This window comes from Trachurus japonicus, chromosome 18 (genome assembly GCF_045865225.1).
Source record: "Trachurus japonicus isolate A0001 chromosome 18, Traja_1.0".
Taxonomy (NCBI): domain Eukaryota; kingdom Metazoa; phylum Chordata; class Actinopteri; order Carangiformes; family Carangidae; genus Trachurus; species Trachurus japonicus.
Genome location: NC_140924.1, coordinates 18,943,200 through 19,082,390, shown reverse-complemented (window position 1 = coordinate 19,082,390; position 139,191 = coordinate 18,943,200). Strand labels below are relative to the sequence as shown.

General features: G+C 43.3%; 14 protein-coding genes across 18 annotated transcripts in view; 6 read left to right on the top strand and 8 right to left on the bottom strand.

Moving 5' to 3' along the window:
• lrp10 (low density lipoprotein receptor-related protein 10) overlaps positions 1-2,684 on the bottom strand; it is a 13,027-nt gene extending 10,343 nt beyond the window's left edge. Inside the window, exons 1-5 of the mRNA XM_085758907.1 lie at positions 2,651-2,684; positions 1,155-1,333; positions 952-984; positions 520-664; positions 1-114 (exon numbers count right to left, since the gene is read on the bottom strand). The exon at positions 1-114 is cut by the window's left edge and continues 80 nt beyond it. Of these exons, the coding sequence (XP_085615033.1) occupies positions 1-114; positions 520-664; positions 952-984; positions 1,155-1,203 (341 nt within the window). The 5' untranslated portion in view covers positions 1,204-1,333; positions 2,651-2,684. The remainder of the gene's footprint in view (positions 115-519; positions 665-951; positions 985-1,154; positions 1,334-2,650) is intronic.
• Positions 2,685-5,013: 2,329 nt separating this feature from the next.
• mmp14a (matrix metallopeptidase 14a (membrane-inserted)) lies at positions 5,014-20,457 on the top strand. Its single transcript, XM_085759916.1, has 10 exons — positions 5,014-5,534; positions 13,601-13,749; positions 14,623-14,745; positions 14,841-15,148; positions 15,244-15,405; positions 16,072-16,211; positions 16,842-16,980; positions 17,100-17,250; positions 17,750-17,865; positions 18,266-20,457. Exons 1-10 carry the CDS (start codon positions 5,451-5,453, stop codon positions 18,580-18,582), a joined length of 1,689 nt encoding a protein of 562 aa, XP_085616042.1. The 5' UTR covers positions 5,014-5,450; the 3' UTR covers positions 18,583-20,457.
• Positions 20,458-27,951: 7,494 nt separating this feature from the next.
• mrpl52 (mitochondrial ribosomal protein L52) lies at positions 27,952-30,223 on the bottom strand. 2 transcript variants are annotated; one of them, XM_085758923.1, is made up of 5 exons: positions 30,131-30,223; positions 29,646-29,715; positions 28,690-28,757; positions 28,365-28,429; positions 27,952-28,262 (listed from the first exon to the last, which is right to left on the bottom strand). In XM_085758923.1, exons 1-5 carry the CDS (start codon positions 30,162-30,164, stop codon positions 28,104-28,106), a joined length of 396 nt encoding a protein of 131 aa, XP_085615049.1. In that variant the 5' UTR covers positions 30,165-30,223; the 3' UTR covers positions 27,952-28,103. The 2 variants fall into 2 exon arrangements, with proteins under 2 accessions (XP_085615049.1, XP_085615050.1); XM_085758924.1 differs by lacking the exon at positions 30,131-30,223 and adding an exon at positions 29,941-29,974.
• Positions 30,224-35,324: 5,101 nt separating this feature from the next.
• ajuba (ajuba LIM protein) lies at positions 35,325-46,049 on the top strand. The gene is made up of 8 exons (XM_085759007.1): positions 35,325-38,289; positions 41,132-41,233; positions 41,885-41,952; positions 42,128-42,190; positions 42,896-43,026; positions 44,451-44,502; positions 44,774-44,842; positions 45,377-46,049. Exons 1-8 carry the CDS (start codon positions 36,705-36,707, stop codon positions 45,506-45,508), a joined length of 2,202 nt encoding a protein of 733 aa, XP_085615133.1. The 5' UTR covers positions 35,325-36,704; the 3' UTR covers positions 45,509-46,049.
• Positions 46,050-46,676: 627 nt separating this feature from the next.
• Positions 46,677-72,228, bottom strand: acin1b (apoptotic chromatin condensation inducer 1b). Of its 3 annotated transcripts, none has more exons than XM_085760536.1 (17): positions 72,016-72,228; positions 69,632-69,697; positions 69,415-69,526; positions 69,249-69,322; positions 66,183-67,616; positions 65,987-66,072; positions 60,841-60,961; positions 55,296-55,341; positions 53,945-54,090; positions 53,590-53,736; positions 53,278-53,449; positions 52,934-53,079; positions 51,357-51,464; positions 50,900-51,007; positions 49,609-50,017; positions 49,427-49,524; positions 46,677-48,365 (listed from the first exon to the last, which is right to left on the bottom strand). In XM_085760536.1, the coding sequence occupies exons 1-17, from the start codon at positions 72,148-72,150 to the stop codon at positions 47,994-47,996; spliced, it is 3,780 nt and encodes a 1,259-aa protein (XP_085616662.1). In that variant the 5' UTR covers positions 72,151-72,228; the 3' UTR covers positions 46,677-47,993. The 3 variants fall into 3 exon arrangements, with proteins under 3 accessions (XP_085616662.1, XP_085616664.1, XP_085616663.1); XM_085760538.1 differs by having other exon boundaries at positions 65,987-66,069; XM_085760537.1 differs by having other exon boundaries at positions 66,183-67,613.
• Positions 72,229-72,428: 200 nt separating this feature from the next.
• efs (embryonal Fyn-associated substrate) lies at positions 72,429-84,484 on the bottom strand. The gene is made up of 7 exons (XM_085760516.1): positions 84,170-84,484; positions 82,073-83,356; positions 81,801-81,917; positions 78,923-79,873; positions 78,732-78,788; positions 76,286-76,543; positions 72,429-74,917 (listed from the first exon to the last, which is right to left on the bottom strand). Exons 1-7 carry the CDS (start codon positions 84,179-84,181, stop codon positions 74,732-74,734), a joined length of 2,865 nt encoding a protein of 954 aa, XP_085616642.1. The 5' UTR covers positions 84,182-84,484; the 3' UTR covers positions 72,429-74,731.
• An 879-nt stretch (positions 84,485-85,363) lies between these two features.
• Positions 85,364-87,846, top strand: dhrs4 (dehydrogenase/reductase (SDR family) member 4). Its single transcript, XM_085760521.1, has 9 exons — positions 85,364-85,602; positions 85,911-86,026; positions 86,204-86,381; positions 86,565-86,666; positions 86,796-86,866; positions 86,955-87,006; positions 87,146-87,280; positions 87,390-87,445; positions 87,548-87,846. Exons 1-9 carry the CDS (start codon positions 85,591-85,593, stop codon positions 87,660-87,662), a joined length of 837 nt encoding a protein of 278 aa, XP_085616647.1. The 5' UTR covers positions 85,364-85,590; the 3' UTR covers positions 87,663-87,846.
• Positions 87,847-87,981: 135 nt separating this feature from the next.
• tinf2 (TERF1 (TRF1)-interacting nuclear factor 2) lies at positions 87,982-95,451 on the bottom strand. Its single transcript, XM_085760517.1, has 10 exons — positions 95,101-95,451; positions 92,134-92,336; positions 91,903-92,028; positions 91,406-91,501; positions 91,192-91,302; positions 90,134-90,257; positions 89,258-90,035; positions 88,679-88,734; positions 88,492-88,571; positions 87,982-88,320 (listed from the first exon to the last, which is right to left on the bottom strand). The coding sequence occupies exons 1-10, from the start codon at positions 95,126-95,128 to the stop codon at positions 88,198-88,200; spliced, it is 1,725 nt and encodes a 574-aa protein (XP_085616643.1). The 5' UTR covers positions 95,129-95,451; the 3' UTR covers positions 87,982-88,197.
• A 668-nt stretch (positions 95,452-96,119) lies between these two features.
• cideb (cell death inducing DFFA like effector b) lies at positions 96,120-98,751 on the top strand. The gene is made up of 5 exons (XM_085760522.1): positions 96,120-96,234; positions 96,733-96,847; positions 97,189-97,347; positions 97,470-97,660; positions 97,902-98,751. The coding sequence occupies exons 1-5, from the start codon at positions 96,209-96,211 to the stop codon at positions 98,041-98,043; spliced, it is 633 nt and encodes a 210-aa protein (XP_085616648.1). The 5' UTR covers positions 96,120-96,208; the 3' UTR covers positions 98,044-98,751.
• Positions 98,573-101,190, bottom strand: homezb (homeobox and leucine zipper encoding b). Of its 2 annotated transcripts, none has more exons than XM_085760518.1 (3): positions 101,008-101,190; positions 99,301-100,250; positions 98,573-99,270 (listed from the first exon to the last, which is right to left on the bottom strand). In XM_085760518.1, exons 2-3 carry the CDS (start codon positions 100,235-100,237, stop codon positions 98,774-98,776), a joined length of 1,434 nt encoding a protein of 477 aa, XP_085616644.1. In that variant the 5' UTR covers positions 100,238-100,250; positions 101,008-101,190; the 3' UTR covers positions 98,573-98,773. The 2 variants fall into 2 exon arrangements, with proteins under 2 accessions (XP_085616644.1, XP_085616646.1); XM_085760520.1 differs by lacking the exon at positions 101,008-101,190 and adding an exon at positions 100,767-100,878.
• A 444-nt stretch (positions 101,191-101,634) lies between these two features.
• LOC146969178 (uncharacterized) lies at positions 101,635-103,677 on the top strand. The gene has a single exon (XM_085759808.1). It carries the CDS (start codon positions 101,804-101,806, stop codon positions 103,346-103,348), a length of 1,545 nt encoding a protein of 514 aa, XP_085615934.1. The 5' UTR covers positions 101,635-101,803; the 3' UTR covers positions 103,349-103,677.
• A 3,459-nt stretch (positions 103,678-107,136) lies between these two features.
• Positions 107,137-111,175, bottom strand: gmpr2 (guanosine monophosphate reductase 2). The gene is made up of 10 exons (XM_085758966.1): positions 111,052-111,175; positions 110,422-110,561; positions 110,150-110,269; positions 109,981-110,064; positions 109,715-109,888; positions 109,524-109,605; positions 109,067-109,173; positions 108,836-108,878; positions 108,517-108,676; positions 107,137-108,413 (listed from the first exon to the last, which is right to left on the bottom strand). Exons 2-10 carry the CDS (start codon positions 110,506-110,508, stop codon positions 108,224-108,226), a joined length of 1,047 nt encoding a protein of 348 aa, XP_085615092.1. The 5' UTR covers positions 110,509-110,561; positions 111,052-111,175; the 3' UTR covers positions 107,137-108,223.
• Positions 111,176-111,424: 249 nt separating this feature from the next.
• Positions 111,425-113,444, top strand: nedd8 (NEDD8 ubiquitin like modifier). The gene is made up of 4 exons (XM_085758968.1): positions 111,425-111,648; positions 111,792-111,839; positions 111,956-112,038; positions 113,045-113,444. Exons 1-4 carry the CDS (start codon positions 111,631-111,633, stop codon positions 113,172-113,174), a joined length of 279 nt encoding a protein of 92 aa, XP_085615094.1. The 5' UTR covers positions 111,425-111,630; the 3' UTR covers positions 113,175-113,444.
• A 1,789-nt stretch (positions 113,445-115,233) lies between these two features.
• On the bottom strand, positions 115,234-137,175 carry slc7a8a (solute carrier family 7 member 8a). Its single transcript, XM_085759865.1, has 11 exons — positions 136,447-137,175; positions 129,626-129,830; positions 126,557-126,708; positions 121,178-121,303; positions 120,334-120,487; positions 119,692-119,815; positions 119,388-119,491; positions 118,848-118,944; positions 118,572-118,721; positions 118,058-118,235; positions 115,234-117,452 (listed from the first exon to the last, which is right to left on the bottom strand). Exons 1-11 carry the CDS (start codon positions 136,577-136,579, stop codon positions 117,292-117,294), a joined length of 1,584 nt encoding a protein of 527 aa, XP_085615991.1. The 5' UTR covers positions 136,580-137,175; the 3' UTR covers positions 115,234-117,291.
• Positions 137,176-139,191: the final 2,016 nt, after the last annotated feature.

Sequence of the window (139,191 nt, the reverse complement as noted above, 5' to 3'; positions counted from 1 at the left end):
GGGAATTCCATGGGCGGTGGCAGCTTGGAGCCGCAGAGGACCATCGGCTCGCCGCCGGCCGATGATTTTATAGACACCCATTCCTTCCTACACCGGACTGAAAACTGGGAAAAGCTGCAGAAAAAATACTTGAAATTAACCGACAGAATTTCTTAAAGAGACAGCACAACATTGTTTAAAAAAAAGATGACAACAACACTATGTATTGGTATATGTAATTGTTGTTGGGGTTTTTTTGGTCTAATGGTTTTTTTTTTCAATCTATGTTTGTTCTTATTGTGTCTTTCTTTGTATATATGTATATAAAGCACAATTAATGTCATCATGAAGCAGAGTGATGTGATGATATCCTGCTAAAATACTATTTTTAAAAACTACTCTGTAAATGTTAACATGACGTTCAGCTAATCCCAGAGAGTATGCCTGATCTGATTTGCAGTAATTAATGTCTTTTGTCTTTGAACTCCGGTTGCAACATCCCGTATGTCTGGTTCTTTAAACTCCCCTCGGCCTCTGTACCTGAGAACAACAGGTTCTCCCTCTGAACCCTTGATGATCCAGCAGTCGTAGGTGGAGCCGAAGCGGTACGACCAGCTGTGGTACGCTGAACTCCTGATCTCTCCCACTTCGCTGTCCAGGACTTGAGGGGAATGCCCACAGCGGGCTGAGGGACAGAAAGACAAGGACACATTTATTTATTAAAGCTTAAAACTCTATTAAGCCTCACACCTATTGTCAAACTTTAGTTAAAATGGTTTAGAGAAGTAGTAAAGCAAGTGAAAGTTCTGCTAAATGTGATCTGCTCAGGCTGATATCCTCTTTTACGATCGCTGTGATGCACTGCAGGTTAGAGGAAAAGTATAAAACAAGAATGTGACATTGAAAAATCCTTTTTCCTGACACCTAGAGACACAACATGAAGCAGAGCGCTGACTGGTTTTGTCTCCTTACCAGAGCACAGAGCCGGCTCCAAACGGCTGCACACTGCAGAGGAGAAATGAGCAAAGAAAAACAAAAAAACAGAACGAGTCAGGCCAGTATTTAATCACAACGGCCGACACTGATCATAAATGTTGTATGGCACGAAGAGTGCAAACACGACCTTTGCTTTATAAACATTTAAACACATGTGCATTAGGTGTTCATCCACTCACCTGTCAGGGTGAAAGCCAGGAGAGCACAGAGGTTGTAAGTGGCGGTCATTGTTGTGACGTTTGTCCTCTAAAATGTTGGAAAGGATTAAAAAAAAAAAAAAACTGAAGACTTTAAAAGGGTGAAACTAAAATGTCAGAGAGGCGCCATCTCAGCAGGTTTTGGTTCAGGAAGACTTCACCTGCAAAGTGAAGGAAGAGAAAGTGAATAAACAGTCAAACATTTATCCTCATTACATTATCACTCCATAAAACCGGCATGAGATAATGCTGCTAACATAAAGATAGTCACATGCGAGTCTCTTTAATTTGATTGTCATGTGTTAGGCTCAAACAATTGCTGCTTTCAAAAACAACATGACATCACTTTGTGGCATCCTAACCACAACAACAGAGCACAAATGAACCATATAGACATTTTTTTTTAAACTACTACAGGTGATTTCTGTACCTTCCTGTTGTCTTAATATCTTTGGATTTAAAGCCAAAAAGAATCAGTCTGAATATGTTGACTCATGCTGTGGAAACTCAGATATTTCTTTAATTTATGTCTGTCTGATCTCAACTGTAAGACATCAGCTTAATACTACTAATAATACTACTTGAATGTCCTTATTTATTTATAAGTAGTCTTTAGTACCTTGCTTCATCCTAACTCAAACAGATTATCCAACATCCTCCCTAATCTAATTTGTAGCATTAGATTTGCCTTTAAATGCAGTTGATTTTCAACCTCTTTTACTGATCTGCTCCTACATTTAACATTTTAAAACACGTACTCAGTCATTATTCGCTTGGTGAGAAAATATCACGAGTTGTTCGCATTTAATGCATCACAACAACACACGTGAGAACTGCTATATACAGTGCAATAAGTGTTATATAAGCAGGAAATGACTGTATAGCTCTTGTACGCTGGGGGTTATTTTGATCTTTGACACCGTGTTTACACGCCCTCACACAAAACAACACACACGAACACAACACAAAACTACACAACACGATTTCCTTCCTTTAAGCTTCTCAACAATGACGCCAGGATCGCCACCATTTCCGAGGTATAAATAAACTGTTGTTATCCCTCCCTTCTTCGCTACTAACTGGAATAAATAAAAGAAACCCCGATAGAAAATGGCCAACTCGGATCGATCAATACCTCGTGACGTTTCTTTTACAGTTTTTAGACTATGTCCCGAGATAAAGCTGTGAGTTAGTTTCGGTTTGGAGGAGCAGGAGGAGGAGGAGGAGGCAGCTGCTCGCCTCATTTACAGGCGTTTTACCAGTTAGCCTCCTGGCGAGCTAACGGCTAACACCCGACAGCCTCTCTGCGTTTGTTTCGCCTCTTTTCTTTTTTAAGGGCCGCGACACCGCCGGAAAACGGCTTTAAACACGACACTCGGTGTTTAAATACTCGAATAAATCGTAACATGTTGGTTACAGGCGGTGAAAAAGACGATAAAATGACGTTTTACAAGGCGGGGAGAAGCTGAGTACGTTACCATGTCAGTCGGCCTTTCCTTGTTGACAAGTTCTGAGCTACTTCCGTGTGTTTGAGGTCGTGACGCAGAAGGGGCGGGGCTTGCGGCGTCGAATTGTGTGTTGTTGCTGTTCTTTTCATTCATAAAAATGTACATAATTTTACTTCTAGTCAAATATTTTAGACCCAATTTTATTCCTATTTAAAATACTACACATTAATACATTGATACAAACTGTGGTTAATATCTTAAAAGGAGTCTAAGAAGTGAAATGTGTGTTTCTTAACACAAGGTGTCAGTGTCATACATTAGTTTAATTCACAAAAAAATGTCACAAGGTCTTCTCAATGACTTTTATATTCAGATTCTGTGTTTATTCATTTTACATATTGTGTTTTGATTTCATATAAGTATATTTTTCTAAATGTGAGCAGCATAATTATTCACATTCTTCACATAAAGATGCCGAGTGGACATGTTTGAAGACATATGGAAGCAGCGGTGGAAATCTAAACATGTGCTTTGCTGAGTTCTTCACAAATAACTATCAAGATTCCTGATATATTTCGTAACCTTCCTGTTTATGATGCAGCTGTTTCTGGTAATCTGCAAAAGTGCTCCTCCTTTGAACACTTGAGATAAATACTCTACTCGTTAGATTGAAGAGGGAAGAAGATTATAGGTTTTCTTCCTTATTTTACAAAAAAAAGCAAATAAAAGACAAAAGCATAACAAAACTAACTAAACATGTTAGTTTTGTCATGCTTTGTTACTCATACCATGACCCCTTCAGATTTATCTTGTGACCTCTGGAAGGGTTCAACCCACTGGTCCACAATACAGGCTACATTAAGCCATTTGTGCAAAACAGCACTCTTCACCTTCACTTGTACATGTACCAGTGCCTCATGACTCTTCCAGCATATTTCAATGCTCCTTCCATCATCTTCCTGCCCTGAAAATAACTTTGTGTCTGATATAGTTTTTCCACACACACGCAAAAAAAAAGTTCTGTTACCTCATTAAAAATTCCTAAAGCTACATCTAGGTCAACTCCTCCTCTCTCCCTGAAAAATCCACTTCCATCTCTGAATATGCAAATATTTTTCATTTCAAAACACTTAAGCGCTGGGCTCCAGATGTCTCCTGCCTCCGATCTCAGTGCATGTGAGGTTTCAAGTTTCCATATCACACTCTCTGCATGATTGGCTCCTAAAAGTTGTGACGTCACATAATCATCTCAGTATTGTACACACCTTAAACATCCAAAGTGAGCACAGAGAAACTTGTACTTACATGCACAACACCGTCCTAAACAGAAAAGGTCAAACACACTTTCAATTGCATGGTTTGATTGAAGTGGGAACATTTATGTGAAATTATAGTTGCTGAGGGCAAAGTTTTATCAGCCAGATGTGCTTAGATACATACAGTATAAGTATTTATCATATCGCAGAGTGACTTGGATCATCTTGTTGGGAGGAAATGTAAGAATATTAGATCAATATCTTTTCAAAACAATACAACATCACATTATGAAGTTTTATTCCACAACTGTAGTTTTCAGATTAGGGTTTTGCAATGAATAAAAAACACAAAATTAGTGTAATGAGACAATGTCACGATAGAAATGTTGTTAAAATTATACCATACTCACAACACTGATTAAAAAAGTGAGGGTGTGAGCGTAACGTCAAAGTAAAAGTAGAAGTACTAAAATAGCAGAATGCATATAATATAGACCTGAATTCTGCTATTTGGTCTGAGTATGCCTACCTGTTAACATATGATATTGCCCAGTTAACATCACTCATGAAAGACTTTCAAGTTTCATATCAAATTGTAGCTGAGTCCTATCTCTACAAACTAGAAGTAACACATTTCCAATATCTCTATCCAAAACAATTTTCTAACACTTTATGTGCGGGGGGCAATTTTTTTTACTTTTGGTACTAAAAAACTGATATTTTGCCCTCAGCAAAAAAAAGTGGGTGAGTTTCTGATGTTTTAACAGATAAGTGCAGCTCAAAATGATGATCATTTTGATGTCACACTTGTGTGCCAACCAACCCTGGTCTCCCCTAATTTACTTTACTTTTACTGTTAATACTTTTTTTTGTAGATTTTTCTGACAGTCCTACTTCTGCAGCTAAGTAAAATCTGTCATAAACGACTTACACATTTAATATTTTTTTACTATATCTTTTTTTTACAGTGTATGATTGAGTAAATATAAAAATCCCAGTGCTGATTCCACCATCTCTGCTTATCTTATCTGAATCATTAATCTTTACGCAGACATGAAAAAAGTGACGTCTGCACATCTGGAGGAGGACCCAGAGGAAAATCCATCCACCTCTCTCTCTCTCTTTCTCTCTTTCTCCCTCTCTCTCTCTCCGACCACGTCCACACACTCTACAGACAGTCCCACTGTAGCAGCAGCAGCAGCAGCTGCAGGAGGAAGAAGACAAACTATGAAGCTTTAGTGAAGTGAACAGCAGCGGAGTGTTTGCGGCAGCAGCAGCTGGTGGTCGCCTGCGTTTCCTTCTCAGCTCTGCTCTGGAGTTCGCTTTTGTGAGTTCATGCGGGGTCTGAAAACTTTTTTATTATTATTAATTCCTTTGCCGCCTATCTCTTTTTTTTCTTTTTTCTTTTTTTAAAGCTGCACCGATCCGCATTGTTTTGATCCCTCATCTGTCTCCCTGGTGGTTCACAGTCGGGACGGCGGGACTCGTGTTGTAGAGAGTTAGTTTTCTTTTTCTTTTTCTACTTTTTAGTCTTAATTTTTCCCGGGGGGGCGGTAGTTTTTGCAGACACCAGAATGCTGCCCCAGCTCCTCACAGTGGCCTGTGGGCTCTGCTGCTTTGGTTTTACCTCCGTCACTGCAAACGTCCTAAAAGCCGAGGTAAGTGGCATCAAAAACTCCATTCATCCACCATATGAGACCATGCCTGTCTGTCTATATACTGTATGTGTTTGTATGTGCAGTGTGTCATGCTGTAATGCATTGTGTCCATTTTCTTAAGTTGTTGTTTTTTTTTTTCTTTCACCACATGTTCCTGCTGAGTGCTGCACTTTTATAAGACTCTGCAGTAGAAAAGTTTAAAAAAAGTTCACACCAGTCTGATTTTATATGTGTTTTTTAAGCTCCAGGAAATTGTAGTTTTGCTGTTATCTGTATTGTTTAATAGGTTTTCTCTAATCTCAGTGGCGAGGGAGGAACTGTTTATATTCCCCTCCTGTTTATCCTCCCTCCCTCAAACATTCCTCATCTCTGTTTTTTTCCTCCACAAAGAATTGTTTAAAAGAGATGAAACTTTATCCAGAGAAAGGAAGAAAGAAAAAAGTGGCTTCTTGAAGGAGAAGGAGGAGGAGGAAGAGGTTGAGTTGGTGGTGGAGGGGGAGATCCAGCCATGCAGTGGGCAGTGTGTGCAGTTTAGAAAACCTCAGCTGAGCTGCTTTGTTCTGGGAGAAAAAGGGGGGTAGGAGGGAGGTATTGGAGGTTGGTATGGGATGGGAGGAGGAGGAGAGGAGGAGGAGAGGGGGTAGGCTGCACAGACAGGAGGCCGGGAAGTCAGGCTGCCTTCACAACAAGCTGCACTGGAGGAGCTCCATCTGGGAGATGTTACAGGCCCGAGGCGTCAAGCAGAGACACTAAAGTGCAGCTTTTAAGTCTCATCCCAATGACAGATTTTGTCATCAGGTCTCGTGCTGCCGCTTTAGTAAATGAGCGGTTTTGCGAGCACCGATTTAGATTGTTGGCTTCTAAATGTCCTCCTTCATCCCTGAGCCGAGCGTCCCTGTTTGTCCTATAGTGCAACATCAACAACAACAACCACCAGTGGAAGTGGGGACATTCCTCAGAGAGAGGTCAGATTCAGTCATAGCAGCAGGAAGCGAAGACGTGAGGTGTTTCTTCTCCGTCATAGGAAACTGATTCACAGAGAAAAGAAGGAGAAAAAAGTTTATTTCAGAGTAAGAAAAATGACACACACACACACCAACATGCAAAAAGTGTGTGTGTTGTAAGTTATGTAGGACACAGGATGCACGAAGAAGTGAAGGAGGACCTTAGTCACTGACCACAAGCTGCTGGCGTGTGAGTCAAGCCAGACATGGTGGATAAGTCAGAGCGAGACGCCGCAGGCCGCTGCCCTCCTGCGGCGGGCTCACCGACACCGTGATGAACTGTCTGTAAACAAAAAGTCAGCATAAAGACACACACACAGCAGCTGCAGGGGGAGAGTGTGTTGTGTGTTGTGTGTTGTGTGTCTGCAGTTAGAGTTAGAAAGATAGAAGTTAGAAATCTTCCTCTGTTGATGCGGGTTCAGGCCGTAGTGTTGCGATGCTGTCAGACGCCCCAGTCGGTCCTGATGGCAGCAGAGGATAAGATTTAAATTATGGGCTCAGGATTACATCACCTGAGGGCTCGACTCGATACGAAGCCTGTGATCAGCAGAAAGACGCGTCTGCCTGTGGAGAAAAGGAGACAAAATTAAAGAAAAAACTTCATTAAGTGATGTTTGATGGACGTCAGCGGAGTTCCCTCCCTGAGAAACCAGAGGGAGAAACTTTACAGGCTTAAGAGGAATTTAGTGGTTTGTCAGTGTTGCTCAACATGTGAACATCCCTCTCTGACTTCACCTAATCCAGGCTGAGTGAAAAAGAAAATCTACCTTCCCCAACATCTGTTTTCATTCTCCTTTTTTTTCTCTCTCTCTCTTTCTTTTGCCTCGAACGTTTTTTACTTAAATAAAATGCTTAGTTGGTCGTTGTGAGCACAGAGGAAGTGGGCAGCAAATGAAAACAACAGGCTCTTCTAAAACAGGATCTCTCCATATCTGGTTAAAAGACATTTTGGAGATTTCCCGTTTGCCGTCTGCAGACACATGTCTCGTGATCGCAGCACATCTGGCCCAGAAAAACACATCTGGGTCCAATTGTAGTTTTTATCTGGAGCTGAGTTGCTGTTGATGTAGGCATCAAAGCGGAGGCCTTTTGCTCAGGATGGGGAGCACGCTGCCGCTCTGACAGGCCGGCCGGCCGGCGGCTTTCTGTCACTCAGGGATGAGACGGCCAGCTGGATCAGAGTTAATGAGGAACCGGTGGACTTCAAGGGGACAGAGGGGGGCGGGGGGGGGGGGGGGGGGGGGGGCGGCGGCGGCTTATCTCTGCTCTGCGGCTAAGAAAAATGGTAGTCGCCCTGTTAACAAAGGAGACATCAAAGGAGAGGGAGACCTTCCACCGTGAAGTTAGGGAGAGTGGAGTCCAGATTAAGAAACATTTCCGCCATAGTTTGGACCGAGTTCACATCAGAGCTGGAGGCACTTTCACTTAACTCCTACTGCATTCAAGTACGGTTAGTGGAGTAGGCTACTTGTATAGCCTATACAGTACTTCTACTGTAGTATACAACTTCACAACAACACAATGTTCATCAGATAATTTCTACTTAATACATTATTATTTTACCTGCAGAATAGGGGACACCTGTGGTTTCTAGACCACAGTGCAGCTCGGTGTCTACTTACAGTATTAGCTTCTCCTGGAGCTTTCAGCTGCATCTCATGGCCTTCATGAGCAGTTGTCAAGGAGACGCCTCAGATGTCATCATGGGATCCAACTCATGTGCAGTTATAGCACTTTATGCACCAAGATCAGGCCCTGTAGAGCAGTATAAGTGCATAATTAATGATGATTTACATATGATAATGAGTACTTTCACATACTATACTTTGATGCTACTTTTCTCCATATCTGAATAGTTTTACATTGAGGCAATAGAGGATCTAAATACTTGATTCACTCACTTATGTGAATTAAACTGTTGGATAAAAGTCAGGTCCATTTATGTGATACAAAATCACAAACCATGCATTTGCCAGAGAGTGCTTCACGGCCTGTGCAGCAAAGCTCGGCCTCGGTCCTTTGACCTTCAGCTCAGCAACAAGCCTTTGACAGGGAGCGATACCAAAATGTGAGCAAGTACTGTAGTTAAACATTGACACAAGGCAAAGCTCAAAGTTTTATCAGTATTACGCTCTTCAGTGGTCATCACGCACAAAGGATCATTATTGAGCAGCATGTGTGTGTTTTGTTTTATTTGTGGGCATCTCCTTTTGTCCAAATAGTGAAATGAAACACACAAATAGAGACTATGCAGTTTATTCTATAAGCATGTTTTAGCCTATAATAGTATTTTACATCCTGTAAATGAAATATTAATCCATTAAGTAGCCTTTTCACTCTGAAATATGCAGTAGTTTTATTATTAAGTACAGTAGTTTGCAAATACTCAAGTAAAGTACAAGTTTCTTCAGACCTGTCATCTGCATTGACTGATTCCTCTCTCAGTATTTATCAGCGTGCTGTTGGCAGGCGTGGGTCTACTAAGTTTTTGTCATAAAACCATCCAGTGGTTGTTATTATTTGACCTGTTTGACCCAGTAAAAGTGTAAATGTAGAAAAAATATTACACGTCGCCGGGTGTGTGAGTGCGAACGGAGTCGGAGGAGCCAAGAAAACGGAGGTGATGTGAGATTCAGCCCCTCATGAGCTGAATTCTCTGTTTTTTCCGTTGGCACCGAGCGAGAGGAACATCTGACTCAGTCGCTCAAATTTAAATTCAGCCATGCTCCTCTAACTCTCTCTTCTCTCTTTCTCTCTCTCTCTCTCTCTCTCGCTTTCCTTCTGCCACTCGTCCCTCTAATGTCTTTACCTCTCCTCCTCTAATGTAACTCTGCACTTTAGATCATCCTCTGCTGTCCATCCTTCAGCCTCCTGTCTCTCCTCTTTCTTCCCTCGGCCCTGCAGGAGTTTTTTTTTTTTTTTCCTTTTTTTTAAAGACTCGTTTATAGAGCTTGAAAAAACAGATTTACAATATAAAAAAAGGCAGTGGGTCTTTCCAAGACACAAAATAGTTTGGCATATAGTCACATTACTGCACTGAGAAATGTATACATGCTGGAATATGCACAGCAAACATACAGTAAGCATGAGATCATTCGTAGATGTTGCACAAAATTAGTCCAAACCCATATGATGCATTTATGACGCAATGACAGTTTTGCTTCCTGTAAATGTTGTCATGTTTTATTATCTGACCACAAATCTATAAAAACACAGGGGATTTTTTTTCTTTTTTCTTTTTGTTTTTAACCAGGAAGTTGCTGTGGTTGATTTTTATTTCTAGCGCAGACAATAGGGAAATAGCAACTGGGTGTCATGTGAATGTGAGTGAGACTGTGTGACAATAGATGGCAGCTATACAGCATGTGGCCCACGAGACACTGAGACGTTGAGACACTGAGACGTGCTGGATGGCCTCATCTGCACCAAGAGTAGATTACTAAAGTTATAGGAGCCGCTCTGAAAGCTCAAGTCTCTCTGTGTTTCAGTTTGTTTGTGCCAACTGAAGATGCACAATGACGACACAATAACACCTGGTTTTAACTGCACAGCTGTAAACATGGGCCCATCTGACCTTGAAGCCCCATCTTGAAGAGTTTAACTTAGTATAATGTCGAAATCTGCTTCAATTTTGTGTTTACATGCTCCGAAATCTGTGTTTTGAATCAAATCACCTTGGTCCAGGTGACTTTCTGGCATAGGAGCTGACTTTGTTGCACAGAAAGTGGGAAGAAGACAGATGTCGATTGTTTTTTTTTATTAATAAATGAAAATAATATTAGAAAAAGGTGATAAAAGTCCATTATAGTTTCTCCAGAGCCCAGAGTGAAACATAAGATTTGCCTGTTGTGTCCAACCAGTGGTCCAAAATCCAAAAATATTCAATTTCTTTTATTTAAAGACAAGAAAAAACTGCAGATTCATACATTTAAGAAGCAAGAAGAACACATCGCTCAACAATTTTGACTTAAAATTGACATAAATTGTTTAAAAAATCATAAGAAATCCATTGGACTACTAGTTTTAGCTCTACATACATAGCAGTAAGGTCAGAGTGGGGTCAGAGGATCCATGTATACATCACCCGGCTCCACCGAAACAACCTGTTTACATCACGCTGGTTGTGTTTCACTGTCTGTGCATTATACATTCAGACCTCATGTCACTGCACACACACACACACACACACACACACACACATACACACACACTGCGCACAGACTCAGGGGTGTGTTTACCCAACCAGCAGCCAGGCCTTTGACCACACATGGCTGCGTAGCGAGGCCAACAATACCGGCCATGTACAAGTCTCAATAAATAGAGGCTTTGATGGTGGCTGCTGGGAATTCCAGCGAGGGAGGGGCGTAACGCTGGGATACCTGGCGTCCCGACCGGAGGTGGTGGTGCTGGTGGTGTGTGGAGTAAGTTTGGGAGCAGGGGCAGAGAAGTGGAGGTCTTGACGGTGTGGGGGAGGCTTTTTCACGGGAGTGTTTTTATAGAAGCAGACGCGTCACCACACTGGAGCCACACAGGACACACTAGCAGCTCTCAGCAAGCAGAGAGAGTAAAGCAAATTTGTTCGGCGTTGCGTTAAGAGGCAGGTTGACTCAGTCACAGCACAGAGAGAGTCAGGGGATAAATTAAATGAACTAGATGCTTAAATAATCCAGGGAGAAATCTTGAAGAAATGGTGAAGAGGGGGAGAGAGAGAGAGAGACTGGGGGAGGGAGGAGGAGGAGAAGGATCAGTCGTCTCTCTGCAGGTCCTCATAAGTGAACCTTGTTCTCCGGCCTCTCTGCCCACCACATGACCAACAGTAGCTGTGTGTGCACGCAGGCAGGCAGGCAGGCTCTGTATGGCCAGGTAGCCCCCAGTTTTCTACATTTCCATCCCTCCTCCCCCCCCCCCCCCAAACCTCCCTCCTCCTTCCTTCTTCTCCCTTCAGGAAAAAAAATGGCCTGAGTAGAAAACCAGCTCCAATGGTGGTGGAACAAGAGAGATATCTGAGGTTTAGATGACGCTAACGAAGGAATTCGGGGTAATTCCACCGACTTTAATTTGTGGTGGGGACGAAAATGTGCGTTAACTCCGTGTGCACAGGATGCATAATTGGAAACACACACTTTTAGAAGATGCGTTCTGCTCCAAAAAGCAGCTGGAGAGATGGATGGATGGATGGATGGATGGATGGATGTAGCACTGTGAAGCTGTTAGTGTAGCTTAGCAATAAAGTCTGGAAACACATAGAAACAGCTAGCCTGGCTCCTGCAGATGTGTCATTTTTGCACTGAAGCTGTTGCACAATGTATAAAATGTTATTTTTTGAGCTTTAAAGGAAAATTACGTGAACTAAAATGAGAATCATGAGCAGTCTCCTGACACATTTGGGCGCTAACACGTGGGTAAAACGTGGAGCTGTTCCTTTAGCAGTGTCAAGACTTAGGCCACCAGCAGTGGAAAGAATAGGCCGGTCTTTCATGTGTAAAGATAAATAGTGGTGGTTTTTGGTTGACATGAGGACAGACAGAGACAGAGACAGCGGCAGGAAGATGTTAAACCCTTTGAGGAGCCTCTGCGTTGCTTAAAAATGTTACTTTTTCCAGCGTCACGACCGCCAGTTGTCTTTGGCTGCCAGAGTCTAGACGGGGTTCTGGGTCATTGTGACTGAAATGACATCAGTGTTTTCAGATTGTGTGTTTTATTTGGCCCTCGGTTCCTCTCTCATCCCCGCCTCATGACCCCACAACAAAGTTTCCCGGAACAGGCTCGGGAATAAATCAGTGGGACATGAGAGGATTTTGGTGTTAGTTGTTATTTTTAATAGTTTGTAAATGGGATACAGTCACAGTCACATGGAGAGGAGGGACAATAAATTTAACGCGCTGAGTTACCTCAGTGTGTGTTGGCTGCTGCGGGTTAACAAGTCAGCTTGGCACACACACACACAGAAAAAAAAACCCACTTAAACGCTCACACCCTTTGTCTCCCCTTATTTACCAAGCAATCTGTATATTTCACGTCTGAGCTGAGAGACGCAGGTCCAAACAGGCTCGCAGGGCTGACTGGAAGAAGGCACAGAGCCACAAGTTCACACAAGTGGCCGAGCTCCTCTGTGTTTTTTGTTGACTAAGATGTTTCCTGAGATGTTGTTTCTGGCTAAGTCTGACTAAGACTTGTCTGAGCTATGGAGAAACTCAAAGTAAAACAGAAAAGAAGAAAAAAAAAACAACGTAATTATGTTGCAAAACACCCCATCAAGTTCTTCGTTGTTGTTTTTAGCAGCTAAATGTAATTTCCTCTTCATTTTCATTTTTTTCATTTAGGTGACCTTTGGTTTTGGTTGTTTTAGACACAGGCAGCATAAAGTGTTTGAATCTGTATGATTGTCTTTATTTTCCTGATCAGTTCATTGATTTTTGGGTCAGTGATTCAGCAGCTTGTTAACCAACAACCAGGCGAACTAATGTCTCCTTGAGAACACAAAGTATTTTTAGTTTGAAACATGATTACGGTATCATGTATAATCATATCATTAGAAGGGGAATATCCCATTTTCTTATTTGATATTTATGTTAAAGTTGCAGCTTTTGAAACAGTCGGAGTTATTGTTATTTAAATGTTATTTTTGTGTCAGCGTAAAAGAGAACAAAAAGAGATATTTTTCTTGCTTAGTGAATGGACACGATGCCAATGGTGACTACAGTTAATTCTTATTACATCAGGTTTTCATGTAGAGTGTAATTTGTGGTTTAAAGATGTGTGCTCAGCAGAATATATTTGATATTAGCACTGACACATTTGTTTGCACAGTTTAAATGGTCGTCTAGTTGGCTTAAAAAGGCTGATTCTGGTTAAAACAAAGTGAAATGACAGACTGAGTGAAAACATTTAGACTGTACAAAGTGAAAACCCCCAAAATGACTGCAATTCCTTCATGGCTTACTCACAACAAGAGCTGTACCTGCTGACTGATAAGGGAAACTGTGTCGAGCTATGTGTCTCAAACAGATCAGTATCTACATAAATAAACATAATCTTCCCTCTTTCTTCTCTCTCTCTCAGGCTTGGCTGCAGAAGTTTGGATACCTGCCTCCAGGGGACGGCAGAGCTCAGGCCATCCGCTCGCCAAAGACCATCGAATCAGCGATAGCAGCCATGCAGAGTTTTTACGGTTTGACTGTCACCGGCTCCATAGACTCCAACACGTTACAGTGAGTCCTGATTTAATAACACATTTGATTTTATCTCAGTATTTGTCAATATCAAAGGTGACTTCAAAAGTCTGGAGGTCATTGAATGGGTTAAAGGGATAGTTCAACATTTTGGCAAATTGACCCATTGTCATAATCCCTATAGTCATAGCAGTAGGTTCGTTTCCTTTAATTGTCGGTGCAAGCTATTTTTAGAACGGCGGAGCAGAGCCGTGAGCTGCTCAGAGCTATGCTACGGAGGCTAATGGGATTTCTTGGTTTCCCTCATCAAACTCATCAAATACACAATCCAACAACTCCAAAACGCTCTGGTGGACAAGTTGTGACCTGCACATTCACCACGCTATGAGATAATAACAGAACGTTACGAAACAGAGTTGTTTTAGAGGTAAATTCATGCAAAACAGCTGATGTGCATTCCCGTCGGGGGCAGTTTTTCAGCAAGCAGTCTCTGTATTTACCTCTAAAACAACTATGTCTCGTAACGTTCTGTTATTATCTCATAGCGTGGTGAATGTGCAGGTCACAACTTGTCCACAAGAGCGTTTTGGAGTTGTTGGATTGTGTATTTGATGAGTTTGATGAGGGAAACCAAGAAATCCCATGAGCCTCCGTAGCGTAGCTCTGAGCAGCTCACGGCTCTGCTCCGCCGCTCTAAAAATAGCTTGCACGACAATTAAAGGTAACGAACCTACTGCTATGAATATAGGGATTATGGCAATGGGCCGATTTGCCAAAATGTTGAACTATCCCTTTTAAGACAAACTAAAGGAGAAAAAAAAAGAATCAAGGATGCCAACCCTTTAAAAAATGTGTTGAAATATTTGACATAGCTGAAGCTGAAAAGGGGGAATGTTATCTTGCTGTTGCCAGGGCGATGAGCCGGCCGCGGTGCGGTGTCCCTGACAAGTTCGGCCCGGCGCTGAAAACCAACCTGAGGAGGAAGAGATACGCCATCCAGGGTCTGAAGTGGGACAAGTCTGAGGTCACGTTCAGGTCAGCGTCCAACACACCTCAACTACAAACTCCCACTTCTCTTTAGTTTGTTACGTCCAAGTGACTGACTCTGTGTCTCTGTCTCTCCACCACAGCATAGAGAACTACACCCCCAAGGTCGGAGAGCGAGCCACGTACGAAGCCATCAGGAAGGCCTTCAAGGTCTGGGAGAGCGCGATCCCGCTCACCTTCAGAGAAATCCCCTTCAGCCAGATCAGAGGGAAGGTCGACAAGTACGCCGACATCATGCTCTCCTTCTCCGAGGGTTTCCACGGAGACAGCACACCGTTCGACGGCGAGGGCGGCTTCCTGGCTCACGCTTACTTCCCCGGACAGGGCATCGGAGGAGACACGCACTTCGACCTCGCCGAGCCTTGGACGACCGGCAGCGTCGACCAGGGAGGTAAGAGACAGGAGAGACGACAGGACGACTGATCAGACAACAAACTAAAACAGACCGAGCTGAATCTTCTCCGTCTCCTGCTCCCTTTTCTGAAGGTAACGACGTCTTCCTGGTCGCCGTCCATGAGCTGGGTCACGCTCTGGGTCTGGAGCACTCCAACAACCCCTCGGCCATCATGGCGCCGTTCTACCAGTGGTTCGACACCGAGAACTTCCAGCTCCCAGACGACGACCGCAGAGGCATCCAGGCAGTTTATGGTGGGTTGTTCTCCTAAAAAAACAGGACAAACGGCTGCGATTAATGGTCTTGTTACATCCTTTATTATGGAGAAAATATAGGAATAGGAATTTATATAGGAACACAGGGACGATGCACAAATAAACATTAATCTTGCAGGACAAGAAAAGACGTCTTGAGCCAGGTTATAGCAGCATTGACTAATCTGTAAGAACAGATGAAAAGACAACAACGTTAAAATCGAACTGTTGAAATGTGATGGGAAAAAAATTATGTGATGGCCACAGTGTTTTAAAAGTAGGCAAAACAAACTAACAAAACAGGGAACAAGAGCGACAAGACATGAAGATGCACATTCAAATTACTCTCCCACACATTCAAACACAAGCACATACACATAGACAACAGTCCAAACATCCCCATCCTCACCCTCCTCTAATAACCACTCACACACATATTTATAACCACCCACCCACATGTAACTAATGTTATATACACCTTTAAAACAATAGGAAATCAAGCAAGGTTAAAAAGAAAAAGAAAAAAAAGTCCCTAAAACCTTGACGTCCAAATGACCTGAGTGCAATAAAAGATCTGAGGTAAACGGTTAAAAAAAGCTTCATGTGAAATGCGTTGGTTGGTTTCCACCTCTCACTTCTCTCTCTCACTCGACACCTTGACCACAGGAACCAAGTCCGGGGGTCCGCCGCCCCCTCCCAGACCCACCAAGCCCTCCACCCCCACCAAGCCCGATCACGGCCCAGACATCTGTGAGGGACACTTTGACACCATCGCTGTCCTCAGAGGGGAAAAGTTTGTATTTAAGGTACAGGAGAACTTTTTTTTTTCTTTTTTTTTCTGAAATGTACTCAGAGACCAAACTGTAAATATCTATAGGACAGAGCTGAGTTGTGCTGCTGCCGCCGCCGCTGGACTGACCTGAGCTAATTCTGGCACATTAACCTTTTCATTATTGTTTCCAGTTATAGCTACACATGAGGGCTTTAAATACATAGATAGAAACTTTACTGTCATTGTCATTTCCACAACAACGTAATTGACGTGCATCTCCTACAGTGCAAACAAGTCATTGAAACATTAAAATACATAAAACACACACAAAAAGAAACATACAATATACTGTCATTTTACCTATTGCACCTTCTCCTATTCTCACATCCCCCGAATAGGGATATCCTACATTATCAAGGATTGTTTATCTGATTAGTACCTGCTGATTATGTCTTTGTCTGTTTTTAATGTCCCAATCTATGGCACAAATCCCAAAAATATTAAATTTGCTTTGATATAAAATAGAAAGAAGCAGCAATAAACTATAACGTATATTCAAAAACAGCATTAAAATTGATTTCTTTGCACTGATCCAGTTCTAAATGTCTTGGACTATATTCTTCTGTAGCTCTAATCCAGCTGTGTGTGTGTGTGTGTTTTATAGGATAAGTGGTTCTGGCGTGTGCGTAACAACAAGGTGTTGCCAGGTTACCCCATGGCCATCGGTCACTTCTGGAAAGGACTTCCGTCAAACATCAACGCCGCCTACGAGAGGGACGATGGCAAATTTGTCTTCTTCAAGGGTAGGTGTAGGTGTAGGTGTGAGACGAGACTGAAAGCAGCTGATGAGATTTCCTGTTGTCTGTCTTCACTCCTCTCATCTTTGTTATTTTTATTTGTTTGTCTCCTCCTCCGTCTCCAGGCGACAGGTACTGGGTTTTCAGCGAGTCCACCATGGACAAGAACTCCCCCCAGAGCCTGACGGAGATGGGCACCGGCCTCCCCAAGGACAAGATGGACGCTGCTCTCTTCTACACACCCACGGGACAGACGTACTTCTTCAGAGGCTCCAAGTGAGTTTAGACGTGATGAGGTCTTGAGCCGACCAGGTTCCTTTCCACTCCAAAAAGTCAATCGTAGTAGTAATATTACTGTATTTACTTGAATCTAGCACTTTTCTTAACAAAGTGTTTTAAAACCAGATTCAAGAAAAATGTAAAGAGAGCATCAGAAAAAGTGCAAAACAGTATAAAATATATATAGAAACAATAGAAAGGGATAAACAATATCATTAGAATAAACATGTATCATCATTGTTATATAATTTCTTGTACATTTCCATTTATAATTTGAATTGCAAATTAATGTTGATGTTGAATTTTGGTAGATAAACAGTAAAAACTTCATTTGGTTTCATTTAATTAAGTTGTCTTTCTGCAGTTTTGGCTAATTTGACATATACTGAGCCAATTTATGTGTAATTATCGACTATATACTACTTATCATCCTTAGTTGTTTCAGCTGGTTTCTTTTGGTGTAGATGTGTAACAGTTGTGTGTGTGTGTGTGTTAGGTACTACAGGTTCAACGAGCAGACCCGCACCGTGGACAGCGGCTACCCGAAGCCCATCAGCACGTGGAGCGGAGCGCCAGACAACATCAAGGCCGCCATCATGAGTGAAGACGGATGTGAGTTTTCTGCGTCTTTAAACAGAGAATTTGGACGATTTAGAGCTGAAACAATGAGTCGATTATTGACTTGAAATGAACTGACAACTATTTTGATGATTAATCGGTAGCTTAAAGCAGAAGTAAGCGATCCGGTCGTTTTGGCTAACTTCTTGTCATTTATGTGCAAAGATTTCTTCATTTTTGGTTTTTAAGTGTGGATTTTTTTTGTTGTTAGTAATAATAGATGGGATATTTTCAAATTCTGGCACATACAAGAGGCAACATTTAGATTTTGTCTCACAACTTTCTGGTATTTCTGACACAGAACAGTAAAAGCAAAATGGTTGACAATGAAAATTAATTTAAAAAACTCACCTGAAAACTAACCAGTGGTCTTGTTTCCGTGCGTCCTCCTCAGCGTACACGTATTTCTACAAAGCCAACAAGTACTGGAAGTTCAACAACCAGTACATGAAGGTGGAGTCCGGCTACCCCAAGTCCGTGCTGAGGGACTGGATGGGCTGCGAGAGCGAGGAGCCCAAGAAGGGCCGGGAAGAGGTGATCATCATCGAGGTGGACGAGTCGCAGAGCGGCGCCGGGCCGATCGCCGTGGTGATCCCTCTCCTGCTCCTGGTGCTGGTGGTCATCACGCTGGGAGCGCTTTTGTTCTTCAGGAAGTACGGCACGCCCCGACGCCTCCTCTACTGCCAGAGATCCCTCCTGGACAAGGTGTAGAGACGGGAGCGATGGGCGATTGACAGACTGCCGCAGAGGGACAGAACGAGACGGGGAGACAGAGAGAGAGACGGAGAGACGGAGAGAGAGAGAGAACGAGGGCCGGGTGAAGATGGAAACTGGAAGAAGAGGAGGAAAGAAGAATAAGAAGAAGTGGGGGATAGGAACGGGACGATGTGTTTAAAAGTTTTGGGTGGTTTGTAATGTGCCACGAAAGAGAGAAAGGCCCTAGAAACTGAAATCAGGAAAATGTGTATTTGTATTTTAACTATTTACATGTACTGATCTGTGTTCAGAGATTAAAAGAACATACCCACGGTCTCGCTTAGAAGAGAAGGGAACTACACAAAGACGCATCTTCATCATCGACTTCCCCTCCGGCCTCTCCTCCCTCACATCCAAGGTATTGGAGAAAAAAAAAAAAAGAGAAAAAACACACAAAGAAAAGAAAACATCCCTGTTTCCTTCCTCCTCCCTCTGCTCCAACAGGACGACTCCAGCTGAACTGCTGTCTGATTCATTGGTTCGTTACCCCCCCCCACCCCCCTCCTCCACAACAACAACGAAAAAAAACAGACATGTCTCTTTACAAAATCTGTGTTTTCAGAAATTGTCTCTGGAATTGGGTTTTATTTTGAAAGGGTGAAAGGGAGTTTTGGTTTCAATATAAAGTTCAGCCATGTATTTGTTTGATTTTTTTCTTGCTACCACTAAAAGCAGAGCTGAGTATCAAACCTCAGACCCAGATTTCAATCACATGTATCTGACAGACGGCACGACATGTAACATTTAAAGCATTTTTTATATGTTGACGCAAAAAAAAAAAAGGGAAAAATGTTCAAATATCTCAAATTGAGTCTTGTTTTGTTCTTCAGCACTATTAAAGAACATTTTATCACATGACCCAGCTCTGCTAATAAACCAAAGACGACCATGTTCAGATTTTTGTTGTTATTATCATCATTACTCTGCATCCTAATTACATTTGGATGGATTTAACCAGCACATCCCTAATGCAAAGTATTAGTATTGATTTGAGTATTGATGTGATTTGTTAAACCAGACTTAAGTCAGACTTTACATGAGGCTGCTGCAGACGCTTCAACAGTGCAGGTAAAAAAACAACAACTTCTACTTTCAGTGCAAGCAGTCAGATGGGAAATGTGTTTATTTTTGTTTTGTTTTATTTGTTTTATTTTTTAAAGTTTATTTTGTTTTTGTTTTTTGTTTTCGGTTTAACATGATGAAACATTCCAGTACATTTCTTGTTGAACGCGAGCAGGGCTGCTTGTCCAAATGTACAGTGAGCGGTACAGCTTCCAACAATATGGTGCAATTTGTAATTATTATCATTGTTGTTATGGGAATTTTGTTGTTATTATAAGTATGGTTATTCTTATTATTGTTCTCCTGGTTAAAGTTATAATGACTTTTTTTTTTTCTTTTTTGTACGTTGTCATTTGGAGTCCTGCTGGACAGAGGCATAACATGACAATGGTGGAAATAATGAATCCCAGTTTACACTCGTGTGGTGAATTAGATCAGATCAGAGGGTTAATGTGAGTTCAGGGGAGTTTCTTTTTGTACCGAAACACCCGAAATTATGCCGACGTTGGCACAGAATAACAAGCAATGCTATTTATGAACTTTGACACGGATGGTGCTCACTGTTTTCTGTCTTTTTTTTTTCTTTTTTTACTCAAATCAAAATTGAAGGTGAATTGATTTAATTAATAAATAACAATGATAATGGTAATGATATTTATAATGATGATCATATCAATAAAATGCAATGAGATTTTTTTTCTGCCTCTCTTCACTTTTGTATTTCAGTAGATAAAGTGAAATTAAACTATTTTCTACAAACAGTCAAAACACTTCTTTTTCAGTGCTTCTCTCTCTCACACACACATGCATACTTCAAATAAAGGTAAAATATTCAACATAACCACATTTAGATACTGAATTTGCAAGGGAGAAAAGGGAATAGGAGAAAAATCACAGTATATTAAAGTCAGTGACTTGTTATTGACTCAACACTTAAGTGTGCCTCTACTTCAATCCCCTCATTTAGCTTCAATAAACTCTGTATAAACATTTACTAACACTGTGGACGAGCTGAGAACATCACAGTCTGTCTTTGTTTTTAAAATGTCGACACTTTGGACGTTAAAACTGTTTTAATTTTGGCACTTTTCACATAACGATCGTCTGGATCCAAGCCTCAGTTTAGACTGAGTATCTGCTCGAGTGGCTCTGGCTCAGCGAGACTCATCATCACGGCGTTGTAATCTTCCTCGCGTCCTGAACTCTGGCAGCTCGTATCTGCAAACTATAACACCATGTTGTGTCGACATCGTAACGAGCTGCAGCCATTTGTCAAAACTGGAAAAGTGTTTGGAAACATAGTTATTAATTGTGGTAATGACATCATCTTACATCAGGTCAACATCTGCCATTTTTTTCACACTTCTCTTTTTCGCTTCTTTTCCTCCAACATGTTTCTGCTCTGGAGAATAAAATCCTTCAAAAGTTACACTTCCCAAATAAGTGAGTTTTTTAAAAATGGATATTATGGATATTTACTTTGTTATGTCATTGTTTAACACTAATTTGGACCCTCATAAGTTGTTACCTGTACAATAACTTTCCTTTACACTGTTATGGACTGTATATTGCAGTAGATAACATATTCACAGGACTCATTTTCACCTATTAAAACAATAATTAAGATTATAAAGAACAAAAACACACCTAACTAATGTCAGCTGAATAGTGCTGATGATATGATGATAAAGTTTGCTGTTGTAAGATAAGTGTAAATAAAGACTCTTTTTGCAGGACTAAACTTGACTTAACTTATCTTGACTTAACCTAACTTAACATATCTTGACTTAACTTAACATGACTTGACTTAACCTAACTTAACTTAATTTAACTTAACTTAGTTTAGCTTAACTTAATTCAACTCCCAAGATTTTATTTTCAAAAAAGGTTTTCAGAAGTAGCTGACCTCTCATGGTCCTGACCTCCATGTTGAAGTGATATCATCACCACAGACAAAGAAAGGAAACAAAGAGATCTGATGTGATGTGTGACAAATCTTCACATCCTGACGTCCAGGGCAGACCGGGGAGGGTCGGGGTAGCAGGGTGGGGGTGCAGGGTGTGGGGTGGTTCAGCTGCTGCTGCAGGGCCACAGATGGAGGAGCCTGTGCCTGCGTCTGGATGCAGTTACACCGCTGGTTGTTTTGGACACGCAGCCAACAGTCATGTGTTGAGGAAGGAGTCGGAAAAAGTGATTGAACGGTCACATTTTTCAGAGAAGTGCGTTCCAGCTGAGCATCTGGTATTCTTGAAACATCTGAGCCTCTTGGCCACCGCCACGCAGGCCGGGGCTGCAGCAGCATGCATGTGTGTAAACTGTATGTGTGTTTATATATATGTGTGTTGAGTTTTATGAAAAAAAAGAAGTCTATGCTGTCCCTCTTTAAAATTAATTACAAGCAAAAGTGTGGGAAACTGTAAGAAAAAGAAGTGAGAAAGGAGAAGTGAGAGGGGGGAGATCGAGAATATTTTTCCCTCTGCACATTTCTACCAAAAAACCTCTAGTGCATGCACCCCCCCCCCTCCCCTCGTTCCCCCCCTCCCCCCACACACTTCCCCCCTCTCCCTCTTATTTCCTCACCCATTGCAAAATTATTCTTTTTATGAGGCTTCAGTCTCAAACCACTCCTCCTCTCACCACAAGTATCTCTGGTCTGCTTTTGCTCTTTCTTTCTTTCTCTCTCTCCCCCCTCTCCTCCTCCTCTACTTCTCTCTCTCTGCTTTAACTCTTCACATGCTGTAACACTGCGAGTGTAACGGTAAACATCAACAACAACAACCTGGGACAAACCACAAGACCAGCTATAAGGAAAATGTATGGTACCACATGTAATTATGGTTTAGTCTGTAAAAAGCTCTGTTTTCGTGTAAATGTCATTTTCCAGAAAACATAATAATGGCGGTTTGGCTTCGTCTGCGCATTAACATGATCGTAAAAGTTGTTATCGCACTTTGTTATGTGACTTTTTTTTCTTTTAGCAGCTGGAGCAGTGACAGCATCACTTAATCAATAAATAAAAAGTGCTTTTATAAAAACAGTCTTATCTCAGTTTTGATTGGCTCTTATAACCTGTGGAAGCTCATTCAGCTTCAGGGAACTTGTTTTGATGGATGACTTCTTAGTTTTCAGGAGGCCAAAATATATTTTGCGTGAATGTAATGATTAGTTTCATTTGTTGTCTAAGTTTTGATTAGTTCAAGAGTACAGTAGGTGAGTGGATTTTACCCAGTAGTCGCTTTAAAGACCATAAAGCACATGTTTCTGTGAACTTCCTCTCCACTGGAAAGAGTTGGGTATTTAGGTTTGACACTAGAATTACAGCCTCAAGGTCGTCTGCCTCCACCACTCAGACTAGTTTCACATTACATCCCACATTTATATTAAACATTAACCATTTGTGGGATTTTTTATTTTGGTTACAATCCCTGTATGAATGCATCAAGGCCACAAAGTGTTTTCTAAGATCACAGGGGGTCAGTCAGGTCATCTTTGACTCCATGTAAACATTTGCATCAAACCCGAAGGAAGTCCATTGAGGAGTTTCACATGTTTCAGATGGTGTTATAGCTTACTAGGCTGTGGCGTATTTGTGGCCAGTGAGAGGTTGTGCTCATTCGTGTACTCATTTCTTTTATGTGTTGATGTTGATTGTGTTTTGTTCCTGTTTCTTTTGGTTTGTAATGTATTTTAGGACCTTTTCAAAAACGAGAGGATTTCTCTCAAGGGGTCTTTCCTACCTAATAAAATTTTGAATGAATGAATGAATGAATGGGGTTTGAGATATTAACTTCATTAAAATCTTGTTTTGTGAGGTCGCTGTGACCTTTATCTTTGACCTTCTAGCCAGTAAAATCTAATCGGGTCATCCTTGATCCAGTCCAGGTGGATAATTAGCCTGTCAACGGTGTGGTGGGATAAAAAACCTTGATGGAGTTATTGGTTCATCGAGGAAAGTGAGTCAGAGAGAGGTTTCTTTGTAGTGTCTTTGTTCAAATGTGGCCTGTCTGCTCCACTTGTGTGAAAATACTGTACACTAACCTGACTCACTCCTCTATTTTTTTCCTCCTCACATCTGTTCATCCACTTTCCTCCCACACTGTCCAAACTCCTCTCTCTCTCTCTCTCTCTCTCTCTCTGTCACCTGATGTTTCCATTTGTCTCTCATGCACAATAACTGTTTGGACGAATCCGTCTCTCTGGACAAACCTCCGCTGGATCGCTGATGGATGTGTAGATGCTGCTCAACTATGTACGAACCTTTCCACCTTTCACCACAGAACTCATGGCTCCGCTCTCTAAGAAAAAACAACCTTTACACAGGTTGTGGGTTTTAGAGATCAGTTTTCAGTTCCTGTAAATATCTACAGAGGATCTGGACTAAGATTCATTCATATAACTCTGTTTATACCACATAGAGGTGATGAAACACCCTCAAAAGGGAATTTTCACAAATAGGCAATGCTTACATTTCACCTTTCATGGGTAGAAAATGATTCATTTGGTTCTGATTTTTGGGGAAATTTGTGTTTATTGCAGCTGTGGATACTTCCCAGGAATTAAACTAGACAGTATTACTAAATACTAACCAAGGGGAATCACAAAAACCTCAAACTACTCATGTATTGGTTGAATAGTGTGCCTGAAAAGTAAACAAATACCTAATTGGTTAGGCAAGGCAAGGCAAGGCAATTTTATTTGTATAGCCCGTTTTTACAAACAGTTTGTCTCAAAGGGCTTTACATGGCATCGTAACAACATCCTCTGTCCTTAGACCCTCACATCGACTGAGGAAAAACTCCATAGAAAACCCTTTTAACAGGGAAAAATCTCAGAGAAACCTCAGGGTGAGCAACAGAGGAGGGATCCCTCACCCAGGACGGACAGACGTGCAATAGATGTTGTTACAGACAAGACAGATTACAGTTTATGTCACAGTTACGGTTACGGTTCATGGATGAGTTATCAAAGACAAAAAAGTAATAATACTCTTTATATTATCTTGTGTAATAGGGGAATCCCTAGGTTAAAAAAAAAAAAAAAAATTAATAATGTGTGTCTGTTTTCTCTTCCTTCATATCCTGTTCCTGCTCTGGAGATTTATTAGGTCAACTTTTGGAAAGTGGCTCCCTGCAGGTTGGCATCTGATGCTATTAACTGGAATTAATTAAGTGGCTGAGGACCAGATGTCTCCATATGTTGCCTGTAATTACAACCAACAACTACATACTTCTTTCCAGGAACCGTTCACTGGTCCTTTCTAGGAAATTATTAGCAAACCATGAGACCTGTAAAAAAAAACCTGTGTGGTGATACCTGTTGGTTTTTGCCTCCTGCCTCCTTCACTGATGCCCCCTCTCTCACTCTCTCTGTGTCTCTGTGTGTGTGTGGACAGACAGTCAGACATGGGACGGCCATGTTTAATGCTTGTCGAGGATGTTGCTGATCAGACAAAGGCAGAGTGAAGACATAAAACTCCTCAGACTGTGTCAGACTGCAGGTTTTTTCACTTAGCTCTGGATGCTCCGTACAGTAATGTGGACGTCTGTTTGGAGGTGCTACCCGCTCCGCGAGCCAAGCATCTGCTCTCCTTGTCTTGTAGGTCGCAGGGACGAATACAGATGAGATTCTTGGCAGCCATGTTGGTTTTTCTACTCTTCTTCTTCCTCTTTTCCTCCTCTGTCTTTCTCTCTTTCTCTCTCTCTCTCTCTCTGTCAGCCATTTTAATGCTGAACTCATTCAGTCTGACTGGGCGGTGCAGGAACAACCATCGGGCTCAGCACTCCTTCTCCATGCCAGGCAGGAAGTGGCCAGGACAGCTGCTTGCAATTCAACCTGAGACTTTGTTTGGGTGACCTACATTATGGCACAATTTACTTTCTACTGTAACTTTTTAACAGCACTTTTTTCTCCTCATTTCCCATTCTCCTTGACTCTCAGTAACTAAGACGATTTTACTTTGAAATCTGGGCGTAAAGTGAACTTTGTGCTACTTTATATACTTCCAGGAAAGATTGCACTTTTAACTCAACCCATCCATGCAAGGCTCTGACTCGTGCAGACAGCCTAACTCTTAAGTAGAAGCATGTCTCATAACAGGAAAACAAATAAGTGGTTTACTGTCCAGCGAGCAACAAACAAAGATAATTGCAGCCTGTGGGTTTTTCATACAGTCGCGGACAGTTTGAAACGTTGAGGCTGTGTAATTTTGCCCATCAAGCTACACAGACAGCACCACCATACACCCAGTGAGGAACCTCCCAGGTCACGACCCCTACGGTTGGAGGAGGAAGCGGTGTTTTGGGGAATGAAGTGCTGAATCAGACCCTCCACAAACCCCCCGACTCTGATGCCCACCCTCCTCCTCCCTCCTCCTCCTCCTCCCTCCATCCCAGTCAGGATGCATGCCAGGAAACCCTCCCTGTTCTCTGCTCTGCGGGTGAGACTACAGAGGGCCCGTCAGCTAATCCTCCAAAAACCCAGCCACATCTGTCTCATCCTCCATCTCGGAGCAGACTGACCTCACCTAACGCCCCCCTGCCCTGCACAAAACACCCTCCTCCTCCTCCTCCCTTCATCCCTCCCTCCCTCCCTCCGTTTGTCCACCCGCCTGCTCGCCGCTGACTTCTGCACAATAAGCAACATCTGGTTCTCATTTCACCAAAAACCAAAACAACACGAGGAGGAGAGGAAGGGAGCGATGGAGGGGGGGAGAGACATTCGCAGAAAAGCAGGATGTGAAAAGATGGTGAGTCAAGAGAAAGAATGAGGGGGTTACGTTTCTCAGTGTGGGTGCAGTGAAGTCGGAGGTCTTTGATGGTCCAGGTGTGAGGATACGCGGGATGAATCGAGCCCCGCTTTGACACTTCTTACAACATTATTATTATTATTTGTCTGCGGCCTGTGCAGCGTCTGTCCCTCCCACACTCCTGTGACATGACAAACACTCAGCTCCTTTGGTCAACTGTATAAAAAAGTTAAGACAAGGAGGGCAGAGGGAGACGGGGGGAGAAAACTCCCATCTCCACAGAAAAGAATCTGCAACTCAGCGGCTAGCAGCCCTAATTACAGTGGGGCTTTGCTGAAGTCTGCAACAAGACCCAGGCACAGAGAGAAGGAGAGAGAGAGGGAGGAGAGATGGAGGGAGAAGAAAACGTGAGGAAGAAGGGAGAAGAAAGCTAAAGTGAGGGGGAGTGAAGGGGGGAGACAGGAGAGGTTTACCTCATTTTGTAAATAGTCTGTTTATAAATCACAGTCACTGTAAATTAGTGCTGACTTTACAAAGGCGCAGCTGCGTTAAGGCCGGCGTCTCTGTGAAATGTCGTTTTACACTAAAACTAAAAACTGCACACGACTAAAAAGTTGAGTCCAGGCGTCAAAAAAAACAAAAAAACAGGAGGTGGAGAAGATCCAAGACCCTCACTCACACTTGCAACAATACAACTATTTAAGTCCCTTTAAAAACAACTGGAATCCAGTTTCATCACAGCTGATTTATGTTTTCTGCTTCTTGAAACGAGATGATGCAAAAGACACGAGTTTTTGCAGCTTGATTAAGAGTTTTTGAAAAAAAAAAAAGAAGAAGGAGAAAAAAAAAAACACTTTCTGTGGGACCGAGCCTTCTGCCAACTTAGCAGCAGCCGGCTAATCATCTTTCCAGACACCGCGCTGCAGAAGAAGGCCACAGACAAAAATTCCAGCTCTTCTCCTCTCATTGGCCGAGATGCACCGTGAAAATAAAACCCAGAGTGGCTTTAAATGAGCGACACAAAAGCTTAATTAGAGACCAGATGTTGCCAAAAAAGCACCCACTTCTCTCTACAAACATGATCCAGCGCTCGACCTCATGTTTGTGTTTGTCTTTTCTGACTCTGGTGCCGGTGTCACATGAGGTTTTTTCCTTTTTATTAGGTGTCCACTTAAACTGAACTAAGCTGTTTCACCGCGGTGGTCTTCACCAAAACATTCGTCATGTATTTCGACTAATAACGCTGAGCTACTACAGCATGCCAAGGTGTGAACCCCTCGCTCTCTCTCTTAAACACACACACACTGAGGGTCCTGAATCAGTGCCACATTATGTTTGCCAGCTCCTCCCTTCCTCTGCCTCCCCCAACAAAACTCCTCTCTGAGCCCAGCGCCAGACAAAATGGCGTTTGGGCTCTCCATACCGCCTTAAAAAAGGAGAAATGCTGCATTCTAGTGGAAGCTGAGAGACATTAAAGTTCATCTGTAAAGTTAAATCCATCATCAAACAGCCTCGTGTTCAAGGTTTAAAGCAAAAAACTGAAATGTTTAATTCAGAAATCTGTGAATAATGAACAGTAATATATATATATAAACCCATACATCCTTAATAAAACATATCAAACAAACAGAATGTGACTATGTTACGTGATTACAGTGATGATTTGTGTCTAACTCTGGGATTTCTGCTTTTTCTTCATTAATAACTTCCCTTTAGGTTTGAATAACAGAGACTTTTTGTGCTCCTCCACTCTTTTGGCTTCGTCCTGTCTTTCTTTACACATCTCTATTCCTTTGTCCATCTCAGCGTTCAGCATCACGATGCGTCGCTGTGAGAGGAAGAGAGAGACAAAGAGCCAAGGTTACAGATGAGTGTACGTCAGAATTAAAATGCAGACAGAGATGTTGAAAGATAAATATGTGATACTCACTGCTATAACCTCCCTCTCCTGCCTCCTCCTCAGCTGGCCCTTCAGCGGCGGTGCTGGCCTCCCATCTGTTTACAGAAACACAGGAAGTTTACTCACAATGCAAACTATGAATTAAATGACAAAGCATGCTTCAAGTACTTATGGCATTTCTATTAATCATAGTTGCAGCTTTCTAACAGTGTTACAAGTTCAGAGTGAAGAAGATGGAGCACAGATGGAAACACTAGGTAACCACACATTTGACCCCTAAAAGGACAAATTCAAATACATCAGTGTCAGCTCAAGTCCCCTGAAATACGTCTAAAGAAGTTGAAATCACAGATACCTGCGTACGACCAGTCAGGCAGATCTGTCAGAGGTCCATACTCTGTGCCGCTTCGAGCCAGTCCATGTCTGCAAGAAATCACACAAATATACAGTATTTGAATATTACTAGAATTACAACAATTATTGTGAAAATGTTCGCTTTACTTCTGCACTTTACTGCTTTGTGTTCACAGAAAATTACTGTATATAAGACTTTTGTCAACACATGTCATTATAGGTCCAACTTTACAATCAAATGGCAAAAATATTTCTCCTGGAGAATGAAGCTGTTGATTGAAGCACAAGTTCATATTTGAATTTATTGAGGGATAGCCCCTTGAGATGTAGCCTCTCATTTTCGAGGGGGTCTTGAGTACACAAGTAACACATACAAACATACATTCAACAAAACAATAGTACAAAACAGACAGTGCAGAAAACAGAAAAACAACACAAAACAAATAACAATGAAATAAAACAGATGCTTGCTGTCGGCACACCCCCAACCCTGTCCTCAAATGATATGCGGAAAAAATAGAAAATACACAGAACTGAATATAGTACATGGATCATACTCAAATTAAAAACATGAATAAGTGATTCTAACAAAAGAAAATAAAGATGACCTAAAGCAGTGAAAGGAGGTAATGGATCTCAAATGAGGAGGAAGAGTATTCCAGTCAGATGGAGCTTTATATTGGAAAGACCTGCGGCCAATGTCTTAGAAAATTCTTGGTACAAAAAAGCGAGATCTAGCAAGAATTGAACAGTGATTTTCTCTTAAAGCCTCAAGGTTGAGTAACAAATCAACAGCTTCATTCAGGTCTCTACCATGTCTGTTGATACTGAGTTACATGTTACACAGTCCCAAACAAACCAGCTTTTGGAGGCAGCAGGGTTGTTCTCCAGTTTGTAGTCAAACCTTGATCATGGAATAAACATTCATGTGGAGTAAAAACAAACCAATGAACTTACTCTTTCCTCCACTTCTCTCCAGCCTGTACCCCACACGTTGTGCTGAACTGCCTGCTGGAGCTTCTCAGCACTGGAAAACAACAACAAGAAGAGGAGTTAGTAGAAAACAGCCTGAGTCCAGTGAGGTGAGGTCACCTGACTCACCTCCAGACACCTGCAATCACCTGGAGCCTCGGGGACACCCACTCATGTCAAACTGTGTCTGTCTCTAGACACGAGAGACTGTCGACAGAAGAGTATTTATCTCATCTGTAGCCACTGAAGTAAACACATCACCATGCTGTCAACAGTTTACCTGACAGAGCTGTTAGCATTAGCGCTAGCCTCGGTGGACGACGAGCCTTTCTACGTTTAAACCAGTCACACAAACACACGTTTTATCAATGGCAGCGGCTGTTACAGGTATTTACAACGACAAAAACAGAGCTTCACGGGCTTAAAAGTGCGTCTGACACCGCAGATGTAATGAATAACCTCTGTCTTACCCGAGCAGCACAACGTCCTGATGGTGGCCGCCATCTTGTCTGCAGTATTCAGTGTTGACCACCAGGTGGCGCTGAAGATACACGACTGACAGGGGGGCTTCCTCCTTCTACAACTTCTACTTCTTTCTGAAGTATAGAATAAGATAGTCAATACAAGGTAAAAATAAATAAATAAAAAAGAAGAAAAAGCCATGCATTGTAAATTTTGCTTACTATTATAAATAGGCATAATAGTAAATCAGCATTAATAACCATAGATAAGGCTCCAAAGTGAAAACAGAAATGCAGAATGGGCACCCATTATTGTTATTATAGCAAGGTATATATTACATTGCTGTATTATTCTGCATGTGTCCATGTGTGAGCATAATTTTTATGTCATATCTTATCTACTTTTGACTAATATAGATTATTTTGTAACAGTGCGTCACATTGAACATGATGACCATGTGTTTTGAGGGGAAAATCTTTAACCTAGTTGTCGATAAAAAATATTGGTGTCCTTCTGAAATGAGAAGAAAAAATAAGAGTCATTTAATAGAAATACTCAAATTTGTACTGAGAGTGCTGGGGGGGCTTTCTTCTTCTTTTTCTTCTTTCAGTGTTTTTGACGGCTTTTATAGCACATTAACGAATAAAAACAAAACAATTAAAGTGACAATAAGTATTTCTTCCTCATTGTAATATGAGTTTCTCATAGTTGTAAGTTGTTTTGGTAAATGTTCCCAATCTGCTTTAAAAAAAACAAAAAAACAACCTTAATTGTTTTGGTTCTCTATTGCGCCCACGTGCTGTATATTTCTTCATAAAGTTGTTCATTCATATTACCTGGCCCAGGAACAGAGGCCTAACTAATGTCCAGCCATCATGTCATGTGTAGTCGCTGTAACCACAATGAGCCTTCAGTGGAGAGACACTAAAAACGTTAAATGGGCACAACATTACAATGTCAGAGTCAGGTGGGCTGTAATGAGGTGTTTTGAGTAAACAGTTTATAATGTCTCTGCTGGATGAGCTTAGTCATGTCTGAGAAAAATGATGTGATCAAGCCAGGGTTATCTCGGCTTGGCCTCGGAGGCTTTAAGCTGCAGAGATCGTCCTGTTTGTTTATTTAGGTTTAAAACAACATGTATTTATCAGATATAGCCAGGGGGGTGATGTAATGCAGTGATTCCCATCTTTTTTTTTCTTTTTTTGGCCTCTGAACAGGACGTAACGTTGTATTTGTCACCACCTTGTCCCTCTGGCCTCGTATAAACATGAATACAGTGACCATGTCGGCCTATGAAATGTTTTCTTTCTCTGATTGTCAAGGTTTTTCTGAAGGTTTGGTTCAGTCTCAGTCTCCAGAGTATTGTTTTATCTAGTGACCCCTTGGACAGATTTTGGGCCTTCTAGGTGACGTGGACCTTTGTGGGTTTTCTGAGCTTGACCCATACTTTAGCATCACTTAAGTTTACCCATTTTAATTTCACAAGTTGTTCCTTATGTGTCTCCCAACTTTAAAGACTCAACACTGGAGTGTCCCCTTTTGGTTTGGAAGAAAAACAGTCATCTCCTGAAATTACTTGGAGCATAAAACGTTTCCTTTCTTCAGTGTTGAAAGCACTGATTACAGACACAGAGGAAGATGGGAGGGGGCTGGTGTGTCTTCATGTGTCTCTTTCTGTGAATAATATTGTATTCTGCTGGGGAAGGGGGGGAGAAAAGAGAAGAAAAGCCACACAGAGCAAGGGCCGCTCTCTCTCTCTCTCCCTCGCAGCTCTTCAAAGTATTGTTTTTGTATGAACTGCTCCGACACTAAGCCCAGAAGAATTTCTCTGTTAGCTTTTCAGACAAGTTGCCACTCGCAGCCCTGTGAGGTGGAGAGTCTGCTGCTGCAGAGAGGCTGCTGCTGCTGCTGCAGGGACTCCGGTGAACCGCAGGGCCCATGAAAGGCTCCCATCTGGAGGGGGGCTCCGGGGCAGATAGATAGTAAAAAAAAATAAAAAAAAGCCGACAAGCCTATCCAAACACGCCGGTTGTTAATGAACAGAGCGGCGCTTTATCGGCAGCTTGTTGTGTGTTGGTGTGTCCGTTAAACTGCCACAAAAAAAAAAAAAAAAAACGGCCCGGAATCAGCACTGACTCATGCCGGCCAGTCCTGAAATAGTAGCGGGATGTTTACTCTGTATCGTCCTTGGAGAACACAGACACGCCGAAAAAATCCACCAGCCGCGTCACTCCGTCGTGTCCCTGCGCGCATTCCTCAGGCTGCTGGTTCAACAAAGTAGTTCCCCTTTCCCTAAACGATGCGGGTTTTATCTCACTTTTTCTGTAATATGCAGTGGCAGCACTTGCAGATTTTTTTTTTTTTTACACTAGTACTCTGCACATTTGAATTACTTTAATAAGTATAAAATAAGATAGGCTACTCATCTAGAATCTGAATCATATTTATTTGCCAAATATGTGCAGATATACAAGGAATTTGACTCGCTTGTACACACATAAAAGAAGGACATACAGAATGAGGACAACAACAAGTAAGCAATAACACAAATACAACAAATAAAAGTGGCGGTGGATTAAAGGTGGGCAGTTAGTATAGTGCAAATAAACAATGAGGTAGTAGTGCAATGATATTAATAATAAATACTGGATATATAGGCCTATGTTATTTACAGCAGGGTTGTATTGTAGTATGTACAGTAAGCAGGATATGGCAGTGACGGTGGGATATGAAATGATTTTGATGAGGAAGTGGGTGCTATGATATGACATGATTCGAGATAAAAAGTCATGCATTGTAAATTTTACGTAGCCTATAGGGATAATAGTAAATCAGCATTAATGACCATAGATAAGGCTCCAAAGTGATAATAGTAAAGCAGAACGGGCACCCGGTGTTATTATAGCTAGCAATATATTACATTGCTGTATTATTCTGCATGTGTCAATGTGTGAGAATCATTTTTATGCCATATCTTATCTACTTTTGACTAATATAGATTCTTTTGTAACAGTGTGTCATATTGAACATGATGATCATGTGTTTTGAAAGGAAAACCTTTAACCTGCAATGTAACTACAGTTGTCAGTAAAAATACTGGTGTCCCTCTGGAATGTACAAGAAGAACAAATAAGAATCATTAAACAAATACTCAAATTTGTACTCAAAGTGCAGCATGTCAGTAAATGCAGGCTACTTGCCCACATTGCCCACAATGAGGTTAGTCCACAGTGAACAAAACAAAACATACCAAGATTTAGTTTTGGTTATGATTTTTGGGGTTATGTTTAGGAGAACAAAGCCAAAGTAAGAGCCTGTCTGAAAACAGAAACATTTAATTGTTGTTTAAACTTGTGCCAACTAGACACAGCCACATGAAAACATCAGTATCCAGAGCTCAGTCATAATAAACATCAACCTAATGGTTAGCCTGTCATTTTCCAGGGGCAAATTAACCCCCTGTTTCACACACTTGTTGTGTAATGTGTCTGTATTTGTTGCTAATTAATAGTTAGTTTGTGGTAATTTGATTAAGTACAAGGTTAAAAATGTGTACCTTGTACACAATAGACTGACATATCATACTCATTAAAATCTGGTATCCTTTACAACATCAGTTTTTAAGGCCCCATATGTAGAGGACAACTGTAGCATTTATTTCACAGGTAAATATAACAAAAACCCTGGTGGGGGTCACATAATCTCTCTCGCTGTATTGAAACTGTATTAACCAATTGAGTTCATTACAGTAAGTGCATTTAGCTTCAGTGTGTGTCCTTTGTGTAAAAACTCCACATGCTATCTATGCCTATGGGGATATATCACCATCCCTAAAGTCTCTCCTCTAAAAGCCCCATGACAGCTTTAAAAAGTCATAATGTAAGAATGTGCAGCTTCAGTGGTGGAAAACACATTAATGCATGACATTAATTAAATGCCTTCATTCCAAGCATCCATGTATCACATCAGAAATATGTTTTATCTTCGGTAGCTCTCAGGTTCACCTTTATTGTCTTATAAATGATGGTCATAAATGTATTATGTGTATTCTTGATTAACCATGTATCACTTATCTTACATTATCCTTGTTAGGTCTCTAGACTTTGTGGTTAATTGATTGGTTGTATACTTAACAAGCATTAGTAATGACTTTTTACTGCTTTTCAAAGATTTTATTTCACTTTGAAAACTGTTGACTCAAGATTTTGTGAGATATAGTGTGGGGGTGTTGGGATTTTTTATTCTTTACCCACACAAAACTATCCCAAGGTGATAGGTGTATATTAGATATTTTACAGACATATATTCTAAGGGCATTATTGTTTGGAGCAGGTCTGGACGGAGTGGGCACGTCCTCCGAGGAGTTTTGCGTATGAATGACGAAACAGCCATGTCTGGCGGAAAGGTGTTCCGGCCTGCCGGGGAAACGAGCCGCCGCGACTGATAAAGGAGCAGGGAAGCGTCAAGCTGCACTCACACAGGACGCACGTCTCCCCTTCACAATAAAGGCGCATGTGCAAATAGAGCCTACATCCAGACATCTGGTGTTCTCACAAGTGTTGGTCATGATAATGTCCACTGTGATGTGATGTGCATAACCATTTTGGATGCTGATGTTGAGTTGTATGTTGTGTTGTGGGTTTTTCTATCAGTTTTATCTCCCCTAATTTACATCATTTGGGGAGTAGTAGACTAAGCAACCGGAACATTTCTCTTTATAATTTCATACAGTTCAGCACCATAAATGACCATCATGTTGGACCAGTACCTATCTGAAGCAGGTGAGGTTTTATTGCAGAACTGCTGTAGCCTATTAGACAACAATATAATGAAGAAATGAAATAACAAAGCAAACCTGGTTGATTTTGTGGCCCTTATGGTTTACGGCCCCCTGAGCAGGCGTCTCCTTATCCGGTCCACAGCCTTGACCTGTGGATATTAGATAGTAAACAAAGTTGGGAATCAGATTAAATCTTTTTCTTCTTTTTAAAGACATATTGTGCAGTGAATGAAATATTTTTTCATTCAGGCTGTTAGAAGTTGTCGTTCACGTCTTCACATATCATAGAGATATGATATGTATCATAGAGATACAATAAAATCATTGGTAAGTGGTACAGACATGGTAAAGATATCATTTATGTGTATTAAACATTCAGTTAAAGGAAGGGGTTTTATTTTGAAAAAGCCGTAACCGGAAGTGGCTCCATCTGCCGATAGTAACTTGACAGCTGAGTAGAGAGAGAAAAAAAGAGGGGGGAGGTAAGTAATTATTTAGGGGGAAGAAAGAAAGAAACAAAGTTGTCGACCGTGCAATGCACACGGGGAGGGATTTTATTTATCTCGAGAGGCTCGTTTAGTTTAAGTCCAGCGCCGGGCCGCTGAGCTCTCTGAGTAACGGAGCTGCGCTTTCCCTCATTTCCTTCTCCCTCTCTCTCTGTGTCCAAAACTTCTCCGCTACTATTTCCACCGAGTCCCGGAGCAGGATTTCTTTCTCTCTCTCCTTTTTGAAAAACGGGGATGATAAAAGCAGCCGAGCGCAGGCAGGCGGATGGACGGACGGACCGAGGAGTGTCGTAGCCTACGTGTGTGTGTGTTTTTTCTCCTTCTCCTTCTTCTCCAGTCGCCCCCGAGTTCAACTTGATCACGTTTTTGTTTTTAAAGTTGCACCGAGCGCTTTTTTTTGTTTGTTTTGTTTTGTTTTTGTCTCGTTTATGGGATGAATGGCAGAAGTCGGGTGAGTCGACTTGTATCTGTGCACAAACGGATTTATTTTCCTGTCTACACTGGACCCCACATGAAGTGGTGAGAGCCTGCATCCTGCTGAACCTCTCCGCTTTGTGTGTGTGTGTGTGTTTCCTCTTTTTTTTTTTTTTTTTTGTTAAAGAAAAATCCAAACGGAGACACACACAATCACTTGTATGAAACGCACCGCACTGGATAACCACCACCACGGTATGTTATAAACCGAGGTTGCTGAAGCACATTTCAGTGGAGAAAGATGCAGATGTGGAGCCACATGAGGGTCCACAAAGGAGGCCCTCCACGACCATAGGTCACACAGAAAGTGTCCTTGGATGTATGTTTTTGTCCTGCTTCCCTGGCTGGATTGATCTGAACTGTTAGTAACTGTCTAATAATCCGATGGATTCTGGCTCACCACAGCCTACCTGTGCCTGTGGGTTTTCCACATAAGGGCCGACCAGATGACTCAGAGGACTTTAGTCATGTAACCACCCTGAAATGTCTTAGAAGTCTTATTATTTATCTGTTCTGTATTTATTGTGTGTGTTTATATATATGTATATATATATAAGGGGTCCATATTTAGCTTTGAGCTAGTTTCAAGGCCAGTTTTGTGTTTTTTTAATTGTCATAATAGAGTTTGAAACCTGACGTTTCAAGTTGTCTATGTGAAAGCTGTAGATCTACTTCTGCTGTACATCTACCCACACTGTATTTGAGCACATTAATCTGTAACTTATAGGGGAAGCTGTAGGTTTTGACTTTGCCCAGACAGGATAGAAAGAAAGAAAGAAAAAAAAGAAAGAAAGAGAAAGAAAGACACAGGAAGGTTTCATCATGGACAAGCCGATAAGTAAGTTATTGGGGAGGTTAAAGTTAACGGACTCTGGGAGTGTGAAATTCAACAGTTCAAAGAAAAAACACGACTCTGCCAACAACTCCAACAACAGCAACGCCAACTCTGGAGCCGGCGGCGGGGGCAGCGGTCTGCCACCAGCTCCCAGCGCTGCTGCAGCTGCCTCGCCCTCGAGACCCGGCCAGTTCTCGCTTGCCCCTGCAACCACAAGCGATGCATGTGTTCCAGTCAGTGGGAGGGGAGGAGGAGGAGGAGGAGGAGGGATGGGAATGGCTCCCTCGCAGCTCCTCACGCCACCACAGACTTCCTCCACGGTGGTGGTGGGCACCATCATACCCTCAGATGGCGAGCAGCCGCTTCACCCCTCCACCTTGGCCCCGTTGAGGCGCCGCTCCCCGCAGCAGCGAGCTTCCTGTTACCTCGGCGAAGGCGTGGACTCCCACATGAGGCGCGAGTCCGGCCTGGGTCCCGAGTGCGACCCTCTGGGGGCGTTTGGCTCCAAGACGTCCCTCAACCAGAGACGCTACTCGCTGGAGCTGCAGCAGCTGGTGAGGCGACAGCAGCTCCTCTCCCAGCCACCGCCTCACTCTGTCCCGCCGCCGTACCCCGCTGCTGCCGGGTACGGGTCGGCTCCCAGAGGCGGCGGTGGCAGCATGGCCGAGCACGGTTACCTCTCCGAGCCCGAGAGGCACAAGCGTCTCTCCCTCCAGGAGGCTCTGTTCTACAAACGCCTGAGCACGGGCAGCGAACTCTGGGAGAGCACCCGGCCTGCGTCGCTCTCTCATCCGCCGCATCGTCCGTCCGATGTGACCGGAGGAGGCGGCGGCGTGGTCGGCGGGAGCTTCTTTTACCCGCCGGGACCGACCGTGAGCCCTCGCTCGTCGTTCAGCCTCCAGGAGTCGGTGCTGGTCAGCCCCAGGTCCAGCTTCGCCTCCAGCACGGCCAGCGGCGGCGGCGGAGGGAGCCCCATGGGGAGCCGCTGCAGCAGCAACCGGACCAGCGGCATCAGCCTTGGCTACGACTCTCGCTACTCCAACTCCGGAGGCATCCCCCCGCAGCAGCAGTCGCCCTCCATGGCGACGGCGGGCTCTGTGACTGGTTATGGCGCTCCAGGCCGGGCCGGAGTTACGCCCGTCGAGGCCTGGGCTCAGTACCTGGATGGAGGGACGCGTCCGGGCGCCTACGATAGTCGACACTCCTACCCGCCTGCTGTTGGGAGTCCGGGGGCGACGTGCTACCAGGGCGGCCCCGAGTGGTGGGACGAGCAGCAGGTGGGTGTGAAAGGCAAAGAAGGCGGTGGCGGTGGCATGATGGGAGACCGGGCGAGCTACTCCGACCTGCCCGGCACCCGTTACCAGGAGGAGCTCACCCGACTTCTGCTGAGAGACGCGGTGCGAGAGGGCGACGTGCTCCTGGAGGGCCTGATGCTGAAGGAGCAGTCGCTCGCCCTGACTGCTCTGTCCAAACCGAGCACCACAACACTGGGGCCCTCCACCGCCGCGGGGCCGGGCAAACCTCAGGAGGATCCAGGAGTCGGAGGCGCGGAGAACCGCCAGGAGTACTTTGGTGAGGACCTTTTGCTTTTTACTTTTATTTACTAAACTAGGGGATTCACCGATTGTGAAATTCTGGGCCGATACCGATGTTTAACCCATGGTCGATGCTGGTACCAATGTTTTTTCTCTGTTGTTCATTCCTCTTTTGTGTAAAGGCAACCAAGAAATCTTCATTACTCAGAAAAAAATGACATTTTCGCTGACTTAACTTGATCAAAAAGAGAAAAACAAAACTGGCTTTTCCTCTGAGTCCACTGAACAGATAAACGTCGGCCACTGCCCATCAGTTTTTTCCAATGACCGGTGTCGGTCAACGAGGGCGAATATCGGCCGATGCATTGGTGCATCAGTAACTTAAACAAAGATTTTGAGGGATGCTCAACAAGCAAAAAACTGAGCTGTGTTTAACACAAATTGTTAAATCACATCCCCTAATTTGAGCCACTGCAGTCACAGCTCATGCATGGCATCCCGTGTGTTCACACAGAGCGTTGCTGCCGCTGCTGCTGCTGGGTCACACACAGCATCCACCCTCCCTCACTGTGTTATTATTGTCCTCTCTCCTCCGCTGCCTGGTGTCAGATCACAGGTTTCTCTCCAAATGAAAGGGTTGCAGGGATGGATGGACAGATTAATAGTTGAAAGAGAGTATGGATGGATGGATGGATGGATGGTTGGTACCTCAGAACCTGCAGAGACATGTTGGGTTGTAATACACAAAGCATGTAGGAGGAAGAAAAAAGAAAGCGCTCAGGCTTCAGATACCGATCCAGACAAGTACGTGTGTTTGGCTGAAGAGGCAAAATACGTACTGTAGGTCACATTTAAATATCCTTGAAGTAATAAAAGTAGAAATACCCCAAACTTGTAGATGTGTGTGTGTGTGTGTGTGAGAGATAATTCAGTCTCACACACCTGTATTCAAAACATCAGGCAAAGTCAGCTGATGTTTCAGGCAGGCGTTGTCGATTTGCCACAGTGCGGTGCGCACACAGAGGGCTAATGCAGCGTGTCTACATGGACATTAAACTGCTGTAACGCTGCGACTCCAACACACGTCCGGCCATTACTGTGAGTCACCGGAGTTGAGGATCTATTTGTGTGTGTGTGTGTGTATGATTGGAAAAGGGTAGGAGTATGGCACTGTGGCCGCCTGGATGAATATGTGTGTATATGTGTGTGTATTGTTTCCCTGTGGCAGGGTGTGTTTCCCCTGAGTGACTTCAGGCCACAGTAACGCACTGTGTGTGTGTGAGTCATGTGTGTGTGTGTTGGTGTGTGTGTAATGCTGCCTTGGCGTGTGCAGGGGCGGTGTGCTGTAGCCTGTTTTTCTGCTCAGGTATGTGTGCCCAGAGGGGACACACAATACTGTACTCCTCTCAGCCATTAGGAAGAAATCAGAGGCTGTGAGGCGTGAAGACAGACGCTCCGCCAACACACACACACACATACACACCCCCACACAGACACACACCTGTGTAATGGGGTAATGCCAAACACCAGAAAATCCCCACTGGTGAAAAAGAAAGTAAAAAAAGAAGAATATTCCCTCTATAAATCATAATAGCGTAGAGTGACTCAGCAGCGCTAATCTGCGGAAAAGCAAATGAAAGAGTGTTGTGTCTTTTATTCACAAGGTGAAAAGAACAAGAAATGGGCACAAAACAAGTCATGTGATACATATTCTTACACTCTAAGTAGTTTTAGGAACCAAAAAGAGTTGTTATAATTTAGTTTGGGGCATTTTTCAGATGTATTTTTTTTACTAAGATTAACTTTATTCTACACGTTTTTTTTTTTTTAAAAAGCTACAGTGCTGTCTCTCAGCTATGCAGCAGTTTTCAGATGATATATTTAAAGCCTGAAGTTTTTAAGTCCTGGGCTCTCTGGTTTCTGGCTTTGGCAGCGAGCGCCTACCCGTTCCTAAATATCGAAGGGACTGTCCAAGATCGGGAACAGCAAGGCGCAGGAATGCTGGATTTGTGTGGCAACTCCCTCGGCCACATTAGAAAGGGGAAAAAATGCAGGCAGACCCTTAAATAGATCACAGAACTGCCCCGGACCACCACCACCACCACCACCACCACCAATTTTCCACTTTACATTTAGTGCCCTGACTGGTGCTCAGCGTCTACCAAGCTGTTTTCTGCTGGATGAGGAACACAAGGGAGTTAGTTGTAAAAGTTTGAGTGGCTTAAAGTTGCTGCTTCTTTACAGCCTGGAGGCAGAAAATTAGAAAACATGTTAATCTTGACCTAGAACTGTTTATTTACCTTCTTGTAAATAAACCTGGAAACCTTATCCCCAACTTGAGACTGACAAAAAAAGAGCCGGAAAAGTGAAAGTACCTCTTCCACTGACTTGGATTAGAAAAAAATGATCGTTCATTCTGTAATTTACCGCTGCTGTGCTGTTGTTTCCTGTGCTAGTTAATGTTCCTGACTTCAAGAGGGAGTGAGGTCTTGTTTAATCTCCAAATTGCTCCAAATGTGGGGTTTGAAGTCAGATTTTTAAACTCCAGAAGAAAGAGTCTCCTATTTTACTGCAACGACTGCCAGAAAAGTTGGATCCGGCGGAGTTTCCCTTTAATAACAGAGCTTTAACGGAGAGACACTTGGAGTGGATGAGCAAACAGGGCTGGCACGGGGAGCGCTGGGTTTTTAAAACTGTGTGAAAATCCCCTAGGTGGTGCGAACGAGAGGATTTACAAGTGTTGACACTTTGTGTGGAGTTGGATTTCAGACACATCCTCTTGGAATGCGTCGTAAACGAAGTGCTAAGAGCCGCCGAGCTTAAATGCATGTTTGTGTGTCCGTTTCACTCACCCCCACGTTGTGTGTGTGTGTCGGCAGGAACCTGTGTGAAGTGTGGGAAAGGCGTGTACGGGGCAGATAACGCCTGCCAGGCTCTGGACAACCTGTATCACACACGCTGCTTCACCTGTGTGTCCTGTGGTGAGTGACCCCCCCACATCCCCACCCCCAAACATAACAATGATGATTTAAAAGTATTTGAACTTAAAGGGATAGTTTAACACTTTGGCAAATTGGCCCATTGCCATAATCCCTGTAGTCTTAGCAGTAGTCGGTGCAAGCTATTTTTAGAAAGGCAGAGCAGAGCCATGAGCTGCTCAGAGCTACGCTACGGAGGCTCATGGGATTTCTTGGTTTCCCTCATCAAACTCATCAAATACACAATCCAACAACTCCAATCGTAACGTTACGTTGTGCAGGTCACAACTTGTCCACCAGAGCGTTTTGGAGTTGTTGGATCGTGTATTTGATGAGTTTGATGAGGGAAACCAAGAAATCCCATGATTAGCCTCCGTAGCGTAGCTCTGAGCAGCTCGCGGCTCTGCTCTGTCGTTCTAAAAATAGCTTGCACCGACAATTAAAGGTAACGAACCTACTGCTATGACTATAGGGATTATGGCAATGGGCCAATTTGCCAAAATGTTGAACTATCCCTTTAAGTCTGAATTTTTTGCCACCCCCGCCGCTGCTGCCACACCTTCTCTAAACAGCTTATTTCTTAAAAAAACATTCACTGTTAATTAAAATGTTTGTCACACTGCGTTGTCTTGCCATCCCTCTCTCCCTCCGCAGGGCGCACCCTGAGAAACAAGGACTTCTACAATGTCAGTGGCTCTGTGTACTGTAAAGAGGATTACATGGTAAGAGTTGAGGTCAAGGCGTGTTTTGTCATCCATCTCTCTCTCTCTCTCTCTCTCACACGCACACACACACAAGCACACACACACACACACACAAGCACACACACATTCAGACGCGCTGAGAGTCGGGAGGATTGATTTTCTCCTAATGGTAATCTCTTTGTTTTAATTACAGTTTTCAGGATTCCAGGCTGCTGCCGAGAAGTGTAGTGTGTGTGGCCACCTTATTCTTGAACAGGTGAGAGGGGTGTGTGTGTGTGTCTGTGTGTGTGTGTGTATAGACTTGCCACATGAAGAGATGCACAAATACATCTAACCACGTAGACTTATGTTGGATTTAAAGGACTAGACTCCAACCCTTTAACCTTCCCTGGGTAATTTTTAGTTACTTACATCCAAATTCCTTTGAAGAGCCCCACCCCCCACCCCCCACCCCCGCCACCCTCCATATCCACCCTCCCAGAGGACAGAGAAATTCAATGACGTCTGTCTCTGTTGGCTCCTTTTCGGGTTCCCACGGCAGATTTAAGAGGAATGTTTGCCTTTGGCTTCTGATAAATAAAGAAATGGGGGCTCTGTAGTGATTATCTTAAAACTTTTTTACCATATTTGAACCACATAATACCCATAATATAAATAGAAAGCTACCAGAGTGCCTGTGAATCATCATCTGCGCATTATTTTCTGCATAATTTGAATGGCTTAACCACTTCCAGGTTTTGAGGGCTGTGACTGGTGAGCACTCAGGAGGTGGTAATATGTTACATAAAGTTAAGATTTATATGAAAAATAGGTTATTCTTTAGGCATTATCTTGCAATGTCTTCTTTGTGTTGGATGTTTAGTGACATGGGACAGTTATCTGTGCCTGTATGAAAACGTGACTTAATGTTTTTAAATCAGTGTACTACTTTCTGACACGACTCACCGGTCTTCACCCTCAGATCCTGCAGGCTCTCGGGAACTCGTACCACCCGGGCTGTTTCCGCTGTGTGGTGTGCTCCAAGGCCCTGGACGGGGTGCCCTTCACCGTGGACCAGCACAGCAACATCTACTGTGTCGCCGACTACAACAAGTGAGACATATGACCTGTTTAAATGCGGCTCAGTCGTGGCATTTTGATAGATGTCCCCCTTCCTGTTCTAGCAACACGGCTGCTATTCGGTCATGGCGGCCTTGTACCCACGACTGAATCACAGCTAGGTGGAAACTCACTACATCACTACATCACACGTGTTATATTGTTTTTATACAGCAGTTTTACAAGTTCCATATTGATATTAATAATAATAAATTGTATTTATAAGGCGCCTAGATATATTAGTTAACAGCCAATAAGCATCAATATGTATTGGCTCTTCCTTTGAGCCTTTTGGTAATAGACCTACAGTAGTAGAGCCACCATTGGGTTCATTATAATATTTCCATCAAATACTTCATTATTGTTTCAAACACTTCTTTCCATAATGTTTTTCAGTTTCGGGCATAACCAAAATATGTGGGTCTGATTGCCAATGTGAGGACCACAGTTTCTCCAGCATTTATTTGTGCTAAATTTAGCCATAATATGAAGTGTCTGAAAAAACTCATGATTACCTTCCATTACCTCCATACATTTGAATAGTTAGCCTACTAAATGAACTTCAGTACATAACTTATTTCTTCCCAAATATCATGTGATATGTTGGAATTCATTTCAATTTCCCATCTCTCTTTAATCTGTGCAGTAGCCTATTATTCAAATTCATGCTTAAAATAGTCTTATCCAACTTTCTTGTTTGTATTTTTATCAATTAGCAACGTTGACCTACTTTTGAAACTGTAATGGCGCTGGACTGTTGCTAAGCAGCACTGACCTGCTAGCTAGCTACTCGGCTACACGGCAGCTCCGGTGTACGTAGTTGAAGTATCCAGGCTTCTTTCTTCTCCTTTTTATCTTCTTCCAGTGACCAGACCGACATAATTTAATTCAAGTTGAGTTTTTGCCAAGTTCATGTCGGTCTAAAATATTCAATATAGCGGCCATTGATGTAGCGCAAATTAACGTAAACCAGAGCTATCAATCACTCTGACGTAAACACCCGTAAAGCGGAGCGATGCATGTGGTTAAAAGTCTCGCTGCTGTTTGAATGACTCGATTCTAGTCCAATCAAAATTACATGGTGGGAACTAACTTTTATAACTTGCAGTAAAGCAACAAACACAATGTTTTTAGAGTATGTGAAGCATTTCCTCATGTGTCCACCCACCCACACAAGAATTAAAATAAACACACTTTTAAATACAGAGGAGCAGGGTTTTCCTAATTTTGTTATCAAAGTCTTGTGGTCCAAAAGTGTGAAAAACCTTAACTGAAAAACTATGAGTCTTTGACATGTGACATGGATGTTGTTAGGAAATGTCATTTTTACATGTGTAATATTTGAAGAATGTCTTTTACTCATCCCACTTCCCCTTGAGACATTACTCAACTAAAAAAAAAACTTGTCACCCCTACAGGACTTTTGCCCCTAAGTGCGCTGCCTGTTTACAACCCATCTTACCTACTGAGGTGAGTCAGTTTGAGGCCTGCTCTTCATGCACATGTGCATTTCTTCCTCTTCCTCTTAACTGTCTTACATTATGAGTGTTCCCCAGCATGTATTTCTTTTCTTTTTTTAAATTTAAGATGTTTTTTTTAATTGAAGTTTTCTTAAGTGCAGTGCTGAATGGTTATTACAGGGATATGACATGAGCATGTATTTCCCCAGCATTCATTTCTGATGATTCACACTTAAAGTGCTCCAATAAGACTGAAAACAAAACTATGTGCTGTGTCTCAGGGCAGTGAAGAGATCCTCAGGGTCGTGTCAATGAACAAGGACTATCACTTTGAGTGCTACCAATGTGAGGTGAGTGATCCTTGATTTTGTTTCTGTGGGGTCATCCCTATGTTCCCACAGCCCTATGTTCCCTCAGCCCTATGTTCCCTCATTTCTAACTTTTGTCGTCACTGAAAATTAGGCCCTATGTTCCCTCAGCCCTATGTTCCCTCATTTCTAACTTTTGTTGTCACTGAAAATTAGGCCCTATTCCCACAGCCCTTTGGTCCCACCATTGGTTGGGTTTAGGCAATGAAGAAAGGAGTTGGTTAAGATTAGTAAAAAGACCAGGTAGAGGCTAGACAGGCCAGATAGACAGAGTCCAGATAGGTAGAGAGAGTCCAGAGGGAACATAGGGCTGAGGGAACATAGGGCTGAGGGAACATAGGCACGCTCCCTGTTCTGTTCCCCTAAAATATCACACTATTAAAGAGAGAGGAGGAAACCAAAAAAGAAAACCACAGTTACGCGCTGTTCTGATGTGGCTTTTCGCAAATGAAGTCGACTTCCTGTGTTAAAGCATTCCTCCCTCCCGTCCTTATCTGCATCTTTCTTCCTCCCCAGGAGTGTGGTAAGCAGCTCTCCGATAAGCCCGGCTCGCAGTGCTTCCCCCTGGACTCGCATCTCCTCTGCCACTCCTGTCACATGAGCAGGGTGTGCGCCACACACAACATTCCCCCTCACAACACACACTGATGATGATGATGATGATGATGATGATGATGCGGCGGTGGTTATGCAGCTACGGATGTTTTGAGGAGGAATGGAGGAAAGAAAAGAAAAGAAAAAAAGCTGGTCGTAACATTTTGTCATTCTTAAGTGCTTTTTTTTTTTTTTTTTGCTCAAGTCATTCGTTGTTTTCTACCAAGATGAAACTGCTGATATTAAGACATTTCCACTGATTCACTTTGTGTCTTTGACTCGGATCAGTCCTTTTTTGTCACATGTACTGCCTGCTGTACTTCTTTGTACTATTACTGTACCATAGTTATAAGGGAACGGGAGAGAAACTACTGCTTTTTTTTTTTTTTTGTACCCCCCCCAATGTGGCTACTGTTTGCTGTAGAAGAACAAGGGATTTTGCTAAACTGTTTTGTACATATATTATCGCTAGCAAACATTTTGCACTTAAATTTGACTTTACTGTAAGAGATTTGTTACGTGAATCTGTACAATTTGGGTAAAAACATTTCTGCAATTTCTGTATGTTGTAATAAATATTTTCATTTTTGTGCTCCGACAACGACCTGTGTCTCAATACATGTTACACATTTGTTGCACAGCAGCATTTCAAGTATTGTAGAGCTTTTCCTTTGCACTGAACATCCATGGTTCAAGTACACTGCCTGTCCAAAAGAAAAAAGTCACCACTTAAGCTAATAGATAAGAGTCTCCCATTGGATAATTACTGCACGGATAATTATGTTTCAGCTGGGAACAACTTATTTAACCCTAACTGATTCTTAAACAACCATGTTGGAAGACACTTCCTGTGGTTGTGGAAAAGATGTTAAACTGTTTCAGAAGGGTTAAATTATTGGCATGCACCAGGCGAATCAAACATCTAAGGAGATTGCTGAGACTAGAATTGGGTTAAGAAATGTCCAACACATTATTAAAAACTGGAAGAATAGTGGGGAACCAATCTTCAAGGAAGAAACGTGGTCCAATGTGAGTAGAGTTCATATCTTAACAATTAATGCAACTGTGGACGGAAATAAATGACATTGCAGAAGCTTATCGAAACGATGCCACAGCAAGTGCATACCGTAATTAAAGCTAAAGAGAAATATTAGAGTGTGACTTTTTTTTCATCAAAAATACAAATAAAAGACAGAAATTACCCCAAGCAGAGCAGACAATCTTGATAACCAATTTAAATTTATTCATTTTTTAAATTCTCGGTACATTCAGCACTTGCAGGAGGAGAAAAAAAAGCAACAAAATCGAACTGTTTCAAACTAAAAACATAAAATTAAAAATATTAAAATTGTAACCTTTAATCTATTAGAAGATAAACTTTTCCTTTTACCTCCCTCTTAAATATATATGATTGAAAAGGTCATAGGAGGGATTTCCAACCGGAGACTTCAGTGCAGGGAAGGTCAGCTTCCTGTAGTCGTTTACAGAATAAATCTCCACTTTGTCTAGAATTTCATGCCCCATTGTAAATATTCCACCAAAATACAAACATGGGCATTTATATGTTTCTCTCTTGCGCATCACCACAGCGTAGTAGTAATACCCCGTCTCTTCCTATCGCTCTTTTCTAGGTTACAGTGTTGAGACTTCAGTACCAGTTGTACCCATGTGGGAGGGGTGAAGGTTATCACTCGCACAAACATCACCTGCTATAACACACAACAAAGCCTCCAAGGCAGAAAAAAAGAAAAGAAAAATAAACATGATGCATAAAACTTCCAACAAAAGAAAATAACTCGACGGCCTGTGACCCTAAGTTGAATATATTCATATATATAAAAAAAATCTTAGTGCTGAAGAGTGGAGCACTAAAAAAAAAACGATCCTAGAAAATATCTGAAGGTCAGGGATCTATTTTGGACTGGTTTTATTACAGGGCTCTGAAGGAGGAAGGAACTGTGCACCCACAGAAACTAAAATACAGAGGCAAGCTCCCAAACCTCAGTGGGACAAAATGCTGAGGCGAGCCAGAAAACCACCGCCCTCCCTGCTTCTTTTCTTCAACGGAGGATAATTAACAACACTACACAGAGACGAAGAGGAGGAGGAGGAGGAGGAGGAGGAGGAGGAGGAACGCTGCTCTCTACTGGGATGGATGGATGGAGGGAGAGGGAGGAGAGGGGGATTTTTGCTTCTGGAAGACAAGAAAGAGGAAAAAGAAGAACTGGGGGGGAGGGAGGAGCTAGATGAACCGTAACCTTAAACTATAAATCAAACATGTAATTAATATTTTCTGTGTGAATCGACATCAAAGGAGGTGAAGTAGGGGAGGGGGAGGAGGAGGAGGAAGGGGGGAGAAATGGCAGAAGTGTGTGGAAGACAACGCCGGCGTCAAGGTGGACGATTTAAAGCGCAGCGGGCGGCAGGTGGAGACAGAGGTGGCGGACTTCCTGTCTGCTGTGTCCTCTGCTACGCTGCCTCCCTCTCTCTTTTTCTCTTCTCTCTCTCTATCTATCTTCGGCTTTCCCTCCCCCTCTCCTCAGCGGCGTCGGTCCCTAGGGTTGCTACGGCTACGGGACCTCCGTCCGCCGCCACCACCGCCACCACCGCCGGCGCCGGCCGAGGGTCGTCTGGGCCGGTGACCGCTGTCCCTCTTCTTGTCCCCCTCCCTGTCTCGGCCGCGGTCCCTCTCTCTGTCTCCGTCGGGCCCTCGCCCCCCGGCCGCTCCGACGATCGCTGCCACGCCGCCGCCGATGCCGCCGCCCCCTCCGCCGCCACCGTCCTTCTCGCGGCCCTTCAGCCTCTCCTTCTTCTCCTCCTCCCGCTTCTTCTCCTCCTCATCCTGCTGCTCCTTGCGCCGTCGCTCGCGCTCCTTCTGTCGCTCCGTGCGGTCCAGAAGCCTCTGCGCCGCCTGGTGGACAAAAACAAGCGGTCAACTCACATGTACGAGGGAAATCGCAACCAGAAACTGCTGAATTTGGGAACACGCAGGTGCTTTCGGACGGAAGCGGTTCTGGTTCTGGTTCTGGTTCCGTTCTGGAGTCTCAGAACCTCGGTGCTTTCAGGAGAACCAGCAGCGTTCACACCAAGTGGAACCAAAGTGGCCGTACATTACTCTGCGCTACTCAGGTGCAAGTAAACAGTAACAGTAGTGTACTTTTTGCTTTTCTGCCGTCTCAGTAATCCTTCTTCAGTTTTTTTAAAGGGATAGTTCAACATTTTGGCAAATTGGCCCATAATCCCTGTAGTCTTAGAAGTAGGTTTGTTACCTTTAATTGTCGGTGCAATTCAAGGTAACGCATCAGCAGTTTTGTATGAATTTACCTCTACAACAACTCTGTCTCGTAACGTTACGTTATTATCTCCTAGCGTGGTGAATGTGCAGGTCACAACTTGTCCACCAGAGCGTTTTGGAGTTGTTGGATTGTGTATTGGATGAGGGAAACCAAGAAATCCCATGAGCCTCTGTAGCGTAGTAGGTAACGAACCTACTGCTTTGACTATAGGGATTATGGCAATGGGCCAAAATGTTGAACTATCCCTTTTAAGTTTATTAATTATTTGGTCTGGCGTTGGAGTGAATCCAGGCTTAACCATCTCTTTACCAAGTTCAAAGACAAGAATTACTTTACTTAAGCCCCCAAAAGGAAATTCATACAACTTGCTCTTTCTTGTACTTTTTAGCTACTTGTAGCTTTTCTTGAGATTCTGCAGACGCTCGATTCCCCATGAACCATTTCATTTCTTCAGAAGACCACTGCAAATTATTTTTCAGTGGCTGCGCTCTCCTCCTCCTCCTGATGTCACGGTTCACAGGGAAGAACCAACTATTTCTTGGTTTCCTTGAGAACAGACTCTTCAGGTTCTAAACCTGTTATTTTTTCAATCTGAAAGCGCCGGCCCGTTCAAAATTGGGTTCGGGAAACCGGTCCCTGCCGGTGTGAAACCCCAATCAGTGTGTGAAGGACCCACCTGCTCCTCGGTGAGGGGGAGCCAGTAGATACACGGAGCCGCTTTGGTCTTGAGGAACAAGTCGTCTAGAAGTTTAGCAGGAGGTTCGTCTCCCTTCTCTGTTGGGGAGAAAACACAAAACGTGTGAATATTCTGTCATAAAGTAGAAAACACATCAGCGCCGTCTGATTCGAGCCTCTTACCCTTCTTATCCGTCTTCCTCTCCTTGCTCTTCCCCCTCTCCCTCCTCCTCCTCTCCCTCTCTCTGGATCGGGACCGCCGTCCGTCCTCTCCCGGTCGCGCGAACTCCCGGACCTTGTCCCGGTCCCACTCCCGTTCACCGCGGGCCCGCTCCCTCCGCTCCATCTCTCTCTCCCGCTCGGCCCAGAGGTCGCGCACTCCTCCTACGCCTCCTCCTCCTCCTCCTCCTCCTCCTATGGCGGCTCCTCGGTCTCGCTCCCGGTCTCCGCGCTCCCGGTCCCTGTCGCGCTCTCTCTCTCTGTCCCTGTCGCGCTCGGGCATGAGCGGAGGCAGCCGGGCCTGAGGGACGCCTGGCGGGGTCACATGGTCCTCCTCTCTTTCTGGCTTCAGGATGCCTTTGTGGAAGTCCAGCTGTGTGGGAAATTAAGACACAAATCCAGGGATGTTTAAATTTAACGGTATGGAGAGAGAACGTTAAATTTAGAAACAGATGCATTAAACATCCGAGGATCGTTTAGGTCTTTTATGTCTCGTCATAAATCAAACTGATTATCAGCTGCCAACAAATAAAAAAATTATACACAGTTGAATCTGGCAGCTGCAGCGAACGGTGAAATGTGCTGTGTAACACCAGAGATAAGAGACTGAGCTGATGAAACTCTCTCCCACTTTGAACAGAGAGCAAAAACCTGGAGGATGACTCGACACTGCCCACACGTTCAAAACAACCCCAGAGGTCTCGTAGTACAGTGTGTGGAAGCTCATCCGAAAATAAACCTGTTAATATTTCATTTCTCATACGTTTTTACTTGGGAGAGCAGAAGCCGCCTGCTATCTGACACACTGCACCTTAACAGAAATGCTGAATCATCAACTCTGAAGTTCTTCTATAAGTGAATTACGGAATTAATTATCAATTATTCAAGTATGGATTTTCGGTAAATCAGTCCTTAATTAGTAATCATTGGATTTTGTTTATTTATAATCTTTCCGATATGGTTTTATATGATTTTTTAATCATTGTAGTAAAATAATTTTGTTGTTCCACTAACAAGAGACTACAAGATGATTCAGAGTATAATTACTAGTGGTCCTTTCCTCCCTTTGTTGTCTCTCATCACGTGTGTCAGAGAAAATGATTCATTCCTACTGTAAAATAATGAGATTTCACCTGAGGGCTGAAATACTGTATGTTCTCCACCACCGACTGCGATCTAAGTCATTCTCCACTATATGTGGTGCTGACAGCTAAACAATTAAGTCTCTACTTTGGCTTTTCACGCCGTTCATTACCTCGTCCTGCTCACAGAAGTCCACGCAGAGGACCTTGGGGTTGCTCAGCGGCCACTTGACCCCGTGGATGGCAGCTCTGGTGGCGACCGCTTCATCTGCCGTAGCGTACTGTGAAGATGGGAGGAGAGGGAACAGGATGAAAATCTGGAAATTTTCTTAAAAAAAAAAAAGGGTTACATCACATCTTAACCAGCGCACACTGAACAGATGGAGCCGGATGGAGGCGAACACGCCGCTGATGGTGAGGTGAGAAAATAATCACACAAATATTTTCTACCAAGATCTGAACTCGGCCGTTTTCATGCAAAAGCTGATTTTTGCACTTGTTTCCTTAATGTCTGTTTCAGAAGTAAACAAGTTCTAACACCAAACCATCTTTTAAAAATAACTGGCTCATGCACGAATGCCCAACACAACCCAAAAATGTTCAACGGTGAATCAGTGAATTGGTACTCACTGTGACAAAACAGTGAGACTTGATCTTGTCGATCCAGAAGCCCTCCTCCACCACGGAGCCCGTTCGGTTCAGCAGCTCCTTCAGCTGGCCCAGAGTGAAGGGTCGAACCTTCAGGAGAAGAAAAAAATAAAACACAACCACTCAGTTATTAGAGTCAGAGCTCAGGAAGGATGGATGGAGGGAAGGGAGAGATCGCTGTAATGTACATTAAGAGTTTCAATCCCTCTGCTCTAAGTATTGACCGGAGCACTGAGAGATCAGATCAGATCTAGGGCTGCAACTAACCATTATTGTCATTATCGGTTGATCTGTCGATTATTTAAACGATTAATCGATTAGTTGTTTGGTCAATAAAACGTTGAAAAATGTCAATCAGTGTTTCCTAAACCACAAGATGATGTCCTCAAATCTCTTGTTTCGTCCGCAAACCAAAGAGATACTCAGTTTATTGTCATAAAGGAACAAAGAAACTAGAAATATTCACATTTAAGAAGCTGAAATCAGAGAATTTTGACTTTTTTTCTTTAAAAATTAATTTGATTATCAAAATAGTTGATGATTAATTTAATAATTAATTATTGTTCGATTAATCAATTAATTGTTGCAGCTCTAATCAGATCAGATCTGAACATGTCCTGATGAGGACGAGACCTACAGGTTTAATCTGAATGAAATCTATTTAACATCTGGCACCAACGATCACATTCCCCAGTGGATGAGCCCTAATCACTCTGCTAATCCTCACCTTCACCTTTTCTATAGATCAGTGCTACAGGAACTCAAACAGAGACATGTCCAACAACTCAGAGACATGTCCTAAACTCAGCTCAACTCAGCTCTTTGTCTGGGAAAAAGACCTTTTAATTGAGGAAACACCATATTGTTTACTCTGGTGCCACCTTCAGGCCACACTTCACATTTTCTCTCCTGATGAAGATAAAAATAAAGTTGTTTCTGCACTCCACAACCGTCGGAAATGTCGATGCTTTTAGTGTCTGCAGTCTCACCCCATCGCTTTCATCCTGTTTGTTTGGATTCTGTGCTAATGCAGCGTACGACATCCTGTTTTTCAGACATTACCGAGGGTTGCGTGGCATCAGAAACCTGCTACTCTTATCCATGTGTAACTTTAAGTCACATATTTAAATAAAAACCTCGGTGAATGCTAGTCATTAAATGTGTAATGTCTTGTCTTGTCATAGTCTGTTTAGTCATGCGCTGCACCCCCAACTTAAAGTCATACTTGACTACCGCCATAATACCTGGGTGAGCGTTCCTGACTCTAATTATGGGTATGACGGCGGTGTGGTTTCCTCTGGCATCAACACAACGTGTCTCATCCAAGAAAAATGTGTATGGTGAATATGGACATGTTTGATTTCTCTGTACAAACTTTTCCTCTCCACATAATTTTAGTTCCTGGGGAAATTAAGTAAAAAAAACTGGATCTCTCTTTATGAATAGATGTTGATTTGTCAAAAAGAAGCAAAGGTTTGACGGATTTGGAGAAAAAAAAAAACACATTTCACTGCTTCCTCCAGTCTTTTGTACTGTAATGTACCGAGTTACAAACCCACCAGGTTGGTGACGTGGATGATATTTGAGACTTTGCCACGAGGCGGCGAGGGCTGCCTAGTTGTGCGGATGGGGTCGTCGATGGTGACGGACACGCCGGACTTCTGTTGACTGATGGAGCGGCGCACCAGACTGTCGCTGGGAGTGACTGAGGGAAACATGAGGAAGAGGAGTTAGTGGGACAGGTAACGGAGGGAGAGAGAGAGAGAAAAAAAACAGGTATGTCTGTAATCAAAGAGGTAAAATATTAAGCTCTGCCTGAGGGACGATGGAGGACAGAAGAGATTTGTAGCCTGCAATTTGCAGCAATTAAAAACCCACAAACTTTGAAGGTGACGCAGTTCACCTTTCTTTGCCTCTCCTTCAATCTTGATGGTTGTCTGCGTTTCCAAAGCTTCCTCAGAGAGACTGTTCTTCCTTTTGTCTCTGGAGGTCCTGCGTTGTTTTTCCTTCTCCATTTTCTCCACCTCCTCCTCGTCATTTGCCTGCCCATTTTCCTGACCGTCTCCTGGGACGACCTGGGGAGCAAACACAGGTAGGAAAAAAATCATAAAACACACTGATTTGCGGGAAAATGGATATGTAACCTGAGATGTGTTGATAATAAACAATGCTCTCTCTTTTTCAGCTGACAGTACGGATGTGTGCGTCTCTCTACCTGTGTGACGGTGCGTCGGATCTTGAGTCCTTTATCCTGGTCACCGCGGCTGGGGTCCAGGTTCTCCTCGTCCCCGGAGAGTTGGAGCTCCTCTGGGTGAAGCTCGACCACGGCCTCCTGGTTCACTTTGATGTCCGGGATCAAAGACTGAAAGGACACAGACAACACAGTCAGCGGCTCAGTCTCAAAGCATCAATAGAAAAGTAGTTAGTTAATTATAAGGATGTAATAGAGCAGAAATCATTTCCACCCTTTAAAACTGTCTTTTGAGGGACTTTTACAGGTTACAGCACAAACTATAACTCCATACAACAAATATAGGCTTGTTCCCTGATTGATTATGCTGTGTTAGTACCTTCAGTGAGTCGGTGGTGATGCTGATCGATGGTTTCTTAGCGGTGACTGCCGTGCTGGAGCCCCACCTCCTCTTCCTCCCTGCTGCCGTTCCCGTCTCAGGCTCTGCTGCTCCTCCATCTGTGGTGGCTGGAGACGTCTTACTGCCTGCACGAGCAAAAAACAAACAAAAAACAAATGTTGTTAATCACTGAGAAGACAGAAAATCCACTGCAGAATGGTTTATTTACTCTTTGCTGAAGAGAACTTGATTGAAAAGCCACCGTGAGCTCACGAACTAGAAGAAGAAATATTTATGTTAATAGCTAAAGCTAAATATTTTTCACTGGAAATGTGGAAAACCACAAAGAGCTGATGGAAGTACAGTATGCTGTGGAAACATTGAGACTGAGGCCGCCTTCAGCTTCAATATTCAAATAGTGGGGTAAACTATGTCTTGGTGACTGTGTACGTGTTAACAAAACAGCACATTAATCAAGCTTAAGTGTTTGTTGAAGTGTCACTGATGAATCCTGTGTAACTGAGCTACAAGAGCGCTTTATTGTGAAAGGATAACACTGGTGCAGTTCTGTTTTATCATCCACAGAAGAAGTATGAATTAGTTTATGTATCTGCCTCCAGTGGACAGGCCTACTGTCTGAACTACGGCTGCTCTGCTCTGAAGGGTGTCAAACAACTTTCTTTGGATGCAACCAGTAAATGCCACCACTTGCTACTTCTACTGCTGTGTCTCAATTCAAATACTTCCATAGTTACAATAACTATTTTTAGTATGTAAGTGCGTCTCAATTGATCGCCGTTGTGGCTACGTAGCGGAATATAATATATAAACGAACATATCGGCAGGCAAATGTTTTCCACCAGTAAGACGAGCCAGCTGACACAGCGGTGGCGTTATCTCCACCTCGCATTAAACAGGTGGCGCACACACGCAAAACAGAAAAAAAAAAGTAAAGAGTTCATGATCGCTAGTGGAAATTACAAACAAAACAAAGCGGTAGATGTGTTGACAGGTGATAATAGCGGTCCAAAAAAAAAAGAGGAGACTTTGGCAACCGTTGCGGTCGTTAGTTATTGTAAGTGCACAATGACAGTATACGATTTAAGACAACATTAACTGTTGAAATTTGGGCACTACAGAAGTAAGTACACATGGAAATATTCGAATTGAGACACAGCAGAGGAAAAACTGGAGGAAAAATGTGTGCAACACAAGGGTTTAAAATACTAAAAAAAAGAGGCAGGATGTTTTCTTTGTTTGTTAGTCTTGTTTCTTTCCTCATGTCGTCCTCACGTAGGAAGATCCAGGAGGCGGGGAGGCGGGGGGAAACATTTAACTGGTATATACTCACTTGTCAGGGATATCTTGCGAGCAGCGAAAGCCTTAGGAGTGGTGCTCTGAAGGGGAGAGAGACAGAGAGAGAACATACAGAGACCCCAGGGGCGTGGGGCGAGATGAGAACCAAGAGTCCAGACCCAAACAGGCATAAAAACAGAGAGGAGGTGAAACAGGACAGTGGAGGAGGGGGTCGGGGGGACGGGGGGGTTAAGTAAGTAACAGAAGCCCGGAGGCTCCAATTGTACTACATTAAGAAAGAATAGAAGAGGAGGGTGCTTTTGGTCGATAACACAGAGACTCCAGACACATCTCTGCCTTCCACCTCTGCTCAAAGACACTGAGATAAATCATCACACGGCCTCCCTTGTGTTTCAGTGTATGTGCATATATACTGTATGTGTATGTGTGTGTGTGTGGGATGCACTCTAGAGGACAAACCCAGTACATGCTGTGCAGTAGGACATGAGTAGGCCTGTGCAAAAAAACACATCTAAAAACTGGTATAATGTTACAAGATGGTGAGTGCTCTGAGAAAAGATGACCGGCAAAGCGTCTGTCAGCGTGTTAGAGCCGATCCCGTCTCTTTACAACGCCGACTGGATTGAATTTTCCCACGATTTGCTGGTTAGCAAATTTCTTTCACTACCGAAACCCTGCAATTACTACAGCCCAGGATCATTTCACGCTCGTCCTGCTGTGATTTCAATCCAACCCGGAGATTATTTTCAAAAGGTTTGTCTGTGCTTTTCTACTCTTTTGACACATCTAAATGAAAGATAATTGAACCCTTCTAATTAACTCTCACATTTAAAATCATATATGAATAACGTCGCCCACCCCCCCTTTAATTTTCTAAGAGCTTTAATGGCGTCCTGAACAACGACCTTCATTAACAGGGAGGACGGGAGCTATTTCATTATCCGCCATCTAAACGCTGCTCTCAGCATACAAATTGTGCGACGATAGTGTACCACTCATATTAATATGATCATTTCTGGATGGGGAGTTGCTGTCCGCACTGTTGTGATGTGGTTGATTGGTTCTGTGAAGCAGAGGTGGAGAACTGAGCGCTGAAGACTCACAGATCCGATCAGATCAGTCAGCAGGACTTTATCGATACTGCAGTTAAAATTCACCCTCGGGGATTAATGTGTTTACAACAAGACAACTGTAGATGCACAGTGTGGTCAAATGCATGATGAGCATCATTATCAGCTTGGTGTCAAAGTATCAAATTAAAACTGCAGTACACCTGACTGTTCAACATTTTTTTGTACTAAATTACAATTATTCACAAAAAGAAAATCAGGAAGAATGAAAATGCTTCCTCTTTTTTTTTTTTATACAATTAATCATTTAAGTGTATATAACATTTTAAATAGAGGAATAATGACAAGTCATTTCCTGGTACCATTTGACACCTGATTCCTTACTGGCTCGACTATGGCCCAACCCGCACGACAGTGTGTACTGTATCTAGGCAACAAGGATCCAATCAGAGAAGGCAGAGGAGTGAGGGCGGGGCTCGTTTTGAGTGTGCAGATTAGCCACCAGGCGGGAACTTATCACTTGGACTGGACTTTTTTCTTGAATGGGGCTTGGGAGAGCAGCGTTTCTCTGCTGATCGACTGCTCAGGTTTCAGTCTTTTTCGGGGGGGAGGGGGCAGTCGGGAGATTCAGACGGGGGTCAGGCTGAGGTTCGCTTTGTTAAGAGTCCACGATCGCTGACAAAACAATCCTTTGGCTTGAATTAAGTGTCTTTAAATGTTACAGGTGTCCATCTTCTCCGATTGTACAGTCCTCAAAGTCTGTCTGACATTTGGTTGAAACTGAAATGTCAAAATGAAACAAACAGGTTGTCCTTTGAAATGTTCATTTGTTGTCCAAGATATTCGAATTCCTGTGGGTTTTTTTTTTTTAAGTTCATGGGTTTCTTTCCGTTGAGTTGGTTTTGCAGGGTTGGCAGCACAGGAGGAAAATCTGTGTGAAGTCTCTTAATGGGAATAAAAGGTGCTAAAACAATCCAGCGGCAATTGGCTCGGTTTAAAAATACAATCCAGGGACGCACTCAAACAGGAGAGGGCTTATGGCATCGCTGGCGTCGATGCCTCTGCGCTCGCATGAAGTCATCTGAGATGCAAGGGGCCAGGTTGTGGGTGTAGTGAAGAGATGGATTTATAAATAAATAAATAACAGCAGCAACTGCAGTTATCCATCTGACGGGCCCAGAGCAGCAGCAGCATCTCTTTACCTCCTGGTGAAAATCCACTGAGTCACACTCAGGCTCAATGACGGAGCGTGGCTGCAGAGTGCGATGATCTGTTGACATATCCAGCTCTCTTGGCCCAGGTGTGGACGATCAATGTCTGTCAACGCATTGTTTATACCCACAAAAAAAATCCGCAGTGCATAATCATATGCACACGTTACTGGTGTTTGGCAACATGTCCTTGAAAGTCTCTGCTACAGTGGAGCCGACGCAGGATGCAGTTCTCCTGTGACGATCATTTGAAGATGTGTCCCCCTTTATTAAAAGGCTGGTCAGCTTGTCAAGGCGAGAAAATAACAGCCTCAAACTTGACCAAACCCCGGTGTTTCTTTCCAGATGTTGGGAGTAATAAAAACAGGCCCAAAATGTCAAATAAATCACATCCAAAAAGTCCCACAAACATCTCTTCCACGCAGATTATCGTGTTTGAAAGGCTTAAAACTGAAAAATGGCAATGACATAAATCACTGTATGGGTTTATTAGAGCAGTCCAAAGTCATTACTCCACCCCACAGGCAGAGGGCAGCATGGGACTGGAGGTGGAGTAAAAAAAAAATTAAAAAATGAAGAGTTTTATTGTCTTTTCCTCTGAGTTGCATCTGGCTTTCGGGGCGCAGACGCATGGATGTTGAGGTGGACGACACTTGTGAGACTTGTGCGTATCCTCAAAATGGCAGACGGGAAAAGCCATGGAGAGAGAGAGGAGTAGGAGTAGGGGTGGGGGTGGTGGTGGGTGGGGGGGAGGCGATCGGAGCATTAGACGCACTCCCCTTCCTCCCCCCTTCCTCCTCCTCCTCCTCCATCATCATCATCCATCATCATCATTCATCACCACCACACACAACAAGTGCAGCAGCAGCAGCTCGGTACGGTACAGTCCAGTCCGGTTCAGATCAGCGAGCCAACCAAACCAACCAACCCCCCTGAGGCTGGGGTTGCCATGACAACTGTGTGCTGCTGCAGTTACCATGGCTGCCGCTGCTGCTGTGTGTCGGTCTGTCGGTTGGTGGTGGTGGTGTGATGCGAGATCCAGTCCCCGGCTGGCTGGCTGGCTGGCTGGCGTGCTCAGCATCATGGCTCGGAGGTGGCTTACAGAGGGGACGCTCAGGTTTTTACTCGTCGTCGTCGCCGACAACTCTGGGCCTAACTCAGGTACCGGCGGCGGCGACGCACTTGGGCATAGCGGGACAGGAGTTGTAGGAGGAGGAGTAGGAGGAGTGGAGGAGGTGTTGGTGGTGGTGGTGGTGGTGGTGGTGGTGGTGGAGGTGGTGGTAGTAGTACGCAGCAGGTACCATTAGGGGCAATGGAAGAGGCATGGGCACCTTCATAACAAAGCAATCAATGGGGTTTTAAACAGCAATCACACCATAAATATATATAGTGAGAGTGAAGCGTTCATGATGGGAATACAAAAAAAAGGCAAAAAGATGTAAAGTCAAAGGGGGGGACAAAGAGGGGAAGAGAGACAGAGAGAGAGAGAGAGAGAGAGGCAGTGAAAGGAGGAAGCAAGAGAGCAGGGAAGAATGAAAACAGGGCGAAAGAAACAGCAGAAACAGCCCTGATGCATCTCTACACACACTGTCAGGGTCCATTACTCATACAAACCCAAGAGGGAAACAAAACACACACACACACACACACACACAGAAACAGAGAGACAGAGACAGACACACACAGTAAAAAAAAGAAAAAAAAAGAAAGGGCGCATGCTGATAATAACTTCAATGGAACAGAAGCTCACCAGTAAATGTAACTGAGGCGGAGGCGCTCGAGATAAGAACGTGCAGTGTATTATGTATCTGGTGCCGATCGCCGTCTGGTTTCAACAGCAGACGCCTGCGGAGACTCACAGCACTTCGCCCTGACGCAAACGATCCGTGGTGTAACTCGAGTTGTGCTTAATAATCACGGTATAACGATTATTATGCATTAATTTATTTCACAACATATGAATGTGTAAAATCAAATACGAGTCAAAATATAATTATTTACATTACTAATTATTTACACTAAATATTATATATAAGTATCTGCTATAAATATATAATCAATTATTAATCCTCCAGGGAAAGTGTATTAAATATTCAAGTCATTCATTGTTATCTATACCAAAAGGTTAAGTTTATTTTAATTGTTTTTTATCACAAATGACACGTTAAGATTTAAATTCCTACCAATGGTACGTTACGTTAGGTACATGGACCAGTATTTCTTAGATTTACCTTAACTTTGGTGCACATCTGCCTCCGAGTTTCCAACATAATCTTTTTTGGAAAGTGACGGTATTTAGGAATCTTAACGTTTAATACCGCGATTAATTGTGAAAACAAGTAATCGTGACATCCCTAGTTGTGAAAATGTCTACAATTATTTTATCATTGAAATACAGGAAACTACTGAGTGAAATACTCTGGTCTCACCCTGACAAAGCTATCGAGACTTTCTCTTTAGTGCGGTCAAAGAGATGAGTGTCACGAGAACAGAAAGGCAGAGGCAGGAAGATGAAGCTGAAGTGGTGAAATCACCGAGATGCACGAGCGGTTAAAGAGCTCCCTCCTCATCAACTACCTCTGCCTCCGGCTCGGCGGCGCTTCTAAATGGTTTGAACTGCCGTCGGAAAAAAGAGCTGAGTGGTGCTAATAACGCAACCGTGACGGCTAAGGGTGCTTTAGTCCGACCACAGAGGATAAACAGCGATCGATAACTGACTTGGCGTGTTGGCGTCTCTCTTGCTGCCTACTAGTCCCCAACACATACTATATACAAGGACAGCGATATGAGGAGCATGCACACTCTCCGTAGCATCATGGATGTCTGATTTACCACAGCGGCGCTAAACTCCCCTCTACAAAGCCCCAGCCGGACGATGGACGTGTGGCGAGAGAGATCGTCTACGTGAATGTGAATGAGCTGGTTATAAATTATTAGTTGCATTAAATTAAACACAGATGAAAGGATTAGTTCATTCCAGTTTACATCAGGACCCAACTCCAACTCAACCCCTGTTTGGTCACCTTAAAAAATACATTTAATTAATACAAATACAGAGTAGAAACTCAATCGAAAAGGTCCAAAAAGGTGCCAAACACACTCACTTAATGTTAAAACGCTGGAGTTGTGTTGGTTTTGAGTGACCCTCTTGACTCCCACTGCCAGCTACACATGCTTTATATATATAATTTATGTATTTATATATATGTGTGTGTGTGTGTGAATGAGAATGCAGGTTAGTGGGAAACGGAGCAAAAAAAAGGAGACCCGGGCACCCCCACCCTGGCAGCGACCTTACCTCCTCCAGGCGGCTCTCGTTGTTCTCCGGCTCGGCCCCGGAGGCCGGCTGCTGGGCCATGGAGCTCTCCGAGTCCGGCTCCACCTCCGTCACGGCGGCGGCGCTGGGCTCCGACACCTCCCTGCAGGAGGAAAAGAGACGAGTCGGAGGGAGAGGAGGGAGGGGGAGGAGGGGGGTGAGGAGGAGAGAAGGGCGGGAGAGAGAAGAGGTGTTTAGATCGAGATCAAAGTTGTCGACCGATTATCAACCTGTGAGGAACTGAAATTTTAAAATCGTGAACAACAGAGTGAAAAGTCAAACGCTGGTTTTTCCTCAAGCTGAAAACAAAAAGTCAACATTCAATGCTTCCTATTTGTAGAAGATGCATATTATTAACGTTTTATATTCTGAAGTAAGTGGTATTGACCACTCAGACACTAGGATGCAACCTCAGAGTCAGTGTAACAGAGGGAAGAAACACCAGTATCAAAACTGTAAAATACATAAAACTGTCATTTAATATTGCATAACACTGTATGAATGAAAACAAAGTGATTACTTAAAGCTGTATCAATGAAAATGCACCAAGCAGCACGAGTCTGGACGTTTTGAAAATCAAACAATTAGAGTATTAATCATAAAAAACAAAGAGCAGGTAAATAAGGATGGATACTTATCATGAGTTGCAGCTGTAACTAATAACCCAGCTGTGAATAATCCAGACAGAGACATGTGGCCTGTCGGAGCTCGACACTGACTAGTGGACACTAACGTTAAGGTTTGTGTGTGTTTAGTGTGTGTGTGAGGAGACGAAACGATGTGTAGGACAAGACAGAGGCGGACTGGAGGAGTCAGAGGAAGGGTGCTGGAGGCCAACGATCTGGGTCACTCTGACTATAAATAACTCACCAGCTAACTGACACCGAGGGTCACACACACACACACACTCCTCAAACTAACTCCTCGCCCACAACACACACACAAACAGCTGACTCCTGTGTGTGTGTGATCTTTATCTTTATCCATCATTACAAAAAACAACATAAACACCTCTATCGAAGCCGTGTTCAGTCAGTGGAAACAACCAGACAGTCTTCGTCATTGTTTTATCGCCGTCGTGTCCGACAGAGCGAATCCAAACAGATATCATCATTATATTTTTAGTTGCCCCCCTCAACAGCCCCCTGCCAGCTCCACCAGAGAGCCTCCGTCCTCCTCTGCTGCCTCCGAGTGACGACACAGGCAGCGAGGCAGCGAGGCAGCACCCTGTGGGTGGGAGGAAGGATCGCCTCCTCCAGCATCCCTCTTTTCTCCATCACACAGCACATTTCTCCTCTGTTGTCTGATTCATTACACAGCTAGCTTCTCTGCATCGCACGTCACTGTGGATGGACGTAAATAAAACACTTAAAAGTATCAAATAAAGAGATTTGGCGTCAAAGCTCGCTCTTTACAACGAATCTGCCCAAGGTGACGTCCTCAAACGTCCTATTCTGTCTGTCCTTTGTAGAGTCTGGAGCGAGGGAATAATCCATTTTATAGAAAAGCTGAAAATTGATTTTTTTTTTTGTTGATTTACATTTAGTTGCGGCCGCAGCACACAACGCCACTCAGATCAGATCAAAGTCACTTCTCCTTCTTCAACCAGGTGACGGACGTTGGACGCGCTGTTGCTTTGGACCTTCAAAAAATAAGTCATTCCTCCTCTTCGGGGGTTTTTCAGTCTGGATCACCAGTGTAAAATTATCCCCCAGCTGGCAAACTATTAGGCACACGGTCTCAGAGGACCGGCGCTCGGCTTTTCTTTTTCTCTTTTTTCTCTATGATATGCAACGCCGCCGCCACTGGCAAAAACAAAAAAAGTTCTTCAGTGCGCCGTTAAGTTTCTGAACTACTGAAACCAGCCCACAGCGCCAGGAGAGCCTGTTCAGCCTCCTCCTCTAGAGATTAGTCACCGACATAAAGTGTATGCAGAGGGACAGCGTTTACCCCCCGCCTGCTCCTCCACGCCACGCCATTTGCCCTAGGTGTGGATGTCAGTTGTCTTGTATGTGTGTGTGTGTGTGTGTGTGTGTGTGTGTGTGTGTGTGTGGCGGGGGGCTCTTTTGGCAAGGCCGGGGGCACACCTGCGCTGGCTATAAAGGGGGACAGATGTCAAGTAGAAATACAACCCCCTGGGATCAGGAAAAGAGGAAAAGGCCAGGCCGAGGTGATGTAATAATCACTGGCTGGTTTTCTTCTTCTCAGATTTCAGCCTTGAAGCCCACCGCACCGTCCCATCTACATTTCAAACAGCGTTGTGTGTTCATACGACTGGACTGGAATGAGGAAGCACATAACACACAATCATAATCATTAAAATAAGCCTTTACTTCTCCAAAAAAAAAAGAATAGAAAACCTGACTTAATCCAGCCATGAGAGCGGTTGCCAACAACTAATCAAACCCCTGGTTTCATAAAAAAAAAAAAAACGGACTAAAGTCGCACATGTAGTGGTCGGCTCCCAGGGAACCAGAGTGTAAGTGCTGATGCCAGCTGGGAGAATTATATCACACCATAAGGGCCCATTCACACCGACTGTACAGCTAACAGATGTCTGCTTTAATGATCTCCCTTGACAACAGTGAGATCATTAACAGCTACAGCCACACAAATCCTAAAAATACAAATATAGTCCTCCGTTGGGGGCGACACGACAAGATGCAGAGCAGTATGGTCATGATGGAGCCTTAATGGCGAAAACTAAACATTTATTATCTCACTTTGAAATAAGAAAATATATGTTTTTTTATACAGGAATGATTAAATAACCCTGATCTTTAATGAACCTGGCATGGCAGACGCTGTTGAGGTCAACAGGACAGACAGAGGAGGAAGGGGAAGGAGAGAGAAAAGAATCACTGTCCACATGCTTCCTCCCATCACACCATGAAATCTGAGCCCATTATTTATTCATCAATATGTTTCTTCATTTAAAGGCTATTTTAGTCTCACATCAAAAAAGAAAGGAGACCCCATCCCCCCCCTTTCTTCTTTTAAAGAAAAAAAAAATCCCTGCTCCTTGATCCAACAAAAGACTCTCACCACCACCCCCGGTCCTGCTCACATGTAACACGCTCCTAAACCAGGCCAATGTGGACTAATGACATGAAATTTAACAGCAACAGCAAAAAGCAAAAAAAAAAGGGGGGGCTAAAACCAGTAGCGTGAATGAGACGGGGGGAAACAGAGACACCGGGTTAAGTTTATACATCGATGCCTCCTGGATGAGTGGGGGCACAAAAAAATAAAAGTACAAGCAGCAACCTGAAGCCTTGGGTCGCCCTCTGGCTCACTCTTACCCGTTTTTGTTGCCTTCGGACAGCATTATGGCCCCGGCCTTGAGAAAAGGAGGAAAACCCCCGTGGGGGAAGCAACAAAACAACCCCCCTGTGTCGCTGCCGCTGTTTCTCGGGACCAGACGTGGACTCGGGCGGGTCGGCGACGCGAGATAGAGGAAAGAAAACAAGCCGGTCGCGATGGTCTGTGCTGCTGATTAGCCCCGCACACTGCGTCGGTATCAGGGATGCAATGCATGCATGACGGCCATGTTGGCTAGCGAGACCTGCGTCAAGTCTGCGGGAGTGGGAGGAAAAAACACCTTCCGGTTGAGGATTTTCAAAATAAAAGCTCTTCGCTCGACGCTCAAAAAAAAACGTGGCGCATTCCAGATAATAAAACAAAAATGCATCCGCTGCCAGAAACCGAGCCAAATAAGATTACGCAGACAACAATTAAGAATAAGCAGGATGGTTTACCTCTCTTGAGAGCAGCAGCAGCTGATCTAAACTAAACTAGACTAAACACCTGACAAGGAATACAAGCTGCTATAATTAGGAGCATGACAGAAAAGCACTTGGGTGTGTTTACAACCGAGTCTGCTTCAAAACATCTTGTAGGCATGCTGTCAGCTCTGTGGCCAATGTTTTTAATTGGGGCAGACTGCACAGACCGTTTATAAGCCTGCTGCCCATTGCTGACAAACGAAAAAGGAAATGATCAAGACCACCGTATTCGTGTTAAGAGTATTCAGCTTCAGTGATGACACAGCCCTTTCTGTTGTAGCTGTAAATATTTCATGAACGCAGCCAGTGAACCGTGATCTCCAAAAACCACCTTACAAAAAAACTGTGTCCTCTATTACCTTACACGTCTAAAATATGAATACATTTATTAAAATTTAGGAAATATTCACAGCATGTTGTTGTTTGGTAATCACATTAAAAATGCAGATTGTTTTTGCTATTTACTCTGAAGGTTAAAATAAGTCAAGCGTGCAGCCACAATGACAGTGTTTTGTTTTTTTAAAAGCTCATCAATAAAGCAGCCAGAGGGGTTTAAAGTGATTTTGTGATTTCATTGCTGTGTTTAACTTCTCTCGCCTCTCTGCGAAGGTTAATCCTGAAATGTGATATACAATCAACCCGTGCCTCCAAAGTCAAAAGTAAACTGAGACATCCAGAGAGGCGAATCATAAATACTGTACATCTTTGTGTTTGTCTCTTCTATGATAAATCACAGTGGCCGGTGATCTAAGCTCTACACAGGGGTGCTTCAGTGTTTTATTTGTGACTCGTTAATGAAATGTTAAATCCAGTTTTCTTCCAGCAAAACTGCAGATTTGTTGCTAAGGCCTGTTTAAATTCAAATACAGTCAGACATAAGGAGCAAAGAAGATACACATCAGTGCAATAATGATGCAGGCTGATAGAGAGAGTAGGAACCTGGAAAAACACTAAATTCATTTGATACAGACTGTATATCAGTGTTGTAAGATATTACAGGGAGCCACTAGAGAAATATGTGTGCGTTATATTATATTATTCAATAACATGCACAGTGCTCCCTGTCTTTATGCTATGTAGAGGTGTATAGATAAGGTGTACAGTTACATAAATATCTATTTTTCTTTTATAAAGAAGCATTTTATGAAGCTAATTCATTATTATTAATCATTCTGGGAAAGATATACTGGTGTGGGCAGAGTTGTGGTGGAGGTGGAGGTGGTGCATACAGGACGCAGATGCAAATCCCAGTGCAGGTGTAACTTTTCAACTCCACCCACAAGTAATATGAGTAATCAATTACATCAAGGATTATCAGTATTTTAATGACACGTGGTACTGACCTTTTTGGGAGGTGTCGTTTCTCCGCCCCTTTACCCAGGTTGGTCTTTTTCTCGTCCTCGGCCTCTCGTCGTCCGTGGTCTGTCTTCTGTGAAATGTTTCAAAGTGAAAACAATGAAATGCGAATAGTGACAAAGAGATTTAATTGGCTGTGCAGGACGGGACGGTGCGACGTGTAGAGACGGTTTGATCACTGACCTTCGGCTGCCTGCCGGCGCCGGGTTTGTCCCGAGAGGAGGAGGAGGACGACTGTGATGAAGAGGAGTCGGACTTGGAGTCAGAATCTGACGAGGAGCCTGAATCTTCTCGCGCCTCGGTCACGACCACCTTGGCCGGCGGCTGCTGCTGCCTCTTGGCCCGCTGCTGCTCCTCCTCCTCCGCCTTCAGCCGCTTCTTCTCCTCTTCCTGGCGCTGTCTCTCCTTTTCTTTCTCCTGCTCCTCTTTCTGACGCTGCTTCTCCTTCTCCTTCTCCTCCTGCCGCTTCCTCTCTTTCTCCTTCTCCTTCTCCTTCTCCTCCTCCAGGCGCTGCTTCTCCCGCTCCTCCTCTTGTGCTTTCCGTCTCTCCTTCTCCTTCTCCTTCTCCTTCTCCTCCACCTCCCTGTTCTCCTGCTGCCTCTTCCTCTCTAACCGTTGCAGCGGAGACTCGCTGGAGGAGCCGGCGATGGAGTGCGCGGCGGCGGCGGCGTCTCCTCCTGACGTCCCGGCGGAGGAGACGGGCCCGGCGGAGGAGGCGTGCAGCGCCCGCTCCGACTCCATCTTGTGCACGAGCAGCGACAGCGGTCCGGGCCGGCTCTTGGCGGGCGGCTCGGGGCTGCTGGAGCGAGAGCTGGAGTCGGAGTCTTGCCTCTGCAGGGACGGAGGCGGGAACGACGCCGCTCCCCTCTGGCGGCGTGCGGGCTCGGGCCCGTCTCCGTCCTGGTCGTCGGGGTCCGGCGGGCTCTGCTTGGGGGTGTCGGGGAGCGGGAACAGGTCGGGCGGCGGAGACGGAGGCGGCGTCGGGTGGCGCAGCTGCATGGGCGTGTGGTGAACCTGCGGCGGCGGGATGTGCTGCGGCGGCTGCAGCTTGCGTTTGGATCGAGCGCCCGACGCTGACGCCGACGGTGCGCTGGGGGGCATCTGCTGCGGCTGCGGGGCGGGGGCTCTGTTGCCCCTCCGCGCTGCGCCGGGACCGGGCCCCCAGTCCTCTTCGTCGTCATCATCGCTCTCGTCGTCCCCGTCGTCCTCGTCGCTGTCCTTGTGGACGTTGCTCGCCGCCGACGCTCCGGCGGATCGGCTGAGGTGGAGCACGGGGTGGGCCGACCCCGGCTCGCTGGGGGCGGTGCCCTCCTTCTCCGGGGCTCGCGGCGCGGCGGGGGGCACGCCCTGGCGGTCGGGCTTACCCAGGACGCGCACCGACAGAGAGGCGACGGCGCGGGGAGGAGACGGCGCCGGTGGCTCCTTGTGTCCCATCATGGTTCTTGTCATCCTGGTTCCCGGAGCGTCGGCGGCGGCGCCCTGGCTGAGGAGAGCCGGACCGGCGCCCATGTCAGCGCTGTACGCCATCATCCCGTGGCCGATGACCGAAGCTCCTCCTCCTCCTCCTCGCTCCTCCGCCCGGGACATTTCAGGCTGAGAGGGTTTGGCGCGATGCTGCTGGGCATAAACATTGACATGATGTATGATACATACATTATGTAGCATATTATAGATGAGTTGATCTTTAATTCTAAAACATCATAGTTGTTATAGCGATGCTTACTTTAAAGAACAATTCAGGCAAATTCAACCATAGTTTCCTAATATTTTGGGTCTAATAGAATGAATCTGAATATCTTCTTTTTAATGTCTCCTGTAGGGATGGGTACCGACATTCGGTACTTTTTTGGTACCGACCAAATCGATTCACCGAATTCCCACTGTATCGATTCACGTAAAGTCAAACAGTACCACATGTTGGTACCTGAATGCACCGTACCGTATTTTATTTTAAATCACTGCCTGAAAAACAGCTGTCCGTCATTTAAAAATGAAATCACAACAGCGGTACCGTTCAATTAAGTCCTCGCCATATAATGGGCGCACAAGGACGAAGTCTCCTCTCGTCAAAACGTGAATATTCTCCGGTATCTTCTCATAAAGGTCCACATTTTGCAGAGTTTGCGCTGCAGTTTCAGTTGTTTTTTATATGACAGAGTTTCACACAGAGCTTTCTGGTGGCTGTACGAGTCTCTCCATGTTTCTCTTTTTGCCACAGTAAAAAGGGACGTTTACATTTTTTCAGACAAGACGTCTCATGAACTGTTCGATTTTCTTTTTTTCAATGAATGACCATTCAATTATTTAAAAGTCATTCCCCATCCCTAAAACATAAAATGCTGAGGAGTTGTGATGTTGTTGAGAAATAAATGTTTCAATTTCACAAGTTCTGTTCAAATCTGACTGGTACCCATTCCTAATCTCCTGTTCTGCAGTCGTTCTGTGTGTCCCTGCATCGCCACAGCAGCGTATAATGGGAGCAGACGGATCTTACGGTGTTTACATCCCTCAAAACCATTAAAAAAAAAAAATTTAAATTCAAAGAAAACGTCAGATGGCTATTCAAACATACACAGAGGGGTTTGTTTACTTCAATAAAAAGTCCACATGTTTGTCAACGGAGCTGTAACACAAAGTCTGGTACAATTTCGCGAAGTCAAGTTGGCGGCTCGCTTTCGTTTACAGGTCATCTGAAGCTCCTATGTGTTTTATCAACGAAAGGAACATCAGCTCGGACGCACAATGTCTTCGTAGCAATGAGAGTAAGTCTGGATATTGTTTATTCTACCTGTAAACATACTGAGCGCGTCAAATTGACTCTTGCGTGAGACTTTGTATTCCAGCTCCATTTACAAACGTGTCGTCTTTGTTGAAGTAAACAAACCCCTCGGTGTATGTTTGAAGACATCTAACATTGTCTGTGAAGAAAAATTGCGGTTTTGTGGGATGTAAACAGCCTAAGATCGGTCCGCTCCCATTATACGCTGCTGTGGCGATGCGGGGACAGACAGAACTACGGCAGAACAGGAGCCATTAAAAAGAAAATCTTCAGATTGTATTAGGAAACTAGAGCCCCTGGTTGAATTTGCCTGGAATTGTTCTTTAATTTTAAAACCGAACACGAAAGGACTCGAGAAGACAAGATTTTTCACGTATGGTTCGTGTGTGTAACAGCTGCGTGTGTCCTGTTTGGTGGAAGAAATCCTCATTTTACTCGTTTTATTTATCCGGTGTGTGGACGTCGCTCACCTTGTCAGGGACAAAGGAAGAGGTGTCGTTGTCCTCTGAGTGGTCTTCGTCCTCCTCTGCCACTGCTGGGCTTTCTGTCAGCACAGAGGCAAAGAGGCAAAAGGTTAAGGGTCAGCACTAAAATGAGGATTAACCCGTCATGACCACACGCCCTCTGGGTTCCTACCGTCAGCCTCCTCCTCCTGCTGGGCCTCTCTCTCCAGCCTCTGGCGAAGGAGCTCCTGCTGCTTGGCCAGGTACTGTTTTATGAAGCTGTTCTGGCACATCTCCTCCCCGATCTACAACACAACGAGGACCAAATAACAGCTTAGAAATGACAGGAATGATCAGGTTTGTTGTCAAAGAATGAACAAAGTGACGCATCTTTAAACATCCCCTTGTACCTGAGAGTTGGGCTGCAGCCCGCTGTGGGAGGAGGATGACTTCTGCAGGTTTTCCAGCATCAGAGCCTGTTGGAATAAGGGAATTAGTTAAAGTTACTATATATTAATGAGTACACTGCATAATAAATCATTAGTCTTTCTGCTTATGTATTGTTATGTCTTTTTATTGCAGATAGTGAAGGAGAAAGAGCTGCAACAATGTTCTCTAGCTGGACTCAAACTGAGAACTTTTAAGTCTTTTTTCAGCACTTATTTCAATTAATACTAAATGTGGCTGCAAAACCAGCTACGACAATGTCAATAATAATAATAATAATAATAATATTTTCTTTGATGCAAACCAGTTTTGCTGTAACTTTTGCATTATTCTTCTTACAAATACACTCTCCCGCATCTCAAAAATCAACGGCACCTAACTTGAGTGTAACATGTGTGTGATAGGCCATCTTACTGAAAGCTTGGCTGAGTTTCACACAGGCTTTCAATGTATGCAAATCACAGCGAAACTGGAAACACTAGTGGCACGGTGCCATGATTTTGTGGTGAAATAATTAGTAGTAACACGTTTCTATCAGCTGAAGTAGTATTTTCTTTGGCACAAAACACGATAAACAAAATGGTATGCAGGCCCTGCTCTTGTATTAGTGAGCAATCCTTTAAAAAAAAAAAAAGTACATAAACAGCTGCCTCCCAGTGCCATAACTACCACTGTGGACACTGAGGTCATATTCACTTTATACTCTCTGGGTATTTGGATAATTTCAGCAACACAGGCTATAAATTAAACATTTGACATACCATGTAATTACACAATCCTTGGCTCAAACCAGACTTCAACCATTGTTGCATGCTAGTAACCCCACTCTCCTAGTCTGTACTGTTTTTGCAATCTACTTCCTAACATGATTACAGTATATTATTATGACTCGAAATTCATTTGAAAACTTGTAGACCAATATGTAAATAAATAAATAAAGGATTCATTACATCCACCATATAACTTCTCTTTAAAATGGTGCTTTTACAGCTGTGCGGAATAAAATGTGAACACATATGAAAAACGGGGGTCGCAAATTTTTTTGGTTTATTTGAGTAGACAATTTTTATATTTTTTTAATTCCCACATTTACATTTGAATTTTTTTTTTTCATTTGAATAGCTTGTATTCATGATTCATGCAATTGACAGACATTGTTCATATCGGCATTGGTACCAGTGAACATGGTTTGTTTATAAATGGTAGTGGCACGACCCCTCTACTCACTGTACCTGTACTACATGTTTAATATGAACCTGTGTATTATTTGAATAGCTTTATACATGGCACTAGGCCCAGTTTAACATAGGTAAAACACAATTTTATACATGTTTAATATATGAACCTGTGTATAATTATTTGAATAGCTTTATACATGGCACTAGGCCCAGTTTAACATAGGTAAAACACAATTTTATACATGTTTAATATATGAACCTGTCTATAATTATTTGAATAGCTTTATACATGGCACTAGGCCCAGCTTAATATAGGTAAAACACAATTTTATACAATATATATGTGTATAGTAAGGGGTCCCTGCTCCATCTCTCCACCAGTTTGGGGGGTCCTTCGCCTGAAAAATGTTGAAGACCCCTGGTTTATAAGTAAGTAATAAATAGTAATAATAATGTTGGCTTTATTTTAGATGCCTAATAACATGTTTAGCTGCAGTCAGAGGGCAAATATGACTCATGACCTCGGTGTTACTAAAAAGAAAAATCCTCGCTACGGCCCTGGAACATATGGCTGCTAAGAAAAACAACAACAACAACAACAAACAGTGTTGCTGTGATAATAACTACAACTCGAAATAAAATTGCGTTGAAAAAAACAAAAACAAACAGAAAACACTCGTTGGCGAAGCTCGGAAAATTGTGTGTTTACATCGCGGGGCGCGTCCCCGTCACTCCAACACACACACACAAAGCGCGGGCACGGGTGGACATGTACTGTACACTATGTGCGGCTACTCGCTCGCCGCTCGCCTCGCTTACACTGAGCTTAGGCCTCGACTTGACAGGTGCACAGTTCAACTGTGTGCAACACGATGCACGGTCGGCGAGTAGTAGTTACCAGTTAAGTAGCCGCTCGGTCGGCCGCCAGTTACTTCACACCGTCAACTACAAAATAACCGAAAACAAAAACTGTGTGTTTGTGCGTTAACAGCGCGACAAGCGAGGCGGTTTATGTATTCCCGCTTCCGAGCCCACACACACACACACATTCACGCACCGTTACGGCCTCTAATGTTACTAACCCCCCTCCTCCTCCTCCTCCGTCTCTCTCCTCCTACTGAACTTAGCCAGACTCGACACAGGCGTCCACAACACGGGAGAAAACTCACCCCTTTCAGTCGCTTGATGAGAGTGTTTTTCTGTCCGCTTTTTGGGAGGTTTCTCTGCTCCAGAGCGGCTTTCAAATCCGCGACTCGGAGCGATTGTAGAGGTTTCCCATCAAGCGTAATATCTTCGTCCGCCATTTTGCTCCCCTCCGCTTGTCTAAACTCCCAACAAGCGTCGCTACGGCTGCTACTCGGCGTCACCGCTCGGCAGTTTCCGGAAACACTCGGCAATCTCCGAGTCACATAACAGTTTACACTCGGCACACTTCACTTGACGAGCGTTATTCTGTGTTTATCCAGGCTTAATTACTATGAAACGCGGACTGTGGAGTATTTAAATGACTTTTTCCCCCCTGAAGACACAATAAATGACATTTTTCAACAATTATATACTGAAATCAATAATACAAACACAGTTGTTTTTTTAATTGCAAAAGTTGTATTTGTGCATTCTGAACAGGAATACAAGACAGACACCAAATGTAGTGTAAAGTAATGAGATTTAGGTTTATATTATTGTAGGAGAAAAGTCAAAAGACTCATTTCTATACCTCAGCGAATATGGATAACTGAGTCATTTGAGTTCACATAGCGTAAAAAAAAAAAAAAAGAAAGAAACTTCCTTGTACAAAAGAAAATACAGCCATATCTTTAAATTGTAACTAAAGATATGGTTTTTTTTGGAAAAAACAAAACTTGTTCATGGTAAATGTCCAAGTACAGTCGCCCTGGTGAAAAATCTAAGCAAGTTAAAGCCATGCAAACTGGAAAGCAAAAAGAAGGAAAAACAAAACATAAAAACTGACCATAATAAATACATAGCTAAAGCTTACTTTGCTGAACATGCTCTCTTCATACATGTAGTGTTTTGGCAGGGAGGTCTCAATTAAGTAATACTTCAAACCTCCACAAGGTGGCGCTGCAGAAGAGAAAATGTAACAGCACGAGGCAACAGTGCTCCTCAAAGAAATGACTTAAAACTGAGACACACAACAGAAAAAAGAAAACGTTTATGCAATGCCCTGACGATACTGCTCTGCATCCGAGAATTAAAACTTGAATATCAGGTTGAGTAACATGATACAGAAGACAGATCCTAAACCTTTAAAGAGCACCCTGTGGGACCGAACTGGCCCTGTGTTTACGTGGATTTGTAGATTTGTAGTGTTTTAGCGTGACAAAACCATGTTTGTTCAACTTCCAGTCTACTTAATGCTCCACGGCAGCGTCACAGTGAGCTGTCTGTGTGTAGACGATTGCACCTGATCTGACTAGTGTAGACGAGAATGTGCGATTAGACACTATATAAACAGTGTGAGATGGGAAAAACAGGGATGTGCTTTGATGGATTTAAAAAAACAAACATGAAATTCTCCCATTTCAAACCCCCAAAAAGTAGGTTATGCTTAATTTCACAGTTTTACTCTGGCTGGATTGTAACTTGATTTTTTTTTTCTTCAAAAATACAGATATATTTATCTTGTGATGGAAAATGTAAAGTAATGGTAGTGATGTTTCATTGCTAGGTTTTGCATTAATTATGATTTATGCATGTAGTAGCCAGCCTTAGTTTCTACTGTGCTCCCTCAGTGAAAGGTTGACAAGCATCCTATGGGAAACGCAGATAAAGAAGCGAAGGAAGTCAACGAGATGTAACCGCGCGGATCATAACACGACGTGTACAGACAGATAACCTCGGTCAACAGGTTTCCTATCCACTGTCAGGCAAAACCACGTGACTGTGGGGAAGAACAGGATTAGGACATTTTTCTCACCAGGTTATCACTGCTCACACACACACACACACACACACACAGTCGCTGCATCGGTTCATCAGATACCATCTCGTTCTTTGCTGGACTTTTTGTGTAAAACTGCATGAATGGAAATTGAACACATGTTGAGAGATGTTTCTTTAAAAAAAAAAAAAAAAAGAAAAAAAGCCCAGCGAACAGATTCCCAAGCTGCACCACAGCTTATCTTTTCCTGCTAGTCGTGGAAATGAGCACAACACAAACACATCACACACACTTGCACAGATAACGGATGCAAGTCAGGAAAACTTCCTATTTCACACCCTTTTTTTTTTTGTTTTTTTTGTAACATTTCTCCCATATTAAGGCCAAAAACACTTGATGTGCTGCTTCCACAGTTTCAGAGTGTTAATCACAAAAGGCCTTTCAGGTATCACAGTAAAAAGTAGGCCAGACCCAGGATGTAAGGCCTCCTTCTGTGCTATTTTTAGAATGGGGGGGTGAGAGGGGGGTGGCTAAATAAATAGAGGAAGGAAGGGAAAATGGCTATCATGTGAGGGGAAAGAAAAATACGGCATACATAACAAAGCAAAGCTCCCAAGATAAGCAGTCTACTCGGACACTCCAAGCCGCGGAGGGGCTTCAAATATTCAATAAGTTAACACTCAAACAGACAAAGTGTGCCTGGCACGAAAGCACGGAGGTCAGTATATAAACAAAAGGCAAACCAACACACATTTGAAGGACAGAACCGGCGCAGTCAGATCCCAGCTCGGTAACAGGCGGCTGCAGCGAGGGCCAAACACTTTCAGGATTCAACTTCACTTGCTTCGATTCCCATTGAAAACGAAAGGGTAACGAAAGAGTCTACCAACAAATAAGGCATCTCAAAGAGAGAAAATAGATGTGTAGTGTCGACAAAGTTTTGTTTTGTTTTGTTTTTAAACGCCAAGTGATATGAAATATCATGAGGATATCTCTGCCAGACGCTGGAGCAGCGTGGAGAAGCCGGCCGCCTGCTGGGAGAGCTCGGCGACGCGGTCCACCATCTCCTGGGTGGCGGATACCGACGGGTAGCTTTGTGCAGCGCCCTTTGTTGCCACCACGACCGACTTCAAGGCCTGGCAGAGGCGGCCCCCCGAGGTTGTGATCTGAAACAGAAAAAAAACACATAAAACAGAGAATTATTACACGGGTTTGACACGTGAATTCAGTTTGCCTTGTGATTTAAAGGGGAACTGTGCAAGTCCGGTCGCTTTTACACTGTTTTGCTAACCCTCCTCCATGTGCACTTGTTTTCAACGAAGCCGGCAAGAAATCAATCCATGGAGCAGTGGATAACGTTATATATTATTTAGGGCTGTCAGAGTTAACGCGTTAATCGCGATTAGATTAATTTTAATCGCGTTGCTACACAAATATACACAGTCTAACATATATCCACAGCTCTATCCATTGATTTTTTGACGGCTTTGTTGTCAACAAATGCACATGGCCATGTATTGATTTTTTTGACATAGGTTGTCAACAAATGCACATGGCCAGGCAGAGGCGTAGCAAAGTAAAGGGCAATTTCCACTGGATGCAATTCGTTTCAATTCTGTGTGAGTTTCATGCATCATGTGTTATGATTAGGTACTAGGCCTGCTAGGTCTGGTCTAAAAGTTGTTTGTCTAGAGATTATAACACTTTGGAGGGTTGAAAGTCCAAAGCGCCATATATAATACTATTATATACGTGTTACGACGTGTATATTTGTGTAGTTTTATCTGTCATAAAGAAGAAAGACAAGACAAGAGCTGGGACACTGGGTCTCCTGGTTTTCCAGCCAAGAGACGCTAGGTAGAAGGCAGAGAGCCTCCATTCTCTTCGTAACAAGTTACAAGTCACTTATTTAACCATCACAATTACTCCAAAGCTGTTTGATTAAGGTAGAAACATAGCATAGTTAAGATACAAATCCTGCATAGTTCCTCTTTATCAATCAAATAACTTAATTTGTCCCAGAGGGGCAATTTAAAGGGATAATTCAACATTTTTGCAAATTGGGCCATTGCCATAATCCCTATAGTCGTAGCAGTAGGTTCATTACCTTTAATTGTCGGTTTTAAGAACGGCGGAGCAGAGCCGTGAGCTGCTCAGAGCTACGCTACGGAGGCTAATGGGATTTCTTGTTTCCCTCATCAAATACACAATCCAACAACTCTAAAATGCTCTGGTGGACAAGTTGTGACCTGCACATTCACCACGCTATGAGATAATAACGGAACGTTACGAGACGTTTTCGAGGTAAATTCATGCAAAACCGCTGATGCACGTTCCCGTCGGGGGCAGTTTTTCTGCAAACAGTCTCTGCATTTGCCTCGAAAACAACTCTGTCTCGTAACGTTCTGTTATTATCTCATAGCGTGGTGAATGTGCAGGTCACAACTTGTCCACCAGAGCGTTTTGGAGTTGTTGCATTGTGTATTTGATGAGTTTGATGAGATCAAAGTGTGCATAAGGATTTCTTTACACACCTTGGCCCGGAGGTCGGCAGAGGTGAGGAGTCGGGACAGCGTGTCCCCGATAAACACCAGCTTGTGCGCCGTCACGATGAGACTCTTTCCCCTGGCCACGAAGATGCGGGGCGGCTGGTTCCCCTGCACGCTGCTGAAGAGCACGTCGATGGCGTCGGCCAGGCAGGAGAGGTGGGCGAGGCTCTGAGACGAGTAGAAGGACAGCAGCTCCGAGTCCTCCAGGGAGAGGGACACGGGCAGAGGAGGGGACGGGGTCAACTGCACAAGGGGAAAAAAATGAGTCAGTCACACAACAGTGTCGCCAGCACTGTCTTGTTATCTTCTGTGGTCTTGTGACAAACAGGTTTACACTGGGACAAAAAAATCTCATCAGGGGGAAATGAATGAGAACCTCTGTCTGATAAATGAAATTCATGCTTTTTGCCATTTAATCATATTACATTAAATTCCTCAGCAGAGGTGCAAGGATTAGTCGATTGATAGATTGGTTTGGCTGACGGGGAAATTAATCTGCGACTATTTATAAAAATTAAAAAAAAAGGCCAAAACACTTCAATCAATCAATCAAATTTTATTTGTATAGCACTTCACAAGAGCCAGACGGTACCCAAAGTGCTTTACATCAAAGCAAACCAAAACACTTCCTGCTTTTAGTCTCTCCAGTGAGAGGGTTTGATGTTGATGCTTTCCTCGTGAATTAAATATGTTTAGAAATTAGGCTGCTGGAAGAAGGCTCCACTTTTCTGGCATTTCATGGAGCAAAAGAGTAAATTAAAAAGATAATTACAGATGTTGAAAAAAAAACAGTAGGCGCAGCTCTGCTCTTTTGAAACCATTGATCTAAATACTCAATATCAGAGACACCAGACATCCTGTGGACTTCTCTGATTAGTGCACACAGTGGTGACTGAAAAACTAACTCTGCATTAGATTAGATTCCTTGATTTCTGCCACATAATTAAATGAAAAGGAACCAAACTCAAAAAACAGGTTTGTTTTTGCAGGAGCAGCTGAGTCACCTAAATGCGCCAAAACACTAATAAGTTAAGCCTCTCAGCGATGCCTGCAGAAGGTGCATAACTGTGTCATGTGAAACTCTCGCCCCTTAGTAAAACTGACAGGATCTTATGCTGAACTTAAAGTCAGTTAAAGTCTGACACAAACACACACGCGCACACGTTACGTCACCGAGTGCCACTGTTGAAAGAATGACTGTGCTTTTCTATCACCTATTGTCCTGCGGCCGGCATTCAATGTAAAGGCAAGATTGTTAAGATCTAACAAGCGTCCTCTTGTTGATCGTCGGTGGTGTAACCAATGAATCTCGCAAAAGGAGCAGAGGAAAAACGCAGACGGAGCGATAAAAAAGAGGTGACCTCAGCGCCGAGCAACAGAGGGAAGAAGTGACTGAAGAGATAACACGAGACAGTACGTGACTGTCACTTTGGTTATGCATGTCGTTACGCGTCTGCAGCTGCAGGCTTTGATGTTGGAATTAGACTAAAACTAATTCTCCATGCGACGAGTTTACAGACTCCTGAGTCAGAAATCCAAACTATAGGCGACGCTGGGTAAACACGGAGAGTGTGGCGTAATGAGTAACGATGGGTTTCGCCTGCATCATGAGCCAAAGAGGTGCTGCTGCAGGCTGGATTAATGAGTCACACTGCTGCTGCTGCTGCTCATTAGTAAACAGAGTCGCTGTGAACGCAGTGGATCAATGACTTATCTGTGCAGACTTGCTGCACGGTGTTGTTTCTGCACTACAAATCATTTAAAACCGAAATTAGGACAGTTCAGAATACATGAAAGACATGTTAGGAGAGTATAAACCCAGTAAGTCTCTGAGATCTACTGACTCACACAACAGGGACAAACTACCAGCAGAACTGAAATCAGCCCCAACTGTGAGCACTTTTAAATCCAGGTTAAAAACATTTCTCTTTTCATGTGCTTGTGGCTGAGCTCTCGTAAAGAATTTAAATCTTAATGTTGGATTTGCACTGTAAGTCCTCTCAATTGTTTTAATACAAATCAGTATTCCTGCTTGTATAATCGGTATAAAATAAAATCCGTTTGGTTTTCATAGCCTTATAATTCTTCTTTTATATACATATAGCAAGGGTCTTGCTTCGCCATATTGCGCCGCCATGTTTGTACAGAATGGAAAATCCAGCCAACCAGAGAGCACGTTTCAAGAGTTTCACCTTCATAAATAAACATTTAATAGATAAATAATAGAATCGGATTGCTAGATGTCACTGTTTTCCACTCATTTTACACATTGGACCTTTAAATGTTTTGTTTTTATGTAAAGCACATTGAGTTGCCACTTGGTATGAAATGCTCTATATAAATAAAGCTGCCTTGCTTTGCCTTTACACATTAGGACCAGACTAGTGTTACATATATTTCAAGGTAATAAAATACAAAGCAGAGGACTCACCCTTGGCTCTGCAGTGATAGTTTGTCCGTTCTCATCAGGAAGTGGCTCAGGTTTACCCTGGTGCAGCGAGGAGACAACAGTCAGATGTGTATACAGATACATTCTGGTGCTTCATTGGATTGAAACGATAAAACTACACAATCACATGAAAAAAGCTGAAAGATGAACGAGATTTCCTCATGAGGACCGACCTGCAGCTTGACGTATCCAACGCTGTCTCCAGTTGGCAGCGGCGCTGGGATGGGAGTCAGGCCGATCCCTGCGTACTCGTTGCTGGGGTCGTCTTCTCCGTTGACGGGTCCCACTGTGAGAGTCACGGTCGACGGCGTGGGGGGCAGGGGGAAGGCGGGCTGAGGAGTCGGGGGCAGCGGCCTCTCCTGGATCCAGCTGCCTTTACGGGAGCCCATGCCGCCTCCGGACGACTTCCCATCGGGCACCGGGAGCGCGGGCAACGGCCTCCGGGAGAGGGATTCTTGGGAAGGCAGCCGGGGTCGACCCTGAGCCTGCAGGAGGAGGGCGCTCTCCTCGAGGGACCGCTGCACCAGCGACAGGAGCCCCTCGGACGGAGGGGCGTTGCCGACGGCGGACAGCGCGGGGAGCAGGTCCGACAGGCGAGCCCACGCCTGCTGGAGAGGCGGCGGGGGGTCGCCCGAGTGGCTGGCCTTCCAGGTGGACAGGATCTCGGCCAGCGAGGTGGCGAGGTCCCGCGAGGACAGAGAGGAGGGCGAGCAGGAGGCGGCGCTGAGCACCGAGTGCACCAGGCTGGAGAGCGAGGCGCGCCACTGGACGTCGCCCGAGCCGTTGCTGGAGACGGAGAGGCGGCGGGTGGAGGTGGAGGAGGACGAGGAGGAGTGGGGGAGGACTTCGATCGTCAGCGCGGGCATGTCGTAGATGCCGCAGTCGGGCTCCGAGGAGTCTCGTTTGTTGTGATCTCCGGCGCTGGCTCGTTTGTCCGATCCGGGGCCACAGTAGATCTTCCCCACCTGCACCACGACGTCCTCGCCGGAGAGGCTGGTGGTCGACTCTCCCGGCCCCAGGGGGACGCCCGGGAGCGTGGGGACACTGTAGACTTCGTCCTCGGCTTCGTCCGGCTGAATCTCCGCCGTCGACACGTTCAGGGTGATGGTGGGGACGTCATAGACCTACGATGGAGAGACAGGGACGGCGTTTAGACGAGGGGTTTCTGTACCACTGATCGAGAGGTTAAAGGGATACTTCACCCAAAACTAATTTGATCTCTGTTTTTAGCCTTGTTGTAGCAGTAGCTCCCAGTGGCTGCGTGAGATTTGCTGCGAGATGTTCTTCAGTGTTCACATCATACATCCAATGGTTTACAACAACAAATGAACATCTCGCAGCAAATCTCGCGCATGCACACAAACATCAACAGAGCCACTGGGAGCTACTGCTACAACAAGGCTAAAAACAGAGATCACATTAATTTTTCATGTGGCGGCTTCAGGACACTTCAGTCAGTACGGACGAGCAGTATGGAGGTATCTGGATGTTTCATAGTGTGTGTTTTGGACGATTCAAAAGTGAGCTCTATCCGCCGCCATTATATGAAAATCCATTGCCTGCCGGATCCCCCCTGGAACTGTTACTCCAAAAGCATTTTGATAAATTTTTTTTCATTTTTTGTTAAAGAAAATTGAGATGTGGCAGGTAATAAATGTACAACAGAAAAAAAAGGAAAGAATATGAAAAACAATAAAGGTACAACATCTAAACTGGTTTTAAAGTGCTTTAGATCAGTGGTTCTCAAACCTTTTTACATTAAGGACCCCTAAACTGACACAAATTAGACCACGGACCCCCCCATTGTACAACATTTTAAAACAAACACCAGAAATACACAAATATTTGTTCTGAGACTGAATAATGTTGTTTTTTTTAGTCAATGTACCTTTAAATTACAGCCAATGGCATGAATTTTTGGAAAAAATTCAAGAAATTTCTGGAAAGAAATATGGTAAAAGGTTGGGGACCCCCTTGAACCCACCCAAGGACCCCTGGGGGTCCCCGGACCCCACTTTGAGAACCACTGCTTTAGATCCTATATTAGAAATGAATAAATGAATAAATACATAGAAAAATAAATATAAGACATTAGTCTGTACCGATAAAAAGTCATCATCTGAGTTTAGAAACTACAGTCCCTGCTTCAGACAGAAAAGTAATAGTCTATAAGTAGATGCTGGAGTCACCGGCCAGTGGGAGAAACACATGTGGACCTTTCCAACATCAAAGTGTAAAAGCAGCGAGTCCTGCGGTCCATAAGCAGTAATTGCAGGCAATGATGGAAAAAAAATAATTCAGCAACTGGCAGACGTGTTCAAGTAACATTACAGGGGGGGAGACCACTGGGGGGGGTAGAGGGGGTGGGGTAAGTGGTGGTGGTGTGGTGTGGCCTTGGCATGGCCCCGACAGATGGGTGTGACTGGGAGAAAATAGCAGCAGCATTTGGACTGGATAGACAGGCTCTCACAGCAGACTGAGACAGGTGTGGCCTTGCCCTAAGACGGTGAGGAGGGGGGGGGGCAGGGCGACACACACACACACACACACACACACACACACACTAATGGTGGAATGTGAGAAGAAATGGTGACAGGGGATTTGATAGTCATCGCTTTACTGGTGAATCGCTTCGTTCGCTTGTACAGACACGACTTTCCCAACGACGTGCACCAGTTTGCCAGAGTTCCCAGCTCGCTCCTGGGAAATTTATTGCACTGGGTTTCTACTAGATCATTATGAAACAGGTTATGTTACGAAGGATTGTAATTACACGCATGTGACATGTGCAGGTGCAAACTTAATGGGAACTGGTGACAGATACACCTCCAAATTGAAACTTTTCGTTAAATTGCCATTTCAGAGCCAACTGGATATTAATGAGGCCAAGTTTGACGCAATAAAACATAAACATGACTCACTGGTTTGACACTCGAGCACAAGACAAGACAGACCTGAGAGGAAACGCACTTCTTTAAAAACCCAAACAGCTGGGTCTGCCTCTTGCCCACCGAAGGAATGCAGAAACAAAGTGACCAGAGTTATCTTTACCTCCGACTCAGAGTCGGCCTGTGGTGGGAGGCAGCGAGGGGTGTCATAGATGCCGTCGTCATCGAGGGCAGATGGGACTGGACGCTGCCACCTGCCGCTGGGAGGAGTATCATAAACCTACCAAGGAAACAAACACACACACACACAAGTTGGCGAACCATGCTGAAGACATTCGTACACGTAACATGTGAAAACAATCCACTCATGAAAGATAAAACTAACAAAACAAAGTATTTCCTGTCAGAAAAACAGTAGAAGTAGAGACCACACACCTGGTCGTCCAATGTATCTGAGTAATCCTGGATTTCTCCTTTTCTGTGCACGTTGCTGCTTTTGTCCAGCCCATTATTCAACCTTTCCTCTTTGCTCTGAGGAGTTTCCTTTTGTTTGTCGTCTTCCTGCGGCGCTGCGGAGGCGGCGGTCTGAGCAGCTGGTTTGGGGACAGAGTTGGACTCTGCTTGCGGTGGTGCGTCTTTCCTGGTGACTCCCCTCACCGGAGGCGCCGGCGGAGGAGGCTTACGGGCGAAACTCGGCGACCCGGGGACCCTGACCTGACCCGCTCTGACCAACAGAGGGGACCCCCGGTGGGCGGCCAGGCCGGGTTTGCCCCGGGCGGCGGCGGGGTTGGGCGACACTCCCTTGAGCAGCGGTCTGGGAGACGCCTGAGCGGAGGTTAACGGAGACGGGTGCTGGTGGGCCAGAGCCGTGGCTGAAGTCCTGTGGAGGCTCGCTCCCACGGGCGTCGGCGTCTGATACATCCCAGGAGCGTCCTGACTCGCTTTGGGCTGGGGGGCGCCGGGCGCTCCGTTGACCACGACGCCTCCTGTAGGCGACTGGTAAACGTCGTCACCTGCGAGCGGCGTACCTTTGGGTACCAAGTAACAGTCGTCTGTCTGTCCCGCCGTTAGTGTTTCTCTGGGAACCAAATACGTATTGTCCTCCGGCTCGTCGGCCGCCCTCGGCACGCCGCTGGGAGCGAGGTACACGGACTCTGAAGCCATGAGCGCCCCGGGCTGCCGGGCGTGCTGCGGCGTGGGACCCACCGGAGTCTGATAAAGCGTGCCTGCTATTTCTGTGCCGCGTCCTCTGAGAGAGGGCGAGCGCGGACGTCCCGCCACCCCGATGTCCCAGTCGGGTCGGGGTCGGGTGCCAGAGCTGGAGTGGGAGCGCGGACGCCCACCCTCAACCCTACGGAGCTCGCCCGGCCTCGAGGCGGCTCCTCGTCCCTCGCCGACACCCGGTGGGGACCGATACACTCCGTCGATGTCCTCGGCGCTGCAGCTGACGCCGGAGCGGGTCAGGGGGGAACCGGGCGACAGGTAGACAGAGTCCTCGCTGGCGCCGCGGCGGAGCTCCGCGCCCGGGCCAGCGGCGGTCTGAAGGAGACGCAGGCGGTTGGCGGGGGCGATGCCCTGCCTCCCGTGTAGGGAGCAGAGCCACCAGCCCGGACCGCCGCCCTGCTCCTGCTCCAGGACCATCAAGATGTCGCCTTTTCGGAACGCCAGCTCCTCCGGGCTCTCGGCTGTGTTGTCAAACAGCGCCTTCGCCAACACGGTCTGAGAGGGAGGAGACAAGAGTGGAAATCATGAACACAGACAGACCCACTCATTCACAAAAGTCACACACACACCAAGCAGCCATACGAACGTGGGTTTTTAATCAACAGCCAAAATTCACACAAGCTAGTTGTCTCACATCTGCACACCACAAACAAACAAGTACATTGACACGGCGATGCTAAGTCTGGGGCATAAAAAGGTTGATTGTTTAGAGCTGTTGAATGGAGAGTGAATAGGAGTGACTTGGGAAGATCTCGTAAAATGTCTGTGTTAAAGACAGAAGACAGGAAGAGGATGGATGAACAAAACAAAAACAAAAAAAAGATGGAAAATGTAAAAACTAAGCATAATGATTAACTCAAAATTCACAGCTGTGTCAGTAAATCAGGAGGCAGGGGAGGAAAAAGGGGCACAGTCAGGGAGGATCAATGATGAAATGGACAAGAGCTTAATGGTAATGAGGGAGATGAGAGGGAGGGGGGAGGGGATGAGAGGCACATCTGTCCCTTGCTGTTTAGGGTTTAATTGCCAACCCAAAGCCAGAGAGTCAAGACCCCTTTCATTTTCTAAACCAACCCCCTAGGGACAACCAGGCTCCGTTGAGCCATGTGGGACCCCCTTAAATCAGAAATGGAGGCAATGACTGTCCAGATATAGTGCCATAATATGATCATAAAAACACCCCCATCCGATTTTTTCTTATATAATAATGTTACAAATGAGTTTTGATCACATTTGCCCATCATTGTGATCACATTACACAGGATTCATGCAAATGTATACAAACAAAGAAGCAAATACTGTACTTACGGAGACAGACATTGTGGATGGATTTCAGAGAAACTGAAAAACTTTCTTTAAAAAGAAAAAAAAAAAAAAAAAAAAAAAGCTCATGCATCCATCTAGATCAGCAGCAGCGGTTCTCGTGGATGTACCGGCCGCCACAGAGTCTCGGTGCCCGGGCACAGCTGCATCTGGGCTGGACACATCTCCTCCTCGTCCGTCTTCATAAGGATCCTGCAAAAAAAAATCCACGGCACAGAAATGTGCTTTAAGCTTTTCACGCCCTTTTTTTTCCCACGGCTAATAAGTAAACACATCCAGACTGACTCAAAGGCACATGTGAAATGAAAAGGTAGGCAGCGGCAACACCTGTCTATCCCCTTTTTTCCACGCCCAGGGACGTTACGTTACGTTAAATGCGGCCAGTTCATTAAAAAAAAAGAAAAGCTAACGTTGACTCAACACCACAGATAAATGGGTGGTGACTAAAATAGCACGAATAGCTGGATACACTTAACCGCCCCTGCAACCGGGTTATATTATAAATAATTTAAAGTGTAAGTACCGTAATGCAGTGGGGGATACGTTGCCGCGGCCTAGCTACTAACGTTAGCTCCGTTAACGCCGCTTATCTTTCCTTGCTAACGCTAAAAAAAAAACACAACAATGGGTAAAACCGCTAAAGCCGAGTTGTGTTACCAGCCGACGTTAGCACGTAAAAGCTGTGTTTGTAAAAAATAATTACCTTGTTTTTTTTTACCTCCTCTTATCGCCGCTAAACTTCGTACCGTGCGTACAGTCTATGGTATGATACGTAAAAAAAAAATCACTTCTTTTCAAGCGTGAAAATCTGTGGCCATCGCCGTTCAATCATCTTCTCCGGCGACGATGATGACAACAGAGCGAGCTCTCCGCCTCCTCCTCGGAACGCACGCACGCACGCACGTACCGCTGATCTCAAAGCGTAACGTGCGTGCCGACGTCAGACGTTTAGACCGATCCAGGAGCTGTGAAGTCGCGCGGGCAGCCGCAGCTCGGAGAGCAGCTTTTACGTGATTGGCTCGATTGCTTTGCGTTGCGTTTACGGACCATGGTATTTTGCCACTACTCAAATAACTAACGTGTAAATTAAAAACACATGTACGTCAAACTAAACTACTACTATCATGGATTAATACAGACATTTTTACAATTATCTTAACAAATTCATATTATTATTATTATATTATTGTTTTATCGACATTGATGTTATATTGAATCAAACAACCACCGAATATAAGTGAGTGCTTATTGGAGGCTTTTATTTTGACAGCGGGACTTGTACCCGGAAAATACTGGCTACAGCAACACATGAACCGTCGGTATAGTCCAAGGTCCTGGTGTTGCTGTACTCTGGGGGTACTTTTTGGGCAAATTCCTCATCTGTGCAACCTCGTGTTTACTTTTGCATGAACGGCAGGGTGAGATAATGCTCCCGATCACATTTGCACATTTGCTTATACTTGGAAGCCCACTGCGTAAAAGCATAAACTTGAACTGAGTTGTATGAATCTGCCTTGTAAACACCAATTTAAGTGTCTTTACATTGCTGTACCATGGATTGATGAGTGTATAATTACTCTAAAAGGCTGATTAAAAGTGGTTCTCAACTCCATGCACTGCTTATTCACTGTATTACTCAGCTGCCATAACTCAGATGACCTCTGCCCTAGTTACCCAGTGTTGTCATAAGTAATATAACTGGCTGACTCTGAATCTCTGTGTACAGGTGATGTTGAGGAGTGTTTTCAGGTGCCTTAGGACCTACCCTGCTGCTGGCCAAAGAAGTATGTCTCAAAGCAGCCTCGCTGGAAAGGTAGCCATAGTCACAGCCTCCACAGATGGGTAAGAATCATGTCATTTACTCCTGTGTTGCTCGTTTTGCAATGGAAAAACCACAATCTGGACAATCTCAAACTCTTGTGGCAAAGTTGCATGTCACTTAAAACAGCACATTCATCATAATAATGATAATTACTATAGGCTTAATCTAATACAGAGGTCTCCTCCTGCCTTCCCCAGCATCGGTCTGGCTGCCGCTCAGGCCCTGGGAAAGAGGGGAGCACATGTGGTGGTGAGCAGCCGGCGACAGGCCAATGTGGACAAGGCAGTGGCTCTGCTGCAAAGCCAGAGCATCCAAGTGACTGGAACCACATGTAATGTTGGCAGTGGGGAGGACAGAGAAAAACTGGTTCAATTGGTGAGTCACACCCTCAGGGATACCATCTGCAGAGTCACAGTATTTAATAGAGAGTTTACAGATAAAAATGGTAAATTGGACATGAAATATTGCAAGTATATGGATTTATTTTACATTTTATGGATCATTATGAGGCTATAGGTGTTTCTTTTTACTCATTGTCTCCTTCTGTGTCTGGAGCAGACCGTTGAGAAGTGCGGGGGTGTTGATATCCTGGTGTCCAACGCAGCAGTCAACCCTTTCTTTGGAAACATCATGGACTCCACAGAGGAAGTCTGGGACAAGGTACACAGCACGAATGAAGCCAGAGGACTCATTTATAAATGAGTCTGAGGTTTCTGTCTTCCATGCAGGTTCATTTATGAAACTATTTTAGAAAATGATGTATCATTTATCCAATTTGTCTTTAACTAGATCCTGTCTGTGAATGTGAAATCAGCCTTCCTTATGACCAAGTTGGTGGCGCCTCACATGGAGAAAAGGGGGTGAGTGACAAAATATCATACAGCTTACGCAAGATCCAAATAATAAAGACTGTAAAACTTTAAAGTATATGTTTTTTTTTTCTTGTAGAGGGGGAAATGTAGTGTTTGTGTCATCAGTGGCTGCATACCAACCAATGCAGGTCAGTGGGAGCAGAACGTTGTGTGTCTTTCTCCTGTCACTGCTGTCAGGATACTAGACTCAGTGTTGAAACTGGGAAGACATCAAGTTTTCATGATTATGTTTTTATTCCATCTGGTCTGTGCTCTCTGTTTCTGCAGGCTTTGGGTCCGTACAGCGTTAGTAAGACAGCCCTGCTGGGTCTGACCCGGGCCCTGGCCCCTGAGCTGGCTCAGAGCAACATAAGAGTCAACTGTGTGGCGCCTGGAGTTATTAAGACTCGCTTCAGCTCTGCAGTGAGAAAACACTTTTCTCTTTGTCTCATTCACTCAGATCCTGTTTTCTTTTCTCATTTTCCTCCTGATGTATATGTCTCTGTAATATTTATACTTTACTCTCTTTCAGTTATGGCAAAATGAAGACGTCATGGACGAGTTCAAAAAGCAGCTCAGCATTAAAAGGTGCAGCTCATATTCACATGGCCCCTTGTCACTAATATCCTGTGAGGTTCATACATATTTTGATAATTTCTTAATGTAATATTTCATCTTTTCCTTCTCCAGAATTGGAGATCCAGAGGAAATCGGTGGAGTCATCGCTTTCTTGTGCACTGACGAGGCTTCCTATATCACCGGAGAGACCATCACAGTGACTGGAGGGATGAGCTGTCGACTCTAAGCGTCCACTGGCCGCAAAACTTATGTGTAGTGAACTCTAATTGTGTGTTTGTCTTTGTAGATTATTTTTGGCTGTATTTTGATTCCATCCACTATTCTGAGGCGTCATATAACTTCACACATTACTGTTTAAGTTGTCTGAAGTTCCTCAGGTGATGTTTATAATAAATGATTTCTAATCAAGATATCAGATAATAAATTTTTTATTTACATAAGTATATATAACATAGGTTTGTAACTGGTTTGTTCTCTGTGTGCACTTATCTGGGAAGTTTCCTAGTGTGATCCAATGACACTTTAAAAGCAGCAAATAAAATATACAATAATACAAAAGGTAACAAAATTTGATAAGACTACAAAAAACTTTATTAATTGAACAGGTTATAAATGATTATTAAAAAAAAGTATGTATTTGTAACATAATAATAATAATAATTTGTATTTACAAAAACTGTACATTAACATTTTAAAATAAAATTTTAATTAGCATTATGTTTTCAAATAATATTGTTGTCCATGATTCAAGCAGTCAGGTGTCATCGCCGGCGTTTACCGCCAGTAGACAGGACGTCCCGCCGCACCATCCCGGGTCTCCAGAACTCCCTCAGTGTGGGAACGTATGTGCCGTGTTTGGTCTTGTAGTAACGCTTCATGAACAGCTGAGGGAGACAGACAGAAAACACATTAGTGCAACCAACAGTGAGATTATTTATTGAATCTTTCAAGAACTTGCTATTTTTCAAATGCGTACAAGCGTTTGAAATCACCAAAACACACAGACACAACACACTTTCATGGGTTTTTCAGTTTTCTCATTTGAGCAGACATACCCTGCCTTTGAAGTTCTTCGTCGCCTCATCCTCAGAATCAGCGACGTATTCTTCACCGTCCCCGGAAGCAACCAACAAGTCTAAATGTGAAAGTAAACGCAGTTTGTGTTTGTGATCTTTTATAATATATGTATTTTTAAATCCCTGTGTTTGGTTTTTAAACAAATGTCAATATTTGTTGATTCACCTGCATTGCTCCACAGTTGGGGAGATCTGCTTACACCTGGTAAAACAGGATGATTTCTGCCAAATAGAAACAACATAATTAAACCGTGAAGTCATAGTTCAATAGCTGGTAAATGTAAAAAGACAAGAAAACCAGTCTCTGCAATGCCATTTATCTGCTTTACCAAGGGTGTTTATAAGGGACATTATAGGACCTGCAGTTCTAAAGGAATAGTATAGTATAATATAATATAGGGTACATACATTATACATCACTAATGAACTTTCACAGACAGACTAAACTAAATAAACTGTTGTTTTATTTCTCCATTTATTATACAAATCTCTATGTGTTGTGTCTCAATATCCTCAACTAAAATGTCTGATTTTGACACATTATGAGATTTGAAACATCAGCAGACCAGAATATCTGTTCATATGTATAATTTAATCAAATAATTATTGTTCACAACAACCCACGACAGAGATGAAGAACAACTAGTCACTAAAAATCCAGCAGGAGAGTTTCTCTAAAGCTCCAGGCTGAGCACGCACTTGACTACAACACTAACGCGTCATGCCGAGTCAAACTGTCTCTTACTCTTTATCATCCAAGCCTGAAGCGTCTGAGTCAGGCTTTTGAAGTTGGATGCTCGAGCTTTTACACGTTGATGTTTTGACCGGTGACCCCCTCCTACTCTGAGTCTGCCGCTCCTTACGTGTGGTTTTAGCTTCAGCAGGAGCCGCTGATATCTTTCTGACAACGACTCTGGGCTGACAGGTCAGACAGGATACGAAGATGGAGCAGAGGGACGGGTCAACGGGCAGGTTGAGGCTTTTGACGCCCAACTGGCTCAAACAGGTTGCCAGATCTGCTCCAATAGCGCTTTCTGAACGCTTCCTGATGCCACTTTTCTTCTTTTTCTTGTAACTGATCTCCCCTAATTCCTCCTCTTCCTCCTCCTCCTCCTCAGATTCACTTTGTGCTTGTTTGCGTTTAACTCCTCTGCTTGTTTCTGATGTGCTCCTCTCCTCCTCCTCCTCCTCCTCTTGCTGTTCTTCCTCCTCTTCATCATCATCACTGGCTTCTTGTCTCTGTTTAACCAAAGTGAAATCAGAGTTCCCTTTAGGTCCCGATTTCTTGTTAGTCGCTTCTTTTGTGCTGGCTGACTCCTCCCCCCTCTGTGTCCTTTTTCTAGAAGAGATCATGACCGGCACATCTTTGTTAGAAATTAGTCCAATAACAGGCTTAATAACTGTGGTTTTGTCTCTTGTCTGTGTGTCCCCAGTGGACGGGTCAGCCCCTGAAGTTACCCTTCCAGACGGTGGCAGAGAAAGTGAATCCAGGATGGAGTCTCCCATGTTTGGAGGGAGAGATGCTGTAAAAAGAAGCAAAAAAAAACCAACATCATAAATTGTAATTATGCTGTACTCATGCCATCATGGTTGTGTTGACAAAATGTTTGCTCCTTCTAACCTGCTATTTCAAGATGCCCGAGACAGGTTTGATGCTGAAGCAAAATGTTGAGGAGCTGGGGCTGGGTGGCGGACCGCGCACACTCCTCCAGGACAGGTGGGGTATCACTGAGCCAGGACACCGTCTAAACAGTATAGAAACTGTGTTAAAAGGGATACGAGAGATACAAGATTATTCTATATCTTGCCTCACTCCCGAGTCCATGACAAGCAGATAGACACCATCCTTTCGACTGTGCGTGCAGTAACGAGGGAGAGCCCATATCGCCCGTAATTAGCTTAGCTCAAACACTGGAAGTGTATCGGTAGTGTTAGCCTGCCTCCACCTAAAGTCATCAGAGACACTCTTCAGCAACTCTAAACGGAAACCGGCAGGCCGGTCTTCGTCTCAGAGCTGACAAAACTCTCCGGTAAGGCATCTTGAGCGGTCAAATGCCGGTAACGGGACGAGATCGGTCAAAACGGAGGGTTCAAGCAAAGACGGTTTATTTTGGTTCAAGCGAGCTACATCGAGGGTAGGTTAGCTTCCTATTTCAAAGTAAAAGTACAAATTCTATTGTCATGGTTTTCTGTATGTAAACGGCAATGGGTGTTTTATTTTGTGAAAGTAACCGGAAGTAACCGGAAGTGCATTGGTCACAACGTCTAGCTTGAGTAGCGCTGAATTAGACTCATAGACAAATTAATGACACACTGCTGATCTAAACGGCTACTTTCTCACCTAAAAATGTTTGAAATGTCGATAAAGTGATATATTTACAGAGTTTAGAGCTAAAATGAAATCAGCTTCTGACTGCTGATTTTGGCTCGGGTAGCAGGCAGGCTAACAATACCTATGCACTTTCAGCGTTTGAGCTAAGCTAATTACAGGCGATACGGGCTCTATCTCCCTTGTTACTGCACGTACAGTCGAAAGGATGGTGTCTATCTGCTTGTCATGGACTTGGGAGTGAGGCAAGACACGAAAAAAAATGTTGGCGTATCACTTTAAAACAGCAGTGAAAAGAGCAATATACATTACATCTAATTTGGGCTGCTCTCAAAACCAGCACACTCTACCTGAGCTAAGTTGGGAACTGGAAGCAACTGATCAAGTCGAATCAAAAACTCCCACAGCAGCTTCTCCAGCTCCTCGTCAAACTTTGGCCCATACTCCACAGGAAACTCTTCCTGTCAGAGGAAAAGAGTGACAGTTATGATGAGTCAGTACATTGTGGCATCTGTCACCTGATTAAAAGTATTAAACATGTGACTTTGAAGGAGAAGGACAGACCTTGTAGAACTCTTCTCTCTCTGCTGGGTCTTTTATTAGCGTCTGAATGAACGAATGGAAGTTTTCCACTGTTCTTGTTAATTTTACATCTTTCCTCTGGAAGACAAAAAAAAAGCAAAAACATGAACCTCACACAAACATCAAGAACACAAGATTTTAACCAGACAATCCTCTGGAACTCCTACAAATATTTAAAACTGGATATAGATGGTTAACAAAGTCACTTCTTATATTGTATTGTTTGCATTACAGTTCAGGTATATACAAAATAGTTTGTCGCTGATTTTTATAACTTAATCAGAATCCCTGTCCCCTGGTTTAAATACTTTATGAACACACAATGTCATATAATCTGTATGAACGGTATAGAGTTTAAAATACGGTGGTGTTTCAGTACGTATTCATCTCAGTGAAATCCTGTGGTGGAGTCTCTGTTTACTGTGACAAAAATGGCAGTGCAGTTTGTTGAGACATTTTGAGTATTGAATATAATTTACCACAGTGGAGTTGGAGGAGGATGAGGAGGATGAGGCGGATGAGGCGGCGGCCGGGACTCGGAACCTTTTCAGGTGAGGCTCAATCACCTTCATATCAGGCTGTTGACGGCACAGCTCCAAGATCAGCTGAAAAGATGGAGGAGAATGGTGAGTCATTCACTACAGAGCCATGAATTATATTGTAGGAGTAGAAAAGGGCTGATTTCTCCTCCTCTCTCCTGTGGGACTCACCCGTGCTCTCAGCCCCAGCGCCAGTTTCCCCTGGTGTCTCATGGTGAGCAGCCCGGGGACAGACTCACAGGTCGATGTCACAAACTCCTCCACGACGCCGTACTGCATCACATCCTTCTCCGTCAGCACCTTCCAGAGAGCCGCGGACACCAGGCGCACGGGCGGAGCCAGGACCTGGAGCGCAGCGAAGGGAAGGCTGACATCTGGGGCCGGACACAAAACACAGGTCACTGGGTGTAGTTCACAGCAGCTCCTCCTTTTTTTTTTTTTTTTAAATTTAACTTTATTTGTTGCACACCATTTACAAAAATATCATAAGTCAGGGCTCCAGACTGCCCCTAAATGAGGCATTTTGCCCTTAATTTTTGAGACAGGGGAAGTAAATTTTCATCTACTTGTGCATGTGCAATCAGTAAATTTACCTTCTTCTTTTTTTTTTTTTACTTACACGGTGAAAGGGGCGACTCAAAAATCTGAAATCTGTCATTACAGGTGGCAGCAGGCCAATGTGTGTGAGGATCATGAATGAAATGGAAATGGGAATATTACACCCCTATATTTTCTGCTTGCGTTCCTCTAAAATTTGAAGTTACTGTAGTGGTCACTATGCTCCTAGTAAAAAAAAAGTTGATAGTTTGGAGCCCTGGAAGTGCTGGAAAGGTAAATAACACAAATAAATAAAACTAAAAAATAGTAATGCAAATATACAACACAGGTGGTTATTGTAGACAAAATACAAATGAAACGAGAATAGTGCAAAACATATATTTATACAAGAGAATATAGGCCTAATTAGGATTATAAAAATACTATTTTTCCAGCTTTTCTGTTGCAAGAGGTGCAGATGGTGTTTTAGTGTCTGACTCCATCTCCTTTGAAAAGGCACAAAAAGAGGGTCTGATTTTAAACACCTTACATTTATGGATATAAAACACAGCAGCTCATCATCATCTGCTCCTCTCCGGTGTTGTGGCCCTACTGGTTCCTAATTTAACTGGTTACGGTGCTGAACAGCTGCAGATGTTTTGCGCTCCCTCAGCAGATTCGTCACAAATTCACAAACATACACAACATATTACCAGCGAGTTTCAAGCCACAATTCACATCTACCGCGGCGAATATGCTGCTGTGAGTGAGCACTAACAGTTACGTACCAGCCACATGGAAAAAAAAAATAAAGTGGAGAAAAAATAATCTTCACATATTTGCGTGGGTCGGGACTCGATCTCGCTTCAGCAAAACCAATACACCACTAACCACCTGTCTAGCTCTGTGAGCCACTCAAGCTCACAGGTGCCAGCCGCTTCACTGGATATCAGTCAATTACGTCACTACAGGTAACGTTTTGACTCGAGCTGATCTCAAACAACTGGTTACCATCGGTTTGCCTTTGAAATACACGGACAATGCCTCGGTGTTTATTGTTCTCTTTCCTCCAGTCTAATCAACATATTCAGCGCTACACTTCTCTCCGCACCACACTACACACTATGACAAAGCCTGTCGTGTTGAGAAAGTGATGAACTAGCTCGGAAATACTGTCAAAATACGCTCAACAATATGTAAACAAAAGCGAAACACTTGAGCCACTGCATGTGTACATGGGTGAAAAGTACGACTTGCATTTAATCACATTACTGTATTGCGAATGTTTTGTGTACTTACATTTCTTTACACTTCTCTACAGATCTTATAAAACGCACAACGTATTTATTGGCGTGCATTAAAAGAAATGTTCACTTCAAGTCGCCGTGGTTCGCGGAAGAGATGTTACCTTGAGTCTACCTGTTTCGATCTGCCTGTGAATATGATGCGTTCAAGGGACCAAGGCAGCGTCGGACGTCGGCCATTTAGATCGCCATGGACCCAAAACTGTTTAGTTCGTCAGTTTTTTCTGTTAATGTCAAACTAGTTTTAATTAAAATGTATACCTTTACAAAGGGCAATGATAAAATATGTCGGCACACGAAATCTAAAGCATCAGACCATTCTATAAACACATTTCAAACAATCGACTCACGTCCGACGCTGCCCTGGTCCCTTGAACGCATCATATTCACCGCAGCCAGAGACTCAGAGCTAACTTCACCTCTCTTCCTCGAACCACGGCGACTTTAAATGGACATTTCTTTTAATGCACGCCAATAAATACGCTTTGCGTTTAATAAGATCTGTAGAGAAGTGTAAAGAAATGTAAGTACACAAAACATTCGCAATACAGTAATGTGATTAAATGCAAGTCGTACGTTTTTCACCCATGTACACATGCAGTGGCTCAAGTGTTTCGCATTGTTTACATATTGTTCAGCGTATTTTGACAGTATTTCCGAGCTAGTTCATCACTTTCTCAACACGACAGGCTTTGTCATAGTGTGTAGTGTTGGGCGGAGAGAAGTGTAGCGCTGAATATGTTGATTAGACTGGAGGAAAGAGAACAATAAACACCGAGGCATTGTCCGTGTATTTCAAAGGCAAACCGATGGTAACCTGTTGTTTGAGATCAGCTCGAGTCAAAACATTACCTGTAGTGACGTAATTGACTGATATCCAGTGAAGCGGCTGACACCTGAGCTTGAGTGGCTCACAGAGCTAGACAGGTGGTTAGTGGTGTAATTGGTTTTGCTGAAGCGAGATCGAGTCCCGACCCACGCAAATATGTGAAGATTATTTTTTCTCCACTTTATTTTTTTTTTTCCATGTGGCTGGTACGTAACTGTTAGTGCTCACTCACAGCAGCATATTCGCCGCGGTAGATGTGAATTGTGGCTTGAAACTCGCTGGTAATATGTTGTGTATGTTTGTGAATTTGTGACGAATCTGCTGAGGGAGCGCAAAACATCTGCAGCTGTTCAGCACCGTAACCAGTTAAATTAGGAACCAGTAGGGCCACAACACCGGCTGCTACCAGCTGTCAAACAAGACGCCATCCCGCTCGTGTCATGCCCCAGTTTTTATTTTTACACTCACCAGGCTGCTTGGGTTTCCGTGTGGCCATAACACCGAACCGGTCCGAGGCTGCTGCAAAACCTAAAACCTAAAACCTAAAACCAGGGAGGCTGACTGACCGAGTCTAACGTCAGGAAACTATAACGTTAGCTTAGCAACCTCAACAAACTGCTGCCGCCAGCTTCAACAACAACACGGAGTTGAACAGTCAACACTGGGCGCAGTTGTTTGTTAAAGAAAAATAAACTCCCGTGGTGGTGTTTACTAACTGCGGAGACGACGGGAGCTACAATCAACACTTTAAGTTTCGTTATTGTTGTTGTCCACCCGCGAAAAAACAAAGCTGCTGCTGCTGAAACTTCTCTGCTTCTCGTCCTCCCGCCTTCACTGGGAATCACGTCACTCGCTTAAATGCGTCGTTCTGCGTGTCCCGCGCGGGCGGAGCTTAGGCGTCGCCAGGGAGACACAACGGCTGAAAGGAGGAAACTCCGTCCACGCGTACAGTTAAAGCGATTTAAACAAGCGCACCGCAGTGTCGCAACCCGGATATAACGTAACGTAGCGTCAGGCGCCAGAGTTTGCCTCCGGAGTTTGTCTCTTGTATTTAATTTTTTGGTTAATTTACAAAGACAAAATAATTAAAACAAAAACAAATCAGACGTTGTTAGGGATAACAGACCATTTTGAGGAGGATACGAACATAAAATAATTACAAATAAAACGAGTTGGAAAAGAAAAAAATTGGGAAAAACACACACACACACACACACACACACACACACACACACACACACACACACACACACACACACACACACACAAAGAAAACATATTGGAAACTGTTAATTTATGTTAAATGGTCATATAACAATCAGATCTTTTTAAACTTTAAATAACAATGGCTCAAATATCTAGTATCAGTTGAGCTATAGTGGTAATAAATCTGTTTTGTCAAACACACAGACACACACACATGAGCCAGATGAACTTTGCCCTGTGCTGTTCTGTATGTAAGTAATCATCAGGTCCATGGCAAAGTCCAGTTGCTGGATCAAACACAAGAACAGACATTATTAGTGTTTGTGGCACGTAACTCTGACAACAGAGAGGCAACGAGACACACACAAGAATGGATACCACATCCTCATTTATCAAGTAAGTGAAGTGTTAGTTTTGGTATGATGTATGATATTGTGTCGAAGTTGATCATAAAAACAAACCACCAATTATTGTAGATTAGGCCTAGAAAATAAGTAATTGACTCAACAATATAATTTGTAATGTCCAAGTCTAATCCTGTTATGATGTCCAGAGGACTCGTAACAATATTTTCAGTTAAATATGAAGAAAGATGATTATAGATATTTGCTTGTTTCACCACAGAAGAAGATAACGGGTAAAAACAAAAGAAAGAAAACAGGTGAAAGTCAATGTCAATGGAAATCGATAATAGAGTGTGATTCAATGTAGAAAAACCTTTGTATGGATGGTGTTGTTCATACTGTCTCACCGTCACAATCATGACATATTGATATAACAGAGCCAGCCCTACAGTATGTACCTTGGCTTTTTCTGCTATTATAAGTCAATATGCCTGCTGTGTTTACTCTTATCAAATGGATAATTTCATCATCCCTCTTGTTCTGTCCTCAGATCAGTAACCAAGCGAGTGTGGTCCGCACCACAGCGGCCTTTCAGAGTGTGCAATCACAACAGGGAAACCAAGAAGGGCATCACAGCCGGGACCCTGGAGGAGCTGAAAGAGAGGGTGAGAGTGTAATAAAAGTAAAAGTTCAGAAACTCATTTAAAAAAAAGAGATGAAAGAATGAAACATTAAAACTTAAGTTGCTTAACAAGTTAACCAACACTGCGTCATTAAGTTGATTGAAAGATAACAGTCTTGGAGACGCTGACAGGATGTAACATTATCTCAAGGTACTGATTATGTCAGACATGATGAGTCAAGTCATTAGTCACGAGTCACGACTGCAGCCAAACTGATATAAACATGTTGACAGTGAAGTTGCTAAGAGGTATTCTTATTTTATTTTATTTTATCCAGAAAGTTATCTGTGTGTTAATGCTGTTAGCTGTTCTCTGTGCTGCAGGTATGCCAGGCGCTGCTGCTGTCCCTGTCTGCTCTGTCTCTGTCTCTGGTTTGTGAGGAGGACGGTACAGAGGTGGACTCCGACGAGTTCCTCATGACGCTGCCCGACAACACCACGCTCATGGCCCTGGAGCCCGGAGAGACATGGAAACCACAGCCGGTACGTTTCCCCCCCTAAAGAAACAAACAAGTGCTTTGTACAATTACCTTTTGTCAACTATAGTGGTAAAGTAAATAAAGCATCATGAATATCTAATATATGTGTGTTGTTGATTCACCCAGGGTGCGGTTGTCCTCAAATCTCAAGACTACAACAAGCCAAGGACCGGGAAAGACATCGCTCGAGTCACCTTTGACCTTTACAAGTTAAGCCCAAAGGACTTGTTTGGCTCCCTGAGTGTGAAGGCCACATTTCAGGGCCTGTACTCTGTGAGCGCCGACTTCCAGTGTCTGGGGCCCAAAAAGATCCTCAGGTAAGGAAAAGGGGCCCGTGGTGTAGCTCATTACAGTAAAAAAGTGGAGGTATTCAGATCCAACACTGCTTTTTTGATGTGAATGTTGTTACCTTTGTTTCCTCACTCAGAAGAAAGGCATTTTATAAAAGTGCTTTAAATCAACTTGCAGCCAGTGTGAATGATTAAAAACCTTACATTGAATGTGGCTTGAGTGAATCCTATCCCCTTGTTAATGGTTTATCCCGGTGCTGTTTTTCAGGGAAGCCCTCCGCATGGCCTCCGCTCTCCTTACGGCCGCTGGACACCTGCTCATCACATCCGCCTCCATGATCCGCCGCGTTATTGAAGGTGCCGAGCTTCTGCAGCCACAGAGGGGAGAGTACACCGCCACCTGGAACTGATGAGCCCTGGAGAAACCCAGTTATGCGTAATATAGCGGTCCGATATATCATAACTTGTAGGTTTGTCTGAGATGTCCTGAATTTATTCTTCATCATCTTGTGAGCGAGACATTGTACTGTTTAATTGACGTGGTATTTGACCTCCTTCAGATGACAGGAATAAAGTATATGTTTACATAATATCTGTACATGTAAACAGTGATAATTTCATAAGGTGTTATTGTATAACTGTGCACCATAGTGTACCCTTTAATGTTTTGACTGCACTTTAGGCTTTGAACAGAATATAACACAGTTAAGTGTCAGAAATGGTCTCTTTTTGTTTGAAGTTATTTGTGCAATAATATCCTGTAATTGTACTATACTTTTGTTCATTTTGGTTTGGATTATGATACTGTTTCTGTCCACTCAGACAAACCACTGTAAAATTATGTGGTCATTGTTGTTTTGATCTGAAAAAATATGATTGTTAATTTTGTACTTTGTGAATATAATTGATGTAATTGCTCATAAGACGAGTCACGCTGAGTAAGAAGTCATCAAAGAGTTTTATTTTAATAACAATAACTTTGTATCAAGGTACAAATTATGAACTTTTTCTCAAATACAGTATGTGTATACTGAGGAACATGTTATGTAACCACCATAACTAAAATACCGTTATGTCAACCATAAAACAACATTAAAATCTGAACAAAAAGAACAAGGGGAATTCAAGCGGTGGTGTCATTTATACTCTGGTGGAACCGTCACGCTTCTGAGTCTTTTCTCTCGCAGACAACTTCTTCCTGTTTGCTGAGGTGCGGCCCTCGCACGTCTCCAGATCTTGCCAGTACCTGATGTTGGCCAGCATCTGTTTGTACTGCATCTCATTCACCCAGGTCGGCTTCCTCTTTTTCACGTAGTAGCGCATGTCACTGAACCACTTCACCAAACTGCGGCGAGGGAGCTCGATCGCCAGGGTCAGGTAGTCAAAGTCCTCGCTGCTCGGGTACTGGCAGTGACGGAAAGCCGCCCTCATCATCTTCAACTGACTGTTGCTCTTCGTTCTGTATCTGCCTTCGTATTTGACCGGGTTGTGGATGGTGGAGGCCTTCGTCTGAGAGCCCTGTTGCGGGTTCAGGGCGAATGAAGTGTTGACGACCGGACTACTGAGGAGCTCCCTCAGCTTGTCGACATCGGTGACGAACTCCGAACGCACGCCCCCCCCCTTCCTGGTCTCCGGCGCTGCTGTCCCCTCAAAACCAGCGGCCGTACCGGTACTGAAGTTGGTGGCAACGGCGGGAGCGACTTCAGCTCTTTCCGCCACTTCGATTTGGTCTTCGTGCATCTGAAGTTGAGTGAAGAGCTCATCAGAGACCGTGACGCATTGCTCGGCAGGATACACGCTGACATATACTAATTTGTTTTCTGTTTCTGACTGGATGGAGTTTGGCCCCTCCCCCTCGACTTGACCCTGACTTCTCACTTCTCCTTCCATCGTCCCATCACCGCCTTGTGCCACCCTGTTATTTCCCACTGTAGGGTGGGTTGTCTCCATCCTCTTCCACTTTTTGCCGGTGTTCCTTCTGTCTCTTTCAACTTTTCTTTCCCTTTCTTTGTTCTTTAGTCGCTCCTGCTCCATTTTTCTCACCAAGAGACTTTTTCCCATCGTTCCTCTCTTGTTTGCAACCTGCACCCTCCTCAGCTCTCCTTCCTTCGTCCCATCACAATCTTCTGCCTCTCTCTTCTTCTTCTTATTCTTTCTTATTTCCCCCTTCACCACCTCACCCACCTTGCTCTGCAGATCTTGCTCACCCCGAGCCTTCGTCTCGCTCGACTTCAGCTTCTTCTGAACCTCTCGGATGTCTTCGTAGTCCCAGCTGATGCCATAGCGGAGCCTGTGCACCATGAACCACACCTTCACCTGGTCGGGGGGCAGGGAGCAGCGCTGCGCCAGTGCGGCCGTCTCTTTCTTTGTCAGGTACGGGGACCTGTCGAAGGCCTTGAGCAGCTCTCCTGCACCGTCCAGCTGTGAATTGATCTGGTTTGAATGCACCCAGACCAGCTTCTGACTCTCGGTGACCAGAGGGAGGCACAGTGCACTGTTTTGGTTCATGCTGAAAGCTGCCAAGGCTGTGTTCGTTGCTGCTGAAGTCTCTCCACACGCAGCAGCGGCCTTTGGTCTCAGCCTTGCGTTGACTAAATGCCTCATATTGTGATTACTCCTGTGAACAACAGAAATAAATGAGTGGTTTATCCCAGAACCACTAAAAACGTATGCACACCTACAAAGGCAGACAGGTGTGTAGGGAGAAGACCAGCGCAACCAAACAATGGGCTCTATGCACAGCTCCACTACGTCCTGAACTTAATGCTGCTCCTTTGTTTCCTGTCTTACATTATTGGACAAATTGATTAATCCAGGTGGGTTACACAGACACACCTGGATTAATCAGTTTGTCCAATAATGTAAGACAGGAAACAAAGGAGCAGCATTAAGTTCAGGACGTAGTGGAGCTGTGCATAGAGCCCATTAAATCAAAGGAAGCTCCTGCACACTGTCTTAACTTGCATTGTGGTTTTAATGAAAGCACAACGTTTCAGTCCCTTGGGCCTTCGTCAGGTTATCCCAGAAAAATCATATTATTTAAGGAAAATACTTTCCCAAGCTATCCCAAAATCTTCAAAAACAATTGAAAGATAGAAAAGTCTGTGAACATTTTCCCCTCTTCATCATTCACCTGATAATCAAAGCTCCAGCAATTTTACAGCATTTTAAAACAAGACAAGAAAAAAAAAATCTAAATTAATTTCAAGAAATTAATTGAAGCTTGCATAGTAAATAAACCTTGCAAAGGAGAGAAGATTCACTAGCTGTAAGGTTAAAACTCATGTTAACTACGTCACCGATAGCCACCGTTAGCATCGAGGGAAAGACGGTACCGCTGGTGTTTCATTAGCGTGACATTTAGATTGACTTACCGGCAAACTTTGACAGAATCGGCGCTAAACCTCGACGGTTTTTGTCATTGGCTGGCATAAACTTCAATAATTATATTGTCATGATCGATCATCAACGATGTATCCGATTACTTGACTGACGTCAGTGCCAGTGTTGGTATCGGACCGTGTAGTTAAAGGTGAAGGGAGGGGCGTTTTTCTGCCTCTTTTTTTCTTTCTTCTTTTGAGTGCGGAGGGTTAGCTAGATATACAGTAAGTAACTGAGTTTAGCTAGCTTATTTCTTATAAACAGAAATTGTTCTTTTTTCCCAGTGTCACTATCAAGAAATGATGACTAACACACAATAGGCTATGTAAGTAAGTTATTATTTACCATATTTATGTTTGCTTGGTAAGTGAATCCAGATATATGTGGTAAAGTAGCACTTTTAGACATTCATGATCTTTTGCTTTCTGAATCATTTTGTCGCCTTATATTAGGCTACAACAAGTTTTTGTGGCATCTATGTTAATCATTTATCCTTTATTAGGTTGGTCTTTAGTGATGATAGGCTAAATGTAACAGTAAACTCAGCCTAACCTGCTGACAATTGAACTTCACACCTTCATTGTTTGACTTTCCAGTTGTAAAATCACCATACGGGGAATAGAAACTCTTTGTGTTGTTGCTGTGGCCAAGTGGTCGGACGAAAGACTGTGAAGATCAGGAACTGGTAAACGATTGAATTGAACAAATTTAGACCTTGCAACCAGGAGGATCCTACAGGCTTTCTTTTACACTTTTCAAGCAAAATTTTGATTTCCTTTATCGAACAACATGTCTGACAATCAGCAACTAATCCTCTGCGACATGTGCACAGAGGAGGACAGGAAACCAGCACGGAAGACCTGCATGAAATGTGAGATCTCCATGTGTGTCCAGCACCTGCAGGTCCACCTGACCACACCTGTACTACTGCAAACTCATCCTCTGACGGAGCCTATGGCGTTAAGTGGCACCACTAAATGCCCCCAGCATGGCAAACTCCTGGAGTACTACTGCTTGGATGACATGACTTGTGTTTGTGTTTCCTGCGCCATTGAGGACCAGCACCGCCTACACAACATGAAGACGTTCTCCACAGCCCACAGAGATCTCATGGAAAAGCTCAAAGATGAGCAGAAGGCTCTCCTGGTGAAAACTGATGACAAGAACGTGAGTTTGGAGAAGTGGGAGACAAGTGAGAGGGAGAAGCTGAGTCAGTCTAGTGTCCGTCTGATTGAGGCTGTGACCAAGCTGCGTGATATTTCCCTGACCAGCATCCAAAGTTCAGTCTCTGCTCGTATGGTGTCCATCAAAACCAGCAAGAGCAGCATGCAAGCAGCACAGAATGAGAAAGATACCTTCAGGTTCCTGCAGATGTATTCACAGGTGCACCAGGATGTGGAGAAGGCCAAGGCCGTGGATCTGAGAAAAGGCTTGGAGCCTGGCAGCGACCGTGACAAACTAGTCCAGGAAATCAGACAGAGCGGTGAAATTATGTTGAGGCAAGCAGACCAGTTCAGGGGAGACTTGTTGATGCTGGTTGATCCAGAAAACCACCAGGAGTTTTTTTCCACTGGCGATGACCTGATCTTTGAGCCACAGACTTTCAGCCCCAACATGTCACTGTCCAAAGACAACAGGAAGGTTTTCTACAACAGTTGGATGGGACAATGCTCTGCCACACTCCTACTCCACAGCACAAAGTCAGTTACCAACTTCCAGAGGTGGCTGGTCCGTCTTCCCAAAGAGTCTGATTGGACCATTGGTTTATGTGACAAAATCTCAAAGAACTTGAGGGATGGACCAGTCTATGCTCTGAGATGCAAAGGTAACCAGCTCAGCTCTCTCGTGACTGAGTACAATGATTGTGGTGATGCATCCAGCACTTCACAAGGTGCTAGGATGCAGACAAGTAACATGACCAAACAGCACACAGTTTCCTCTGCATTGATCACAAGTCACATGGAGGAAACTGAAGAAGAGGATGAACCACAATCTGAAATAGTGGAAGTGTTTTGGAACTTTGCTGCTTCCACATTGTCTTTTTTCAGAAGAACTGGACAGTACCAGAGGGAAGAAATACCCACAATCACTATGAGCCTCAACAACCAGGACCTAGTCCCCTTTGTTCAACTGGGGGCAGAAACTGGCCAAAGTAGTGACAACTGGCAGCATTATTGGAGGTGTTCCTGTGGGCAAAATCATAACTTGTTGAATACCAAAAAAGAGGGCTTATTTGGATCATCACTTTCACAGCAACCTCAGAGGCCTCAGTGTTCCTGTGGAAAAATAATTGGTGGCGAGTTCATTACAGAGCTAGTTTGTGAACTGCTGTAATAAGTGGGACCTATTGATCATTATTAAAGCTAAGAGGTACAAAGGTATCAATGTCATTGATTTGCATTAAGGTGATGTGAATAAAAATATTATGTCAGTGCAAATATCAGTCATTAGGTGATTTTTATCATACACTATGGGCAATGTACTATCATGATCAATATATATTTAATTGTGGCAATTTTCATTAGCCAGACTGCTTCTAACTTACCCAGTAAGATGTATATAGCTATAGTTTTCTGCCTGTGTGTTGAAGGTGTTTATCGCCATCTAGTGGTGGTGAATTTGTCATTGCGCTCAAATGTACAAGCTCTCTCAGCATTTTGGTGTAAACTTAACTCATATATGCAAAATACAATCTGTGACTCTTGGATCATGAACATATATAAATTGTGAATGATTCAATCAGTAATAAAGCAGGTAAACTTTTAAAATGTGGAATGTTTTTATTGACTGGATAAAAGGTGAAATGAAAAAAGAGAGATATAAACTGCAGTATAATTCTATGTTTTGCCAACATAAAAACACAATTTTCACACCCACATGACAATAATGAAACAAAATGAAACAACACAGATCATATGAGAAATGTTTGAAATGATATACAAATCCAACACTGTGACACCACACCCAATACCTGCAGTGCAAAACTCCAAAGGCTAATTCAAGGAATGACCAGTTGTTTTAAAGGCTACAAATCATAAATTAATTTGGCCCACACAGACTTTGGTATATCAGTGGAAGCTAGAACAAGAGAATACAAAATCTGCATATGATAACAAATAACACTTCTGCTATCAAGTTGAGAGAGGGGGAACAACATGCAGCAAAGGGCCACTGGAGTCGGGATTTGATCTGGGGGTGCCTGCTCTACCCACTGAGCTCAAAGGCACCCCATGGTTGTAACATGTTTGACATTTCTGTTTGTTTCCTGGAGCTCTTTTAAGCCAGTGCCTTCAAAATGTGAGACAAAGTTACATGTGTGTTAAATGGCGTAGCTGTTATCTCTGCAATGTAGAAAATGCATGGTTTAGTCTCAAACATAAGGAGTGAATTGTTACACTTCACCCATAGTCTGGGTTAGTTGTAACACACCCTGGGGTGAAATGTAACATTGTAATCAAAAACTTTTAACATTTAACTTACTTTTTTAACATAATTGATGTGTGTGCGTGCGTGTGTGTATCCCTACCTAGCCTATATTAGTTACTGTCAACCATAGTCTGATCATTACCTTAAACCTAACCCTTTTGTGTTTGTCTTTCACGACCTAGGCAAACTGAAATTCAAAGAAAACATATAATGCAATTAAAATTTTGGTTGGAAAGGTTCACATACTAAATTGCCGTAACACAGACCCTTGTAGCCACGAACGTAAAGTAACCTGCTTACCTTACAGCTAACAACTAAAACATTAGCACAAACAACTTGCATGAAAGATATCGACATAGACACACAGTTGATGTAAGTTTGATGAGTTTACCTACAAAGCAGGCAGTGCTATCACAAAAATAAATGGAGGGGAAAAAATACTTTCATGCGTCAAAATTAGTTTTTTTCCTTCTAAAATTTGCTGTGTCTGCTACAGGGTGCTACTTCTTCACATATGGAAGAAGGATTAAACTGAGCATATTGCGATAGGCTACTACTGATTTTCATTCACACATCACTATGAGAGATCAAACAACTTTTTTAAATATTATATTAGTATATATTTTCAGGCTTTAATCATCTTTAACGGAAAGCATAGTCGAGAGAGAGAGGGGGGGTTACATGCAAGAAAAGGCCACTCGATGCAGGATTCGAACCGGGGCCGCCTGCAGTGAGGACTGTAACCTCAACATATAGGGAGCTCTGCCAACTGAGCTAAACACCGCCCCAGATCAAACAACTTTTTAAAGGATCATCAGTATAAATAAACATAGTGTAATAGTGTTCATCTGAGCTGTCACTGTCAGTTTGTCACAAATCAGTTAAGCCTACAGCTATGAAAATTAGGCACCCTTACAACCACATGAATGTATGACATGTGCTGGATTCCATATTCACACAGTGGGCGGGAGTCTTCGTCCAGGACCTTGTCAGTAAAGATCAACCCCAGATCCTCCACATCTGATCAAAAATAAAACCATAAGTAAATTTTATTTATCAATCAATGATCAATCATTAATGTTCATGTTAACTGTGTTGTACTGTCAGTGTCAGCAGTGTCTCTTTGCTTCAGTCGGTGCGTTTACCTATGTCGTCGTATTGCGTCGTCTGCTTTATCTTCTCCTTCAGCTGCAGCACAGTCATGCTCTTGAACTGCTCCTCTGTGTCACACAGGTCCACTTCAATCTTCCCCCCTCTCACACCGAGCACAATAACTTTGTATCTTTGCATCTTGTGTGTTGTTTTCGTGTTTGAGTCGTTGCTGCTCCTTTCCCCTCTGCTGCAGAGTGTCTTCAATGGACTTTGTTCAGGTAAAGCAGCGTGAACAACTGTTGACACTTTCACTTTAACCTGTAAAAATTGTTGCTCCTCTTCATGTGCAGTCAGCGTCTAGAACAATTTAAAACAGGCCTGTTAGGTCAGTGTGATTCTTTGTGTGACTGGTTTAACTCCTGTTTGTCTTGTGTTCATATATATTATGGTTTGTGAAGCTCAGTATTACTTTATTGTTGAGGAGTGTAGTGTGACCTCTGATGCTGATTTTAGCCTAATTGACCACTGCAGGCTTCGGCCAGAAAGCACACGAGACACAAGAAATCACAAGAAATAAAGGACTTAATTATCACTGTGTACTGCTTTAAACATATGCAATTAAACACAGTAGGCTAAACAATTGCTTCACAGTAAATAAAATACATTTATCTCAGTGTCAATCACTTACTATTCATGAATGTAGCTTTAACTTTTAATTATGTAGCACACACATGTAAACCGAAAGTAATATGAAAGCTACCATGCTTATGGTGAAAACGGATATTTTAATAACGAGTGCAAAAATATACACCAGGAGCTACACATCACTATCAAAAGGTAAGCCACATGTACATATTCATTTCACATCACTATGACCATAACTTACATCGTCAGTGACTTCGGTGACAGCGGGTACCACAACACTCAACAGGTCAATCAGAGAACTTGAGGCAGGAAGAAGAACTGCATAAACTGTCTTCAAAATAAAACGCCCACTCACTTCAAAAATAAAAGCATGAATACAAAACCATCTCTAACTTGAAGAATTCTTAACAATCATGCTGTATGAAATGTGCTTTATCAATGAAACTTTATTCTTATTACCATTATCCAATGACTGCTTTTTATATGTAGCATCAAACCCTTTGTAAGATGTAAATAAAAAAAGAGGCAGGTTTCTGTGATGAGCATGATAAAGACTGTGTGCATAAATGACAGATTCTTGTATTAAATTTCCTATGCACATTCCTATGCCTTTATTATTTCCTCATGTTTCTCAGAGATCCTCACACTTTACAGATACAAACACATACAAGTGAACACATAGACACAGTTCTTGAATGCAACATTCAATATGAATCCACTTCTCCATGAGCGTTGTAATATCTTGAGCTGAATGTATTTTAACTGTGGCGATGTTAATTTGTTAGACTGCTTGTAATGCACCCAGCAAGGTAAGGTGTTTGGCGCCATCTTGTGGTGGTGAATTTGTCATTGCACTCAAATGTACAGGATCTTTCAGCAAAAATGCAACAATGAAATCCTTGGTTCTTGGGTCATAAACATATATAAATTATGAATGTTTCAATCAGTAATAAAGCCAATAAAATTTTAAAATGTGGAATGTTTTTATTGACTGGATAAAAGGTGAAATGAAAAAAGAGAGATATAAACTGCAGTATAATTCTATGTTTTGCCAACATAAAAACACCACTTTCACACTCACATGACAATAATGAAACAAAATGTAACAACACAGATCATATGAGAACTGTTTAAAATGGAGTAACTACAAATCCAACACTGTGACACCACACCCAATACCTGCAGTGCAAAACTCCCAAGGCTAATTCAAGGAATGACCAGTTGTTTTAAAGGCTACAAATCGTAAATTAATTTGGCCCACACAGACTTTGGTATGGATCAGTGGAAGCTAGAACAAGAGAATACAAAAGCTGCATATTATAATGAATAACACTTCTGCTATCAAGTTGGCCTTAAAAGACTAGTTACTGCATGTTCCCTCTGTACTTGCATTCAGAGTGCACTGGGTCATATCTCAAATCTAATTAACCTGCTATTAAAAAAAGGAATCATGAAAGTAGGAGCCAGAACAAACCAACATTTCAATGAAACAATAACAGAAACTAAATATTAGGTTCTCAAATCATTAAAGTGCAAAACATCACGAGTGAGGGAATGATTGCATTTCTAAAAAATAGTTCAGTTTCCAAATTAGCCAGAACTATTAAATAATTTGCTATATATGAGTAATAAAGGCTTTTAGTATTCCCAGCACAGACTAGAAACATCCATTCCTGCATACCATCACTCAGGATCTTGCATTGGAATAATAAGACAAAGGAAGATGAAGAGTTACAGCTCTAGTTTCCATCTTACTGTGTAAACACACAGAGACCTGAAACACAGAGGGGATTGAATGAAAAAAAACATTCATGTTATTTGACTCAGGGTCTGTGTGCTTGATAGACTACAAATGCATTGAAATTCCAACTGGAAGAATCTCTATTTGTGTTTCTTTTTTAAAAAAGGTTAAAAGGACAGTATGTTTATATTAATGTATGTGTCTATGCACTTGTGTGTAGACATGACTAATGCATAAACAGGTCGTCGGGGTCAGACAGGCAGTGAGGTGGACCTCTCCTTCGATCTGAAGCAGGACCGAGACGTTCAGCTGTCGTTGCCAAAGACGGTGTTGAGCTGCTGGGTGACCCTGATGAAGGTGGTCCTGCGGCTCAGTTCCTTCAGCTTTGCTGCCCCAACATAGGTGCAGGTGGAGCGGACCCCACCCAGGACGTCTCGTATTGTCACGTCCACCGGACCTTTATAAACAACTTCGACTGTCTTGCCCTCTGAAGCCCTGAATGGAAGAAATATAGAAACATAAAATACGAGTGTTATTGTCAATGCACACTGTAGGTTAGTGATCAGTGCAACTGGAAAACAACCAGAAAGACACTGACCTGTACTCAGCCACGCCGCCTGCATGTTTCTTCATCGCTGTGTCGGAGCTCATTCCGTAGAACAGTTTGTACTTCTTGCCGTTTTTCTCAATGACCTCGCCGCCACTCTCTGAGTGACCTGCCAGCATCCCACCCAGCATCACAAAGTCTGCTCCGGCACCTGAGAGTCACATTTAAAAAGCCAAACAAACCAGTTTTAACAGAAATAATTTTTGTTATGGCTGGATTTTGAGTTCAATTAAAAAAAAGAAAAAGAAAAGAATGAATGAATGAAAGTTTATTTGAACACAGAATAAAAGAGAAAAAGAAAACAACTGACCAAAGGCCTTTGAGACGTCTCCTGGACAAGTGCATCCTCCATCCTGTGAGAGAGAGAGGAGATGAGAAGACAAAACCAACCACATGTGACTTCATGTTCATCATACTGCATGTGTGCAGCCTCTTAGACAAACAGTGGCAAACAGCTCACAACAGTAACACCTCATATCTAATAATAACAGTGTAAAGGGACATTATTTAAGGTTTTACAGTTAGTCTGAGAGTCACTTACAGAGATGATGTGGCCGCCCAGTCCGTGGGCTGCATCTGCACACTCAATCACAGCGCTCAGCTGAGGGTAGCCCACCCCTGTCTTCTTACGGGTGGTGCACACAGAGCCTGTGCAGGGAGACACAGGGACAAAAGGATGACTAATATATATTGTACAACTTCTTGCCTATAGCCAATTATTCCCAAGGAGGAATAGTCCTCTAATCCTATATGAAGACAGTTAGGCAGTTTCAATTATTTGCATAATGAAATGCATTGTTATGTATGAAGTGTATTTACAAATGAACAATGTGTCACAAGTAAGGATGCTTTTGTGTTAAGAAATGGTAAATGATTATGAAAACAACCCTGAGGCCTATTAAAAGTTTAAAGTGAACATCTGTTTGGCACGATAAAGTAATTATGATTTGTCTGGATGGATGGACGGACTGTGTTAGTAAGTGTTAGGTTTTGTTCACCTGGCCCGATGCCTACTTTGATGATGTCAGCACCAGCCAGGATGAGCTCCTCCACCATCTCTCCAGTCACCACATTTCCTGCCTGAGAAAAATATTTAAAAGAAAATGTCTCCGTCATGATGACTCATCCAGGAAATGTTAACTAGTGCCTGGCACACTGTAGATTAAAGGTTAAACAGACTTCTACAAACCATTATGGTGTGTGTGGGGAACTTTTCCCTGACGTCTTTGACAAAGTGGACAAAGTGTTCAGAGTAGCCGTTTGCCACGTCGACACAGATGTACTTCAGCTGAGGCACCGCCGCCACGATGGCTGAAATCCTCTCAAAGTCATTGTCACCGGTCCCTGTGCTGACTGCTACACTCTGGGAGATAAACAGAAAATGTGTCAAGATGTGTCAACAACACCATCATTACAAAACACTGAAATGAAAAGGCCAATATGACGAATTTGTACCTCTACGCATTCAGGATGTTTTGCTGCAAACTCCACCCAGTCATCCACAGAGTAATGTTTGTGAATCGTGGTGAAGAGGGTGAACTAAGCAAAGAGCAACACATTAATGAAGATATTTAAATCTGCTTTGTGATTAATAAGTCATTTTACACACATCCCATGGCACTACCTGGTGCAAGGCCAGGGCCATCTCAAAAGTCCCCACAGTGTCCATGTTAGCAGCAATGATGGGGATCCCTCTGTAGGTCCCTTTAGAGTTCCTGAAGGTGAAGCTCCTCATCAGGTCCACCTGGAGCAAAAACAACGAGAACTTGTAGATTTGTTCAAGTGGTGATAAAGATCTGTCATAACTAAGGGATGACTAATCATTCAGGGAATGGAAACATCTGCATTTAGGTCACTCAGTTTTCATGTGGTAGGTAATAAAAAAGAAAACCCCACCTCACTCCGAGACTTTAGTGTGCTTCTCTTTGGACGTAGGAGCACATCCTTGAAGTCCAGCTTGATGTCATTCTCAATGCGAGGCATTTTGGAAACAGGATTTAAAAGAAAGAGAGAAACAAAGTAGTGTGTCCCTGAATCTGTGAAAAAGAAGGAGGTCAAAGATCAGGATGGATGCTTTGTGCTGTAGCTTTTCCTGCACCTTCTTTAACTCCTCTTCATACAATCACACAATGACATATGGTTTAAATGACAGTAACTACACAGACATGCTGTATGGGAGGAAAGGAGCCCATTAAAAGCATCAAAAGCAAATATCTTTTTTAAAAAGACGTGGCATTAGTAGCTAGAGCAGTGCTTACACTTACATTTCTATATACAAGTGTAATAAGACAGTTTCAGCAGCTTACAGGCTACTGGAGTTGCTATTGCTAATGCTACTGACTCTAGCCCACACGACACAGATCAGAACAACGTCGCTTCTTCTGCTCCCACGTCAAAATTCAAGGTTACACCAGTTAAAACGTCATAATTTATCCCACTTGCATATCAGAAATAACCTTAGCATAAGATATGGGTTAGCCAGAGAAATACTTTTCTTACATATTTCGCGAAAAATACTGTATTTACCTTCAGAAAAGTATGATTGATTTTTTTTTTCTCTGTGGCGCTGCCTTGTTTCCCTTCCTCCTGTTTCCGTGGGAAGCTTTACGATGGCGGACACCAACTGACGGCCGCCGTGTAGTTCTTTACGGTCCGCGTCGTGTGGGCGGTACGTAGAGAAAAACTACAAATACGAGACTCGCTTTACGTCACGTTGTGCTGATGCCGTAACTGTTTGTTTTTTTAAAGGTATTTATAAAACACATTTCGCCTTGTTTTTGTCAACAAAATGCCCACGTTAATACACGTTATTTTAGGATATTATTTAGTCGCCTTTTCGACGGTAAATTAAGCTAATGCTAAGTCTGACATTAGCCGAAGCGGAACCGTTGACAACAGAAAAAAGGGGGTCGGTAGGATCCACCGAGAAACACAGGAAACACCCATTGAATTTTTTTTTTTGTAAGGGAATATCGAGTTTCTTCATTAAACACCGTATTAACATTAACATCTCAACCCGTTTTTGGTCAAATCATCTAGATCCAGTTAACATAATAACGCCAGTGATCCCGCACCAGTGGAGTTTATAAAAACAAGCCAACAAAGATGCTGATAAAAGTGAAGGTAAGACAGAGCAAGTACAACGATTAGCACGGTTTTTTACCTGTTAGCCAGTCATTTAAGAAACAGACAATATTACTGAGTCACTGAGTTTAATCTATGGTCATGCATTTCTTAACAATAACCTGACATTATCTCTATCACAGACGCTCACTGGCAAGGAGATAGAGATTGACATAGAGCCCACAGATAAGGTATTGGTAGCCTTATCCATTATTTCATCCCTTTTATTGCTGTGTGTTTTATATATGTAATAACAAACAGTTCATAAATGTGTGTTAAATGTTTTTCTGCAATCATGCCCAACCAGGTGGAGCGGATTAAAGAAAGGGTGGAGGAGAAGGAAGGGATTCCTCCACAGCAGCAGAGGTTGATCTACAGTGGAAAACAGATGTAAGATAAAGACAGACTTTTAATTTATACTTGCTGGTAATTAAAAGCATAAAGTTGGGCAGATTCCGGATACAAGTCTTTTTTTCTTTTTTTTTTAATGATTTGCACCTTCAATAGTAACAAATGTGTTTAGAGTGAGTGCATGAGAAGTTGGAAAATATTCAACTTCAGCTCAGCATTGACTTTAGTTTATTGTAACCAGGGGGAATAAATGTGCTGTGCAGCCAGGTGAAACAGAGGAAACAGTCTTAGAAATTTAAGATACATAAAAATGAATTAAAACTATCAGCTTTTATCAAGTGCTGGCATTTTATAAAAGACTACTACACCCTGACATCATAATACAACACATTATTGCAAGACAGACCAATCTCATATAGGGTTGTTTCTTTTCAGGGGATATATTTTTATTTTATTTTATTTACATTTTGAATATGCATAGTTAACAGTACATACAACAAAAGACAAACAGAACTAACCACACAGTGACAATAACAACAACAAAACATTGACATACTTCACAACACTATCACAATTTGTTGTGTTCTGCTGCTGCTTGTAAACTCGTCGTCCCTGTAAATGAGGGAAACCTCAGTGACCAACGAGTTAAAATAAAGGTTTAAATAAAATAAAAAAATAAGATAAAGGGGGGATGTACAGTGCATGCTACTGAACAAAACAAGACTTTTTTCCACTTTTAAAGTCCTTCAAAACAGCATTTGCGATGACAATAGGCACCTCCGCACCTGATTCCAAATATCCCCGGTCCTTAACCCAGTGTCGTTCAGCACATCTGGGGGTTTATTGACAATAATTAAAAGGAAGTTGAGTATCTTTATCTGTGTAAACATGTTTTATAATATCTGATAATTAATGGGTTTTTTTCTGTGGATTTGGCTTCTGAAAGCTAAGTCATTGGGATATCCTGTCTCGGTAAAGTTTAGTTTTGTAAAAAGATGTTATTCTGCTTCCTGACATGTTTTTGCTCTGCATCTTATTCCTTTAGGAACGATGAGAAAACAGCTGCAGACTACAAAATCCAGGGAGGCTCCGTTCTCCATCTGGTCCTTGCTCTGCGAGGAGGCCACCACGCGCTCCGCTCTCCGAGATGCCTCCACTCTGCGCCTGCGTTGTAGCCGTCACTACAAAACCTTGCCTTAGCTTTTGCAATGCCTACACTTAAAGAGGATACACTGAAGTCACACAGCCCCCCCACCACCAGATGCAGAGTCACCTGGTGGCATTGTAGGCAACAACAGAGCCGTTGGTAGAAAGAGTTAGATCAATCAGGCTCTGTTTGTGGTGGCCGCTCCTTTCCTCAGCCAAAAAAACAAAAAAAAAAGTGTTGTAAAAAACATTTTCCCCACTGACACTCCTCATGTTTAAGCCAAACTGGCGGGGAAAAGGCCACGTTACTTTCAAAAATTAAACAATATTTGACAATAGATCCACAACCCAGAGCTCATTTGATTGCTGGAAATACTTTTGTGTTTATTTCTACAGTTCTGAAACAGGAGGAGCAGAGTTTCCCCAAGGTATTCAAACAAAGATGTTATCTGTGTTCATCAGCGGAGCAGAGATAACGGACATATAGAGATGCTGTGGGGAAGTTAGTTTGCTTGTTCTGCTTCATGCTTGTTTTATTCTGTTCCCACACACACACGTCGCTCCCCACATGCACGCACGTAGTATAATTATCCAAAGCTGCTGATTCAACCTATCAGACGTCATCCTCTCCTGTGAAGCTCAGTTTAGATTTGTGAGAGGAGGATGGGAAACACTCTTAACTCGCCGTTCGTCACCTCTGAAGTTTAACATTGTAAGTAGTTTGTTTAATCCATAGAAAATGAAATAAATAAAGTTTGAAATGCCTGTTGAAGCTTTAGGGAGGATTATGTGCTGGATTGGTTCTCGGTTCTCAGCGGCTACCAGGCGACTTGACGGGTCTGCTGTGTAACCCTCCATGAAATGATTAATGATTTAAACTCTGTCAAAGATGCAAAAATAAAACACAATAAAACATGTTAATTACAGTAGTCAAGTTGAAGTTTCTCATCATTGGAGCCAGACAATCGGTTTCCAGTCGTTGTGTGCTAATAAACAGCTCTTAATGGAAGAAAATATCATTCCCAAAATGTCAAACTGTTCCTATTAGAAGTTCCTATTGTGTGTCAACCCACCCGCTTCATAAACAGACAACATGTTCACTCAATAGGATTATGTTTTATAACATTTCATGTGGCTTTATTTTGTTGAGAATCACTTGTTTTTGTGCCGATTGCATATTTTTACTGCTGCGAGAAGAAGAAAAGGAAGCTTCAGTTTACTGTACATGAATATTGTTAGGTTGGTTTGTATGTATGTGCAGAGAAGCAGTGTTTGCTGTGTATGCAGCCCCTCCCCATCACCCCCCATTAAAGTCACACAGGGTTGTGTGAAACTGGCCTTTGCTGTGGTTTAGTTTGTGAGTAGAATAAAAAATCATGTTGATGCTGAAAATGCCTCACACACTCCTCTGTGTGTGTACATTTGAACAAAGGAGACATGAAAAGTCAGATATATTTGTGTACTTTTTTTTAATTCTTGCCACACACACATACACACACACACTCACACCAATATGTACATTTACACTTTTAACACAAAAATAGACACAAGTTTTAGAGATACATCTGTGGAAATGGTGGACTACAAAAGGCAAATGTAGACACAAAATGATTGAGAATGACCATCGTCATCAGGCAGGTTGTTGTTGTAGTGTGATGATACTATATCGGCAAGAGAAGAATCAGTTTAAAATCACATTACAACAAAGAAAACTTCATATTTCCTCCATGTTGAAGGTTGTTTTGGTCTGAATTAAAGCACTGATGGACGTTGCAGCAGATAAAAAACCCTAAACAGTGAGGAAGTTACGACATTAGCGAGAAATATACGGGCACGGTTCGGTTGTGTTGTGCTTTCTTGACATTTTCAGTCGTGCATCGTAGGCTACAGGAGCTGTGATGCAAAGTTGCAGCATTTGAATTCTGAGGTGGAAACATTTCAGGCCTCATTTATGCACAGTAAGGGTCCTGCTTAGAAATTCACAAAGTCTATGTCTCTAAATATCTTCTCATTATAGAAAGCACTGTCTTAAGAAAAATATTAATCACATTTTTCAAATGGTTGAACAATGGGATGAAGATAAAGATATTTAGATATTTAGATAAATGAGGCCCTGAATTACAGTTTCAAACATTAGCCAGTGGTTTTTATTTACTAAGAGACAAAATACAGACCATCATGACATCTGTGCATACTGTAAATACACAATAACTGTACAGGCACAACACACACAATCATTGTACGTGTAAAGACATCCAAGACACCCTGTTCCCCTTAGAGTTTTACAACAGCAACCTTTGCGTTACTTGCCTATTTTAAATGGTACACCCATAGATTTAATTATCCAACACATCCTGTGTGAACTTTTTCTGCAGGGGAGGGAGGGAGGGAGGGGGGAATCAGTTGTAAAATTGAGACTCCTGAGGAAATAAATATCTAGAAGCACCAGTAAAGACATTTACCACGAAACAGACTCGGATTTCAAAGAAGCGATGAAGCAGCTCTGTTTGAGTTTTCATGGTCTGGAGGTTTTAGGCAGTGTATGTAAGGAGAAGGCAGTGGGGATGCCCTGAGACACAAGGTTTATAGAAAGGCTGCAGACATTAAAAGAATATAATAATAAATGTGTGTTTTTATGAATGAAGGGGTGTCATTACCATAACATACATCATAGGTGTAGATAACATAACACAGAATGGGTTCATTAGCGTTGTATGTTCAGTTTTTGCTGGTGCCTGCACTAATATTGCACTATAAAGTAATTTTTTAGTGAATCAAAACTTAAATGTAAAGCCTCTTTTCTATTCCTCTAAATAAAGCAAAAAGAAAAAAAAACAACTAAACACAGCTAGATGTCAAGCTACAAAAATACTTTTGCTGTAAAACATGAAAGACAATCAATACCTTGTTTAAACTGTTTTCACACGGGCATTCACATGTGTCGGTGTCGGGATTTTGCACATTAACGATGCAAACGTGATGGTGAAAACTATCAGGTCTATTTATTCTTCTCTCTAGTTGTCTAAGTCTACGCTGCACCCTCAGTTTTAATGGGTTAATTATCTCACTGCCTCAGTCAAAACAACACAGCTACAATGGCACCCAAGTACAGAATATATTCTAATTATTAAGGCAATTAACAATTAAGTGTGCATCATTGACCAGCACATTCACCAAATGCAAAGCACAGATCACACGTCATCTCTCAGGTGTACACATCCGCAGTTTCAAGAGTAAAAAATAGGCCCAGATGAATATGATGTCCAATAGAAAAAAAAGAAGAATATCAACAAATCTGAAATTAACATATAAAAACTAAAATAACAACAAAAGGCAAATGATATAAACAATTATCACAATTACAAAAAAAAAAAAAAAATATGAGAGAAACATTTAGGAATCACAGTCACCTTTAAAAACAAAACAACAGCACTTGGTGTACGACTTCACGACATGAAATGACTTGATCTGAATATGATTTTCTTTGCTTCGACAATCAAAATACAGCTTTGGTGTTGAATGTATGACAAAGCAAAAAAATTTACAATGTGGCAAAAAAAAAAGACAAAACGAACAAACAAAACAAAACAAAAAACTGTTTGCGTAGCCATCACAGTACAGTAAGAGTCTTTTTGATAATAATAAAAAATACTAAATAAAAAAAAAGAAAAGTCGCTCTTACAGTAGGAGTGTGCAGAGAGTGTGTGGAGGTGGAGGAGGGGGATGATGACGACGACGACGACGATGATGCTGATGATGATGATGAGTAGGTAAATGCGCTGAGGAGTTGGAAGGTGCTAACCTTTCCTTTTTGCACATTTGGAGGACCCCAGATTGAAAAGGCTTGAGGTCGTGTTACTCTCAACATCTCAAACTATATTTGGCACAGAAACGATTGATTGATGCGATGCTGAAAACCAGATAAAAAATTTAAAAAATCCAAAAGACAAATCGTGGTGGTGGTGGTGGTGGGAGGGGGCGCGAGTTGTTGATCAGTAAACCCACTACAAACCGTGGTGTAGTACGTCTGCATGTGTCTTTGTGTTATGTGTGCGCCCACGTGTGCGTCGGGTTTTTTTGCCCGTTGATTTTCTTTTGGGGGGCGAAGGGGTGGGAGGGGTGGGGGGTCGATGGGTGATAAAGACTTTAGCAGTCCGCTGACTTGTGGTTGTCTCCGTCCTCCTTGGACAGAGGAGACCTGGCCTCCTTCATTTCCTCTCCTTCCTCTCCACTCCCGCTGCCGCCGCTGCCGGTTTCTGCAGGATAAACCACCACGCAGAACTTCTGGCCCAGATACGTCATCTTGTCTGGAAGAAACAAAACAATAAGAGGTTTCAGGGCTCAGGCAGTAAATGTGCTTTTAAATAATGTATAACCAGTGTGTATGAAGAATTATTGGGTTTTCTTTTCTTTAAATTAGACATAGGATTTGGGGAAAAAAAGACATTTTATGACACATTTTGATACTCCTCTTCTGCAAGTGCAACATCACTGTATATTTGTACAATGAGAACAGAACTGAAATTAACAGGGGAATAGCCTCGTTTAGCAAAAACCCAGCTGTCCCGGCCCGAAAAATAGTTATGTTACTCCCTCTAAAATATAATATGGTATTCTATATATCACTATTTCACTGGATTTAAAACAAACAATATATAATCTGTATTTAAATTTAGTTTTAAAGGTGCTGTTATCTACATTTATAAAACCAAACCTCCCAGTTGTTATGCTACATTATGCTAACCAAATCTAGCTGCCTACTTGATGCAAATATGACATGAGTGGTGTTTTATGTGTTTGTTGAGTGTTGCATATTTATTTAACAATATTATTTAAAACAAACCAACAAAACAACAACCCTAAAACAACTTTATTAACACCACCAAGCCCGGGACATAAACCAACTACTTACTAACGAAGGCGTCAAAGCACTGTGGCTTGTTGTCCCAGTAGACTCCCAGGAAATAGACGGGGACGCCGGTCAGCATGATGGCCAGGCCGATGCCGCACACCACGGGCTCAGAGTAGAGGGAGAAGATGAGCAGGAAGGCCCAGAAGACGAGGTAAATCACCGGCCATATCAGGCTGATCTGGAGGGAGCACAGCAGCACAGGTTCACAGTCAAATACTGAGAATAATCTGGTATCTAACACACACGATGATGCTTCAACAGGCTGTGTGACTTTGAAACTGCATTAGTCTTTTTATTTAGTCTCTTTTCTATTCAGCCTTTTGCATACTCATCTCTCTGATAGTACGTCTTTCCTACCACTAGAGAGCAGCTTTCAATAACAAGTCTTTGGCTGCTTAAAAGTAGAATCACTGCACATTATCCTCCTCTGAAAACTCAAAGTGGTATAGTCCTGTGTATTCATGAGTAAAGTACAAAAGATAATGAAAGATAAAACAACAACACATTAACAAACCTTGATCGGTCGGTGCATGTCGGGCTGTTTGAAGCGCAGGACGATCTGCCCGGCGACAGTGACTCCGTAGAAGAGGTAGTTGATGAAGCCCACGTAGTTGATGAGAGTGTACATGTCACTGGTGCACAGCATGAGCAGCGTGGACAGACACTGTGGTGGTGGGGGGGGAGAAGAGGGGCAGTGTGAAGGTTTGTTAGTGTCACAACAGTCTGAATCTCACTCATATGAAGGTGATAATGTTGTTGAGGAGTGAAGCGGTGGGGGAGCAGGACTCACCGTGAAGAGCAGAGCAGGGATGGGAGTGCAGCGCTTCACGTGAATCATGGCCAGCAGACTGGGGAGGTGGCCCTCTCTGGCTCCGGCGAAGAACAATCTATACAAGACGGAGACACGGTGAATTTAAGTGGGGAAATGTCGTCATTAAAATGTGTTTGTTTCTGAGCCATAAGGTGTTTTGGTAACCCTTTAATTTACAGGCCGCTAATTACGTGATAAGGTCAAGAAATAGCCTCAAAATAACAGTCAATTTCATAGTAATGTCATGTTTTTCACATGCTTTTCATGCTTTTTTTTGGGAAACACCAGAATTTCATGCAAAGTCCTTGCAATTGTCAATTACAATCAATTATTTCTGGGCTATTTCTACGCAATCAATCGTTATTTCTAGTCGATTTCTAGACATTATGATGCAATTAATTGTTATTTCTTGGCTATTTCTTGACATTGTGTTGGTGTTGTTTCTGTGTCTTTGAAAAAACCAAACAACAAAGATGGTCTGACCCAGAGGTGCAATGTGTCAATATTGAGCCAACTCACCTTGAAGAGGTAAAGAGGGAACCGTTGACTCCTCCGAAGGTGGAGAGCGCCACAGAAATGGGCATGATCCACGCCATGACTCCCAGCAGCTTCTCACCAAACGTCTGTCAAATAAACACAGAAGTTTAAAAAAAAATCTATATATTACAAACACATCGTTTGACTTGCATTCACCAGGAGGGACCACTAGAGGGCGAAAGAGCCATTCAACTATCAAAGTGTGTATGTGAGTGTATGTGTGTGTGAGTGTGTGTGTTTGAATGAAGTCATGGGACCACCCTGCGTCATGATCAGACCTACTCACCACGGCAACGGCGTTTGAGGCAAGCAGCTCCGTTGGGCTCATGGCCGTGACGTAGGCGATGTTGGCGAAGACGTAAACGAAGGTCACGAGGGGGATGGAGATGAAGATGGCACGAGGAAGGTTCCTGCATGGAGACAATAAAAGAAAATGTTATGAAAAAAAAAGAGCCATGTTTGGATGAGGAGGAAATTTTAAGAGAAGGAGAAGGCGAGGAGTGGGGGGTCGGGGGGATTTGAAGCAGGAAATTAAAAATGATATCTCAGGGTAGGTGTATTAATGGATACCAAGGTTATTAAAAATGTGAGTTTCCAAAAAAATAACAGAAAAATAGACAGAAAACTGAAAGGAAATTAAAAAGTAAACCTTTTCATATCACGGGGACGTTGTTCTAGGTCAGCAGCCAGACATTAGGGAAAGACAGTGAGAGTTTCCTTCATGCTAAATTGACTAAATTTCAGAGAGCTTTAACAAAAAGGATCAGGGATTAAACTGGGAAGCTCAGTTGGTATGCGACTGCTAATCACCGAAAATAGCTACAAGCAGCTTTTTGCATCAGCTGTATGACCCGTTCAGCGCTGGAGAAAGAAAGAAGGTCGTTCTCTAAGCACACACACAACGATACAACACGGTAGAGTAACGTACACATAGGGGTCGACCAGCTCCTCTGTGACGTAGTTGAGGAAGTTCCACCCTCCGTAGGCGAAGGAGCCTTGTAGAAAGGCTAAGGCTATCAAACCCACGTCGTACTCCTGGAAGGGCTCGAAGGCGTTGGCGGGCTCCAGCCAGTAGTACTCTCCTACACGGGTGGAGAAGAGGAGGAACAAACAAACATGAATAATCAGGATCATTTTGCTTTATTAACAACAAACAACATTTGCAAACAGGACTGAATTTCGCTAATGTTCAGTCTTGCTGTGAGGGAAATCCATCTGAAAACCATTTTCCAATGTAATCAGTGTGTCTCCCCACTGTGATCCCCCTGAAAATGACGGAGACGCTGTCTAATCCTGCACTGGGGCGAATGTCTAAATCATAAATAATCTTCATAAATCTTTTTTTTCATTTGGCATTATTTCTAGAAAGCATGAAAGTATGTCGTCTCTCTCTGCTCTCTCATATAGTATACACTCTAAAAATCTCCCGTCAAATCCGCCACTGAACTCTTCATCATCTTCAAACAGTCACACAGGAACCCCCATCGTGTTGTTTCAGGGGCCTTACGCTCTGTGGCCCCTGTAATAACTGGCCCTCGGCCATGTTTGAACTGCAAACCCACCCGGGCGTGCTGATGTTGGCGATGTGAGTTTTAACCAGATAGGGGGCCCCCAGAAACTTACTGAACCCTTATGGCGTCCGCGGGGAGTCCATACGGCCCCACTCCCACGTGACCGAGGACGTCCCCGTTGACCGCAAATGTGTGTGTGTGTGTATGTGTGTGTGTGTGTATGTGTATGTGTGGATGCACAGATGGCATCGGACAGCTCACCCTTGCAGATCTGCACGATGCCCATGACGATGATGAGGGCGAGGGCCAGCAGTTTGCCGGCGGTGAAGATGTCCTGCACCCTGGTGGCCCACCGCACGCTGGAGCAGTTCACCCACGTCAGCAGCACTAAAACACACAGAAATGCAACAAAACGCACAATTAGCTTTTATCTTATCCATTAAAAAACACGTTTATCATTGTGTTTCCACTTTAAATCACCATTTTCCACACTTATATTGTTTTTTCAGTCTATTCTACATGTCTTGTGCATCATTTTATGCATTTTTCCTCCAAAATTCATTGTGAAATTTTAATATTTTGGGATATTTCTGCACCTCGAGGAGAATTTTAAATAAATTCATGCTAAATGACATTTGGCTGCACAATACGACTTTGGACAGACTGTTCTCTAGTATGAGAGTTGAAGGTGAGGCCAGGCAGTGAAATTAGTAAAAGAAAAAGCAGAGGATCGTTGTGTTTAATTGGTGTTGTAAAACAAAACACTGTCACTGCATCGTTTGTAGTAAGAGTCGTCGTAAAATTGCCCAAGAAAAGAAGTTGTGAAAGTGGTTATTGTCGCTGATAAAAGCCAATAACCTTGACGTTTTCTCGAAGGCGAGTGAACTGATCTCAGGACAGTAAAACGAGAGACAGAGATTAAAAGCTGCACAGTTGAACGTAGCCTATGTGACGTGTCATAAACGCAGCCGCGACCTTTGACTCTGTTGCTGCATCATCGCATTGAACTTGAGCCGTTATCTCCTCCAACCTGCGTCGCTGCACTGGTGTTTTTCTTTAGAAGGGTTAAGGTTACACAAACTTCAGTCACGCAATTAGCTTTATTTTACATTTTTTCATATTTTATTTATTCTGCCCACTGCAACTTTTAAAAAGGATAATAATCACATTGATGCATCTTAAAAGACTTTTAAGACTCTTTTATGTGATAGAGACAAGATAAAACTACAGAAGCATCTCACTTTTACTTTATTACATGAAACAGCAACAACTATTAGACTGGAAAAATACTAATTAATTAAGATTATAACTAATGTTGCTGAATAAAAGTGTAAAATAGTTGAGATTTTCTTTTTAAACAAATATTACACTTTGTATTTCTGCTACTTTCTCAGTTTTAATAATGATTTTAAGATTAATATCACATAATTGCATCTTTTTATCGCTTTATGATGCTTATAAGTATACTATATTACATTTTGTTACTCTGGTGTATCACCTAATGGCTGCTGGGTAATAAATCAGTGTTATTACACTTTTTTCTTTTTTTTTTACATGTTTGACAAACCGATCGCCTGACATTTGCTTTTTTATCAGTTATTTGGTTTATTGATTTTAAAAACTGGGACATTTTTTTGTACATACAGCTCCACTGCCCCCGAGCTCGAGGCCGAGCTAACACAGACAAAGATAATGGATTTGATCTGTACTGCTGCGTACAACAGGCCAGTGGGTTCAGGCCAGCGGGGTGCCATTAAATAATGGGCCTGTTTGACTCCGTGGGATTAAGTTCATCACATTAAATAACTCTGGGCTGAGCTGCCACTGCAGGGAACAAACGGCAGATGCACATGAACAGACATGCATGTCTCTGCAGATGTGTATGTGTGTTACTGGAGATGGAGTTTTGCGGATTGAGCTGGTTTGCACGTGCTGCGGGGCGGCGTTTTGGAGGCTTTTAGGTAGGAGAGTGGAAGGGGGAAGGGGTTTAAAGGCGGGTAAAGTTGAGGCATAAATTGCATGTGTTTCCCCACAAAAACAAAATGACTTCAGCAGACAGAACCGCAGTTGTGGTGGTGGTGGGGGGAGACCTGCTGCTGCAGCTCCCTCCACATAAAAAACAGGAAATGTGAGACTGTACAGACACAGTCCGTCTCATGACTTGATTTGTGTGGTGTGTGGTGTATACACACACACAGAGACACACACAGAGACACAATAAACGACCTCTGTCTGATCCACCTGATACATCTTAAACCTCTTACCTCAACCCGCCGGTAAACAGACTTGTTTTAGGAACCAGATGATCTCTCTGTCACTACACAACGTTACAGTAACAACACACACGACCAGCAGGGTTCGGGTAAACACCTGCACACACATTCTTCGAATCTCTGAGCTGTGGGGGCCGCTCAGCTGCCTGTAAGCTGAGTATACAAAATGTGTTATGCATTTAGATATGTACATGTGTGTGTGCATGTGCATGTGTGTGGAAACTTGCTGAGTTAACTGCGAGTCGGCTGGAAAACACGACAGTTATGACCTCGCACGCTGGCATCTGTAGGAAGAGACGCACCCCAGGGAGACTCCCAACCCAACGTGTGTTTTTTTGTAACGGTACACCTTTGGAAAACCTTCTCCCTTTTGTGGATTGAAACGAGCAAACCAATCGGGGCCGCCGGCACCGACACTCGATCTGGTTATGGGCGGTTTTCTAGGTATGATAAGTAAGGATATATATCTTGCACGCTATTATACAGTATCCAACCCTTCACACGAAGGTCTAAACGCACACACGCACACCTATAAACAACAAGGATGACATCAATCAGAGTTGTGGAGAAACAGCTTTTACCTCTCACCCACTTTCCCCCTGAACAACAACAACAACAACTGGATGAAACAGATGCAAAAAAAATCTTCAACTTTTCTGCCTGACAATATCTGCACAGCTGACTCACATCACTCTGCCGACTCAGCCAATGAAAATCAGTCTTTCCTAAAAAAAAAACAATCCCGAGTTGTGCAATAAAATGACTGCGAGCGGTTCCTGTCAGAACTGAGATTTTCCTTCTTTCTTTTTTTTCTGCTCTGAAAGTGGGACAGAAGTGACAGGTGAATGTAGGTCGATGTCTGTAACTAAAATGAAAAGCTGTCAGAGCATCTCATCAAACAAGAGAAGAGAAGAAGCTCGAAAGGAACCAGTCGTCTTCTCACTTTGTGTGACCCTATGGACCACTTCATGTTTTCAGCCTATACATTCAGTTTCTGTTCCTCTATAGTTTCTACTCTGCTTTAACAAGTTGAGACCAGATTAGATTTCACCCATTACCACCTAAGAAGAATCTGAATATATATATTTTCTTTCCCTAAATGTATTCCTTTAACTAATATCTAATCATAATAGACCTCATCTAATCTTCTATTCTACCTATACAGGCTTTCTGCTGCTGGGATTTAATGCAAATGCACCTTTTCAAATTTCATCCAAACGTCAAAACAAAAACTGTTGTGTTTCGACATTTCTGTTGCGAATGTTTTTCTTGTTAAATGAATCATAAATGATGATTGGTGATGATGCATGAGGTCTGTTCAACAGTTTGTGAGAGTTCCTGCATGACAGAGATGTGAAAGTGAAAACATAACTAACGTTTCTGAGAGAAGTGATGGATCTCTCACTTCTTAAATGTGTTGCTTGTTACTGTCTGACCATCTGTCACAGGATTTGAGGGGCAACAGATATTAAATACAGTAGCCTCTATGTCTCCTTCCTACACAAACCCAGTGACACTGTTGCATTAGTACATACATTAACATGACAGCTCCAGTTCCTCCAGTTCTACCAGCTCCTACTTATCTTTGGGTCGCTCACCTACAGGAGCTAAAAATGGACAAACCCGTTTCCAGTTGAGCTCAAAACCAGACCGACGATATTTTGGAGGAAAAACCAAAAAAAAAAAGGGGACAAAGTTGTTTTCTTTCTCCCCTCAAAAAACATTCAGTGGTTATTTAAACAAGATGCGGTTACGGGGCTGAGACACACAGTTGTTATGATGAATGATGACATTGTGGGGTTTGTTTATCTGACAGGACGGACGGTGGTATTAACGGTGAACCGCGTATTTTGTAATCAACCGCGAGGATTGCTCCATAGTGATGCACAAACACCGGCGGACAGTAAACATCTTGTCTTCTTCTCCTTCTTCTCCCCCGTCCGTCTCTGTCTCTGTCTCTGTCTGAAGGCTGCCTGCAGTATTTGACTAGTGAGTGTGAACTTTGTTGACGGATTCAAATCAACCACCGTCATGTCAGCGCCAAACACATCCATCCATTTGTCTTTGCGCATTCACCACTCGCCGCCAGCTGCCCTGCCACCACCTTTAACCCCCCGCATGCCCCTCTGACCGCCAAACGTTAAATAACAGGAAAGCGCCGCAGAAGGAGGAGAAGACGGACATAAAGACATAACTGTGAGACTTTAAATATCTTAAATTAGACGACTCTGATGATGTAACCACTCCTGCAGACCGTTTTATCTGAGCTATTTTCATTCACACTTTATCCAGCAGCTTTAGTGTCTCAACGCCGACTCCAACCTGTGTCAGCATTTGTGCACCAAATCGCTTCTGGTTAATTACATTCATTCCCATTTGTTTTATTGATCCATTTTACAGTGCAGCCTCTTAGATTCACTGGCTGGCTGCTTTTCAACTTCTGAGCTCGTCTCAACAGCCAAAGGACGCCGTGTCCCTCTGTGTCTGTGTCTGTTTACACTGTCGCTGCTACTTTATCTTTGCTTTATCAAACCTGAGTCCGTGAGAAGACGCAGCTTTTAGCGGATTGATGAAAGAAAGAAGTGTTATTAAACTGTAAAACCATTTATCGTATGTGATGAGTCATTTTCAAGTGCAGATCTGTCTCTTAGAAATGACATTAAGCAACACAGGCCAACGTTTGTTTAAAGGGGCCATTTGTTTGTTTTTGTTTTGTCTGTAAATAGACGGGCTAAACAGCATGCTAACTCCAGTAGCAGAAAAGTTATGACGGAGACAAGAATCAACATTTGATTTTCCTCTTAATAAAAGAAAGAAGCTTGATCCAAAACTTGCAATGTTTCTTTTACACTAATAAGTAAACAGCTGTTAGCTGCAAATTCAATATGCATGCAAATAGCAAATATGCAAATAGCTCCTTTAACCATGATAAAATTACATATTTCTGCAGTTTGTGTTAATCACATGTTGTCTCCAAATCGCATCTGAGATTCTTAACTGCACATACTGTACGTATATGTATTTTCTTTTATGGTTAGGGCAACTTGTTTTTAAGTTTTTCCAGACTTTTGTGACAACATTTGCTACTTTATTCATTTTTTTAAATTTAATTTCAACAGACTATTGCTTCAATGTGCTTTTTTGTCGATTTGATTTTTCTGCTGTTACTAGACAGACTTGTCATCGTGTTAAGATTGTTGTGCATTTTGTGCATGTCGGTCCCTTCAGGGAGCCAATGCATCCGCACCAACAAATGGTTCAGGTGATAAAGGGTTATTTTTTTGAGACTCTCTGCAAGTTTCATTGAGGAAAAAAATAAAACTACAGCAGCGTCATCAGTCTGAGAGCTGACGTTGCTGCTACTCACAGAGGCAGACGGCAGCCAGCAGACGCAGGCCGTTCTCCGGGGGGAAGCAGGTGGGGAAGAGAGGCTGCAGGACGTAGTTGGAGAACGTCAGCGCGATCACGGCCTGATTGGTCGGGTAGATGACGAGCACGGCGATCCAGAGACGCAGGAACCTGGAACAAAAAAGGGGACAGGAGGGGTAGGTGGGGGGGAGGGAAGGAGGGGGTGGTGGTTAGAAACACAGAGGCATGTGAGAAACAGCAGGGTGTTGGGATCAAATACAGTGTGTAGGAGCACGAACAGGTGAGAATAAACAGGAGGAAACACACCACAGAGCTACATATACAGCACATATACATCCTTTCATTTACAGATTCCCATTCAAAGCAGGTTATTTATGGTCGAGGCCTCCATGAATGTATAGCCTACTCTATGTTTACTCTTTCTTTGTCTTCCTTACTATGTATGCTTGGCCTCTATTACAGTACAAGCCACTGTCATATAGCTGTAAGAAGCATATATAAAATGGTTTATTGCTGATAATGAATTGATAATTTGACTCATTTATAAAGTGAAAATCGCAAACATCTGCAAGTTTTAGCCTCCCAAAGTTGAATATTACTGCTTTTCTTCTATTTTACATCACAGTATGTTGAATATTGTGTTTTAAGCAACTTGTTTGGTCCCTTTAAGCTCTGGGAATTCAACTTGGATATTTCCCCCCTCTTTTGTAAGATTTCACAGTTTACACAATCAGTAGAAGAAAAAAAAATAAGCCGGGAGATAAAGGCAATGCAAATACGAGGCTGTTTGAGCCCTCAAGACAAAACAAAGGGGGAGAGCCCGGGCAGTCGGTTACAGGCTGTTCGAGAAACTTCAAATGCAACATTTTAACCTACTTTAACTCTCAGTTACAGGCGTCTGTGAATTTTCTTTTTTCTTTTCTTTGCTGCTGCAGAGTCAGTCAGTCAGTGACACAACATTTAGACCAAGCTGCAGCGAACAAGACTAATAAAAATGTATGTTTGGCAGCTGGTTTAACTGCAGTGACTCGTTCCTGTCAAACTGTGAAAGTCTGTTTAAGTAGGAGGAATGTCGAGAAAGAAAAACTCACTATTGGTATCAGTTGGCTTGAAAACATTTTAGAGCCTGCGTACGGAAGCTGACACTGATGTATGATGAATGAGGAGGAGGAGGAGGCGGCGGTTGTACAGATGTGAGATGACATGGGGCTGGGGTTTAGCCGAGTGGAGCAGGAGAGACTAGACGTGTGGTATTTCCATGAAATTCTCCGAAAGCTTATAGAGGGATCATTACACCTGACTGCCTTAACGGGATTGTGTCCCGCTGGAATGTGTGTGTGTGTGTGTATGTGTGTGTGTGTACGTAAAAAATGTAGACCAACGGTGACAGAAACCTTTGCAACAATTTGTGCAACATTTTTACTTCATCTTAGATAATGCACTTTTAAAAGTTTTTATATATGATAAAAACGATGCCTAGAAAGCCTAGTATACATTATCTAAGTGTCACTATATAAAAAAGCTGTTTGCAGGTCAATGTGTCAATAATCACACTGACAGAAGTCCTGCATAAGACATGACTTATTACATATGGTTAAAGGTTAATAATTGCTCTCTAATTGTACTTTAATTAAAGTCTGCTGCAGAGCTAATAAAGGATTTAGTGGTATTTCTTCTCACTTAATTTCCTTTAGACCAAATTTACATATTCAAATAGTTTCTTGTCTTGTAGCCCAACAGTTCAAAATCCAAATAAATTCAGAAAACTATTTCCCTGCTACTAGTTTTACCTGAGTAAAGAACCTCTCAACGTCTCATAGACTCACCCGTAGACAAATATAAATAATGGGACACAGAATTAATGAAGGTAAATGTGATATTTACAATAATTAGGCCGCCCCCCTTTTGCTGCATTCCTCTATACTCCACTTTCTGGGTGTAACGCAGCTCTCATGTGACTGTAACAAAGACTCTTTGTACTTTAAACATCGTCCAATCACGTTGTCTTGGAGAGTACGACTTTACGAGCGCTTCCTCTTTCCTACGAGCCCGCCTTCATCCAGCGGCGACCAGGTGATGTAAGTATTTCCGCCGCTGCCGTTATTGACTTATATACACATGCAAACACAACTGAAGCCCCCCCTCCCCCACCACACACACACACATACACACACAGGCATAGGGGATAAAAGCAGCTCAGATTAACAAAAACAAACGCCCCTTGACCACAGTTTATTTATCCTAGACGGAGGGCACAGGGAAACGGTGTGGCCTCAACACTTCAAACCAAGCATCTGAAGGTTAGGGTTCATTGATGTGTATTGATAGCCACTGCACAAAGGGACGAAAACAATCATTGGCTGTTTTGTCTGCTCGAATTCCTCTCCCGAAACGGCCTGATAATAGGCTATGCATCCTTTTGATAGTTAAAAAAAAAAAACACACACACACACAATGGTCTAATCTGTGTTTACAGTCTGGGCAGAGGCACAGTGTGTGTGTGAAATCTACTCTAACAAACAATGTTGTTTTTGTGAGGAAATTAACCTAGCGTGGTTCCCAAGCGTTTACTGTTACCGTAAAGCGAACCATTTATGGTCGACTGGAAGACGGATGAAGGGTTTGAAATAGGTTAATAACGCGCCGGCAGCAGCAGCAGCAGCAGCAGCATGACTTCTCCAACTCTGAGAGTCACCTTGGCCGGCTGCTTTTGTCTGTGTCCATGTGAGTCTTAATATCTTTTTCTCCCTGTAACTCCTGTACCTGGCTACGAGCTGAAGAGACCTCCTGCTTTGGATCAAGATGTCTGACCTACATCAGAAAGCTCATCCACCAGGATAAAGAGAGGAATCTAGACATGTCGGTATGCTCACCTAAATCCCTGTCAAATTAACTTCCATTATTTGAGAGGCCCCTTCTTTAAAACTGGGTCATATTCTCACAGGGTGCTACTACAGGTGATCGAACCTCGCTGACCCCAGAGTCGGCACATATGTAAAAAAAAAACTGATTTGACTTGATCAAAACTAGTGAATGGGAACCGTGGTGATGTGAAGTGTTTTCTTACCCAGCCAGGCCTCCGAAGATGTCCTTGACGTAGGAGTAGTCTCCTCCGGACTTGGGGATGGTGACGCCCAGCTCGGCGTAGCACAGCGCTCCGATGGCCGTGATGACGCCCGTGATGACCCAGACGAGCAGGGCCACGCCCACGGAGCTGGCGTTCTCCATCACTCCCTTCGGACTGACGAAGATACCTGAGCCGATGATGTTACCTGGAGGAGGAGGAGAGGGAGGACAGAGAGGTGTCAAGTCTCAAGCTGGGAACGCTTAGGGGCCGTATCAGATGTTTTTCATGTTTCTAGTCTATTAATATTATTGTCTAAATCATAATTGAAGGTATTTTTTCAAACTAACTTTGCATGTCCTCCATGGAAAAAACTCAAACAAATAGTGCAATATTTCTTTTCTTCTTCTTGTAACCACTCTGAAAGACTGGAAACAGGTGGAAATAATAAATAAAGCATGGATCAACACGTCTTTGGTTTGACAAGGAGCTACATACAACAGTTGCCAGTCGGCGTGCAGCACAGGTTTCAGGGAGTTGTGCCAAACCTGGCAACCGCGCCAAGACAACAAGGCTCAGTGCACCTGACAGTTAACCCTCTAGCTCAGCCTAACAGCTGTTTAAATACAGACTGAGGAGATGTCAAGAGTCTGTTAAGTACATTTTGATATCATATGGAAGTGAATGAAGAAGTAGCTGTTTGCAAAAGTAGGTAAATAATCTAAAAACATTGAGCCTACTGTTAAAAAATACTTCCTACATTGTGTGTTTAGTTTTTATTGGAGCAAGGTAACAATACAAATGCCTGTGTCCATGTGCAATGTGGTGAATAAGGCCGACTGGTGACAATTTAATTGTTAATGTAGTTGCTGTGGTGACTGTGGACACTGGACAGACAGACAAGTGGAACAGGAAGGAGACAAAGTGAACAGGAAAAAGAATTAGGTCATGTGTACAAAGACAGAGGGAGGGAGAGAGCGAGGGAGAGAGAGAGAGCGAGCACAGTTTGAACGGTGATGAGGCAGGCGAAGTGGGAACCTGCAATCTGCTGACTCGGCACAGATTGATGAAGAGATGGAGCAAGACAAGGGAGCGGGGTGAAAGAGTGCAAAGAGGGAGGCGTGATGAGAAGAGGACGATCTGACATATTCAATGAGCATCAGCGTGCCAGGCAGTTTATATAGGCAGCCGAGAGAGACGGTGGGAGTCGGACGCAACAATCCCCCGGCGTGAAAAGGATTCACACCTCTGACAAAGCCGAGGTCGGAGGTCAGGAGCCTGCGATCAGATTCGGCCGACTGTGGTTGAACTCGTGCAGCCAATAAAATAAAATAAAAATAATAAAAAAAGGCGGCAGGGTCAAAGGTTGAAGGTTTTGAATCGTATCAGGTCGGCTGGAGGTACAAAAGTCAAAGATATGAATGATACGGACACGTTCAGCCGGAAGAGTTGAGTGAAGTGCAGCCAGTAAGAAAAAGAATTGGATTATTCTTTATCAGCGTTGGGCTAAACTACTATAAATTAACAGATTAATAGCAGATTAATCAATAATAATAATAATAATAATATAAACAACTGCAGCCGGTTTGAGGAAATGGCTAAAAAAGGTTCAAAATAATCAGCCTGCACACATAAAAAAAAGGATCTGCTCTCTCAGATCAGTTTAATCCAAAGCAAAATGTGAGCACTTGCCAAACCATGTGCTCAACTGAAGCATGAGGAGATGCAACGTTGTTCAACTTTAACGGATTCCACATGCATCATGTGAGCGGCGAGCGACGGCCGCTCCCTTATGTAACTCCAGCTGCAGGTGAAAGGTAAAAGGGGTCCTCGGTGCGTGACCTTTGACATCAAGGAGGGTGGAAAAGACAGAAAACAGTTGTGCGCTGACTCAGCACTATTTTTCTCTGCTGCTGCTGCTGCTGCTGCTGCTGCTATCTCCCTCCCTGCTCCGTGCTAAGACTCCTGCAGCGCAAACCTGCAGAGGTGACGCGAGTGAAGGGTGAGAGGGGGGTGATCAAATGTGCACGCTTGCATGTTGTGTGTTCATGTCATGTGCATTATCACACACACACACAGACACACACAACTATGTGAGACCAATGCTGACTCGTGGAATCTTGATGTTTCCTGTTCTTGCAGTTTTTACATCCCTTTGTCTCCAACCAGGCAAAAGGGGGAACTTTTCTTTTTTCTTTTTCTGCCCTCAATGTGCTGCTGTCACCGCTGACTGTCTCTTGACCTTGATCGAAGACCAACTGGATGTTTGTATCAAGAATAAAACATCTGAACTGTAGTCTGTGTCTTTTTTTACAGCTGGCTCCAGGCCTCAGCCTCCTCTGTCACTGGATACTTTGATATCCTGCATCGTTATTGAATTGGTGTCTCGTAGAGGGAGAGGATTGGACTCAGACATGCTCTCTGGACTTTGTTTGATCTCATTTGTTAACTGATAATCAAACCGGATGCTGATTAATTTTTGCATCAAATAATTGTTTTAATTATTGGGCATCTCGAGCGGGTAATCTCTGCCTAATCGTATAATGGGATTTTTCTGTTTCATATCAACAATTATTGGCACATTGGTCATATCTAATTGGAAAACAACAACAATCATTTCAAAAATTTCAGCTTATATGTCATGAAGCTAATACCTGTTAAGTATATTTAAGTGGAGCAAACACACAAGAAGGAACCAGAGAGAGAAATAAGCTGTTATTTGTGTTAGTTATTTGGGCCTCTCCATGGCACATGACTGAATACCACCTCTCAGCCAAACACCACTCACACTAACAGCAGGCTATGAATATTAACAAGCGTGTGTGTGTGTGTGTGTGTTTGTGCAGCATTATGGTATAACGCTAATCAGCCTTTATAAATCCCTGTTAGATTAGTTCTTGCTTTTCCTCTCAGTGTTAAATCCCTGTTCAAACAGCCACCAAGCCGAGCAAACCTGCTGCTTGACCCTCGGATCCTGCAGGCCCTGTGCACATGCATGCAACCTATTATTACACTGAGGCAATTTACAGGAGACAGAACCACTAATAGTAATGTTGTAATGAAGGTAATTACATCAATTAGACCCGCGGACAAACTAGCGGTTCCCTGTTTTCTTGGATCAAACCTCGGCTCGTTTGTATTTCTGTCAATTAAGGACTTGCGTTCTGCAGGGTGATTCGATTTTAAGAAGACAAGAGGTTAAAATTGAACTAGATGTTTAATAAAAGTGATGTGGATTAGAAACTATTCAGCAATTCTGTTACAAAGCACAGAGACTGGAGTCCAGCTCAGACGCGGCTAAGCCAGGAGAGCTAATAAAACAGCATTATCAGGGCGGGGCCTTCTCTTCCACGTGGCCAAAAGTTCACTGCTAATTCCAATTCCTGGCTTTGCACATTTTTTTGGGATTTATACGTGTGTGTGTGTGTGTGCAAGTGAGTGGGTGGGTGATAAATGCCTGTACTGTACAATAAGGCCATAAAAAGCGTTTGATGTCCTTGTGTGCTTGGCCCTTTTCATGGAAACCCAGCGGGGCATGTTCGCAGTGAAAGGATCAGACGAGTCACCTGAGCTCACGTCTCCGCCGCACATGACAATGTGAGCTGAATGAGCATGAATGAACGAACTTGGTCAAGGACAAAAGCCGCGGCCATTAACAGTCTGGTGACTGTTTCGAACTCTGGACGGCCATAAAAAAAGGAGAAAAAAAAGAAAATCTTCTAAGATGGCATGAGAAGCTCAGCGCTGCCAACTTGTTTCTTTGGTAGATGAATGGAGGGCGATAAAAGAAGTGATTAAGTTATCTCAATGTGGGTGCAAAGATGCTGAAGGGTGGGGCTACTACTTTGACAGGCCTCCTCACTGATCTGTCAGTGATCGGAGCGTGATCATCACTCTGGAGAGGTGTGAGAACATGAATACAAATGTGTGGCAGTCGACTTCTGTGCTACTTTCCAGTGCAACTGCAACCTGGGGAGGGGGCGAACAAACTGAAGGTCGTCAGCTCTCTGCATCTCCTCCTTCATGACCTCCTTTCTCCTCTCCCTCTTTCTCTTTCTCTAAAAAACACTTGGGAATTCCCATGTGCACTTACACATCCACACACACGTCTCCGTGCCTCTCTCCTCCCGTTGCCGTGGAAACACAAGCATGAATGACTCATCCCCTCCCTTCTCTCTTCAGCCTGTCAAGGTCAACACGTAGACCACACACACACACACACACACCGCTCAGTCCCATCTGGACAACCTGTGCTATATTTCGTCCCTGCTTATGTATCGATCGGCCGGTTGTCTGATGGTGTTTATTCCTGCCGGCCGATCGTGTGCATCGACTGGTCTGCCACTGTAATAATGTCTGTATGATACAGACAAGGTAGTTAGAGCTGTGTTATGTTTCACTGCTTTAACATCGTTTCATAAAATCTAAATTATTAGTTACATTACAGAAGGTTTAAATGAAACATCTAAGTATCACTATCACTTCAGGACACTTCTGTAACTCTGTATTAGTAAGTGATGGGCCAGCTGGGCCGAGGTGAACTGGTTAGCATGCTGACTTCAGTATAAGAGAAAAAGTGATAAACAAAGACACAAAACAAGATAGTTTGCATCACTTAAAGCAGAAGTAAGTGATATAGTATTTGTGTTAATATAAGTCTTAAATAGTTATATCTTCCGACAGCAATCACTTACGTAGAGTGTTTGGTCTGAAACACGGGTCTGTCAGTCACTCTGTTCTGCTCTGAGCCGAGGAGAAAACATTTATCGTATCCTACAGTTTTTATCCAATGAGAGAACGGCATGCAGGGCTGTGTGTGCAGCCAAGGAACGCCGTGAATGTGGCGACGTAGGGACGAGGACTGTTATGGTGCGTTCAAGGAAACTCGTATTTTTCCGACCGTGAAGTGGTACCAGTTCGATCTGGTACGAGTTCACGGGTCGGAAGTTACGAGTGGCCGTTATAGTGACTTTCACCGGTAAAACAGGTCGGAGAAACACGAGTGGGTTGCCTGGAGCGCTACAAAGTCGTAAGTTGTGACTTGAAGCTGTAATTTACGATTTCAAAAGCCTGCCTGGAACGCAGCATTAGCGAAAACGACCGGACCACTTACTTCTGCTTTAAGTGATAAAAGTAGCTGAGTTTGTTTCTTCAACTAGCAAATAAACATCTGCGAATGCTAATGTTACAATGTAATAACGTATAATGACAAGTTACAACCAAAATACGATAAACAAGCATAAATGCATTAATAACTAATAAACTTGGTAATGGCTGGTCCAGTCCATCGCTATATATAGTATGAATGAGTATTATATGTGTATGTGTGTATATAAGGAATATAAACTTGATCATTTGTAAAATTCTTGCTTAGATTAATCTTATTTATTGTTTTTAGTTTAGTTAAAAATCAATGTTTAAAACATCTCGTTATCTTGTTCTATTGTACAACTTTATTTCTTTCAAATAGGGTAGGGAAAATAAGCTGCTGCTTCAGCCTATACGCCTTTTCAGCCATACTTGACATAGTAATCCTATATATCACGGTCTGTTGAATGGACCAAAACAAACAACTACTACTACTACTACTACTACTACTACTACTACTACTACTACTACTACTGTTAGCTATATGTAGCAATAGAAAAACGTACAAATAGCCCCCTTATAGTAGTGTTAAGTGTTTTTGTTAATCTGGAATGACGCTACATCATATTAGCCCAATTATTAATCAGTTATGGAAAATAATCTGTTGATTAATTAATAATAAGATTAGCTTTAGCCCTAGTATCAAGACTTTAATCATTGTGCAACAATCAACTTAAACTTTTTTGCAGGCATGAAAAGAAGTTTAAAAACTTTCCCTATAAATGCAGATTAACTGAATGTAGGTCGGTATTTGTCCACTTCTACAATGCAAATTAAAGGGCCACTCAAGTAATTAGAGCAAGTAGGCTGCTTTAGACTTAGTAATTAAGTTGAGAGGCTTGCAGGGGACAGATTACAGAATGAATGGTGAGATATGATGCAACAGATGCCAAGATAAACACCGGGTCCCACAAGTCACCACCAGAGGCTGTGCTGCCGTGTGTATATTTAAGAATATGGCAGCTCGGTCCAACTGGGCTACGTCACGTGACGAAGCCTGCAGATTTCTCTGAATGGGCAAAAATCCTGAGAGCTTCAAGAGATGAGTGAGTGTGACGACATCATCATCATCATCATCACCATCAGAAGAGGAAGGATGATGAAAGATTGAGACTGATTAACGACAGCAAAGAGCCATGATGCAAGAAAACATGACAGGGACAGAAAGTTTCAGTTACACACACAGATGGGTGTCCTTTAAGGTTGGTATGTTATATGAGTGTGAGGACTGTATGGTGTTATTTTTAAAACTCAGTCACATGGAGGTTTTTCTTTTTATACACAAGTGAAGACTCAGCACATGCTCACTTTAAACTGCCTGAGCATCACATATCACTCCCTGTGTGTGGTCAAACAAACCATAACCATGCACATCCTACTCTTTGCATACAGTAGGGTCCAAAAGTCAACGTGTTCACACAGACTATTAGAGCAGCTGTAGATTGAATGGGTGTAATCTGATCCCAGAGCAGCTCCAGGTAGACTGTGTGTGTTGTTATTTCGACTCTTTGTCCACACAGGTAACTTTGTGGGACGCCTGCTGTTACACTCCACTAATGCAGGGTGGAGTCCAACTGTGAGATAAACACGGGAACTGAAAAGCAGCACATTGTATCTGTATCTGTATCTGTTAGCCTACCATCACCACCATCACCTCCACAGTGACACTCACTCACCTACAATGATACCACAAGCGCTGACGAGTCCGATCTCCTTCTTGAGCGCCACGCCGCCTCCCGACGACTCCTCGCCGGCAGCATCCTTCCCGGATCCCGCTGTGCTGCTTCGTTGCCTCGGTCCGTCCGTCATTGTGTGATGGTTGGGAGTTTATGGGTAAACACGAACCGACTCTATAGGCGACCTTCTTGTCCCACCTCTCGCAGCACCTGCACCCCGTGCGCTCCTAATGTCCTCCTTTTACGCGTCGAGGCGCGCTGCAGCTTTATCTGCCGGGTGAGAGTCAGCGACCTGCACCGTGCAGCTGGATCTTCTTCTTTTTCAAGGTCTGTGCGGTGCCGACAGCCGAGCTGAGCTGTCTGCGGTGCTGCTGGTGTTGTCACAGGTGGTGCCACAGGTTCCCGCAGGTCTCTAAGCGCACATCAAGTCCAAAGCGCGTACTCCAGTGGCATCGCTTCAAAGTGACAGAAAGGAAATAACTTAGTCCTGCACGCAAAAAAAAAAACACAGCAGCAAAGCAAAGAGGCTCGTTAAAAAACAACAACAAAGACAAGAACGAGCCCTTCACTGTTTCTTTGTTCCAGGTGTGAGATCAAGAGAGAAAAAGCATCCTCTCTGCACGAGCTGCTCCGGGTATCAACAACAACAAAACGGATAACTCTCGTGTAAAGTCGCTCAGGTCTGTTTTAAAAACATCCAACCTGCACTCAGAGAGGTTGTATTAGAGTAAATGCACATTTCGTGCTCCTTCATATGAGTAGGTCTACAGTAGGACCCCGCCCCCGTCTGCCTATACCCCCTCCTCCCTTGTTTTTCCTCCTTCAGACCCTCCCATCTGTTTTTTTTAATCCTCTCCCTCTCTCTCTCTCTCAGCTGTTCCCGAACTCACTCCTCCACCGCGCGCACTGCACGCGCCGTCTTTACTTTACCGCTCCCACTGCCTTTACGCTTCCTCCCACTGTCACTGTCTCCAACTCACTCTCACTATCACTCATTCACACTTATTATTCAGCAACATGCAGCAGAAGCCCGAGTCTAAATTTAGCTCCTCAGTCTGTCTGCATGCTGCAACACTGCTGCTGTGTTTCCATCCTCTATATGGCTGGCACACATAGCTACACACACAGACACACACACACCACTCTCTGTACACTGCTTCTTTTTTTCTTTATGACCAAGTTCCTTCATTAAGACAGAATAAACACATTTCCTGGCCACATGGTGAAAACAGCACCTGGGAGATTTCTGCTCTCTCAGTGAGACAATGAGAGACTCCTCTGTCTGCGGTTTCATGACCTCGCCGTTGTTCAACATTGTCTGAATGTAAAATGTTTGCTCCCTGCTGCCTGTCCTTCATAATGTCCCTAAAGTGCGTGCAGATGGTTTGTGGTTCTACACACTAATACAGACGCTTGTTACGCTCATACACTCATCAAAGCCTCTTGACTTCCTTCAGGTGAATTGTCAAAACATTTTTTGACGGATGAGTCATTTCCTCCTTGATACATTTTCATGATGCAATCCATAACTAATATTTCAATCTCAGTTTACAGTAACGTCTTAGGCTTTACTGTTTAAATGTATATCTACTGTATTAACTTGTGCTATAATAGTTTTTCTTAAAAGAAAAACTTACTTTCATACTTTCAGCATATACACACATGTCGTGCAAATGGGTTCCTTCCCTCATGAGCAATGATGCTTTTTTTTAGCCTGTCACTACTGCACATTGTTGTGCAAAACAAGATCCCATCTCTTCAAGGAGGTCAAAGCACTGAGAGTCCATCCAGCTCACTTCTGTAATAACTGTTTGTTCGTTTTTAGGGAAAGTTAGGACTGCAGTGTCCCTGGAGCTGTTTGGGATCCAGATTTTTCTTTGCTCAAGGACACTGTTAAGAAGAAGAAGAGGCGAGAGGCTTTGAGCCCGAGTCTTTCAGTTAATGTCTAACATATTCACCTTTATTGACATGTCCTTTGATTTTACAGGAAACCTCAGATTCACCTGAGAGACCCCCGCGCTTCCTGAACAACTGTTGACTCATGATTGTCAGCGCAGGACAAAAGGCAGGAGTTACATAACACACACTGCTACTAATCTCCGAGGTAAAAAACTGAGCGAGCCAGTGTTTCTGTGCTGAGTGGACAGAACAACAAGGTCACCTGAATCACCTCGGCACGCTCTGACTTTACAAAAAAAGAAAGAAAAGAAAAGAAAAGAAATGCAGCTTTGGTCTGAGCTGAACCTTTTTAACGCCTCTGACCCAGATTTCTGGCTCTGGCTCGATGCAGAGTAGCTCATCTGAAAGGTTCGGCTTATAGGGGTGTGTAAAAATACTCTAAATGTACCTACTCAGTGAAGCAGGAGAGGGCACACACTGTGGAGACTTTGCTCACTCACGGCACACATGCTTGACCATTAGGAAATAGGTCAGTGGACCAGTTTGTTGACTTATTCCTGGTGTGGAGCATCTATCCAGATCATTTTGACTAGGTCAGCAGGCATGACGGATGCATGTCACTATGACCATCATGGTGGACGTCTCATTTATGTCATGATTTGATCTTGATGGAGATGAACAGGGATGTTAGTGAGTCCCAACCTAGCGGTGATGGATCTAAAGGGTTGAGAGATATAAGAAGTAAAAAGGGAAAGGATGTTCACTGTAGAGACTTCTCTCTGGAATTTGATTATTTCTGGTGGAAAAATAAAGAAATGGCATTTCAGGACTCTAAAACTGTTCACA

Coding starts and splice junctions, on each gene's coding strand:
- mmp14a (XM_085759916.1), top strand. CDS start 5,451: ATGCTGCCCCAGCTCCTCACAGTGGCCTGTGGGCTCTGCTGCTTTGGT. Junction 14,746..14,840: donor AAGTCTGAGGTCACGTTCAG/GTCAGCGTCCAA, acceptor TCTCCACCACAG/CATAGAGAACTACACCCCCA. Junction 15,406..16,071: donor AGGCATCCAGGCAGTTTATG/GTGGGTTGTTCT, acceptor CCTTGACCACAG/GAACCAAGTCCGGGGGTCCG.
- mrpl52 (XM_085758923.1), bottom strand. CDS start 30,164: ATGGCGGCCACCATCAGGACGTTGTGCTGCTCGG. Junction 29,716..30,130: donor CAGGACGTTGTGCTGCTCGG/GTAAGACAGAGG, acceptor GTTGTTTTCCAG/TGCTGAGAAGCTCCAGCAGG. Junction 28,758..29,645: donor GGAGAGAAGTGGAGGAAAGA/GTAAGTTCATTG, acceptor GATTTCTTGCAG/ACATGGACTGGCTCGAAGCG.
- ajuba (XM_085759007.1), top strand. CDS start 36,705: ATGGACAAGCCGATAAGTAAGTTATTGGGGAGGTTAAAGTTAACGGAC. Junction 41,953..42,127: donor ACTGTAAAGAGGATTACATG/GTAAGAGTTGAG, acceptor TTTTAATTACAG/TTTTCAGGATTCCAGGCTGC. Junction 44,843..45,376: donor TTGAGTGCTACCAATGTGAG/GTGAGTGATCCT, acceptor CTTCCTCCCCAG/GAGTGTGGTAAGCAGCTCTC.
- acin1b (XM_085760536.1), bottom strand. CDS start 72,150: ATGGCGGACGAAGATATTACGCTTGATGGGAAACCTCTACAATCGCTC. Junction 53,450..53,589: donor TCCGACGCACCGTCACACAG/GTAGAGAGACGC, acceptor TTTGCTCCCCAG/GTCGTCCCAGGAGACGGTCA. Junction 48,366..49,426: donor TCCCCCTCACCGAGGAGCAG/GTGGGTCCTTCA, acceptor TTTGTCCACCAG/GCGGCGCAGAGGCTTCTGGA.
- efs (XM_085760516.1), bottom strand. Junction 76,544..78,731: donor CTATCACTGCAGAGCCAAGG/GTGAGTCCTCTG, acceptor CCCCTTGTGCAG/TTGACCCCGTCCCCTCCTCT. Junction 74,918..76,285: donor CTGCCGACCTCCGGGCCAAG/GTGTGTAAAGAA, acceptor TTTCTGTTTCAG/ATCACAACCTCGGGGGGCCG.
- dhrs4 (XM_085760521.1), top strand. Junction 86,867..86,954: donor CCTCACATGGAGAAAAGGGG/GTGAGTGACAAA, acceptor TTTTTCTTGTAG/AGGGGGAAATGTAGTGTTTG. Junction 87,446..87,547: donor AAGCAGCTCAGCATTAAAAG/GTGCAGCTCATA, acceptor TTCCTTCTCCAG/AATTGGAGATCCAGAGGAAA.
- tinf2 (XM_085760517.1), bottom strand. CDS start 95,128: ATGGCCACACGGAAACCCAAGCAGCCTG. Junction 88,735..89,257: donor TCAGGCTTGGATGATAAAGA/GTAAGAGACAGT, acceptor TCTATTTGGCAG/AAATCATCCTGTTTTACCAG. Junction 88,321..88,491: donor CGAAGAACTTCAAAGGCAGG/GTATGTCTGCTC, acceptor TGTCTCCCTCAG/CTGTTCATGAAGCGTTACTA.
- cideb (XM_085760522.1), top strand. CDS start 96,209: ATGGATACCACATCCTCATTTATCAA. Junction 96,235..96,732: donor ACCACATCCTCATTTATCAA/GTAAGTGAAGTG, acceptor TTCTGTCCTCAG/ATCAGTAACCAAGCGAGTGT. Junction 96,848..97,188: donor TGGAGGAGCTGAAAGAGAGG/GTGAGAGTGTAA, acceptor TCTGTGCTGCAG/GTATGCCAGGCGCTGCTGCT.
- homezb (XM_085760518.1), bottom strand. CDS start 100,237: ATGAGGCATTTAGTCAACGCAAGGCTGAGACCAAAGGCCGCTGCTGCG. Junction 99,271..99,300: donor TGCCACCAACTTCAGTACCG/GTACGGCCGCTG, acceptor AGGGGACAGCAG/CGCCGGAGACCAGGAAGGGG.
- LOC146969178 (XM_085759808.1), top strand. CDS start 101,804: ATGTCTGACAATCAGCAACTAATCCTCTGCGACATGTGCACAGAGGAG.
- gmpr2 (XM_085758966.1), bottom strand. CDS start 110,508: ATGCCTCGCATTGAGAATGACATCAAGCTGGACTTCAAGGATGTGCTC. Junction 109,606..109,714: donor TCCCCACACACACCATAATG/GTTTGTAGAAGT, acceptor TATTTTTCTCAG/GCAGGAAATGTGGTGACTGG. Junction 108,879..109,066: donor TGGGCGGCCACATCATCTCT/GTAAGTGACTCT, acceptor TCTCTCTCACAG/GATGGAGGATGCACTTGTCC.
- nedd8 (XM_085758968.1), top strand. Junction 111,840..111,955: donor ACATAGAGCCCACAGATAAG/GTATTGGTAGCC, acceptor ATGCCCAACCAG/GTGGAGCGGATTAAAGAAAG. Junction 112,039..113,044: donor ATCTACAGTGGAAAACAGAT/GTAAGATAAAGA, acceptor TTATTCCTTTAG/GAACGATGAGAAAACAGCTG.
- slc7a8a (XM_085759865.1), bottom strand. CDS start 136,579: ATGACGGACGGACCGAGGCAACGAAGCAGCACAGCGGGATCCGGGAAG. Junction 121,304..126,556: donor GCTGGCTGCCGTCTGCCTCT/GTGAGTAGCAGC, acceptor TGTGTGTTTTAG/TGCTGCTGACGTGGGTGAAC. Junction 118,945..119,387: donor TCCCTCTTTACCTCTTCAAG/GTGAGTTGGCTC, acceptor CGTCTTGTATAG/ATTGTTCTTCGCCGGAGCCA.